Source organism: Hyaena hyaena, unplaced genomic scaffold (genome assembly GCF_003009895.1).
Source record: "Hyaena hyaena isolate Hyena2069 unplaced genomic scaffold, ASM300989v1 scaffold_94, whole genome shotgun sequence".
NCBI lineage: Eukaryota > Metazoa > Chordata > Mammalia > Carnivora > Hyaenidae > Hyaena > Hyaena hyaena.
The window spans coordinates 3,326,860-3,468,501 of NW_024080726.1; the positions used below are offsets into that span (position 1 = coordinate 3,326,860).

The 141,642-nt window shown below is 52.3% G+C and overlaps 2 protein-coding genes across 5 annotated transcripts; both read right to left on the bottom strand.

Annotated features, from left to right (window-relative positions):
• Nucleotides 1-5,239: 5,239 nt before the first annotated feature.
• VAMP3 (vesicle associated membrane protein 3) lies at nucleotides 5,240-16,026 on the bottom strand. The gene is made up of 5 exons (XM_039234936.1): nucleotides 15,943-16,026; nucleotides 12,909-12,990; nucleotides 8,979-9,137; nucleotides 8,149-8,200; nucleotides 5,240-7,076 (listed from the first exon to the last, which is right to left on the bottom strand). Coding segments are annotated over exons 1-5 (315 nt in total). The 5' UTR covers nucleotides 15,945-16,026; the 3' UTR covers nucleotides 5,240-7,056.
• Nucleotides 16,027-17,701: 1,675 nt separating this feature from the next.
• Nucleotides 17,702-71,362, bottom strand: LOC120233636 (calmodulin-binding transcription activator 1). 4 transcript variants are annotated; one of them, XM_039234990.1, is made up of 13 exons: nucleotides 71,312-71,362; nucleotides 48,764-48,915; nucleotides 46,227-46,423; nucleotides 45,865-45,943; nucleotides 45,363-45,678; nucleotides 44,375-44,559; nucleotides 38,990-39,177; nucleotides 38,258-38,504; nucleotides 37,347-37,418; nucleotides 33,949-34,142; nucleotides 33,088-33,162; nucleotides 30,472-30,502; nucleotides 17,702-21,013 (listed from the first exon to the last, which is right to left on the bottom strand). In XM_039234990.1, the coding sequence occupies exons 2-13, from the start codon at nucleotides 48,899-48,901 to the stop codon at nucleotides 20,981-20,983; spliced, it is 1,755 nt and encodes a 584-aa protein (XP_039090921.1). In that variant the 5' UTR covers nucleotides 48,902-48,915; nucleotides 71,312-71,362; the 3' UTR covers nucleotides 17,702-20,980. The 4 variants fall into 4 exon arrangements, with proteins under 4 accessions (XP_039090921.1, XP_039090919.1, XP_039090918.1 ...); XM_039234988.1 differs by lacking the exon at nucleotides 30,472-30,502 and adding an exon at nucleotides 35,564-35,584 and having other exon boundaries at nucleotides 38,357-38,504; nucleotides 44,375-44,898; XM_039234987.1 differs by lacking the exon at nucleotides 30,472-30,502 and adding an exon at nucleotides 35,564-35,584 and having other exon boundaries at nucleotides 44,375-44,898.
• Nucleotides 71,363-141,642: the final 70,280 nt, after the last annotated feature.

Sequence of the window (141,642 nt, forward strand, 5' to 3'; positions counted from 1 at the left end):
GCGTACAGTCCGGAGTCCCGCCGCGTGCCGGAGAGCCGCCGGCGCCGCGCCCCCTGAGCTCCACGTGACGGAGCCCCGCCCCCAGGCCTCGCGATTGGCCGCCGCGGCCGGCTCTGCGGGCCTCCATTGGTCCGGGGGCGGGGCCCCGCCGCCGGGTTACATAACCCGAGGAGAGTGGGTGGGGAGAAGGCGCGGGAGCCTGTTACACAACGCCGGTGGTCGGGGGGTGGGCGGTGCTCGGCCAATCCCGGCAGGCTGTCGCGTAGGCAGGGGCGGAGGGGCCCTCAGGAGGGTGGAGCCCGGGCCGCGCGAGCCGAGTGCTCCGCCCCTTTCACGGCCCGGGGGTTGGGAGGTGGAGTGGGAGGGAAAGAGCCGCGGGGCGCCTGGAGCCAGCGCGACAGGGATAGGGCGCTCGAGCTGCCAATCACGAGAGGGCAGGCCCCGGGGCGTGGGCAGCGAGCGCCGGGGTGGGGACGGCACTGCGGAGCCGGGCGAGCCCCTCCCGAGACGCGGGACGACGGCGCTGGACCTCCGAGCGCCTTTTCCTCAGCTTCTCGGGTTCCTTTAGGGCATCTTGCTCATCTTCCCTGCTTTCTCGCCCTCCAGCTCGTGAGGCCTGGAGGACCCGGGCGGTAAAGCAGCGCTTGGGAAGATCCAACCCGTTTTTCAGAGACGGGATTTTGACGACGGGCTTTAACCATTTCCGTGGGCTTCCTGAGGTTACAGGTTGATTTGGCAACCGCGGGAAGCCAAGTGTACGTAAAAGACGCCGTGTCAGAAAAGGAAGATGTAGCGAAGCCCTTTTAAAAATTACCAGTCTGATGTTTTTCTAGATTGTGTGTTACCTCAGCCGGAGGGCAGAGCTCCGCCCTCCAGTGCCTGGCACATCAAAAATCCTCAGTGTTCACGAGATGAATGAAAGGGATTGTACAGGAAGGGGGGCGGGGAGTGAAGTGTGGCAGTTGTTCATATCATGTATTGGATAATCCACTTCATTCTTCCAGATGATGGCAGACCTCACTGTCTTTTTTTTTTTTTTTTTTTTAACTTATTTCTAGGAGAGAGAGAGAGACAGCGTGAGCAGGGGAGGGTCAGAGAGAGAGGGAGACACAGACTCGGAAACAGGCTCCAGGCTCCGAGCCGGCAGTCAGCACAGAGCCCGACGCGGGGCTCGAACCCACGAACCGCGAGATCATGACCTGAGCTGAAGTCGGACGCTTAACCGACTGAGCCACCCAGGCGCCCCTCACTGTCTTCTTAAATTGGTGTTTTGTCAAACTGCCTTCGAAACAGATACTTATTGAGTGGATTATATAAGGCGGGGATGATTGCAGTCCCTGAGAAAGCGAGGAGGCGCAAGTGTCTGCCATTCAGGGAGGCTACGTTTTACGAAGGCCTAAAGCACAAGCAAGTCCATAGGGGTCAGAGAGTGGAAAGTGCTCTGTGCCACAGGAAGCAGTCTAATGGGGTGACGTGTGGCTGGGATGGGGTGGACGGTGAAGGGGGCCAGAGACACAGTATCCTGGTGATCAGGGAAGCCTTTCTGAGAAGGTGAATTGAAACCTGAGTGTGGGGGTGGGGGTGCGGAGGGAGCAGAGTGCACCTGCCCAGGGCCTGAAAGAACAGGCGTGTTACGGAACAGAAAGGCAGTATGCTTTGCGGGGAGAATAGCCAGAGGGAGGAGGAAAGGTGTGAGGGGAGGTCAGGAGGTTAGGAAGAGCCAGATTATAGTCCGGGAACACAATTAGGATTGTCTTCTCATCGTAGCGGAAGGAGGAGGATTTTAAGCAAGATAGTGATCTGTATCAACCAGAATGTCGTACAGGAAGCATGTAACAGGAAGCTGGTAGTTACAAGAAAAGGCTGAGGATGGCTCAGACTAGGGTGACACCAGTAAGGAGGGTGACAGGAATGATTAGATGTGGGGTGCGTTTGGGGCACACAAACTTGCCGTTGAGTTGAATGTATGTCGTGAGAAAGGAGAGTGGTCAAAGGTGACTCCTGGGTCTTTGGTTTAAGCAGCGCTGGGTTTCGTGGGTCATCAACGTAGATGGACAAATCTGGGGCTGGCAAGTTTCGATGAAGGGAGAATGGAGACTTGTTCTCCACGTGTTATGTTCGAAATGCGCATGACACAGGCAGGTGGGATTGTCAGGTGGGTGAGTGGATCTCCCAGCCTAGAACTCAAGGGAGAAGGCAGGGAGGGAGATAACAGCTTACATCTGGGAGAGGCCAGAGCCCCTATGGTGTTTACAGCCATGCGTGAAATGGTGTCGCCATCAGAGTTCGGATAGAAAGAAAAGGGCCAATGGCCAGGACCGGGGGCACGTGGAGATTCGGAGGCCGAGCAGAGACCCAAGTGAGGGGGCGTCTAGGGGGCTCAGTCCGTTGAGCGTCTGACTCTTGATTTCAGCTCAGTTCGTGATCTCACGGTTTTGTGAGTTGGAGCTCCGTGTCGGGCTCGGCGCTGACAGTACAGAGCCTGCTTGGGATTCTGTCTCTCTCAAAAATAAATAACCTTTAAAAAAAAGTTAAAAGGGAGAGAGAGAGCCAAGCGAAGAACAAAGAGCCATAGATGTGGTTGGAAGAAAAGCAGAAGAATGTTGGGTCATGGACACTAGAGAAAATATTTCAAGGTGAGAGCTATTAAGACTGTATCAAATGCTGGTGACTCAGAGGAAGACAAGGGCAGAGGATTTCCTGTTGTGTTTCACCAAGTCAGTGGCCTTGGTTAAAGATGTCTCAGTAGTGATGGCTGAAGGAAAAGTATGGTGTGAGGCAGCGACGACAGGGGACCATGGGGACGGGGACCATGGGGACGGATTTTGCCGCTTGGGGCTATAGACAAGTGTGTGTTTGAAGGGAGGGATGTGGGGATAGCGGTTAGGGGCTGACGGGGGGGGGGGGCGATCCAGTGAGGAGGGAGAAGGGAAGCAGCAGGAGACGAGCTGCAGACAACAGAGAATTGCTGGAGGGCAGGCCTCCTTCAGGCTCAGAATCGAGAGGCAGGCACCTGCGTTAACAGGTCCTTGGTCTTGGCGGCATAAAAACAAGTCGATTTTGAAATGCACTTAGCTTGCTAGTTAAAGGATGAGAAAAAAAAAAACTTTTCTAATAACTGTGCCATAATTGGTTTATCTAGTGGATGTAGTTTTACAGATTGAATTTTCTGCTTGCCTGAAAAGCAGCTCAGTTGCAAATAAGGATGCTATTTTTAAATTTAAAAAGATTTTTTAAAGTAATCTCTGCACCCATTGTGGGGCTTGACCTCACAACCCGGAGATCAAGAGTCACACGCCTCACCGCCTGAGCCAGCCAGGCGCCCCAAGGATGCTATTTTTAAATGCACAAAACAGTTTGATTTTAAAGCGAACAATCCTCACTCAAAACCAATTAAAAAAATACTTTAAGAAACATTTTGTTAGTGAGGCAGATACAGAATTTATCATGTAGGATGCATCACTTGTTAGAAAATATTTATGAGACAAGAGGAATGTGCCCCATTCGTTGAAATAAATCGCCACCAGGAAGGCAAATGTTCGTAAACATGTCGCATTTATCCTTCCGGTGACACGTGTTCCCTGCCACCTGCCAGGTTAGGCATGGTCATGTGACTTGCGTTGGCCAGTAAAATGTGAGCAGAGCTGAGCCCCACTTCCAGAAGGAAGCTTTGAGAGCCAGTGCCCAATTCCTGATGCTCCCTTTCTGCCTGCCGCAGTGATAACCAGAAACAAATGTTTACAGGAAGTCCCTCCCTGAGCGGTTGATGATAGAAGCTTCCTGCAGCCTGGCATTGGACATGTACCCCGAGTGAGGAAAAAGCTTTAAGCCGTTGAGATTTTTATTTATAATGTTAATTATACAGCACACCTACAGCACATTCTGAGCGGTATGTGTGGTGATCAAAAATAACAGCAAGTCCAGGGGCACCTGGGCGGCTCGGTTAGCTGAGTGTCCGACTTCAGCTCAGGTGGTGATCTCGCGGCTCGTGAGTTCGAGGCCCCACACTGGGCTTTCTGCTGTCAGCGCGGAGCCTGCTTGGGGTCCTCTCTCCCTCTTTTTCTCTGCCTCTCCCCTGCTCACACTCTCTCAAAAATTAAAAATATGTATCAGCAAGTCCAGTGGCCTTGTCTCGCGTGGACCCTGGATGGACAGTGGTCCCATTCTTGGGAACAGACACTAGTAAGAAGAGGGGAGTGAGGCAGGGGAATGCTTCATTCTGTTTGGTCCACCTTGAGTTTGAGGCCTGGGTCTACTAGGCCAGGAATCATCAGGGCATTAATGAATAGAGATGTGGGAATAGGTAAGCTTGCCCCGGGAGAGTAAGAAAGAGAAGTTGGCCTCAGGGACCCAGCTGGCTATGGAATCCTGACATTAAGGGAGAGGTAGAGAAGCCCATTAGCTTCTCTACCATTTTCCTTCAAAATCTTGAAAATGGCACCAAAATTCATATAGCTTTCATTATATAAAGGTCCTGAACAAACAGCACAATTCTATTGTTAGTGCTTTCCTGGGACGTAACAGTAGGTCAGCAGGAAAAGCCGTGACCGTTTATCCAAGGGAATGAGAAGAAGCCGATGTTTTGTCTCCCACTAGGATTTCACAGGAAACTGGCATTTTATTACAAACATAAGCAAAGGCTACTTCCACCCGTATTATATTGTCCCCTTGGGGTTGTAGATTAAGATTCAAGGGGAAGGATGTGCAGAGTCAAAACAAGAGCCACGTGTTCGGAGAAGTCTGTCATTCATCCGTGTCACCCACCTATCTTCCCCATGAGCCCTATAGGTGGCTATCTACCACATACAGGGCCAGCTCTGGATATCACTCTTTGTTTTTTTTAAGTTTATTTATTTTAAAGCAAGCGAGTGAGAGAGAGTACATGCAGGAGGGGTAGAAAGAATCCCAAGCAGGCTCTGAGCTGCCAGGGTGGAGCCTGACTCGAGGCTCGTACTCAGCAACTGTGAGTTCCTGACCTGAGCTGAAATCAAGAGTCAGATGCTTAACCGACCGAGCCACCCAGGCATGTTTAAGAAACTCAAAAAGCTAGATCCTGATCATTTCGGTCATCGTGGGAAAGCCAGTCCCCCGCTCATGTCCTATCCTGTTCCCGAGGGGAGGGGACGGGGAAGGGCTGGGGGCCAGGAGGTGAGAGGCGGAGGCAGCAGCAAGGAAAAGCCAGTGGTAAGACTTGGACCAGGTGCAGTTATTCTTTCACAAGCAACACAGGTGCCAGAAACAAGTTTATAAACAGTTTATTCAGTTCCTTATAGGGGGCAAGTTCCCAGCCAGATGCACAGACACAAGCGAGGTGCCCCTGGGTTAACGCGCGAGCCGGCGGGTTACGTGGGGCTGGGCCTCAGGCAAGGAGTGAGCACCAAGGTTTCAGAGTCAGACCGGCCAGGGACCCTGAGCCGAGGGCGAGCTAGTGTCCCGACACTGACGGCGGCTCCCTTTGCACAGGCATCCTGCGGGGTGTGGCTTCAACACCGCGTCACCGCGTCGTTTCCGTGATGTCAGGGGACCAGATGTTCAAGCAGTGGGGCCCGTGCTGCCACTGCAGCTCATCTGTTGTTGCTTTGTAAGTCACGCGCTCGCATGCGAACGGGAATTTTAGAATCCTCTGGTAACCATGGTAACCATGGGCCAGGGTGGTGATAACCTCCGAATTTCCCCCTCAGCGCCTCCTTGCCTGTTGTCATTCCCACCTAAATGCCCATCCTTAAGCCACACACCCTGATGGTGAAAGTCTCACGTACACAACAGGTCTCTCGGGTGACAAAGCTATTTCCAAAGCAGCGTCTTGTGCAGACAGACTATGACAGCGACAACAGAAAAGCGTGTCTGGCTGGCTGTTCTCTGTGAGAAGAGTCATCCACCCCTGACCACTGCCTCACTGAAAGCATCATGGAGAAGACAGACTTAGGAAGTGGAATATGGATAAAAATAAGAAACACACTCCAAAAAGCTATCGTCTATGGGGACGGGGCCACTAAATGACCAGCTCACGGATGGGTCTCACATGAAGGCTACAAAATGGTCGCTCACATAATTACTGGAAACCTACTGGAGCCCACAGCCGATGATCTGCAAACTGCGGGGTGAAGCTCAGTGTCAACGTAGGAGGTGGTCGGGGTCTAGCTTAAACCTCCTCTAAGTCCCGGGAGAAATACTCCATCAGAAATGCACCACATACAGCATCTCAAAGGCAAGAAAGGCCTGTTAGGATGTAGAAGTTCACGTATTATATTGTACTTTTAATTCTGAAGGGCACCTGAAGTTCCATTTGTCACTTTTTTGAATGTCTCTGTCGGGAACAGACTTAAGGACGTTGTACTGGCATTTCACTTTTTGGCAAAATAGAAACTTTGGTCACGGCCTTAGCTCTATAAAAATGTTTTAAGGAGGCGATTATTTCTGATGAAAATAATGTTTTTAGCAAGTGATATAAAACAGTAACAGGAAAGCAAACATCTTCCTACCTACAGTAAGAGCAAAACCTTTTTATCAGAATCTTACTTTTAAATACAGCGTGAGAGTCAGTAGTGCTTACAAACAGTGCAGCGTTCTCTTATAGGGGATCAGAAAAATAGCAAAATAAGGCACAACCTGGTATGGTTTGCGTCAGGCAGTAGTGTTCTTTCTGGAAGGCACAAACTGGAATTCGGATTACCTAAACGTTTAAAACGTGGTTCTTAATATGCCGTGTGACAGGGAGAGCTGACTTTGGAACACACCCCCTTCACTGGAATTAATGGCAACTAACCACTCGGCGGGACTTCTAGTTACCACGCCGGTTCCAGAGGGTTAAGGAGTCCGCTTCCTCAGCCACAGGGCAGTCTGAAGGCGCCGGGCCAAGTGTGGGCCGGGCGGCCGCACTTCAAGTCTGGAGTGCTTACGACAACAAAGGCACGTTTCCTAGAAATTAAACTTGACAGTAACAAACAGAAAATAATCACTTTAGACAGAACAGGAGGCGAGCTCGAGAGGACAGCAGGTTCTAAGTCAAACGTCTGGAAGAGGGTTCTGGAGAAGCAGGCTGGAGACGCTGGTCCTTCACGGGGAGAGGTTCCACACTAGCAGGGGAGACAGGAGAAGAGCAGAGGAAACAGCCGGTTAGTGTCTCAGTGCAAGCCCAGGGTTAACCCTGAATGTCGCAGTCCCACCGTGGAAATCAGTCTGGCCGGCCTCTGACGGGGGGCTTCTCTACACTGCACACAGGGCTTGAGGCCACCATTAAAAGAAAGGACTGGAAAAACTGCTTTCGCAAATCGTTCCCATGTGTGGGGGTAAAAATATCAACGGCTTGTTTGGTGGGATATACAGCGGTAGTAATAGTAATACCAGTAATAATGCCTGTGGGTGAGGGGCGTGTGTAGGGATTTACTTCCTCCTACAGCGGTCGCTACTACATGCCGGGCACCAGCCTATTCACTTTCTGTACGTTAGCCAGTCGTGTCCTCATAACAGACATATGGGGTAGGTGCTGTTACTATTCCCACTTTACAGATGAGGAGACTGAGGTTCAGAGACATTCGATTATTTGTCTGAGGCCACACGGGCTGGGTGGTCGGAGAGCTGTGGTGGATAACGGGCAGTCATGCTTTTCTTCAACAGACTGTACTGTTTCTTGTAAAAGGAAGTATCTGATGAAGAGGTGCTCAGTGAGGGGCCCCTGGGGGGCTCAGTTGGCTGAGCATTCGGCTTCAGCTCAGGTTGTTCTCTCACAGGTCGTGAGTTCGAGCCCCGCACTGGGCTTGCCGTCATCAGTGCGGAGCCCGCTTCGGGTCCTGGCCCCCTCTCTTTCGGCCCCTCCCCTGCTCATGCAGGTGCGTGCGTGCTCTCTCTCAAAAATAAATAAAACATTAACAAAAGAAGAAAATGTAGTCAGTGGTACAGGATACCAGCGGCCTAAAGGTCAGCTCAGTGACCACGAATGCATCTTCTCTAACTTCAGAGCATCACTGTTTACATCAAAAACCTTGGGCTTTGCTGCAGTAACACTCAAGTATTTAAAACATTTACTGAAGAAAAGGAAAATCTCTGGAGTAAACTAACGCTTCTGAGGGAACTTCTACTCTGAGTTCTTGTTTGTGGGATCAGCTGTGAACAGAGGAGACCCAAACGAGTTCAGGCCACAGAACTCACCGATGATGATGACGATGATGATGACCAGGACGACAATCCCTATCGCCCACATCTGTGACGAAACAGACCATTTCACATTTCAAACACAGAGAGCGAAGAGTGTCATAGTCTAGTCACTGACAGAGAAATTAAGGAGTGCTACAATCTGAAATAAGTCACAATTTTTAAAGCCTAAATTTACCGTTCTCGCTTGGGGCATGAAGTTATTCATCTGCTTTTTATAAGATGGTCAGTTGGCCTGCAGCCCCCAGAGAGGCATCTGTTCGTGCGCACGAGTTCTGCATGCAAGAAGGGCTGCTACCTTGTCCTGTGTATCAGGAAGTGTCACTTCTGTCCAGGAAGGGGGCGGGGTCCACTTGGGCAGTGGTAGCTGCAGAGCATCTGCTTTGGGCTACGCTCCCCGCGGGGCTGCTCGCCGTGCTCCCGCGGGGCACACTGGCTGGCCCGCTGCCCTTTCCCGTGACGCTGGGGCCCTTCACTCAACCACATGCCAACTGGCCTCCAATCCCAGCCCTCCACGGCCAGTCTGTGTTCAGGGCGATGCGGGGGTGGGGGTGGGGGGGATGGAAGGGGCTTATGTTTATGTCAGGTTTTGGACATTCCTGTTCCACGAGCTTAAGGTCAGCCACAGATCCTGGAGAATTCCTAGCTGAGGGGCTAGGAAATGGGCACGCAGCCAGTGCCTTAGCCTCAGAGTCAATCCACACTTCCACGTATGGGACGTCCGACTCCCCTCCAGCAGTCCCGGACGTCGGACTCCTGGAGGCTCAGCTGGCCCTGTGAGACTATGGTGGGCGACTTAATGCCCAAAGCAGTGGGAAGAAAATTACCTTGCAGTTCTTCCACCAGTATTTTCTCTTCAGCTTGGCGGCACTGGTTTCAAACTGGGAGGCTCCAGCCTGCAGCGCGTCCGCACGATCATCCAACTCCGAGAGCTTCTGATCTCTTTCCAACACCTTATCCACGTTGACTCTCATGATGCCCACCACCTGAGCGAACGGGACCACACCGAGTTACACACCCAGGAGGGGAAGAGCCAACACAACGCTCACTGAAGTGAACGGCACGTTTTCTCTCAGGTCAGAACTTATTGCTTTGGGCCAAGCTTTCATTTATAAATGGGGGAGGGGGGGCACGCTCTTTCATGATAAAACCACTCAGCAAATTAGGAATAGAAGGGAACTTCCCTAACAAGATAAAGGACATTTATGGAAAACCCCACAACTAATATCCACGCTCAACATGAACGTGAAAGAGTTTGTCCCTGAGATCAGGAACGAGATAAGGATGCCCACTTTCACTAATGCTGCTCAACCTTGCGCTGGAAGTTCTGGTCAGAGCAATTCGGCAAGAAAAGAAGCGGAAGGCATCCAAATTGGAAAGACATAAATAAAATCTTTATCTGCAGATGATTCCACATACAGAAAATCCCAAAGAATCCACACACCACTAGAGTTAATAAACACATTCGGTAAGGGTTCAGGTTACAAGATCAACACCCAGAAATCAGAATGTTTCCATATACTAGAAATAAAAAGGAAATTAAAAAAAATAACTCCGTATGCAACGGCATCCAAAAGAATAAAATACCCAGGGGATAAATGAAACCAAGGAGGCAGAATATTTGCACAGTGAAAACTACAAGATGCTGCTGAAAGAAATTAGAGACCTAATTAAATGGGAAGACACTCCATGTTCACAGATGGGAACACTGAATATTGTTAAGATGGCAAGGTGCCTCAAAGCAATGTACAGGTGTACAGATTCAACACAGTCTGTATGAAAATTCTACTGTCCTCTCCCTATAACCTCCTCCCAGAAATGGAAAAGCCAATCCTTAAATTTTTACGGAATTGCAAGGGGCCAGAATAGCCAAAAACAATACTGAAAACGAAAATGCTGGAGGTCTCTGACTTTCCGATTTCAAAACCTTACAACAAAGTTGCAGAAATCAAAGTGTGTGACTCTAGCATAAATATAGACATGCAGACCAATGGAACAGAACTGAGAATCCAGAAATCGACCCAAACATCAACAGCCAGTTGATTTTGGACAAGGCTGTCAAGAGCATTCAGTGAGGAAAAAGACAGTCTCTTCAGCAACCAGTACTAGGACGATTGGGCAGCCGCAGGCAAAACAATGAGGTTGGACCCCTAACCTCACCCTGTATGTAAAAACTAACCCAAAATGGATCAATGACCTATGAGAGCTAAAAACTATAGAACTCTTAGAAGAAAACAGAAGAGCAAATCATCTTAACTTTAGATTTGGCCATGGATTTGACACCAAGTCAAGAATAACAACAAAAATAAATACATTGAACTTTACAAAAATGAAAACCTTTTATGCCTCAAAAGACATTATCAAGGATGTGAAAAGACAATCTGCAGAATGGAAGAAAATATCTACAAATCATTTCACCCTAAAATGAGTTTTAACCCATTTTTTAACCTAAAGGGTTTAATATCCGGAATATATGGACTTCTTACCACCCAGAAACAAGATGGGAATCTATGCAATTAAAAAGCAGGCCATAGACTTGAAAAGACATTTCTACAAAGAATGTATACAAATGGCCAATGAGCACATATAAAGATATTCAACATCACTGGTCATTAAGGAAATAAAAACCAAAACCACAATGAAATACTTCCATATTCACTAACCAGCACAGCTATTCTCAAAGCAAACAGAAAGTAACACGTGTTGGTGAGGACCACCCCAAGAAGCAGGAAGCCCTGGGCACTTCTGGTGAGAGAGTAAACTGGCACAGCCACCGTGGAAAGTTTGGTAGTTCCCCAAACAGTGAAACACAGAAGTACCACATAATCTAGCAATTTCTACTTCTAGATACACATTCAAGAGAAATAAAAACATACATCCACCCCGAAATTTGTTTGTGAATGTTTACAGCAGCAGTATTCGTAATTGCCAAGAGGTGGGAATTCAAAAAACCATCAACAGATGAGTGGACACATAAATCACGTATGCACACACAGTGGAATACTATGTAGCCATAAAAAGGGACGAGGTACTGACACATACAATGAGGTGGATGAACACCGAAAACATGCTGTGGAATGAGTGACAGAAGCCAAACACAAAAGGCCACCTATTGTGCTATCCCTTTTACATGACACAGACAGACTAGGCAAATCCATAAACAGCTGATTACAGGTTACCAGGGATGGGACGAAGGGGGAACAGGAAGCGACTAGTAAATGTGTACACGGTATTCTTTGGGGGCGATGAAAACGTAGTGACACCAGACAGGGGGATGGTTGCACAACAGTGTGGACACTCCAAACACTACTGAACTGTACAATTTAAAATGGCTAACTGCATGTATGTAAATTTTACCTCCATTAAGAATGAAACCAAAACCCAAACCACCTCTCTTTAAAATTCTTTTGCTTAAGAAAAAGGACCCGGTTTGATTTTGTAAGTAAACGGCAGTTTCATCCAGGACGGAATCAGAATGGGTTTCTTACCACGGAAATGTAAAATTTTCGGAATTAAGTTCATAAACAAAACCATCAGACCCAAATATCGCCAGATGATTTAATAGCGGAATCTAAGCTAAGTTTAACTCTGGTTTAAAAAAAAAATTTTTAAGCGTTTATTTTTGAGAGTGAGCACGCGCGTGCAATAGCGGGGGAGGGGCAGAGAGAGAGGGAGATACAGAATCTGAAGCGGGCTCCAGAGAGCCCGATGTCGGGCTTGAACTCACAAACTGTGAGATCATGACCTGAGCCGAAGTCAGATGTGCTTAACCGACTGAGCCACCCAGGCGCGCCTAACTCTGCTTTCTAAAGCAGTTAAATGCAGAAAGACCATGACATCTTTGTTGGACACTGACGTCTCTTAGGGCTACAGAAATACTAGTCTGAATCTCATACAGTCTTCCATCGTGGGACTGCAGATACAGAGCAGAACAAAAGATGCTCTGAGGGTCTTCTAACTCGAGAATTCCACAAATACAGAATTGTCGCGCCAGAGCAGGCTGCCACCATCCACCTTCTGTACATGAATGGGCAACAGCTGGCACTGAATTCTAGAGGCTGGCGCCAGCCTGGGAACCAGTGCGTCAGGCTACCAGAGAAAGCATTTTGATGAAAAATCTGGTCAGAGGGATTGGTCCTGGCTTGAACAATCTATAGATCTAATCCCTAAAAGTCTATTACCCTATTTTCTTTTTTTTTAATGTTTTATTTATTTCTGAGAGAGAGACAGCGTGAGCAGGAGAGAGTCAGAGAGAGAGGAAGACACATAATCCGAAACAGGCTCCAGGCTCTGAGCTGTCAGCACAGAGCTCAATGCGGGGCTCGAACCCACAAACTGTGAGATCATGACCTGAGCCGAAGTCGGACGCCCAACTGACTGAGCCACTCAGGCGCCCATCTATTACCCTATTTTATAAAGTGGTTCTTTCTTCCTTTTCCAATTTTGTTTTTAATTGTGGCAAAATATATCTTTCAGGTGGTTCTTGGAGGAGTGTTCCTCAGGAGGAGGGTTTGTGGTTTAGACAATGCGGTTCAGTCACAGGGAAACCAAACCAGCATGACATCTGGAGCCCAACTTCGCAGAAGCTCAGCTCAGGGCTTTCAGAACAGGAGGGGACACGTGTTTGTTACATTTCTGAAACAGCCGAATTTTCCTTTACATTCATGCTTTGATGATACTTTTTCTAAACAGAGTTATTTCCAGAGTGTTCCCACGCTGGAGTAAAAGTCACCGTGTGCAGCATTTTAGAGCAATACCTCATCCACTTGATTTTGTGTCTGCTGAAGTCTTCGGTTACTGCCAGAGACGGCACTCGGGCCTGCAGGTGCGCCTGTAGACCTGAAACGTGTAAAGGCACAAGCGTGAGTAAACTATTACTGCAAACACACTCTTGTGAAGCATGGGGGCGCTGCTCCAAGACCCTCCCTGGGAGAAGCCTCAGGACTAAAGCAGAGAAAGAAATCCTTCCTACAGGAAGAAACAACGGTTTCAATGACGTACCTTCTAATTCTTTTATAATCTCCAAGTTTCATCCATATGTTCAAAGTGACCAGGGTCGGGGTGCCTGGGGGGCTCAGTCGGTTAAGCGTCCAACTTCGGCTCAGTTCCTGATCTTGTGGTTCGTGGGTTCGAGCCCCGTGTGGGGCTCTGTGCTGCCAGCCAGCTCAGAGCCTGGAGCCTGCTTCAGATTCTGTGTCTCCCTCTTTCTCTGACCCTCCCCTGCTCACTGTCTCTCTCTCTCTCTCTCTCTCAGAAATAAATAAAAAACATTTAAGAAATTTTTTAAGTGACCAGGGTCTAAAGTGCAGGGTTAATAAGATCTACTCTGCATCACTGAAGCACCTGATCCTAAGATGAGGGATCCTACCACAGGGAAGCTCTACCTTACAATTATTTTATTGTTTAAAGACACACATCTTCTTAAATGCACCCAGTACTCTTCTGCTCTTTCATTGTGGCAGGAATGTTTTTCATAGTTATAAACAATCACAGAATGCCACTTTTCCAGTACAGAGAAATATATTTACAGAACCAGGGTCAGGAACAGCCTGGTGCAGGCAGGAGGTGGTGCGGGCGGGAAAGTGAGATGAAGCAGTGCTTTCTCTATTAAAAGGTGCTCCTCTTTCAAAGTCTTTGCTGAATGCCTATTTCTCCCCAGCCACATCTTTTTTTTTTTTTTTAATGTTTTATTTATTTTTAGGAGAGAGAGAGACAGCGTGAGCAGGGGAGGGTCAGAGAGAGAGGGAGTCACAGACTCTGAAACAGGCTCCAGGCTCTGAGCTGGCAGTCAGCACAGAGCCCGGCGCGGGGCCCGAACCCACGAACCGCGAGATCATGACTTAAGTGAAAGTCGGATGATCAACCGACTAAGCCACCCGGGCGTCCCTGGATCCTCTTATTTCTTGAAATACAGTATTATTAGACTAGCAGGGTTGGGTTATTTTCCCTCTTCAGTTTAGTTGCATTGCACCAATATTCTATGGAATTTCTCTTCTACTCTGATCAAAGGCTGTTTTCTCATCCTTGTTTTTNTAGGAGAGAGAGAGACAGCGTGAGCAGGGGAGGGTCAGAGAGAGAGGGAGTCACAGACTCTGAAACAGGCTCCAGGCTCTGAGCTGGAAGTCAGCACAGAGCCCGACGCGGGGCTCGAACCCACGATCCGTGAGATCATGACCCAAGCGAAAGTCGGACGCTTAACCGACTAAGCCACCCAGGCGCCCCGCCAGCCACATCTTTCTTGACCACTGTGGCTTTGAAGTTCCTCGTTGCTTCCATTACTTGGCTGGCCACACTTTGATTTTTCACACTCACACACACAGCTGACCCTTGAACAAGGTGGGGGTAAGGGATGCCCACCCCTTTCGCCCCCTCCACAGTTGAAAATCTGCATGTAACTTCTGACTCCTCCAAACGTTTAACTACTAACAGCCTGCCGCTGACCAGGGGCCTTGTCAAGAACATAAACAGTCGAGTAATACGTGACTTTGTTTGTTATATGTCTTATACACTGTTTTCTTATAATTAAGTCAGCTAGAGAAAAAATGTTAAGAAACTTGTAAGAGAAAATACAATTACAGTACCGTACTGTAGTTAATAGAAAAAAAGTCTACCTGTAAGTAGACCTGCACTGTTCAAACCCGTGTTGTTCAAAGGTCATCGGTACTGTCTTGCTCTCCCAATAGATCACAGACTCCTGTGTCTTAGAAGCCTCCTGCCTGTATCCAAGACGGCACCTAGCAAGCATCTTGTACACAAGAGCTACTGATCCAAGTTCCTTATACCTACCGGGTGTCAAACACCAGGGATGCGGCAGGCGCCATGCCTGCCCTTACAGTTTCTTTTAATTGTCTGACAGATAATCGCGAAGGGCCACGTACTGGCACATTTCCTCCATGTGTTTTCTCACATAATTCTCATGATTCTCTGAGGGAAGTACTACTGGTAAACCCATTTTACAGACGCATAAAGTGAGGTTACGAAAGTCAACACAGCTGGTTGCAGTGGAATCTGTCTTTAGACCAGGTTTCACTTAACTCCACGGATCGAGAGCTTAACCACTGTAATTTACTGGCACAGCGGCCTCAGCCAGGCACACTCTTGTGGTGATCCTTAGTTCCTACAAGGAACCCATGGAAAGCACCCATTCCTTCCTCCTCTGTAGGTGAGTAATGAACAGGATTGGGGGGGGGCGGGGCAGAGGGTCCTCCCGTCTGTTGACAGTTTTCTCTGAATGTTCCTGCGGCAAACTCCATGTTTTCAAGGGCCACTACAAGACAGCTTCTGCTTAAAGAGAGAAGGTCCACAGCTCTGCCCGAGTACACTCTGACCACAGGTGCCTCTAGACAGGTCCGAGATCTCTCCGGTTGCAACTTCCGGAGCCCAGCCCACGCCTGGCAGCGAGCAGGCGCTCCGGGTCTAGGGCAGTGGCCACCGCTCCCCCCGGGGACCTTGGGCCGGTTGTTGGGGAAACGGAAGAAGCGGTGGGGTTGCGGTAGGGGCGGCGGGGGGGCGTTTCCTACCTCGGGATGCCCCCGGCCGCCCCCCCCTCCCCGCCCCTGGCCCTTCCGCGACCGCCCGACGGCCGCGGGGCTGTCGGCTGCGCAGTGGGGCGGACCTGGCCCGCCCGCAGCCAGCACCCCAGGGGCCGCCGCCCACCCCTAGGCCTCGGGAGCTTCCGCGCAGGCCCGCGCCCGAGCGGCGGCCGGCGGGAACCGTGCCGGGGAGGGTCCCAGCCGCGGGCCGCCGCCCTCCGGGACCCGAGGCCGCCCCGCGTCCCGCCGCGTCACTCACATTTCGGCGGCGGCGGCGGCGGGCGACGGTCAGCAGAGCGGTGCAGCGGGCTCCGAGGCCGGGGAAGCTGGGCGGGGCGGCGGCGCGGGGCCGATGACGTCACCGCCCGCGGCCGCGGAGGGGCGCGCCGGAGGTGGGCGGGGCGTCTGGGGGCGGGGCGTCCCGGGGCGGGGCCACCCGGGAGGGCTGGGCGGCCGGCGCGGGCTGACTGCGCGGCGCGGTGCGCGGGCCTCTGTCGCGCTGCCCGCGAGCGGCCCGCGGGCCACCTGGTGACGCCAGAGGACGCGGGAAGGGACTGTAGGTAAATCGGAGCGGGAGCGCGTGCGTTATTCTGGGCCCGGGGGCCGTTTCTCTGGCCTTGACAGTCCCGGGGGCTGACTGCGCGCTTCCGCTAACGCCCCACGTTAACCTGCTGGCGCTGCGGACACCACGCTTCCCCCCGAAGATTTGTTACAGTGAGACCGGAAGTGCATTTGGGGGTACTTCTCCTGGGCGTGGACTGGGTTAGGCTCCTTTCTCCGTGTGTTCATTTGTGACTCAAGTATTTGTCACTGCATAGACCATGACGGCAGCCTGGGCATCAAGAGCTGCGTTGAGGGTCTACATTTCTGTATTCCCCGGGCCCTGGCAGAGCAGGCCCTTAGCTTTGGGCTGTAGGTGGAGGCACAGACCTGCGTGCAGAGAGTTCTCTGCAGTGAATTTAAAGCGGTTATTGAACATATTCCTACCCACGCAGATAACGCCTGCCTTAAACAGAAGGCTGCCAAGCACGGCTAGGTCGCCTGGCAGAGGAGATGAGAAAGGACAGAACAAACTGCTGAAACACTGAACTGTCCTGTCAGTGTACTAATTTGAAAAGGGAAACGTTGGTGTGTATTAGGATAAACAAGAGTGTCCCAGACGAGGTGGGATTTGAGTTGGGTCAGCAGCTAAGAAGAGAATTTCCAGGCAAGGGATGAACCAACCTGAACAAAGACTACAGTGGAAATGGACAGGTTTGCATCAGCCAAGCCGAAGGGGCAGGCTGGGTCACAGGTGAAAATAAGACAGAATACAAGAGTGAGGCTACACAAGAAAGGAAAGCGTCAATCAAATGCAGTTGGCTCAGGAAACCACGGGAGCCTCGTGGAGTCGGGGAAGACCCTGCAGATTTGGTCCGGCCGGGGCCCTGAGACGGACTCCGGGGGCGACGAGCTGCCACTCTGCAGTGACAGGGAAGGAGAGGAGGACAGATTCTCAGAGAAGACGGATATTAGTAGTCCGGTGGAAAGTGACTTAAAAACCGCGGGGGGTTTTAGCTGCCGAGGTGAAGTTAGATTGGTGTCTTTATGCTTCAGGTAACTGAGAAACCTGTTGGAAAGCAAGTGTTCTAGGGACGGTGGCTTACAATGAAATTTCTCCTTCAGGGACACCTGGGTGGCTCGCCGGTTCAACATCCTACTCTTGGTTTCAGCCCAGGTCATGACCTCCCGGTTCGTGAGTTCGAGCCCCACATGGGGCTCTGTGCTGACAGCGTGGAGCCTGCTTGGGATTCTCTTTCTCCCTCTCTCTCTGCCCTTACTGCGCTCGCGCTCTCCCTCTCAAAATAAATAAACACTAAAAAAATTTCTCTTTCTTTCACGGACGTGTCCGAAACTATGGAATCGTCGACGCCACAACACCGTGTCTAGATCTAAGGAGATAAAACGTATGGTTTGAAACATGTGGGGGCACCCTGGATTTCAACAGCAGGTGAAGTTAAAGCAAAGCACACACATAGTATGGGGAAATTTTCTTCGTTTTTAATTTACAGCAGAAAGAATATAAAGCATTCAGAAAACATTTTCCATATTTTAAGGGCAATTCAAAACATTTTGCATGGTTTCCAGCAGCTGAGTTCTTCAACAGATCCATTGATTCAATGATGCTTTACATGCACAATTACAAAAATAAAACTTACAAAAAAGAAGACATCTAGACTAGTTTTACATGCAAGTCTCAGGGACCCCCCATTGGGCGCCAACTACTGTGTGGAACTGCCGTAAGCGACCGTGCAGCCAGAGAGGGGTTCGAGTTATTGTCTTTGTTTCGTTCACACAGTACAGCTGATTTCAAATGGGTAACAAGAATAGCAATTAAATCTTCAGGAGACAGAATAAGATTAGCTATTAATTTTATAATGAAATCCTACTCCTGGCACTTGGGAATTCAGATTATCCAAGAAAGCTGCGCTTACCTATCGTCTTATATTCAAAATTAAGATTCACAACCAAGAAAAAGCAGTCAGAAATGCTTCGTTTCAGTGGAAGTGCATTTGTACCTCACCCGGGATTCACAGTTGTACTGGTGGGGCTACACTGGTAGGTTCTGAACCTACTTCCTATCCCCTCGGTAAGAACCCTCCTAATTCTACTAAGTACTTATCTTCCGGAAGTTTCTAACTTACTCAGCTAATAATGTAGCATGGGAGACATTAAAAAAAAATAAATGAATAAAGAAATGTGAGGGTTAAAGCAAATCCACTGAGGTCATTACTCTTGTCAAAAGATCAGTTATTTGTACCCTAAGAAATGGAATAAACGTATCTAAATTCAGTACTAATACAGGATACTCTGAAAGAGCTGGCTTTCACATTCTGTTCCCATTTATGAATACAATTGCGTGTTTGTAAATTACTCAGTGTCCTCCTATAGGTCAAATCGGGTAAAATAATAGGTGGCTGGGGGCTGGGGGTGGGGAGGGGTGTGCGCAACAGCTGCAACATCACCCACACGTTTAGAAACAAAACGGAACCAGGTCAGTTTACAAATGTACAGGTGGGTTACTAGTTGTGGGGCTGATACTGTTCTCCTAGCTGATCACAAGCGGTAAGACATATACTGTACAGTAATCCGAGGTTGGCAGTGAAAGGAAGTAATTTAAAAACAAGTACAATTATAGAAAAGGCACCAAGAGCACTGACCCCAGTTTTTACCACAATCTTTTTGTATCTACCTTCCTTCTAAAGACGCCAGTTTAAAAGCTTTATTTGTGAATATTTTTAGGCTTCACAACAAGCCTTGAGTTTTAACTTACAGTTGGCAGCCAGAACCAAGAGGAAGAAGAAAACAACACCACAGCTATTTAATCTCAGTTTTACACCGACTGAACCTCAAACGTCACCTGGGAGTTTTAAACTGGCATCAGCAAATGCGAACTTTAGTCTCTCAATTTAACGTTAGTAGTTTAATTTTTAAAAGCATCAGATTTCTTTGGCTCCTCATTATATGGAAAGAGTAATAGACCATGACAACCTTACAAGACCAGTTTGCCTCTTTTAAAATTTTTAGTTATTTTTGTGTGTGCAATTTTTGTTACATTTTCTGATTTCCAGCAGGAGATATGAAAACGTGAGACATTTTTCGACCTTTCGTACTATTTCTTTTGTCAGGTTTTGATCGTTCGAAGTGTTCTTTGTTGGAGTGAGTGGATGGTGTTAAGCTCTATACGGATTCATCTTATGATTATCTGTTTAGCAAAAGTAACTTAATTTTCTTAAGCAATATTAGCATTCACATTACTTGGCACCATTGGCAAAAAAATTTTAAATTAAATAAAATAAACTCCTGGTAGCCAAAATTAAATGTAAACATATCCTTTTTTTTTTTTTTTAAGTAATGTTACTCTGCCTTTTATCCTAAGTCTAAATACAGTAGCTCTTTTTTTTTTCCAGTTTAGTCATGCTTTAGCAAAATGTTCTTCTAAAGAACATTTAAAATAAAGTACTCTTATAGTGAAATAAAGTTTTTTTTTGTTTCATTTTACAGACCATAGCCACTAATGCTTTGCTTTTGTTCATTTCTTTTTTCTTGATTTCATGCACATATCTCTTTGTTTTAATATATACAATATATACAAACAATACATCCACATTTTTCTCGCTCATTCAGACAAAACTATACAAATAATTTTATCTCGCCATGTTATCGACCTTTGTGAATAAAATATTTAGCAATTAATATAATCCCTTTCAAATATTTCTCACTTTCCGTTTCTACCTTCTATATATACACAGAAACTGCTCAGTTTGGATGAGATTATTAGCCAAAAATATGGAATTTACTGGCCAGAACGCAGCACCACACTGATCTTTTAGGTGGCAAATGTCCAGGCAAGGTTTATGATTCCTTAGAATGACTACAGTTTCCAAGGTTACTAAGAAAAGCTACATGCTGTACCAATTCTCTAAGTAAATCTCATTGCACATGAAAGTAAGGCCCACAAATGAAAGTGCTGAGCATGACAGAAGGGACGAGATGGTCACTATACTCGCAGGTTCCTGGGAGGTGGTGGGGACAAGAAAATAAAGTTAAACTCTGTGAGCTGTTTCTCATTAATTCCCATGCATTCCCCGTTTACCACACACCCAACCCTCTGCAAATTTCCACAAGACATTAAAAACCTGCAGATTTTAAAAGTTGCATTAAGTGTGCTGTAGAGATTAAAACAAACACGAATTAAAAGAAAAGAAGACCAGTGAAGGAAATGAGAACACACGGACCCAATGAAGATTGGTATGGTCTAAGCCCTCCACTGAGAGTCAATCCCAAAGATTCAGCTTCTTGGAAGTAACAGACAGGTGCAGGAGCAGCGTTCTCCTGTGTTGCGAGCGCATCCCCACCTTTGCTTATCTATATTTTTGGTATAAATATTTGTACAGTTCCACACGATGTTTGAATACAGCCCTAGATGAGAAGGAAGCCGGCTTCTTCCCGAGGAGAGGAAGCCTCTTTCGATTCCTCGTGGTGTTTTGTTTTTCCCGTGATCCAACAGAAGATTGAGTTCCAAGATGTCTTGCTGATCAAATTAAAAGTTGTCCATGAAAGTGCAAATGCAATGACCAACACATTCCTGTTAAAATCCTGCAGCTGATCTCCCCAAAACTGCAGAGGGATTGTGTGCGTGTGTGTGCGTGTGTGCGTGCGTGTGTGTCGAAGTTGTTGCATGTCTCTGCTAAAAACAGAAATGAAAACAGTCTGAAAAGCAATGTCACATTGCTAAGGGTCGCTGCTGTATGTCTTCAAGTTCCTTGGCCTTTCTCAACTCTTTCACTCTGGAAGAGAAACAGAACAGAACACCAGGTGATAGCTACTTAGTGACACTGTGGCCAAACGGAGGGAAGGGCATTTCCTCTCCCTCTGAAGCCAAAAAACAAAACAAAACAAAAAACAAACAAACAAAAAAACCCCAAAACAAAACAAAAAAACCAAGACAAAAACCCTTTGGAAGACTGATGGCAAAAGAAAGTCCTGCTAAATTGCTGGGGGAGATACTCAAGGAGGAAGACACGGCCCTTCCTGAAACTGCTCTGCATCCAGTGCTCTCAGCACAAAGCAAAACCCAAGTCGGCTGCATTGTCACGTGGGACAGAAACATGCTCGCTCTTACAAAAGGTTAACTCTTCGCGTAGCTTTCTTCGTGGCCTGTTGGGACCAACCACCGAGGCCCCGCAGTTCCACAGGAGGCACGTTAGGGAAACTGCACACGCCTCTCCTTAGCTTCTGATAACACGCTGGGATTGGACTGCTTTGCTCACAGACTTAAGGCTCTTGGGTATCTTGAAGCTGACCTTGCACCTGCACAGCCCTGCTACTGGGCTCACGTACTGTGGAGTCTTTCTGATGTTTGTTAACTCCTTACCTTCCTCCCATCCACACTGAAACTTTAAAAGATGCTCAGGTCACTCCCCCCACTGCTCCCAGGGGGACAGCAACAGGGTGCATACGGGTAAGGTACTTTGTTCTCTTGATCAAACATGTTGCAGTAAACAAATTTCAATGAAATGATTACCAACGGAGTCGTGGAAAGCTCGCGTCAGCGGATTATTTGTTAGTCACCACCTCCAGTCTGTAGTTTTCAATATAAAAACTTGCCGTGGGTTTTGACTTCGGCCACCTGATGTGCAGGGTGTGCCGGGGAAGAGGCTGTAGCTGGAAGATTCTCTCTCTTATTGAAAAAGAATTAAGATCTTGCCTTAATAGCAAAAAGATCAAATGCAAGTGTGACTTCAGGGTCTAACTCCTAAAGTCGGCGTGTATTGTACACGGCATTCAGTTGTTATTATATAGTACGTCGAGCTACAAATGGAGTACGTATATACTACATACACAGGATGTAGCTCTACATACCATATAATAACCTGTGTTTCCCAAAAATGGGGCTGGGAGAATGAGTTTAGCCAAACAGAAGCGTCAGTTTCTCAGGAAACGTGTGCCCTGTATCTCAACAGCACCGGAAAAAGTCTGATTTGTTTTTCTCATACGGGCCTCTCCAGAGGTAATTCCCAGACACAGTTTTCTGATTCTCTAAGAATAAAGCTTCTCCTATTATCTTCAGGGATACCGGTGTGTTTCAATTCTATTTTAAAACAAATGCCAGGTCACTTTCTAAATAGATTCTTGTTAACACTCAGGGGGGAAGAAAACATTTTGAAAGCCAGTAGCGCCTTACTGCTACATCACACAGGCTAGGATTCAGTGGCCTGCACACACGCTATTATGGCAATTTAAGAAAACGATATATTTACCACCTCCAAGCAGAACCATTTCTGAATATTCTGCAAAGTTGGCGCAATCTCTGCAAAGAGAAGTTGCTCTCTTTCAGAAAAAAGGCCTCATCGTTATCATCATCACCAATACTAAAAAGAATTACCACGTTTGAAAACTTATTTGTCTGCTAGATTTACTAAATGCATGAGGTCCAGCTTGATCAAACGGGGTCTCTTCAGGACGGTGACATCTTTCTTTCGTAACAGGCACGTTTAGAATGCACTGCTGTGTGCCTAACTGGATCCAGGTATTAGCTTAACATTTTATAATTAAATATACCACGGCCTATTAAATTTTAGGGTAATGTGGATCATATCACAGTACAGAATTGTGCATCGCTATAGGTCCCTAGTTTTGGACATGCATACTTGATAAATAAATGGCTTTTTAAAAATTGAAACATGCCATATTGTGTGTTCAATTTTTAAACATGCAGTATCTATACTAACAGCCCTTTGGCTGGAAGAATGCCAGGCATGCACTGATGCCCCCTCTGCTCTGGGCATGCAAAGTATCTGTACTTGTGCAGACCTAGTGGCTGAGTCACCACAGAGTGTGCATGCTATTTCACATACGACATCTTCTTTCTGCACTAGTACAGAACTCATTCACAAATACACAACAGTGACTCCATCACTGATGAGGTTTCTAGAATTTGAAGAATTCCGAACTCAAAATTTCACAGCATAAACACAGATATCCATCCACAGTTTTTCCAGAGTCAAGAGGAATGCTTTAAGAATATTGAGTTCATCACTGACAGAAAAAGGAGAGTGAACTATAAACCACAAACATTTTATACAGTCTTATACCAAAGAAGCTGTAATCAGCTGGTCATGGGGAGTATACCTTAAACGTTTTTCTTGTTATAATGGTCACATTTGTTTTTGTAAGGGTGTTTTTTTGCAGTCTCTCTTGAAATTAATTAAAGAGGCTACTAAATTTTCATAAGGTTTTAAAGTCACTACGTAAATGGTCTGCTACGAACTAGCGGTAGCCTCGCGCAGCTCTAAGTGAAGGAGACGCGTGTCCATACACACAGAGGGGACGAATGATCCTCTATACTGGAGAAAGGAGACACCTCAATCTCAGATACATTTTCTAGACTTACATCACTCCTGAGTTACAGTGGAGAGCTTAGTTCTTCGTTTCATGATGAAGTTTTTACAGAACGTTAGCATTACAAATGGTACCAGAATGGCTTCAACCGCATAGGCTTTTTTTCTTTTCTTTTTTTTTTTTTTACAGAAAGTTGCACAAGGAGGATTTAGGGAAAGAGGAAGAGGAGCCTTCTGTTTCAACAGCTGTATGGGCTACTTAGTATTTGTTACCTTGGTTGGGCCTCTAGACACATCACCATCATCTCCAATTTGTAAATGCAGAACCTGAGATTAACACCAATGAAGCAGCGCATCCCAAACAATACAGTTAACTGAGTGGCAGATGGGGATTAGGGCCCAGGCCTGTCTGCCTTCACCTCCCCACCCCGATGTCTCCAACACACCTCAGGATAACAAAACAATTAAAAAACAATTAAAAAAAAAACAATTATTGGGGGAGCCTGGGTGGCTCAGTCGGTTAAGCGTCTGACTCTGTTTTGGCTCAGGTCATGATCTCATGGCTGGGTTCGTGGGATTGAGCTTCTCGTTGTGCTCCATGCTAATGATGCAGAGCCTGCTTGGCTCTCTCTCACGCGCTCTCTCTCTCTCTCTCATGATCTCACGGTTGGGTTCTTGGGATTGAGCTTCTCGTTGTGTTCCATGCTAATGGTGCAAAGCCTGCTTGGGATTCTCTCTCTCTCTCTTCTCCTCCTCCTCTTCCTCCCTTGCTTGGGCTCTCTCTCAAAATAAATAAATCAACTTAAAAAAAAACAAATGATTACTGTGTTGGTTTTTCCAAAGACATTTGGAGAAATCTCCATGGTGCGAGATAAGTATATTGTTGAAAACTGGTAACAGTTAACAACTGTGTTCCTAACAAGTGCATTTCCTCAGCTCTGAGATACTGTCTAAGACCTTACGTTGATTGTATTACAGTGTTCTGCAGACAAAAATTCTTCCGTATAAAATGTACCTATCAATTTTATGAAATAGATATGAGAAGGAGAAAAAGTGGGAATAAGAATCAAGGAAATGGAAGATCTTTAGCCTCCTCCAACTTCCCATTGGCAGACTGTGTGGATGTTAATTAACCTCTCGAAGTTCAGATGAAATTGAGAGACTTTCATGATCCACCCTATGGAAGCCATAAATCGAGTTCTAAGTCACTTGAGGGCAGATTATTAGGAAAGGCTAGCAATACCTAATTTTCTTAAGTCAAACATCAATTGGACAAAAAGTAATGTTTGAATGTTATATTGCCTCTAGAGAAATGCAAAATAATTCACTACATCACCGAAGGAGTTTAGAGCATTTGAGACTAGAACTTTTGTTAGCCAATTCTAAAAAAACAGATGTTTTGGATCAGAGTTTCAAATAGTTACAGAAGTTTGTTGTTGCTTTGTCTTAGGACATGAACAGCCAGAGGCACGTGGTAACTAAACACACACCTACAGCGAGAGGGGTCACATTGAAAGTTTAGTTATCACCTCTGGGTTTTTCTTGCTTATTCGTATTTCCAAAATGTGCTACAAGGAGTGTACTTCTTTCGTAATAATTATCCCTCCTTGTCATTCTTCAGTTAAAAAGAAAAAAAAGAGATCTGGTTTCCTATCCCTCTGGTACGACTGCTACGTCTCACAAATGCTGTATTCGCATGACGCAAAAAAGGCAACTGAAAAATTCAGTTGAAAATTCAAAGAAAAAAATCAATTCTATGGCCCCAAACCAACATCAACTGATCGAACTGGTGTCACTAGCATTACCTGGGTTTTAAGACTACTTTTTCGGCACACGCACTTGGGAAATGCGGGCCAGATTCCTTTTGAAGTTGGAATTAGGTCGCCGCATTTGCGGACCTTGGAACACAGAGACATGTTCCACCAGCTTTCGTTGCGTTGTACGTGCCGTCCAATCTCGGCTGCTGGTTACTGAGGCCGAGTTCCCTCAGGGAAGGACGCCTGCTAGATCCACGCGGGGCCAAGCAAGGGCCTCACTGAGGATGTCCTGGCCACCTACAAACAAACCCCGTGAGGATGACACTGGCTTCTGCTTTCCGCCGCTCAGGAGACCGGCCGAGCAGTCCTCCTTGGGGCTGTGCAGACCATGAACCCGGGACAGAAACCGCAGCTTCTGGAGCTAACGAGGCTGTCGCGGCCGCTAAGGAGAGCCGCCAGCAGCGCGTCTCTGAGCCGCACGCGTCAGTCCAGTCGGTACCTCGGGAAAGGGCACGCTCCGGCACTGGCTAGGAGGGGAGGTGATCAGGACAGTGCGACTTGCGCCTGCGGCCATTCGACTATGAAAATGGAAGCCGAGCCCGGGATTTGCCCAAGCCTTCTAGGCTGAAAATAATCACCCCACTGGGATATTGCTGCGGTCTCAACGACAACAACAAAAAGCAAACAAACAAACAAACAAACAAATTTAAAAAAAAGGAAAAAAGAAACGAGAAAACATAAAAACGAATGCTGCATTCTAATGTACTGAAGTGATGTGAAGCAACAGCACTGAAAGCCGGCAGAAGCCCACAGGGTTTGCTTCCATCAGACGTCCGATGAGAATTCACGAATAAATGAGGGAGGCCTGCTTCCGAAACTCTTAGCAAACAATGGCTCCATGGGTGAAAGCGTAAGGCAAAGCCGCTTCATTACATCTACTCGATAACGCTCAGCCAGAGAAATGTTTCATGAGTCAGTGGATTTCAGCAGATATATTCTTGCAATGCTGGACGTCAGAAATATAGAAGGCAGCCAGGTGCGGCTTTCTGAGTAGTTACCTGTGGCTCTGAGAGCTGCAATAGCTCGTGGGGGATTTAGGAAAAGTGAGATCTTGCCATTTTCCAGAAATCTCATTTGGATTGCAAAACAAAAAAGACAGAGAGGCCCAATAAGAATGACACAGAGCATGTTGTCTGCAATTTAACACACACCATTGTGTGCCAGAAATATTCATTTCCTAAAAGAGGCAAGTAAGACAAAATCACTTGGGATATTTCAATTGCAGCCATGACGACACATCCCACACATTCATTACCTATTCCTCACCGAGTGCATCAGGCCACTTGGGAAAACCACACCTCGGGTCAAATCCAACTAAGGAAGCCTGGTGGCCCCGTTGTTGACCTAGAGCACCGTCTACTCTTCTCAATTAGGCAACGCACTTTTGGGCATCGTTAGAGAGCTGTCCCTGGGATTAAAGTATATACAAACGAAGCAAGAGGCGTGAGCGGAACCCGCAGAACTTGATAATGACCCCCTGAAGGTAGCTCACGGGACTGCTCTCCAGAGTCAGCGCCGAAATCGCTACTTACCAAGAAAACTGGCGGCATCTGGTAGAGTTCAGTGTTTAGAAGCGCAGGGGTCAGACAGAGGGACAATCTGTTGCTTAAACCTTTGTGACCGGAGAGCGTTACCTCTCTTTCCTCCAGTTACGGCTCTTTCATGCCAGGAAGACAGCTGCACCCACCTTTACTGAACACGGGGACGGGGCCAACCACTTACAAAACTAGGGGGTTTGGAAACCGGAATTCCCACGGTTTCTGAGAACACCTGTAGTGACTGGCACAGGTCATGAAGCCCCGTCACAGAAATACCATCTCGGGGGGAGAAAAAGCCATCTGTCCAGGAATCACCTGTCAGAGAGCAGTCTCTCCAATTCATGAGAACGCTTCCTAACACCCACAACCCGCCCCCCCCCCCCCAATATCTTAAAGAAGATACGCGGAGAAGTGGAAAGCCATTTTCTAACTGGAAAAGGAGGCACCGTCCCCTCTAGCACAACACCCCGAGCATGAGTCTGTCACGTGATTCGGTTATTTGGGGTCTCTTTACGGGCGGGGTAGCGCGGTGTCTGCTAGGACTCACTACAGAACGACTGAGTCGGAGCCGCCCGAGTCACGTTTTCAGGACGTGCCCTTTGAAGAACTTCCTCAGCCCCAGCAATCCTCTCTGTTTGCAAAGTCGTGGAACCCCTGAATTAACTCAGAGAAAGGAATTAAGACTGCCGACTGAAACCTCTCTCTGTGCACCCCCAGAGTTGTCTCATAGAAGGGCAGTAGCCGTGTCCCAGACAAAACACACCCGGGGGGCGCTCGAGAATTTGGAAAATCCACTTGAGAGCCTGGACAAGGGATGGGCTGAGCCTGGAGGTAATGCTGCATGAAGAGAAGTCAACTCGGCCAAGAGCACTGGGGGGGGGGGGGGGGGGGGGGGGGGGGAGGGTGCTTTTTCCTAGCGAACCCCAAGTAAAGACTGAAAACGAGAAGGCCCGGTGCTGTTTTCTGATGGCTCTGGCACCACACTTGGCATACCGTGCCTGCATTCTGACGCCTCACCTCGTCTACCTTTCCAGACACCCTTCCAGACACCCTTACGCTTCACCCACCTAGGACGTGGAGCCGACCGGTGTTTGACAAACACTGCGTCACAAAATCGAATTCCTTAAGTTTTCAAATATCATCTTTTGATGCAGAAAGTTTAAATGTCTTCAGTAGGGTAAGCTTTGCGCATTAATCCAAAAAAAAAAAAGCATCTTAGGGTCCTTTCACACAAACTCCACCGATAAGAACTCTTCTCAGAGAATGCCCTGTCTCCTCACGAGTCATTTCAACGTGGGGGCTGTTGGAGGGACGTCTCTGGTCTCGTGACCGAACCAAGAGGGGGGCTAGATCTTACCAGTAGCTAGACAAAGCCACAGAGAGGCTAGCCCTCCATCCACACGGGGAGCGAGACAGGACCACGCTAGAAGGGGCCTGAGCTTCTCAGCTGCTCTTTCTCAAAGTCCTCAAGGCCTGGGAGGCACGGGAGTGTCAGGAAATGCCAACTTTCCATGCCTGGAGAGGACTTTTAGGAGCCTGCGATGGATGCAGCAGGTGCTAAGGAAGTTATGGTGGGGGGACCCTCACATTGGAAGGCACCTTCAGAAAATGGTCTCTTAAAAAATGCTCACCGCCGTACCAGAAGCTAACAAGCTTCCAGAGTGCATAAGCAACCACTTTTGCTAGATGCTGGTGCCTTGCAGGGGTCGTGTTCATTGCATGTGACATGCAAGATACTACAGCTTTTTGTTAAACTGAACCTTAGGGCATGCATTTGCTCTTTTGCAGGGTTGTTTTTTTGTTTTGTTTTTTTTCTAGGTGGAAACAAATATTGTCTGTGTACACAGGGAGTGAAAGGGAATGGAAAGAGAAAGAAATGGAGATTTTTGCCCTTTTTTTAAAATTTCAAACACAGACATCTCTGAGCCAGTTCTACCACGTGGGATGACTGTAAACAACTGCTTAACTCTCAAGAAGACTAGCTAGTAAATTTACAGACCAACATAACTGTTGTATTTTTTAAAATACATTTTCTTTCAGTGACTATCCATGGTTTTAATCACATGAGACTTTAAATCTTTTATAGGGGTTGGATCTTGTTTGAGGAAGAACCTATAAAAACTCAGTTCTCTTGTCATCGTAAGTCCACAATCTGCAGCCCATGGGCCACATCCAGCAAACGAATGAGTATCTGTGTAAATAAAGTTTTATTGGAACACAGCCATAACCACTGATTTACATATTACCCAGTGTTGCTCCCATGCTCCAGGGGCAGAGCTGAACAGGTGGGACAGAGACTGTGTGGCCCACAAAGCCTAAGATATTTACCATCTTACGAAAGCTTTTTAAGAAAAAGCTGATCTTTGACTTAAAATACAATGAATAAATACCAGCATCTTAGATGAAAAATACTAGCTTCAGAACCATTAGAAGTACTAGAATTTTTGAATTATCATCTCTTCTCGGAAATGTTACAAATGACTAAAGCACTACTGTCGGGGCTAAGAAGGGAGGTAGTTGAATGGAGCGGAGTTGACAGGTGTCTCCGCTGCTCCGCTGTTACCTGTTTAAGTGCATCTTCTCTGAGTCCATCGGACAAAAGTCGGCAAATCAATCTACATTCGAGTCTGCTCTGGGTGAATTATATGCCTGTCTTTTAAATCAATTTCCTGACAATAAATCCTTTCCTCGGCCTTCAGGCAAGTGGCAGTCACCTCTGACAGAGACGTCGGCCCCTTGTGTACAGCTACAAACCAGCATCACGGTCTAAAACCTCAAGGACACCAATAGTGTCCATCGGCCACCTCTTCGTCATCATTTCGTTAAACTACAAATTCTGTTGGAACGTCCACTCTCAACTGCTATTATAGAATATGCAGATTTAACACACTTTGCGCCGCATTGTCTTTATTCGGCATCGCCACTGAATTCTGGGAGTCGGGTTTGCTCGCTCTTTAATGATGAATGTCCTGCATTGGTTCAGAAGGGCAGCTTCATGGGCTGACTTACCTCATGGCACCAGGGAGAGGGAGATTTACGAAATGAAAACTATAGGAACAGGGTAATGGGGGAAAACATAACTCTAAACAAGAAGTTGATCTGTTGTTTAAAAAAAACAAAACAAAACCGAAACTGCCAGTATCACCTGGTGAGCTTTCTTGCTTTAGGAATTTGGACACGGCGGTAGTTGAGAGAAGTGCATTGTGGCCAATGATCTGGGTCACAAGTAACCACCTGCTTGACGTTTCCTTCCAGCGCAGCCCTGTTCGACCCCCACCGAGTTCTAAGCATGCCCTGCGGCGGTTTCAGAAGGGCCTCCCTTGCACTTACTCATGCATTTGTACGTCTGCTGTCTGGGACTGTTTTTCACGTGGTATAACGGAGCAGTGTTAGTAAGTTAGGGTTAGTTTTCATTTTCTCTTATTTCATTCAAAATGGATGTGAAACTTACTGGCATACCTAGGCTGCAGCCCCATGCAAGCAAGCAAAAAGCAAAATATTGAAAATGGAAGATAAAGGTAAACACTGGCTAGCAGGCAGCTAAACTCACCCTTTTGTACAGCCTATGGTCCACCAGGGGGCTTTAGACAGTAAAACAACACCAAACAGCTATTAGCACGTGAGGGTCACAGCAGAAACCGTATACACAGCTTTATTTCAACAACAAAAAGAGAGTATAAAGTGGTTCCTTTTTTTTTTTTTTTCTTTTTTGGAAAGAAAGAAAAGGAGAGTGGTGAGGGGGTATGTGAAATGAGCAGGTAGAAAATTCACCCGTTTATCGCAGGGTCTGAAAATGCTGGGGTCGTATGACTTGGCAAACTCCTTAAGAAACAGGACACTTCTTACTGACTCCTGAAGCCATTACCTACCTACCTTTTCTGAGAGGGGTGTCAATGAGGTTTTCTATTTTAATACTTCTCAGGGACATGACACACGACAGTTTCTCTTAAAATAATACTCAATACCCCAGAGTGGAAACAGGGTTAGGCTCGTCCAAGGGAAAGTATGAGCTCGACCTTTCAGTTCTACCGATGTTCAGGATACAGGGATGGGAAGAGAATACTGACCTGATACAGTCGGTATGCAAAAGTTATTAAGACCTGCCTGCTCATTTTTTTTTCTTCCTAACATCTAAACCATTATGGGGCAAGTAAGGAAAGGAGCCACTGGGGGGGTCTTTATTCTATCCCAAAGAACGAATAGGAATTCCGAGTCCATAGTCTAATGTTCTCCTCACAACAAACCTTCTCGCCACCTTCATGAGCTTACTACTAGTTAAAATACGAACTTAAGAAAGGTAAAACCGTCATGAAATTCTTCTCGACTAGCTTAGAAAGAGAGAGCTTTGAAAACAAGAATAAAAGCGTTCCTTTGTTCAGCTCACTCTGGGAAGCCAGCCTTTTAGGCACGTAAGTTTTGCTTAACTCTCTTCTTACCCTCTCCACTCACCCAATGTAAATGCAGGGCGTGGCTCTGGACGAGAAAAACAGAGGGGGAGCATGGGGCTTTATGTGAGTTTGCTCACAATGACCAGGGTCGCATTACCTACACGTATTTTCAAAGCTTGAGGCGAAGACTAGAAGAAACAAGGAAAATGCAACTTGCAAACATTCTGGTTTGTTCAAGGTGGCCTAAAAAAGAGCCACGTAAAGCTGATTTCCTTGAAAATAGAGTCTGTTGGGAGAGCGTTAACCCCACTCCCGGCAAGGCAGGGTAGACAAATTCCTGGGCTTTTCATTTTGCAGGTGGGAGAGGAGAAAGGAGGGAAGGAGTGTGAGCACAGGCGAGCACATCCAGAAAAGGGCCTAGGGAAGTCCCTGGTGAGTCACCAAACAACGACAATCTCATGCTGGCAAAGGTATGGCTCAGGGGGAGAGAAGAGGGACTGACCTCGGTAGGGATTCCAGAACTAATGTGATTATGTCGCAGGTGCCTCATATTTTGATATGCATTTCCTAACAAGACTTCCCATTTGAGTATCAATATGCATATCTCACTGGGCAGCTGGTCACGGGGAAGACGACCCCAGGCGCTACAGGGTAGAGAGCAAATGGGCTGCGGATGCCTGGTAAGCGTGCATTAGCTTCTTTCAAATGGCATTCTGTCTAGAGAGTGCCAAATATAGCCTAAAGAATGTTCTCTTTAAAATTTTTATTACTGCTAATGTGTGGCTCTGTGCACATTTCCTCTTAACAGGCCAGAGAAGAATTCTTTTGTTAACAGAGGGAAAAGCGCAGATGGCCGGCTGACCCCTGTTAAGTCTCCAGGTCAAAAATATTTTCGAAGTTGGCAAGCAGACAGTGGTGGGAGTAAGAAAAACTGAAGTGAAAGGAAGCCTCTGAGGAATCGAACTGAACCTGGACCCTCGGGCTTTTGGTACAGAGACATAAGGAGAGGAGAGAAGACGTTCGAGAGCTACTTTCTAGCTGGAGATCACAGCTCCCGATGCACAGGGAAGCCACAAAACCACCTAGGGTCGTGGAAACACAGCTCAGAAGGCCACCGTCACAGACGTCAGCCCAGAACCCTAACCTCATCGAGAAAACAAAACAATCTCCCCAGCTTCCCCCAGTCCTACGGAAAGAGGCTGGTGTTCCCAAAGGAACCTCAGACCGGAAGGAACGAAGTGGAACCCTGCTGGCTGGCCTCTGCCCTTGTCTCCGGGAGCCCGTTTTCTCCTCACTGAAAACGCATGGCCCCACGCAGACGGCCTCCCTCTGCTGCACATCTCCAGCAGGGGGCGCCCGCCGCGTAGCACAGAGTCTCCGTCGGAAACCCTGCGTGTTTCACCCCTTCCCTGAGAACAGGAACTGTGTTCTCCGTATGGACACACGCTGGCCCGGGAGGCGCTCGGAGTGAAAAGCAGGGTGGCATAAAGAGAAAAGGGGCATCAACGGCCAGTCCAACTAAGCTGTCCTCACACCCAAACTAGGAGAGAAAACCACCGGCAGGAACCTCTGCCTTCCCTCGCTTACAGCGTGCTCCGCAGGGCTCCCAGGGCGGCCACTCAGTCTGCAGTTAGAGCTCTGCTTCCCTACTGCAACTTGGGGCGCTGGCTGTGATGGATTTCGGGGAGTTCGCTTTACACAGGACTTCCTGAGCGGTTAGAAGGGTGAGTTTTTATTGCTCTTGATGAGTAAACCGTCTAGATGAGGCTTAATGTTACCTGTGGCGGCAGCGGCGTAGAAACCTCATTATTTTTCGAGCAGCTTGGTCCTGCTTTTTGGTTAGCAAACTGCTCCTGAAAAAGCCGGAACATCACTGTCACGGGTAGGGCACTGCCAAGCTTAATGTGCAAGAGTTGAAAACAGACGAGCAGTGACTGACGACTCTTAATTCGACAGTTCACGCAGCAAGCCCGACGGCACCGGCAGTACCACCTTGGGCCCGCGGAGCCTGGGCGTCGCCGGCAGAGAAGGGAGAGGCAGCGGGTGGCACTCTGGCCTGGCCATAAAGTTGGGGGGGGGGGGGACAGTGCCGAGGCTGAAAATACGGTGACACTGAACTGTTCTTTCACAAGTCTTCATGAGCTCATTTTGCGGAAGAAGACCTTCCGGCGTCGGCCAGGCTGTCTTAGTTTAGAGGCTGATTAGCCCGAGTCCGATACACTCTTCGGGGCTGCTGTGTCCTGGACTTCTTCTATCGGCAGATTTTACGGTGCTCAAAGCCTTCATCACCCTCTCTAAAACGGACTACGGCTCACCTCTAGCTAGCCTTCCAAGGTCTCGCCTGCAGTGACCCCACACTTTAGATGGGGGCTGCCCCTCTCCTGAGTAGGAAACTTCGGTCCTGCCAAATTCTCACCCGAGCATCAAGATAACTGGGGGGAGTGGGGCAGGGTGGAGAGAGGAGGAGTTAAATAGATATAAAGGTCGATGGACAGCACCGGTATCACTATATGGTGACGTGGCATCTAGAATGGCCCATAAAGGAAACCACTGCCACGCACGTGTAGCAGGGCCCTTCTTTGGGTGACGCCGAGGTTCTCTTCCCTAGACAGCCTCACCTCCACGAAATCTCAACCCACCTGAGCTTCTGTTGTACAATTACAGCTGTTCGGCGAGCCTGCCGTCTTTTGCCACACTTCTTATAACTCCGATAATACTTCTGGATCAGCACAGCGGCACGCCGGCTCTGCTGAAATTTTTTTTGTTCGTAGTAACTTCGGAATTTACTCTGGATGAGGATGGCAGCCTGTGTCATCTTTTTATAAAGTGCGTACTGCAGGGAAACAAGAATAAGCAAAAGAGTAACAAACAGGAGCCCCACGAGTCTGTGTGTCTTTTGGGTTCTCCGGGGAAGGGAGAGCGAGAAAGCGCCTTGTCCCCTTGATTGTCCTATTCTCTGGCTTGGGTCCAATTATGAAAGAGGCAAACTGGGAACCTTTGCACCTACCTTTCCCAAATGCAAAATATTAGTTTCAGGGTTGCCTTCAGACAATGTATTGCTTTCAGTGTGCTTTTCCCCGAGTATCAAATATTTTGCCCTACTTGAAAACACATTTAATAGCAATGCGCTTGGACACTTAGGAATGACGAGAACACATTTGGAAAGTATAATTTAAATGCTTAAGATTAATATTTACTGCCCAATTTTGAAAGAACCTTTTTGTACGCCTCCCAACCAGCACCACACACACGCCTGCTCGGAGCGGCCAGCCTCCAACCCCTGACTAGATCATTCCACAGGACACATGTCTGAGTTGCAAGGTCCCAAATACAAGGCTTATCATGAAACGCTGACACCTTTAAGACATGTAACCTGCAAAAGATTAACACTCAGAAGACCAACACAAGGGTGATGCCATGGAACTTGGAAAAGTGTCACGGGACCAGGGACCTCCCCGGAAGCCGGCAGCGGTGGGCGCCTTCCGCCCAGCCAGCCGCAGAACTACACGAGAGAGGGAAGAAGGCACAGGAGAGGAGGTTCTCTTCCATTTCCGTCTCAAGGCGCTAGAAGCACAGAGCTCTCCGTACTTAAAAAAAATGCGACGTCTCAACTGCTAATGAGGATGAAGAGGAGGACTATGGGGACAAGAAGTCACCAGGAAGCACCTTGCGTGCAAGAAGGCAACTTACCACCCTGGGGGAAAATACTCCTGAGGATGTCCCTGCCTGTATGAGCTGGACTGAGGGGAGGGAACGGACTGGCTTCTCAGAATGTTCGAGACACAGGACCCTTGTGTAAGAACCCTCTCGTGTCTCGTCTGACCTCCTTTTCATTTTCATTTGCCCCCAAATCTCCTAAGACAGGAGCACTGCGTGAGGCAGGGCCCCTGTGGCTTTCATCCCCTCGGCCTGTGCACACCACCCATGCGGAAATTACTGGACCCCAGGGAAGCACACTGGGCAGCAGGGTGGTGCGTTTTGTGCCTCGCGGGGCTCACGGTAACTGGCCTGGATATATTCTCTAGAGAGGCGGACATGGCCAACAAAGTGTCCAACGACTGTTAATGCCGAAGCCCACTCCAACGGAATAACCACGTGGTCCCCAGAGACGCCCCGAGGTTCGGCGGCCTGGCAAGGGGAGTATGCCTATGTCAAGACCCTGCCGTCTTAATGGCCCTTTCTTGTTGCTGGTGATGGGTGTGGCGTTTGTGACTCTGGTGAAATGGTTTGTGAGAGGGACTTGGGTGTCATTACCTTCAAGGCTATCCATGTCAGCTTGGGGAGAAACAGAAAATACAAGATTAATGTTAGATTGCTGAATAGAATGAAATTAAAAACCAGAACCAATAAAACGCCCAACCGGAAAAAAAAAAAAAAAAAAGAAAGAAAGAAAGAAGGAAAAAGGCAATCTGGCTATCTTAATGCCTTCTTTCTTCCAAAATATTTTGTCTTCTACTTGTCAGTATTTCAAAAAAATATTGCCTTCTGTCTTCCTGGTTGTAGACAACACTTCTTTGGGAGGGTTTTTTGTTTTTAATTTATTTTTGAGAGACAGAGTGCAAGCAGGGGAGGGGCAAAGAGAGAGAGAGACACAGAATCTGAAACAGGCTCCAGGCTCCGAGCTGTCGGCACAGAGCCCGACGCGGGGCCTGAACCCACAAACCGTGAGATCATGACCTGAGCTGAAGTCAGACGCTCAACCGACTGAGCCACCCAAGTGCCCCTGGGAAGGCATTTTAGAAAACAAAAATAAAACTCATATTTTGGAATAAACACCTGTTTTAATCCCAGACGTGAAGCGTGGATTCTGTGTGGCGTCTGCTCACGTGAGGACGGCTCCCTGCACAGCTCTAGGTACTGTGGTGTCAGCGTTTACACAATAAACCTTCATTTTCTGGGATCATGAACTCAATCGGCTCTAAGATGAGGACCCCTCCCAGCCCACCCCCTTTCACTTCTCTAGGCTTAATCCTAGAGAAACTCAAGAAAATGGCAACCCTTATCAGAAATCAGAGTGAACCCCAGACCATAGCAAAAGAACATAACAACACACTTCTACATCTCAGTGTTTATTAAGCCTTGGACAAACATTTAAAACCTCTGTATGGGACAATCTCATAGAAGGTTCTAGAATCTACTGACAGGCTTGAACTTATGGACCAGTCAAAACTGAATTAGGCAAGTTTGTATGTTTTCTAACCACCTGGTTAGGAAGGTCTGATATTTACGGACTTTCTCTGAGCTTCAGCTTCTTTATTGTAAAACAGAAACAAAATTATTTATTTCTAATCATCGTAGAGAGCAGATGTGATGGGATGATGCGCCCACAAGACCTCGTACATCCTAGGGCCCCGTACACACTGGTTAGTTCCCTTTCCCATGGGGCGGCAGTTAGGGAAGCTTACAGGGTGTTCTGGAAACAGCAACCGTGTGTGAAAGAACACTTAGATCGTCTTCCTGTACGTCTTAAGTGAGGAATGCAAAAGCCGTTTTTAATGTTCTACGCTTCTTCAGGTTTCTATAAGTCTTGATGTGAAAACAGACGGGAGGAAGTGGAAGGAAAAGTGGCTATAGAGTTTATAATTTATACAACTCAAGGTCAAAGATAACTGCCACTATTTACCTTCTCTGGCCACCACATCAAACTCCCTCATGGAGTTAATGGCTACAGAGGCTGTAGGTAAAATTAACTGCAACACAGATCCTCCTTTCAGACACAGAGAGCTTCTTTGGCACCGGGCCAGCGTCTCAGGTAGGTGATCATACCGAAAGGTCAACCCTCTAAACAGAAATTACTTTGTGGAATAAGTTTAACTGCAGACAGTTGTTTGGGTTAGTTTTCTCCTTCCCCCTGTGGAATATGTTCCTTTGGGTTTTTTTTTTTGTTTTTTTTTGGTCAACGCAATTCAAAGTTGGTCTTTGAACCGGGCACTGGACAGAGCCCTCTTGGGCCAAGCCACACGCTAACACCCTCAGGGGCCTGTCGTTTGGACGAGGACGAGGTGCGCTTCCCACTGGGCCCGAAGGGGTGGTTTACCTGTTTGTATTTTCTGTAACAGCGCTGGATGACGGCAGCAGCGACTTCCTGCTGTTCTCGCAAGGGTCGGCCCTTGAGGGTAAAGTGAAAAAAGACCATGATTTAGTGTAAGAAACACTGATTTTGTGTCAGAAATGTCAACTTTCTTAAGACTTAAATAGAATTATTACTCACATACAACTTTCTCTGAGACCCCAGGTTGACCGAAATACAGTGATAGTTATAAGCAGAAATTAGGAAAAAATGAATTTACAGAATGGATCTTCAGTTCCTGCTACTAAACAGAACTGTCAGAGCTGGATGTCAGGAGGTCTAAAAGTATTCATCTGCCAAGTAGTTAACGAATCGGGGATTGTACTATTGGTCTCTAAGCACTTTGCCAGATCTCCACCGTTGTTCCTAACTTAACCCCAGCTACTCTACTGTGGGATCAATGATGGTTGGCTTTTAACACCTTTTCAGGGTGGTCAAGGGCTCCTTTGAGAATATGGAAGGGCGCGGACCCTCTCCCACCAAAAATGCACATGCGCAAGCTTTACCGTAAAATTTCAGGAGTTCATGGGCCGCCTACAATCGGTCCCAGACCTCCATCCGGTTGGAAGTCCCTGCTTTAGGTCATAAATTCCTTGTGGCAAGTGTCAACTTGCTGGATATTAACTAAATCATAAATATCTGTTATCACTACCAAGAATCAATGGAGATACTGATCTCACACTACTGTCAGTTTTATTTCACTGAAGCTTCTGAAGATTATTAATAATCTCATGTGACATCATAACTCCAAACAACAATTCTATAGACTCAGAGGGAAAAGAAAATGGCATCAGGTTTTAGTTTGGATGATTCTGACTTTCATCCATTCTCCCCGATCTTACGAAACGTCACGACATCAGAGCTCTCTTCTACTCTACCTTGTATTTCCGGAAAGCGGTCTGGACAAGCCTGGCAGCTTCATAGAGTTCTCTCTGCTCATGATCAGAAAGAGTCAGCTGAGCAAACTCATTCTCTACCTTCTCACTGGTAGACGCGCTCAGGAATTCAGACCAATCTGCTGCTGAGGGAAGGCTGGGTTTCTCGAAAGCTATTTCACTGACTGGGGAGCCGACAGGGCTCAAGCTGGTATTAGAAGAAGGGGTTAGAGGCTCGTTATATGCACTTCTGAAACAAGAGGAGACACAAGGGAGAGAGACCGGTGACTGATCTGCACGACCCATTACATACCGAGTAAACAGACAAGAGCCACTGCGCGCCACCAAGAATCTGCCCTCCTTCAGTCCAGTGAGTTGCTAGACATGCTCTGTACTTTTCACTGTCCTCCAGTGAGTGAGTTCCTACTGAGTACCTACCATGAGTTTAGCACAATGCTAAACGCTAAACTCACTGAAGATGCTTTCCTGCCCTTGATGAAACTTCAGTTGAACTGGGCGGGGGGGGAGGGGGGGGGAGAGAAACATCATGGGACATGACCTCACATGCACAAGGGGAGAGACATCACAGAAGAGGTGAGGAAGAGGGACCTGACAGTTTCCTTCCTTCCGTCAGGTCTCCTGTTACACAGCATTCATCAGATCAAATGAGACTCCTCTGCCTTTCACTGAGCCTGGGAATTCACACTGGTCAGTGGCCCACGGACTCCCACGGACCTGATCTGGGCGGCACTTGGCAGACGATCGACATCGGCTAGGTAACTGGCCAGCCAGCTCATGGTACTGCTAATGGTGGCAGTGTCTGTTCTTTCCAAAGCTGAGGGCTCCGTGGGCACAAAGGTCTCCTGCTTGATTCGATCGGGCGTGGCTTCGATGATGTGCTCTGCCAAGGTCATCATGTTCACCTACAATCCGGAAATCACAGAAACACTCATGTGAAAAGGGACCCTCAGATGTTATCCAGCCCCTCCCCGCCCCCACCCACCCTAGGGAAGAGAAAAGGAGGGAACGAGGGCGGCCTTCCACCTCTATCTGCTGTACCCCAGTGTCGCTGTAAGGTTTTACACAACTCACCCGAATGTGCGGACACCTGATTTTCTCCAAATCATAGTTTGGCCCCAAATCTTTGGTCAGATCTTAGAGGAAGTCTGCCTCGTGCCTACTCTCTGAGCAGCTAGGGTCAACCACTTAATGGAACTGTGACTGGGTGGTTCCACAGCAGGCCGACAGGTTATCATGGTGAGTCTAGGCGTAACCTAAGGGATGCCCACCTCTCTCAGCAAGGCCTTGCCTAGAGACCCCCCAGTCCTCTAGAGGGCAGCAATGAGCTAACCCAGAGAACGGCTTGTAGTTGACCAAAGCCAGTTAGATAATCCTCTTCTTGATTCCCCACCTTCCTAGGCACCAATGGGGAGGACGTGGGACCCACTTCTGGACAATGAGACTCTCCGGACATCTGCTGCGGGGTTTGGGGCAGAGCTTCTGCTCTCCTGATCAACGAATTGATGCCCTGGGCTCGCCCCCTTCTTGCCTTGACTACAGACAAGCCCCAGCACCCACACTTGAACTGTGAAGCAACGCGCCACAAGGAATGTCGCCAAAAAGGACAGAGAGCTCAGGGAAAATCTGGGTCCCTGATGGCGTCACTAAGCAAATGAGCCTGTGCACTGCTTGTCACGTGAGAAAAATAAGTCATTGGGCTCCCGATCCTCGCACCCCAAATACATCCCTAACAGATGCGCTCAGGACTCCTCACAGCTGGTCTGCACTGCCACGTATCTGATCAGACTCGGAGATACGGCCTTGTTTTTAAAGACTTCCTTGCACATCTCTTGAATATGGAAATTGACAGACAGCAGTCGAAGGTTTTAAGCGAATGCTAGGTGTTCTCTGGGACCCTTACAAAGGTGACAAAACGCTTATCTGACAACATGAATGAGCCTCAAAATCAGTATGAGAAGTGCAAGATGCCAGACACAGAAGCCTGAATGTTTTACGATGCCATTTATATGAAATTTCCAGAAAAAGCAAAACTTCAGGGATGGAAATCAGATCGGTGGTGGCTGGGGCCAGGAGGAGGGCAGAGATGACGGCCAGAGGGCATGGAAACTTTCTGCAGGTGACAGAGGTACTCTACGTGGGGCCAGATTGGCCACAAAGGGCACTCAGAGGGGGCAGGTTTTAGGGGACGTGAGTTAAAAACACTTGAGTATTGGGGCGCCTGGGTGGCTTAGTCGGTTAAGCATCCGATTTCGCTCAGGTCATGATCTCGCAGTTCGTGGGTTCGAGCCCCGCGTCGGGGTCTGTGCTGACTGCCAGCTCAGAGCCTGAAGCCTGTTTCAGAGTCTGTGACTCCCTCTCTCTCTGACCCTCCCCTGCTCACGCTGTCTCTCTCTCTTTCCTAGAAATAAATAAAACATTAAAAAAATTTTTTTTCTTTAAAAAAAAATAATAAATAAATAAATAAATAAACCACTTGAGTATTTCCTAAAGTTTCAATACACAAGCATCATTCTTGTGACAGGAATAAAAATGACTGTCACTGCCTTTCTTTTCCTTCCATGTTGGCCTCTTGATTTGCGACTCGAGCAGCAGGAAGTCCTACCTTGATTCCTTTTCCATGAAAGGATTCAAGTATTTTATTACAAGCAAAGTGGACTTTCTGGAGACTGAAGGTTATAACTTTACAGTCACCCTCCCCCACCCCACACAATCCCTCCTTTTATAAACACGCATCAGTGTGAGAACATCTTAGCATCACCACCAGTGCCACACTCTGGGATGCCACACGGCATTTTTTATCATGAGGGCTGCAAAAATCAAGGACATTTAAGTAGTTTTAAACAAACTAATAACGTTCTAAGCAGCGGGACCTAAAAAGTCATGTCATCCATTTCTACATTTCTTGTACTGCGGTCAGACAAGTTAGCCTTTAAATGTGCAGCTTTGGGTTCATGCTTAGATTCTTGTTGTGGTCTATCTAGCACAGGAGCCATTTTTACAATATGTCTGGGACATCTAAAAAAATTATATATATACATTTGCTATGTATATTAATTACATCCACAACAAGCATACCCTGCATTAAATCTATCGTATGCATTAAATACCCATGTGAAAGCCAGCTTTCTAATTGCACTGTTCTGGGTTTTTACATTTCTGTATCTACTTAACCTGACAAATCCTGAGGGAAAGGTCAGTGGCACCTTATGCGTATGCTTCCACATTCCTTTGTATTTATTGGTTTTTGCTTCCATATCCATAAGCTGTGAGGTTAGTTACAGGACAGTCCACAACCCCAAGGGTTCTAGCTTCTCTGACAAAAGGTACACACATACTATTGGCCTTGAATTGCACTTGGTGTCTTTTTTCCTTCTATATTCATTTGTCTTTATATCTTTGCCAGTGGCTGCGTGGCTTTGTTTTCATGATCTTCTTGTGTTATTTCGTTGTAATTCTGTCTTTCACAAACAGCATATAGTATAGTTTGCCTTTTTTTTTTTTTTTCTCACCCAAACTGAAAATCTTTTAATAGAATTGTCAGCTGGCAAAGTGAGGAATGAATCGTGCTTGAAAATACTCCTGCAATGTTTCATTTTCTGCTTATTTCTGTTGTTGCTGTTTTTCCTGAACGTTTTCCTAAATGGGCCACAATTTCCTTTTTCCCCCTTCAGTGACTTAGAAATTCTGTCATCTGTTTTTATGCAGTCTAGTGACCTGACATTTCTAACAAGCATATTTCAGCCTCTATTTACCTACATAAGGGGAACAAAATCTGTGATCTTCCCTAAGCAAGAGAGCTCCTTCAACACCCTTCACCTTCTTCATTTCCCTACCTCCCTGGTTTTGTTAAAATAATTAGAATATTAGTTCCGGGTTAGTTTTAAAATGTGACTCCTCCTTGATTTAAAGAATCTCTGCCAGTGCCTTGTACACACAATCACATAGTCACTAAGTACTCAGACGTATCAGTTTTACCGGTTTTGTGTCTCTCTCCTCCACGAGCTCTGCCTTGCCATTTCTTGAATTACTTCGTTATTTTTCACTGTTATGTTTTCATTTGGCTGAAATACGTCCTGAGGTTGTTGCTTTTTCGTAGATACATGCTCTTAATTTAGCACAGTATTATTCTCTCAAGGCTCAGCGAGAATGTAAAGCAGAATTTTTCAGGTTATTTTGTATTTCCTGCATCGATTCTGTTTTAGCAAAGGACAGCTACCATGAAGCTCTCGTATCCAAAGGCTTTTAACTTGAGTTCCTTGAAATTATGATGTAAAATCAGAAATCCAGTCCCTGAATCAAACCAGCTACATTTTCAGCACTACACACCACACCAGCCAGGGGCTACCGTCATGGGGCACACAGACACAGAGCACTTCCATCACCGCAGAAAGTTACAGTGAACAGCACTGTTCTAGATGCTCAACGTAGATGAGCTGCCGATTTTCATTGTCTGGTGATTTATTACTATTTGCTTATAAGTGCTGTCCTAGACTGCTTAGTATTGATATGCGGGATAGCCAAAGCCAGCGGCTGTTTGTGTGAATAAAGTCTCACTGGCACATAGCCACACTCACTCGTTTATTTATTTTTTAACGTTTATTCATTTATTTTGAGGGGGTGGGGGAAGAGGGGCAGAAACAGATGGAGAGAGAGTCCCAAGCAGGCTCTGCGCTGCCAGCACAGAGCCCCACGCGGGGCTAGAACTCACAAACTGTGAGATCATGACCTGAACCCAAGAGTCAGACGCTCAACCGACTGAGCCCCCAGGCGCCTAACACAGTCGCTCATTTAATATTATCTAAGGCTGCCTTTGTTAAATAGCCATGACGGTCTAGAGGGTCCACAAAGCCTAAAATATTTGCCATTTGGTCCCTTACGGGAAAGCTCTGCCAACCCCTTTCCTAAAAAATTCTTTGATTTCTCGGGCAGCCTCCCCACGGCCGCAGGGGACAGCAGGTCAGCGGCGGAGCCCCTGGCCCATCCACGGGGACCAGGAGCACACGGGCCTCCCTTGTGGGATGAGGACAAGCGGCTCGGCCGCCGGACCTCCCCCAGGAGCGCTGGCCAGGGCGGGGCACCTCCAGGCCCCTCCCTCCCGTGGCCCCGCGACAGGCCTGGTGCCCTACTGAATCTCTTGTGGGGGGTTTCCCCGTGACACTTGCTTCAGGTTATAGAGGAAATTGGAAAGAGAGGAAGTCAAGCTCCTACTCAGGCTGCTCATTGGGTCCTCCCCTAAAATATAGGAGGAATACTTTATTTAGGGGCATTTGTTTGCTTAATAGCTTAACCTCAAGTTTACTTCACTATATATTCTCTTAATTTATTGCTAGTTTAATGCCCCCAAAAGGATTCTGGAGTTGTTGGTTTGTTTTTCTTTTTTAATGTACATTTATTTTTGACGGGGGGAGGGACAGAGAGAGAGGGAGACAGAGGATCCGAAGCAGGCTCTGTGCTGACAGCAGAGAGCCTGACGCGGGGCCCGACTCACGAATTGTGAGATCGTGACCTGAACTGAAGTCGGATGCTGAACTGACTAAGCCACCTCCCCGCCCCCCCCAAGGATTCTGGAGTTTCTAGGCTTATTGTAAAGACAGTCAATTATCGGCTTTAGGGATACTTCACCGCATCTCCTGAGAGCCGCGCGCCACACACACCTCTACCACAGCCGGAGGACAGCTGGGCTCCTCCTATCGCATTTGGTCATTTAAAAATTCTACCCACAGGCCTCCGGTCCTAGGTGCTCCTGGGCCGGGACTCTACTAACCCGGTACTTAAATGGGAAACCAGTCTCCCCGATGCAGAGGGAAGCAGAATATGACTGGAGCGCCCTGGATGAGCTCTGGGGAGCTGGTGTGAAGAGCGGGGGGCTCTGCTGAGACCCAGGCCCCCGGCCTTCAGGCCCTATTCACGACGTCTGATTCCCTCAGTGAAAACACGGCCCGTACCCAGAAGACGCCCCAACGCTCTCATGCGTCGGTCACACTCCTAACCCTTCCCTGGTGAGCGAACTGCACGGCCTGTGGGCACCGGCTGTAAAGGTATTGGGGGGCGCTCTGACGGACACCCCGGCCTCTGCAGGCTTACCTCGTCCGTGCTTACCTGGATGTCGTCCATGGGCTGTGCGCACTCCTCGCTCTCTGCACTATCACGGTAAGGCCCCATCTCTGTATTCACCACCTCTCTGTTAGCCATCATCAGGACACTCACTGGTTCCCGTGGACGCACCTGTGAAGGTGCGGCATCCTTTCCTACACTGGTCCCCTTCGGATTTCCAGTCACCTGTGCTGTAGACACACCAATGTAAAGATCTTTGGGACTCCACTTTACTACGGGCTGAGATCCAGAGGCTTGGAGTCCTGCAGTCTCTGGAACGGGAGGGGAGGTTTCCCGGACGTGGTCCCTCACTCCTTCACTGGGGCTGATTGTCTCAGGGACACACTGCTTAGAACTAGGGCTCTGCTTCCTGATATTTGGCTGTTCCAGACTCAGTGCAGTGGAGAGCAGTTTCTGCTGCCTTGCCTGGAAGGACTCAGGGTTCAATTTATGCTTTTTGGGAGCTGGATAATCTTTGTGGCTCTCACTGCTGTAGTAATTAGAGGGTTCAGAACGAGGTCTTCTCAGCTCTGAAAAGTACAGTAGAAAGGACAGTCAGGACAGGCGATAAAGTTAGGAACCCTAAAGAATTAACACTTTCTCTATTGCCTGAGAGACACGAAGTGCGAAGCGGGAACTCAAGACGCATCCCTAACATTTAAATATTCCCCAGCCGCGTATACGGTATTCAGATAGTCCTCCAAAATCTGTGTTTCTTTCTTAAATGGACACAGATTTTTTTTTTTTTTTTTTTTTTTTTGCTACTTTCTGCATTCGTTTTTGGGAGGGGTAGGAGGGAAGCAGTAGGCATTCTTACAGCTAAAAGAAAAATCGGAAACATAAAAAAAACACACAAAAAACAAAAAACAGAAGCTCCCAAACCCAAACCCTTAAAATGTTATGTGAATATCCTATGGACTTTTCTGGGGGTCACTGCACGAAAGCAAATGGGAAATGTGCCAAGTTCTGAGATGTAATCATTTTGCATTTTTACCTGGATTGGTACTTGCAATAACGGTGACTCCTTTGGATACTTCCGGTGAGTGGATGGCTTCACCGTGCCACTGCGCCATCCAGCTGTCTGTATTGGGCTCTTCGCTCGGAGGACAGTGGCTTCTGGGGTTCTGTCCCAGGTGAGCCTGCTCATCTCTCTGCAGGTGCTCCAGACACTCTGCTAATTTCACGTGACCCCTCGACCTGGCGATCCCCAAAGGCAGCCTTCCGAGAGAGTCCGGAATAGAGATGGCCCGACGGTCCCACTTGTACAGCACGACGGCCGCCTCTAAGTGCCCGAGGGCACACGCCCACATCTAAAACGACAGGGGAGACACAGCAAGCTCTCTCAGGACAAGTTCAGAACCATCCTTCACGTTTGCTCTTCTCGCCGATGGAGAAGTTGGTCCTTGCTGACAATCTCAACGGGGATGTAAGACCTTACCATCCCCCCATGCCAGTTTAGAAGAACGGTTCGGGGATTAAATGAGCCCATTCCTTACCAGAGGAGTACAGGAGAAGTGGTCCACATTCAAAGGGTCAACTTCCAGTTCCAAATCGATGCTGTCTGCGTGCTTTGTGCTGTAAGGGACGGTACCAGAAATTACTGCACAATTAATTAAGGTTCAAGAAACACTAGAATGTTATCAGACCCACAAAAATGAAACCAAAGTAGGCATCTGACATCCCTGACGTGAAGAAAACAGAGTCCCTAATTTCGCAGGGTGGCTTGGGTTACGAGGCCCGAGGAAAGCGGAGAGTGCAATATTAGGTTAGCATCTGGCTCGGCATTTCTTGGGATTCCCTTGGGAACTGTCCTCAGAGAAAGCCCTTTGCTCACAGGCCGTCCGCACCCCAGCCTTACCGCCATTTGATGAGGGTCTGGATGAGGGTGGCGTAGCCCTGGGCGGCAGCCAGGTGCAAGAGGGTCATCCCCCGGAAAGTCTTTGAGTGGATCAAGTGCTTGGACTTGGCCCAGCAGGCGCGGCTCATCATCTTCTCACACACGACGACCACGCGGCTCTCGAAGCAGCTGCCCAGCGTCCCGGGACCAGAGGCACACTAGGGGTTGGAAGGCTGCGTTACCACTGAGGACCCAGGGCCCTCTGCAGAGGCAACCTTCTCATGGAGGAGAAGCAAAACGCTTTACGGTTAGCCGCTCGGAACGGGAAACACGAAACTGCGCCTGAAGGGGCGTCACGGAACAGACTTGCACGCGTGTGGCTCAGCTGGCGGCACGCAGCTGCGCTCGGGGCACGGGGGGACTTTCCGTAATGCGGAGAGCGCCAGAGTCGATCACAGCTGACATTCGGATACGAAGGTCATGCTGGTCCGTCTCAGGGAGGGAGTGCACCGCTATAAAAGTGCCACTAGCCTCCAGCTGAAGCCGGCGCTGCGGACCGGGGCCTGCTAGCAGAGGAGAGCAGGATGGCCGTCCCAATTCTTGCATCTGGGGACACACCCAGACCTCTGCCTCCCCTGCTCCTCCTGAAGGAGAATTAAGTCACTTAGACGGGGATCTTTTCTCTGCCCCCCTCCCCGAAGAAACACTTTAAAAAATCCGGTAATGATCCCACCCTTTGGGGAAAGCATTAGAGATCTTCAAATGTAAGTGATATGAATAACAGTAGAGGCACACCAGAAAGAGAAATTCACTAGTTTTCACCATGGCTTTTTTCTCTTCATTCGGTTGTAGAGCAAGAAACATAGAATCGAATGTAGTAACCTCAACAGTTCATGTGAGTCTCTGTGATGGCAATTCTGTGTTTAAGATTCTCCCCCAAGAAAGGATACTTCCGGCCTGATTCTTCTCTGGTATTATTATTATTTTTTTAAATCTTTTTTTCCAGCAATGAAGTCCACAGAATTCAATTACTATGGAAATATTGTTGCCTCTCCTTTTCTATTTTTAAGTCTGGGGGGAAAAAACATGCAAGGATCAAAAGGCAGATGACAGATAAAATGTCACCCTCACTAGAGCTGTCAAAATGTCTTAAAGGAGCACCGGTGGGTGATCCCACTGTGCGGCAGAACGACCTTGACTCAAAAAGGACAGAGCCGCTCCCGAGACACGTTCACGAGCACAGAAGGTTACGGGTTAGTGAGCAGGGATGGAATTTTTTTGCATTCACAAAAAGAGCCACATCTTTATCACAAAAGGTGGACCCAGATATGTATTGAGGACACCTTAAATTAACGGAAGAGTCTTCAATAGCACTTAACATGGGATCAGGTTGTCATAGGCCAGTTACCGAATGGTTGAGCTGAAAACGACATGATATTCTATTCCCTTGATGCAGACTCCGGAGACAGGAGAAGGTTTTCATGGGAATCTCTTATTTAAGCCATGAGATACAGCAGAGAACGATTACTTCTTTTCTAAAATGTTAAGAGTCTAGGTGAAAAGCCTGTTGTAGCCTTAATTATATTTTACTGCGTGCCAAGTCTTTCTTTGGACTTCTGAAGACAGGGAAGAAATGAGAACACCACTTGGGGGAAAAGGGGTTAGGTTTTTGGGTGTGGTCCATAAAACGCTTTGGTTTTGCCTCTTAGTATTCAAATAGTATTAGCACTTGATATTTACAAGGATCATCAAACTCTAACGTTTTACTTAAAAATGTAACTGTTCACAGGAAATCATCATTCATCTTGAAGGAAGAGGGGGAGGTGTTCGGGGTTTGCAGGGAATAATAACTCAGCAGGAGAGAGAGGAATGCTATCCATCCTTTGAAAATCTGCCTCTAGGGTCTCCTGAAAAATAATTTCTGCCCAGGTCATTTTCTCAAAATGAAGCCCGTAAATAAAATTTATAGGAAGCCTTCAAGACTAATGGGGCTCTCAAAAAATATTTAGTAACTTCCCTGTTTGGCAAATTCTTCATGGAATTTATGAGAAAGCATATGTGAAAACAGGACAGCAGGGGTAATGTTGTCCCACACCAAATAATTCCAGAAACAGCTTCTCTGGGTCCTTCTGATATTGATCGTCTTGACTTTACAAAAGGCTTATAAGTGACCGAGTTTGATCATGTTTTGTTTTTATACTTAAAACAGATACGGAATCCAAAATACAAAATAGAGTCCAACTGAACTCTGAGTCGCCGTCGGGCCTGTTTTCTAAGGGGACACCCTCTGCCCGCACGGCCAGGCGGCAGTGCTGAACTCTGAGATCAGCAGCAACGATTTAAGGCTCAGGGAGGTCAACAACTGAGAAGCGCCACCATTCAAGGCTTCTGTGCTATTACGCAGATTTTAAGACGTAGGGGCACGGGATTATGAAGCACTCCCCGGGACTAATCCAGGAACGATACCAGCACCAGACACAGGACTTGTGATCAGGTCCCTCCCCGATCAATAAAGCAAAATAGACAAAATGGAAGGTGGTGTCGGCTCAGGCCGGTACCTGAGCTTGGCTGCCTCCATTCCCGCTTCCGTTGCCCCCTCCGCTGCTGCCTCCTCCGCTCCCCTGTTTGTGCTGCTGGGACCCCGTCATCTCCGCCATCCTCCTTTCCATCTGCTCCAGACGTTCTAGGATGGACATCCTGAACTGGTTATCTAGGGCAGAACAGGTGAGGGTGAGGTCGTGGTCCAGGAGGAGAGCAGTTAACACAGGGCCTGGTCAAGCCGCAGGACGGCATCCGAAATGCTGTCATCAGCCTAACCAAACTACAGGAGCCCATCCAGGCCAGATTTCTCCAGCCTCGTAGTGAGCCTCACACCTCAGCCAAGACCTGTGGCATTTACAGTAGCCCAGAATTCTCAGCTAAAGGAACAGAAAATCCCTTTTTGTCAGAGTCCTGATTTCTGATTCCTGGCACCCCATTTCTTTGCCAAATTCCCCAATGGAAGCCCTGGAGAGATCTGGTGGGCAGGTCCCTAGAACAAATAAATGAAATGAATATAATTTAAACCAGTGGAAGACAGGAAGATGTGTGTGTGTAAAAAATATATGTATATAAACACATATGTAAATACGTATACTTTTTAGAGTAGTATCTGTTTTACCCGAATTTTAAAATAGGTTTTATTTGTTGATCATTTGCTGGCTGAGACCCTCACACATTTCCTTTAACAGGTGACAGTCTGTTCAGAGCCCAGCACGAGGTGCTTCACCCTTAAAAACATCAGGCCACCATCGGAGCCAGGACTGTAGCTCAGAGAAGTTCGTGATTCTGCACCACCGTACTGAGATTAGGATCTCTCTTTCCCTCCACATTCGCGCATTTGCTCCCGCCTGTGTGTGCATGCACACACGCAGACACACGATTTGCGCTGCACGCATACATGCGAGAAGGAGCTAAGACCATGATGAAAATCATTAGCACTGATATTTACGCAACAAATTTTAAATAACGCTGTGCCAGGTACTTAGCAGTAAATCAGTCAGAAAAAGGCCTCTTCCTGCTCTAGCCGGGGAAGCAGACAGGATAATGTGAAGAGGAACGACAGGGCCGGGCTACACTTTAGATGAGTCAGGAAAGGGGACACCTGAGTTTGACCAGAATAGAAGGAACCAGCTCTGCAGGAACTGGGGTGTGCTACTAGCAAATGCAAAGGCCCTGAGGCAGGGCATTCGAGGAACGGGAAGCCAGTGGCTGCACCGCAGCAGAGAGGAGAGCAGAAGGTGAAGTTCAAGAGCAGGGGCCAGGACCAGGCAGTATGTACGTAAGAACCCCGACTGCGCCACAGAAGGACTGTGCAACTTTGAACAAAACCTTAAGTGCCTCAGTTTCCTCACCTCTTAACTGGGGATGATAACTGTACTTACCTCAAGGCTAATCATGGGAATTAAATGAATATTTGCCAACACTCAGAACATGTAAGTTGCAGATACGTGTGTCAGCCATCATCATCCTCATCATCATTGTCTGACAAATGAATTCTCTAGGAACTGACTGAGCAGCTGTGACAACCTATTTGCCCCCAACTTGTTAAAAGGCGTAACTGTTTTCCCAAATACAACCATCCAAACTGTGAAAAGGAAGAATCCAGAAGTGCTCTGTGGTGATGCCTGGCCTTCCTCACCATACACCCCAACACCAGTGAGTGGTGCTTACTGATCCCACAAGAAATAAAAACGCAGGCGGGACTGACACACAAAGCTTCCGACGCACCAGTCGCCGTTTTCATTGCTTTAGAAACATCAACCCATTTACTCTCTACGATAATCGTGAGGTAGGTACTGTTCTTACCCTCTTTCCACAGAGGGGAAAACTGAGTCAGAGGGAGACACCCTCTCTGGCTCAGGGGCCTGCAGCTTACCCACCTTGTGACACGAAGATGAGACCTTGTGGGAAGAGAAGACACACAGTGCTCGGGCTCGCCCCTAGAAGAGAACCTTTTTCTTGCGGTAACAAGGCAGTAAGTATGTGTTTCACAGGAAAATTCTCAGGACCGGGTGTTAAACTGGCCCGACTTTACTAAACCACAAAGCCAGAAGGGGGCTGGGGGAGACTGCTTTTCAAAATATCATGGCATTATATTCTAATAAAGCCATTTCCAGGAACAACATTAAAGGAAAAACCCTTCCCCGTTAAAAGGGGAACGCCTTTTAACGCCTTTGAGAATGTCTTTGTGCCCAATGCGTGCACAAGTGCACACGCACGCACACACACGCAGGATCCACAAGCACTGAGGCCCCTGCTGCTGTGCATCTCAGCAGCCCAGTCACTGAAGGGCAGGGACCCCATGGAGGCGTCAGACGCGCTGTGCACAGTCATTGTCATCCTGTGACCCTAAAGGAAGACACGAGATGCCTTCAGGGCAGGATTCAGTGGGAGGGGCATTTTGCAGAATGCAGGACTCCTTTATTCAGAGCCAGATGACTATGAAGAGTCATCACCCTCCATTAGCGGGACTCCAGGGAGAACGGCGGATTTCCCTTGTGGTGCTCGCATCAACCCTCCCTGCGTGCCCCCTGCTGTGGCATCCACTCAGCCACCCGCAGACCCTTCTGTGTCCCGAGAAACGGAGCGAGCTTCTGTGACCGCCTCCAGACGGTTTCTGCCGCAGGCCCGCATAAATTGCACCCATGAATGGCGTGTTCAGAATCCATCTCACTTGTTTCAAGCACTTGTTTGGAGCCCGGTGGCCAACATCAACCTGCCATGTCATGCAGAGGGGCAGCCGGGCGTAGCCATGAGCCACCCTGGCAGGGTGCCTGCCTAGCCACCTCGCCCCATGGAGGTGGCTCTGTTGCGGCGGCCACAGGGCTATAGTGAGGTCGCCTCTCGTGCATGCCCGTCCCCCACCCGGCAAGGACCCTGCAAAGACCGACCCTCCCTGACATCATGGAACCAGGCCCTGTCCACGGTGTCCCCAGATCAAGACACTAACAGTCGCTGTGACTCTGTGACCGCCACGAAGGTCCCTGTGTGCTTTTGTTCTGGGCTATGTTCAGCCCCATCCCCGCTGCCAAGCATGCAGTTGGCTCTTTTGTGTTACTCAGCTGCTCTGAGAAGCACTTCGTGAAGATACTCAGAAGCAATTATTTGCCTCTTAACAAAATTATATCATACATGATGGCATCGCTGAGTCTCTCGGCCCCACAGGGGGAAGGTAGTGATAATTAATAAGAAGAAACAGCCTCAAATGGAAATGACTGAGCCAGCATCCTGCAGAGCACACACCTGCTTGTGCTATGTTCACCGAGACTCAGAAGAGACCTTCCGATCACACTTCCTTTCCTCTGAGCAGGGCCAGGGCCCGGCTGCGTCCACAGTGCTCACCCCTGTGGACGAAGGGATGGCCTTCACGGCTCCGTTACTAGCAAGTCAAAAGCAACAGCTCTGCACCAGCTTTGGTTTTACAGTTTTAGGGTGATGTGGAAACCGTATTATAAGATACTCGGCAAACGCAAGCTATATACGTGGTCTTAATTGTATATTATGATTGATCATGATGGCATATGGGGAGTAGAATTACTTAGAAGCAAAAAAAAAAAAGTTCTGATTATGTTGGAGTAAAAAAGTAGACCTGAGATTCACTTACGTATGCACAAGCGTTTGTTAAGCACCTACGAAGTACCGAGCGCTGGGGGTGACTTGTCTTAGTGAACACATCGCTACCCTCATTCGTTGGCTAACGAATAACTTCTGCAGTCTGAATAAACTGGATTGTTAAATGAATCGGTGAGAGGGAGGGGTGAGAGGAGAGGAAACACACACTGTGGAGGTCTAGCGGGCTGATGGGACCTGCCTCAGCTCTCCCCCATGAAGTGTCTAACAAAGCCAACAGTGACTCAGCTTTGAGGGATTCCAAGCCCCACATCCTTAGGACAGTCTGAGCAAAGTGACCACACGAGTCCTCCATGAGCCCAAGGCTGTGAAGGGAGCACGCACGCCAAGAGCACCTGTTTGCCAAGCACCTTGGACTCCGGAGGTCCCTGCGGGGAAAGCCGGCCATTCCATGAACTCCCACCTGGTCGGCCCCCAGCTTTGAGCTCTTTTTCCTTTTAATTTTTTTTTTACATTTATTTTTGAGAGACAGTGAGACAGAGCACAAGTGGGGCGGGGGGTCAGAGAGCAAAGGAGACAGAATCCCAAGCAGGCTCGGGACTCTGAGCAAGGGGTCAGCACAGAGCCTGATGCGGGGCTCGAACCCACGAACCATGAGATCAGGCCCTGAGCAGAAGTAGGATGGGCAACCCACTGAGCTACCCAGGTGACCACCTCCTCCCCAAGCTGTGAGTTCTGGTCTAGAAGTGTTAGGGCTCTGTCTTCCTCACCCCAAGAACAGCTGCTGCTTACACGGAAGGCCCTCCGACTCTTCCCCCTGCCTCTTGGAGAAGTGTGGAAAAGCCACGTTATAATCCATGGCTCTGAAGACTGGGAAAAGGAGCAGTCTGCACAGCAGCTCCCTCCTCCTGGGAGAGAAGCTCCGGGTGACAGGTGGCGCAGGCGTCCCCTTCCCTCCCTGTGGCAGAGGGTGTGTGCGCTGCCCACGGTGCTGGTTCCTTGCTGCTGATGCCGCCCATCCAGCGGTTCCCACACCCGAGGTGGCATCAGAATCACTGGGAGGGCTTCTTACAACAGAAGGGTGGGCCCTGTTTCCTCCTGGAGTCTGTTTGTTTTACTTCGAAGGCCAGGGAAGGCCCAAGCTGTACTTCTAACATGTTCCCAGATGATGCTGAGGCTTCTGGCCCGGGGCCACCCTCAGGAGCCCCCGCTCTGAGACCCCACCTCTCTTCTCGGGAGCGACCCCTCCGTGCACATAAGTGCCCGGCCGCATGAGATGTGGCCGCACCAGGTCCGTCCACACGAGCTCTGCCAGCAGCACTGGGCTGCATGCTTCCTTCTCACGTGCATGGCCAAGTCCAATGCAGCTAAACTTGAAAACTATTTAAAATCCACCCCCCTGCGCCACTCTCTGCAACGAATCAGACACCTTCATCCTCCCCATCAGATTTTACCTCCTTGCTGCCCTCTTCTCCCGGCTGACTCACTGGGGTGTCTTCCCATGTGTCTGTCTCTGTGCCCCGCTCGTCTCTAAGCAGCCTGTTTACCCACATGGCTTCGGGGACCGAAGGACTATGTGCCACCGCGCACCAGTTCCTTCCCATGACATTCAAGGCACACGCACACATGTGCCGGCTCCCCGGACAGGAAGCAAGGAATACCGATGGGCTCTGTAGCCAGTCTGGCTTGTGATCCATTCAGCCTCTTCACCAGCCCAGCCCGCACCCCCTTTTTTAGCAGAAGCATCATTTTTAGACTGGGCAGCTGGGACAGGCCGCAAGGAACACAGAGAGCTGCAGGGTCAGTCCTGTGGCTGTGTGACTTTCAAATAGTTACCACTTTGCACCTCAATTTTCTCATGCGGAAAGAGGAGATATCATCATCCTTTCATTCTTTGTGGGGATGGGATAAACTAATATAGCACATTTTAAAAAAAGTGGTTAAGGCTTTCTTTACCTGGTTAAACCAATGGGACCCTTTTTTTTTTAAATGCACTTTTAAGAATTTTTTAAATTGCATTTTAAAGATTTTTAAGTAATCTCCACACCCAACGTGGGGCTCGAACTTACAACCCCAAGATCAAAGGTTGCATGCTCCACTGACCAAGCCTGCCAGGCATCCCTAAAAAATGCATTTTTGAAAATTTTGAATAATTTTAGATTTACAGATGAGTTGTAAAGATAGTAGGGCTCCCATAAACCCTTCGCCTAGTTTCCCCTAACATCAACATCTCACAGATCCACGGTGCATCTGTCAAAACTCAGACACTCACTGGTACATCAGGACTAACTCAACTACAGACTTGAAATAGACTCGCCGTTACAACTGATGTCTTTTTTCAGTTCCAGGATCCAACTGCGGAGGCCACGCTGCATTAGCTGTTCCATGCCCTTCCTCTCCTTGGGTGTGTCAGTCTTCTTCACCATCCTTATTTTCACAGCATCCATGATTTCAAGGAACACTGGTCACCTACTTGGTAGATGTTCTTCTATTCAGGTGGGGTGACATGTTTTCTAACGATGAGACTGGAGTCATGAGTTTTCAGGAAGAATATCACCAAGGGAAAGAGCCCAGCTTTTCATATAACATGGGTGGTGTCTGATGTGTTGCTGATGCAGACCCTGATCTTTGGTGAAGGCAGGGTCTGCTAGATTTGTTCTATGATAAAGTCACTATTTTTCTCTTTCGATACTCTATCGTTTGGAAGTAAGTCCAGCCCACACTCAAGGAAAAGGGAGTAAAGCTTTACCTCGTGGATGTGGGAGTATCCACGTATATTATTTGGAGTTCTCCGATAAGGAAGGTTTGTCTTTCTGAATTTACTTGTTTCCATCTAAACCATTTATTTATACCCATATGGACTCACACCCATACTTACTTTACACTTCGGCCATTATCCAATACTATGTTAGCTTATTTCTCAAACTCTCTCAGCTTTGGCCACTGGGAGATCTTTCAGGCTGGCCTCTGTGTCCCTCTGACATACCCCCAGCCTCTTCCTTTCTTTTTCAAGCACTTCCTTACTTTTTGGCATTATAAGATGCCCAGACTTATCTTTTATTTTCTCTGTTCCAGCCCTCGAAGCAGCAATTTCTCTAAGGAGCCCTGGTTTCTTTTATTGAAGGATGGTATTTAGAGGCCAAGATCTGGCTGCCGGGTATCCTCGCTGCTCCTGGGGCGTGACTGCTTCCAGGCCCTCTCAGCGGAAAGAGCAAGGAAACCCATGTAAGTATAACCCACGTATGCACACACATCGATAATTGTTCTGTGTCTGTCTGTGATACGCTGGAATAAACGTGAGTCCATGCGGATGTCCTTACCTCTAACGGAGCACTGGGGTGTCCACCCTAGGCCTCTGGGGGGTATTTTAAATATAGGTAAGATAACTATGGGTTGCTTAGATATAATAAGCCATATATTAAATACTGAAAAGAAATCTTTACTAATAAACTATAAAAAAGAAACCTGTAGGCCTAATGTCTGTAACTCCAAAGTAACGGTTCAGAACCCATCAGAGTAAATTATCCAACTACTATTGTTACAGACTCTGGCTCTTAGAGCCACCCAACAATATTACAGAACACACAGTAAATACCCATAATCCCAGGACAGCTCGGAGTACTACGAAGGTCAAGAAGATGGAGAAACATTACCAGCCAGTCACTGGCCCGAGGGTCACTGAATGGTTTGCTGGGGCTTCACATCCCCTTTTCCTTTGCTGGGTTTACCATGTCCCAGCCTCCCCTTAGGGGCTGTTATGCAACGTGTCACACGGCACAGCAGCAGTCATGGGCCATCTTTTCATCTTTCTTTGATAGGGATTCCCAACCCTCAAAGGGATCCATTTTAAAATGTCCCAAATCGGGGCGCCTGGGTGGCTCAGTCAATTAAGCATCCAACTCCAGCTCAGGTCATGATCACAGTTTGTGGGTTTGAGCCCCGTGTTGGGCTCTGTGCTGACAGCTAGCTCAGAGCCTAGAGCCTGTTCAGATTCTATATCTCCCTCTCTCTCTGACCCTCCCCTGCTCATGCTGTCTCTCTCTCTCAGAAATAAATAAAACATTAAAAAAATTTTAAATGTCCCAAATTAATATTTACCTAACCTAAGAATTAAAAATCGCTAAACAATACCAAAATTTTAAAGGCAGAGAACATTTCATGAAATCAGACTTCCCCCGGTATATTCTAAGTCTAGAAAGTTTGGCACTTGCTTCTACAAAAGTGGAGGATCCCAGGTATTTGAGGATCTGATGTACGAAAGTGTCTACTTCAGGAAACCAGCTACTTGCCAGACTTCCCAGGCTCTCAGCACTCAGCTATACCTGCTGTTTCCTCTAGATTACCTCTCTATCTATCTTGGAACCTAGTTTTCATGGCTGGATTGAGCAATACAACATAAGGCAAGTTTCTGACATGATGTCGACAGTCTAGTTTTCAAAACTCAAATCCCGCCCCTGTGACCTACAAAATAAAACTGAAGCTCTTCGGCGTGACACAGGACGCTCTTTCCCAACAGTACCAGGTTACTTTTTAGGGACTCTCTCATCACTCACGGTTCTTCAGTCCACTGTGAGTTTGACGTACCTTTGGACCTTTGGTCATGCCAACAGCCTCCCGTGTCCCCCTGGTGAGTTTTCTGTTCTTCAGAGTGTGGCTTCCATATCACTTCAGTATTCTTACTGAACGTCCACAGTGGGCCATTCCAAATCTATTATTTCTAATCCTCAGAATAACGTGAAGAAAGCTTCCCCTCTTCATTTCACAGATGAAGACGCTGAAGCCCAGCCCGCGTTGCTTGCCCAAGGTCATGCTGCTTGTAAGAAGGAGGGCAGGGATCTGAACACAGGCAGGGCTCCAGATTCATGTTCTTTCCACTATGCCCGGTGAACCTTCCTCTCTTGCCCTGGGCCCTAACAGTATTTAGCAAGTGAATGTCGAGTGGTCTTCCTGTATGGGCCATTTCTACTGGAGGGAGCTTTTTGAAAGCAAGGAGTCTGTTGGATGCCTGGCACCAGATAGCGGGTGCACCATCACGGGGAAAAAACTGTTATTTTCTAACGTAAGCGAGGTCATCCAAACTCTGGGGCAGCCCCAGTGGACTCCGGGTGGCTGTGTACCCATCAGCAGTCTACCACTTGGTCCGGTGGACAGACTGGTCGGAATGATCATGACCCAACGGAACTGACTGGAAAGCACGTGAGAAAGCTCCAGGCGTTTCCTTGGCTGGCTGCCACTTCCTTTCAGCTCAGGTGAGGAAATGACATCACCACAGTGTGTTGGTGCAAGACTCTGGCCGAAGAGCTGAGACATGGCTGCCTTACAGACACAAACGGGAACTTCATAGCAATGTCACTCATCCGCTGAGCTTCACATTAAAAACACAGACCCCTCCCTTTTATATACACCCACCTTCCCCCTGGCCAAACGGGATCTCTGGGACACAAATGGCTGGTCAGTCATCTTAATGGAAGGAGTACCTATAGTTAGTTACAAAAGTGCTTCCCAAGTTTGTCAGGTTAGGTTGTATAAACAGGAAATTTTTACTGGCTTAAAAAAAAAAACATTTTCTAGAACAGCCTCATGAGGCATGTGTGGACCTGAACACCTGAAAATCAGCTAACAAATAATATCTGCAAACACGAGAACCTGTTGCTACAATTGCTTGATCGGAGTCACCGCGGGCCTTGTTGCCAGAGTAGAAGAGAAAGTTTTGCCTTGGCAGGTAAATGAATGAAGGAGCAATCATCAAATACCACCTGCTATTTTAAAACGCGTTATTTGTAGCTCAAGTGCACATGTGCCCTCCTGTTGCTATTTGGATTGGGAACGAGAGACTGTCTCTCATTCCATTTACAGCTCTTGGCCGCACTGGCAGGAAGAGCTGATGAAGCAAAAGCAGGCATGACTTGAACTATTTCTGTAGGGACTGCTGCTTAGGAAGTCTCCTAAATTTTTTAGGAAGCTCAGAAAGGCAGGGAAAATGAAGTCACTTAATTCCTTCCCAGAATAAATGGGATCACCGGAGCACATGAGGCTCTCCTCTCCAGCAAGCCAGTTAAGATGTCCAAGTGCAGAGGGAAGGGTAAGGGCCGGACAGAGATACGGCACAGGCTGTCCACTCTGATTTTCCAAAGCAAAGGCTAAATTTAGCCTTAGGGGAAAAAAAAAAACCCCTGCAAACTCCACTTTTTAAAAACTCCCCAACTCTATGTACCAAGGCAAAGGGAAATTAGCAATTCTTCTTAGACTTTCTTCTTTTGCTGTGACTTTGGATTTGTATTTCTTCTCCATGGTCTGTGTTTCACACTATTCACAGAGTCAGAGTCTTGGAAGCATCAAAGGAAATCGGTTAGGATGCTGCTAAAACAACAGCAATTGGGAAACGGAATGTTACAAGGGGAGTGAAACAAACCCACCACGATTTCTCCCTTGATCTCTTTCAATGCCAGAGCTTGGGGCGCAGGAGGGCAGAAATTTCAAGCCCATTCCCCAAGGACACTAAGGGTGAATGGAATACTCCAGGAGCTCAGCTACATCGCAACACGCAGGAAGACCGTAAGAACCCCACCCCCACCCCCCGCCTCCCCACATCACGCAGGAGCCGACCGTGCAGTCAATCAAGTAGCAAATACGACTGGAGTTCAACATGGTAAAACTGCAGCTATCTGGTGTGAGAACAAAGGCAATCAGTAACTCGGAGGCAGAGTCTACACCTAACTTCTTAGCCTACGAAAGAGTAGAACAGGTGAAGCTTGCGAACTTCAAAAAGCAACAAATTTGGGACGCCCGGGTGGCTTAGTCAGTTAAGCGTCCGACTTTCGCTCAGGTCATGATCTCGCGGTTCGTGGGTTCGAGCCCCGCGTCGGGCTCTGTGCTGACTGCCAGCTCAGAGCCTGGAGCCTGTTTCAGAGTCTGTGTCTCCCTCTCTCTCTGACCCTCCCCTGCTCACGCTGTCTCTATCTCTCTCCTAGAAATAAATAAAACATTAAAAAAAAAAAGGCAACAAATTTGGAGGACACTGCCTCAAAAGTTTCAGCACACAGCGGGAATAAGAAATCTGACAAGCACAAACTGGGATGTTCTAAAGTCATAAGAGGAAAGTGAATGGAGACCCGGGGGAGCGTATCACCGTGAAGACTAATGAGGTCTTAAAAAAAAAAAAAAGTGCTGTAGAGACTCGGAGACAAGCGACAGTCTCCCTCACCTGGACGCAAAGGTGTGATGGTGGAACGCATTTAAGTGCAGATGGGGAAATGGGAAATGAAAGCCCTAACACCTAAGAGCTGACACCACAGAAAATGCACGGGGAGTGTCAGGAGGCAAGAATAATTAGCCACCAGCAGGCTCATCTGTGGTGCTCAGCTTTAAGGACAAAAACTCTCCAATACTTAGAATCTGCTGGGAAGACCTATGGAGCAGCAGAGTCATTCTGGAAAGGTCTACTCGACACCCACTGCCAAGGGACTGCTACAGACGGGTGTGCTACGGTTCTGGAGAGGGAAGAGTGAACAAGAAAACTCAGGATGTCGTGGTAGCCGCCAAGGGACACTGAAAACCGGGAAGACATGAGCCTCTGCTTCAAGAACCTCGGTTGGATATGAAGGTACGGAGAACTCTTGTGAGCCCAGTGAAGCCACGCAGGCTCTGATCACTGCGATTCCCCCAGGGCCTAGCGAGACGGCGGCACACAGCAGGTTCTCCATATGGATTCACTGAATAAGGGACTTAATTTCATCTGTTAGAGACACAGAATGTGGATTTTAAGAAGGACGAGGCAAAGGATAGCAGGTAGAAAAGATGTATCCATGAGTCATTTCTATGATGTACTTTTCTTCAGCCAAGTTATTAAAAGCAGTCCTTTCCCTTCTCACGGAGCCACCTTTTACCTAATCAATCCCATCAAACATCTCAGGGACCAGGCAAGTGAAAACAAACTTTTAAAATACCTAATTGCGACTGGTGCACAACAATAACTCTTACATTGTAGTTTTCACCTTAGAAGCAGCACCCCAGAACAAGGTCAGGTGGAGACACTGTTGGCAGGGGGTGGGGGAAGAGGAATTGAAAACTCCATAGAAAAGGAAACTTTGGGGGCGTCTGGCTGGTTCAGTTGGTAGGCCATGCAACTCTTAATCTCGGGATCATGAGTTCAAGGCCCACACTGGAGGTGTAGAGATTACTTTAAAAATTTTAAATCTTAAACGAAAGAAAGAAAAACTTGGCTGCTAAGATGTGCTACCTGGTACCTAGAGAGAAGAAAAGAAAAGAACTCCTGGCTGCCTCTAGCTAATATGCCTAATCATAACAGATGTTATTTGCCCGGAGTTCCCGGTGGTTTTCAATATCTGAAAACCCATGAATTTGGGATTCTGGCTGGAAGAGTCCTTCTCTGATTCCAACTCGCCCTCCATACATTACTTAGACATCTGCTGCTGACCGCACTTTGCTCTCCAGAATGCCATCTGCACACACGTTCCCAACTGTCTTATCTACTCGTGACAGCTAAAGCCCATGATGTTCCAAACATACTTTTTTTTGTAAACACTGGATTCTCCATACAGGCTTCAGCTGTAGAACTCGAAAGTTTATTAACTACGATAATACTTTTTCACAATGCCGTAAGATTCTGTAAAAATCTGGAACAAATACAGGTGACAACATCCTTTCCAGATTAATAGACGGAAATGCGTATATTTTAAAGGAAATTGCTGTATTACTTTAGAATGTTGGACACGTTATCAACGAGGTTTTGATAAATAAGATGATTTAAGAATACTTTGTTGCAAGTTTTCATAGGCCTTTCCGGCAACGGAGACTAAAACATCTTTAAAAATTCACGTTACGACATTTTAAACATCTTATTCAGAAATCAAAGTATTTCTCTGAGGGAGAAAACCGAGGTGTTGGAAAAATTTTAACCGGTAAGCTCCCTTTTGGAAGCGTCGTGATCCCTGCAAGGGTCGACCGGCTACGCACCACATGAGAATGTGCCTTGGTCTGCTCCCACTCGCAACCACACTTTGCGCTGGGGAGGCGGTAACTTGTACGTCACGCCTCCTGTTAACACTCTACCCCTGGACTGGAGCAGTCTTCAAATTTCTGCAAATTCCAAATCAGTGAGGCCTAAAGGAATGTATTATTGAGGCCAGTGTCCAAACACCCCTTGGATTAGGTGGCAAGGCTAACGAGGTATGATGCTTTCAACACGAAATGGGGATACAACCTGATTTCACAGAGTTGAGGGGGCTGCCTTGTCTGTCTACCCTCACGGAAGCCCCAAAGCAGGCCTCTTTAATCACCCAGCTCAGAGCATAGCTGGTCTAAAGGTTCAGGGAGCAGCTCAACAATGGAACAAAAGGTTAATAACCAACTCAAAAGACAGCAGGTGCTAACCGTGGGGGGCATCCCTCCCAAACTCCTACCATATCCTTACCATCTCCTGTGGTCCCCTCGTCCTTCTTTTCCCAACCTCCCTTCCCTGCCCCACTCCATTCCTCCTCAACCTCTTCATTTCCCTCCCTGCTCTCAATCCTGGATCTAGGTATGCCTGTTCGTGGTGGCCGACAAAAATACTTAGGATTAATAATAGATCAAGACTGAGATTCACAAAAAGAGTAAAACTCACATGAAGCAATTGTATAGAAAACATGTACGAGATTCTCCAAAATGCTTAATTGTGAGTCCCAAATCCGGCTCAACTCGGGAGATGAAGCAAGACAGGAGGCAATTTTCAGATCACTGTCAGTTTTGGATAGCAGGTGATAAGACAGACTTCGATAAAGTCAACGGGGTCTGAAAGGATTTAGTACCATTGAGTATTAACAGACACCAAATCACTATTTCACAGAGGCAGTCCTGCAAAGACCCGGTGTGGTCCCACTTCACGGCTCTCTGATGATTTAGGTCAGGGGGAAATTCCATGAACTATTCCATGCATGCCTGTTATTAATGCTCGCTCTTTCCTGAACAGTATTTTATGAGCCTGAGTTTTACGTCCAGAAGTAGCGAGTTGATGGTTTTTAATTTCCTGAAGGAAAAGCTTTCTGTATCTAGTCGGTTTTTAGTAGTTTATCATTAAGAAGCTCTAAACAGATTTCGCTTCTGCAGGTCAGTGGCTCTTAAGACAAAAAAACCAAAACCTTTTTACTGTAATGAAATAACACGTCTTTTTCTTTGTTTGGGGATAATCCGGAGTGTAATGATAAGGCTGTGCTCTGCAGAAGTAATTTCTTTCCACAATTCTTGGTGGAAAGAGAGTAGCTGCCAGCGTTTAAATCTATTTGGCAATAAGCCTAATAATTGACTAGTCGGCCACCTGCTTACCACTCGACACCCTCAGCGTCTCTAAGCAACCTCTGAGTGGCTGCCATGCCGGCTGAGTAACGTCCCCACAGTGACATGAAATGTACAGAAGCTGGACTTGCCTTGTTAGAAAAGAACCCGTAACAGGGATTCCTACCCTTCTTGTTCATGGGCTCTCGGTGACAAAAGCTACAAACCCTGTCCTAGGAAAGTACCTATGCACAAAAGCGCACATTCAGTATCCGGGGGACCCGCAGACCCACGGGGCTGGGGTAGGGGCGTGGGTTCCAGGCTCAGGACGATGCTGTGGGGACAGTCCGCTGAAGCGTCTCTCAAACTGCATGCTGTGGAGCATTTCCCACGAGAGGTCACTCGGGAGACCACAGCAACAACATGCTGTGTCGGGATGTTTTGGAATTACCGGGTTAAGCACAACTGAATACATGCACATTTCTTTAGCGCAGGACTTCTCTGAACCCTAACACGCGACCATGTGCTAGAAATTGCTGGAAGATGGTCAACAGGCTTGCTTCCTAAACATATCCGAACCTTGCAGCAGGGGGTAGGGGGAGATTATAAGCATTTCCTGTAACTAATGTTCCCACAGAAGAGGTTAGGGACTAAAACTAATACCCCGATACCGAGGATCCCTGGTGAGGAGGTCCCTGGTCCATGCTCCTCCTCTTCCTTCCTCACTGGCCAGGCAAGGCACGAGTGCCACACCAACCGGCCACAGACCTTGATAAAGTTATGTGGGTCAAGGGTGAACATCACCGAGAACTGGTTTGATGGCTCCTCTGACAGTTCATTCGGTCACATACAACCACCTCCCTAACCCACACCGTCCGTCCCTTCGCTGTTCCAGCCTCCAAGATACCTCAGAAGGGCTTCCCTCAACTCTCTCCTCTCTTTGTGCTGTTTGAGAATAAAAATAAGATTGTAATTACAATTGATAATAAGAATAATGTTAGGGTTATGTTATCAAGAAACTTAAATTTCATTCTTCCAAGCAGAGACCTAGTCATTGTAATTTCAGAGAACCATTTTGAGTTCTATCCTATGAATTAAGAATCTTCACCAAAGGGGCGCCTGAGGGGCTCAGTCAGTTAAGCATCCAATTCATGATTTTGGCTCAGGTCATGATCTTATGGTTTGTGAGTTCGAGCCCTGCGTCAGGCTCTGTGCTGACAGCGTGGAGCCTGCTTGGGATTCTCTCTCTCTGCCCCCTCCCTGTTTAAACACTCTCTCAAAATAAGTAAATAAACTTAAAAAATTAAGAAAAAGCTCGCCACCAAAAAGTTTCCATTTACTGAAGTTATTTTACATGTATGTTTATTTTGAGTAACATCACCTAATACGAAAATATGAAGTTCATTCTTTCATCTATTTTGGGACATATAAGTGTAGATTATATAGTTCAGTGTTTTACGGTATGTAATATGTACATGCACATGTATTATTTTGGTATTTTTCTCCTGCAAACGCTGAGTATCTATTATGGGTTCCAGAAGTTTTTCTTCTCAGGCTAGCCTGGGAACATACTTACCATTTGTTGCACTGGTTATCTGGGAAATATTAAATATTATTCAATTGACTTGTAAGTTTTAGAACACCATCAGTTTTAGGTTGGGCACCTCGTTTTTTACACTGTTAGATAAAACACCTCTCTCTCTCTCTCTCTCTCACACACACACACGCACACACGCATGCCAGGGGAAGGATTCTGGCTAGAGTAGAATGAATGGTTTCTTTCTTTACAAAAACAAAAGGATATTTAAAAGATTTCTTTGTTGTTTAATCCAAACCACAGTGTGTAGTACAGTAAGGACGTGAATTACATTTTCTGAAAACGGTCCTAGGAACTATTAGTCAGCACCTAATAAAAGGTGTTGGTTCTAGTGTTTTCTCATCAAAAATGAGACCCTGAGGATAAAATCATGGACTCGGCCTTATGACGAGCTTCTGCGGTTTCAGGATAAACGGCGCTTTCTTTAGGGATGTGACCATCCAGGCTGAACATCAGAAAGCACTGGCCCCCTCACAGGATGCCCGCCTAGCCTCCCTTCCCCGGCCATGGTACCTTGTTTCCCCTTTGGGAGATGCTCCTGCCCTCTGCGCAGTTCAGGGGGTGCTGACCCCAAACTTGTTTCCAGGGAGGGAGAGGCAGGCCTTGCCGATGAGAGCACGGCCTCCTCTTATTCCGGTGATTGGACACACAGGTCAAGCTGAGCCAAGAAGAACCCAACCTTTCCGGGAACAACTGGCAAAGATGTGCGCGGTCTTCCCGGAGACGTTTGCTAATTGGCAAAATATAAACCTGGAGTTTTGAGGGGTCCATCCCGCTACCAGAGCAGAAACGAGTGTGAAATCCATGTAGAAGAGCATGGAGTCAAGAGAGTTCCCTAATGATATCACTTGAGCATCTGGGAACCAGCTGCACCTGAAGATAACTCCAAACCCAGACCTCGTAAGAGTCAATCAATTCTCTTTTCCACATAAGCCGCTTTGAGCTGGAGTTCAGTTACCTGCAGCTAAAAGAGGAATCTATTAATTGAAATGTGGATCCTTTCACTAAATGAATATTGGGGAAGTCTGCTCCCACTTACAAATACAATACTCAAACATTACCTATACCTCAGTAGTGCAAAAATATCATCGGAATCTCTCTATAAAACATGGGAAAAGTTGTGGTCGTACTTATTGGAGACATTTTGACTGCCTGAAGGAATCCAGTCTAGCTGGAGACCATCTGCTGTTGAATTCTGTGCCTACGGCAATCTCTCTACTTGTTCAGCCTTAGGTTACTGCCCAATCAACTGTCGTAACAGACACATCCCATGGGAGAGAATCACTCCACAGCACTAAGATTTAAAGACAATTCATGAATTTTCTGGTCTAGGGGCTTTCAACAGTTTTTGACTGTGGCCCACAGAAAGAATTAGAACCCAATACACAAACACACACACACGCGCGCACACACACACACACACCCATACACGCATATGCCCCTGAAACAAAAACTTCCCAAATCCATACCATGTACTCTGATTTTAAAAACTGAGGATGCTGACCGCTACATTAATTTTCTGAGTCACTACTGACAGGATTAGAAAACAGGTAAGGCACTGATCCAGGGATACAAGGTGATTTCCCTGAGAGTTCTCATTTACTTAGTGGCAGAGCTGGAAAAAACAAAACAAAACAAAACACCCTAGTACTCATCCTACTGTAGTATATTAAAGCAAACAGCTGTTACCGATACACATTCCTAGATGGCAAGCTTCTGGCCAATCACAAGAAAGCCAGAAAGATGACTCAGGTGTCAGACCTAGCTATTTTACACTGGTACAGGCCAGGACTCTCCAAGGCCACTTAAATGAAAACCCCAACTCCCTAGGGACCTTGAACGGCTCCGCATGGGAGATCCTGTGGCATCTGTGTCTAAATGGCCAATGGACGAGACTGAACTGGGTGAAGAAGTAAGTTGACGGTCAGGTTTGCTCTTGGCCTGAGGAAACGCACCCTCATCCCATCCCTCCCGCCGTATCCAATAAGTCACACCACGCGTGTCATCTTGTCTGCGAGCGAGCAGTGGTTATGAAACGCCAGCTCCCAGGCTTTGTTGTGGTGGGTGGAGCAGGGGAGGGAGCAGCTTACATGGCGCCCTGCCCCGCAAGGAGCCGCTAATCTAAGCTGGGAGGTGAGGCAAAAGGCGTCTAATGAGATAAGACTTGAGTGAGGCTCAGAGAATTTAGAACATGAGTCTTTGCCGGGCACAAGGGAAGGCTGGCTAAGAGACTGGGATCAGATTTGGAGGGTGGGGAATGGCAGGGAGGAGAATGGCCATAGAAATGGAGAGACAGTTAATTCTGGTAGTTGATGAATGTTAATGTATTTTTGGAAAAGCTTAGGTTACTTCCCATTACTTTCAACATTACAAAAATGTTACAGAAGTTTAGCATCATTAGCTTAACTCCTATAAATATTTACTCTGATTAAATCCCTTTTACCCCCTTCAAATTAGTAATAATGTTATAAGGTTATAATTTGCTTAACAGTTGACATATAACAGGTACTTTCAAAGACGTGTTGACTGATCCATCTTCCTACACGTCATATGTCTAAAGTTATGCTCTATGCTCAGTGCTTACAAGACAATATAAAATGAAACAATTTATAGGAACCATGGTATTTTCTAAACTAAAATGTGTTAGTACATGAAAGGAACTTTCCTGAAATAAAGTATCGAAGAAAAGCATAGAGGCATTGTGAATGCACCCACCCTCAATGGTTAAAAAAGTAAAAAAAAAAAAAAAAAAAAAAAAAAAAAGGGCAAAGACACTATTTACTAAGTATGAGGCCATGGATATAATGAGCCTCTGCACTCCACTGCTTAGGGGGTGGAACATAACTATTTCCTGCGGGTGAAGGCATCTCCTTGCCTGCCTGCTGTGCGTTAATCCCTGTCTAGACTGTCAGAGAAAAGCAAGGAAGATGGTCATCTGACTTCAGGACAATCCACTCAGGAAGGGGACAAGATCGTCAGTAATGGTCTTCCCAACCATGAGCCGTCTTCATGCTATCAGGTGCCGGGCACCCAGCAGGCTCCCCAGCACTTCCCAGATGTTAAATGTGACTAATAGTGACATCCGGCGCATCTCGTCACCACGGAAACGTCTTGGTGGGCTGTCAGATCGTATACGGAATTTAAGAAAATCCATGTCAGTGAGGAAGACAGAGTGAGGCCGACATCACGTCTGCACGAGCCAGAAAGCACAGAATGCACTCTACAGCCTCTGCATCCAGAAAGCACCGGAGATTTGATGGAATGAATGTCACCAACTTCATGAGAACCCCCATGTCACATTTCACTTTCTTGCACCTTCATTTTCTTTTTGCTTTACCCTTCTTTATTTCGTCCATTTTTTATCTTGCTTCATTGCGTAATACAGACGGCCATACCTCGGGGGGATTGTGGGTTTGGTTCCAGACTATCACAATAAAGTGAGCATCGCCCTGAAACAAGTCAAATAAACTCACTGCACGTAAAAGTTGCTTTCATACTATACTACAGTCTATTAAGTATGCAAGAGCATTTATGTCTAAAAAACTACATACCTTAATTAAAAAATATCTGACTGCTAAAAAATGATAACCATCAATTGAGCGTTCAGCCAGTCATAATCACTGATCACAGATCCCCATTAACAAATATAATAATGATTTTTTTTAAAAAGTCTGAATTGCAAGAATTACCCAAATGGGACAGAGACATGTAGCGACCAGCCAAGTGCTGTTGGGAAAATGGCGCTGACGGCCTTGCACCCTCCTGTGCAGGGTGGCCGCAAACCTTCCACATGTGAAACATGCCTGATCGGTGACATGCAACAGAGAGACACATGAGAGAGTAGGGGGTGCTTGTATCTCTGTAAGCTCCCTTAAATCTCTTTAAAAAAAAAAAAAAGGCAAGGTTTACAAAAACTACATCATGTGCTGGTGCCAAAGGCTTTTTGGCAAGGGGATGTGCAACTAAGTTCCCAAATATTCGGCTCCTATACCGGGACAGGATGCCACGGCTGATATTTAACAATGAAGACTTGGCACCACTGGGACAGTCTTTCTGAAAAGATCGATGGAATACAAATATCAAGCCACTTTCGGCCAGAGAAAGTGATGCCCGTTGAATGAGAGAAGACACGGCAGATACATAATGAACAGCTGGACGAGAGGTAGGAAATGACAATAAAGGACTTCCAGAAACCACCGCACCAGCTGAAGAACTGGGCCACGTTTAACAAAACAGGCTTTACTGACCTTTCTGGGTGACTCCTAAAGTTGTGTTTTAAATAAAGGTACTAAGTTTGCCCTTAAACCTTGAAAACCGGCAGCCTACAAGCACAGCTCTGCAGCCTCAGAACTTCCCAAAGCAATGATTAAAACAGCAGAAAAACTCTGATGGTTCTCAAAGTTAACTCTAGATCCCCCAAACGTACATGGCCTGTGCTGCCGGGAGACGAGGGCTTTGAGAGAGCACCTGACTCTCAGCCGTCGCTTAGGGCTTCACATCTTTCACCAGGGGGGTGCTCAGCGTCACTGAATTCTGTAACGTCACTATCTCACATCAGTAAAACACCCTCAGTGCTACCTGTTACCTATACTCTCTAGAACAGTCTGGCATGAACATGAACACACTGCAGCACTGGCAGCTGCTAATATGGACAGGAAGGCCCAGCAGAGTCCTGGAGAAAATGACCATGTGTCCATGTGTGTGCATCACAGAAGCAGAAAAGTTTATTTAAAAAACAAAACTTTAAACAATACAATGCAATACAATGTTGTTATTAATGACTTTTAAATACTGTGGTTCCACTTTGTTTATTTGGAACATAGATCATGAGGATGACTGAACAGAGGCCCCTTGGATATTCACACCAGTGTTCCCTTATTTTCACCACTTGGCTAAATTTATTTGGGAAACACATATCCTGTAAATAAGTGTTACTGTTTAGAACATTAAACATTATTAATCCCTAAATCTAAGACTAAGAAGAGAATATACAAAAGCTTACTTGCTATTGTCTAATGCTGGTCTTAAAATAATATTTTTCTATAAACACATATCATGAAAAATGCTACTGCTTAATGTATTTCTATCATGTTCCCAGGCAGTAGTTTCTCTATACGACACAGTTTCTCTAGGAAAACGCTCTGTAAAATTCCTTTATGCAGAAAGAAAAACGGACTCCTTTACATGCAGCGGGCCATCGCACAACACATGACAAAATTTGGGGGGAGCACAATTTTATAATGTCAGCGTTTGGCTTCACTGGTGAAAGAAATAGAATGCATACAACCAACCAACCAAACACATGAGACTCTCTATTTAAGAGCACTTCTCACGTTTACTGAATCTGGTTGCTAATTAGATACTTCAGGTTAATCAGCAGAAATCATACCAAGCAATAGTGGACAAAATATAAAATAGACGAACACTGTCATCATTCCCCGGTGAACCGATTGATTTAGGAAGATGCTTTGCAATAGCACTGTGGTTTCAGAAATGTGTTTTGATGCCTACAGAGCCTCTATGGAGGCTGAAAAAGTCTTGACATTTAAACACCATCAGAGCCACCGCTTAGAGTTGTGCACTCCCTGAATCTAATCACGAGAGATCTGTAAGTGCAAGGAGGCCACCCAGAGCCTCCATTCCAGCCCATCTGAGGGTGGATGGCGGAAGCAAGAGTCAAGCCTTTCCTATACTGGTCGGCAGGCTAAGCCGAACTCGCGAGTTCTTCCAAACCTCTTAGTCTCTGAACTCAACCAACTTTCCCCGCCGGTTCTACGCACAGATTAATGGGACGTTCATTCACGCCATTGGCTTGCACAGGAAGGCAGCCTCCAACCGCCTGGTCCCGCAGAGGCGCCAGGGGCCGACCCTTCCCTCCTCTCCCCGAGAAAGGGCTCCTGTCTGGACCTTCTCTCCTCTTCCTGCGGAGGGGGCACCAGTCTTGGGCCCTCTCCCTTCTCCCCGCCGAAACGGAACCACTCCGGTCCCCCTTCCCCACGCCCCGCCCAGGGAGCTCGCTCCCCGCTGCCCTCCCTCCCGCCGAGGGGTACCAGTGCCCCACACTCCCCCGCCTAGGAGCGCCTGCTCCCCGCGCCCCGCTGAGGGGGCACCTGTCTCACCCTCCTTCCCGCCGAGGGGCACCCGTCCCCTGCTCTCTCTCTGGGCCTCCCCGGGGCCTGGGGGGGGGGGGGCACCTGCCCTCCCCCGCCACCGGGGGGCACCTTTCCCCGCCGAGGGGCCCCGGTCTCCCCCCACCCCCCGTCCACTCCCCGCCACGGGGCCCCTGTCCCCCGCCCTCTCCCGGCGCCCCATCGTGGAAGAGGGCGCTGGATCCGAAAAGCCCGCCGCCGAGCCGCGCCTCGCAGGCAAAAACCAGTCGGCGGCCCCGTGGGCGCCCGCGCGCCTCGCGCCCCGCCGCGGCCACTCCCCGCACGCGCGCCCCCAGACCGCCACTCACCCAAACACTCCACTCCCTCGCGCACACACGCGTGTCCTCACACCCGCTCCCGCCCTCGCTGCCTCGCACCAACACGCGCGCGCTCAGCCTCGCTCCTCACGTCCCCCCTCACCCCCACTCGCCCCAGGAACACGCGTGATCTCACGCCCACTCCCCAACCCACCTCCTCACAGAAACGCTCGCTCCCTCGGCGCACGCTCGCCCCGCGCACATTCACGCGTCCAAACACGCGTCCAAACACGCCAGGCGCTCTCCATCCCCACGAGCGCTTCCTCCCCACTCGCTCCGTAGACGCGCGTGTTTGCACACCCGCTCCAGCAACACGCGCCGCTCCCGCTCGGCCAAACACCCCTCCCTCGCACCCGCGCAGTAAACACACGCGGGACCCACGCACATTCACGCGCCAAAACACTGCCCGCTCGCGTGAGCTCGCGCGCCCCTCGAGCTCCCTCCCCCCTCCGCCGCCGCGCGGGGTCCTGGCACCCGCTGCCCGCACACACCCCGCGCCCCCTCGCGCGAACACGCGCGCCCCCCCACGCCCCGGCCGCCGCGCGCCCCCGCCCCGGCCCCGCCCCCGCGCGCCCCCGCCGCCCCGCGCGCCCCCGCCGGCCGCCGCCCTCGCCCCGCACGCGCCCGGCCGACTCTCCCCTCGGCCGCACGCACACTCACTCGGACTCGGAGAGCACGGCCACCGCTCGGTCGCGCTGGCGCCGAGCCGCCTCTGCGTTCCTCCTCCTCTCCCGCGCGGCCCCGCCCGGCCCGGCTCCGACAGCCTAGCCCGGCGCCGACCCGCTCAGCTCCACACGCCGCAGCTGGAACGACTCGGGCTCCGGGTACCGCTGTCTCCCCGCCACAGCCCGAGTGCGCCGCCCGGGCCAATGGCAGGGCGCGGCGGTGAGCTCACCGGCCTCGGCCCCGCCCTCCGCGCCGCGCGCGCCAATCGGAGGGAGCTACGTCACTCGGAGCCGGGCAGAGGCAGGTGTGGGGCGCGGAGCCGCTCGGCGCGGGGACTGCGCCGGAACTGCGCCGGAGCCGCGCGGCGCCGCGCTGGACGGCGGGCGGCCGGGCCCGGAGGGTGCGGGCGGAGCGCGGCCCCGCGGCCCCGGGCGCCCGCACGCGGGGCCCCGGCGGGCCCCGGCCCCTCAGCACTCCGCCAGCTGCTCCGCGCCCAGACTCGAGCCAGGGGGGGCGGCCGCGGTCCCCTCGAGGGCGGGAACGGCCCCGAGCCCGACGGCCGCGCCCGCTCCCCCGGGCCCACGGCCCCGAGAGGCTTCCTCGGGGACCCGCGCGGCGGGGGCGCTCGGGCCGCGCTTGCAAGGCCCCGCGGAGCCGCCGCGCGACCGGCCTGCCGACTCCCGGCCCCGCGGCGCCGTCGGGTCCGCGCGCGGGACCCCCGCCCAGGGTCCCGGCGAACCCGGGCACGGCTCCCGGCGCGGCCCCGGCGCGCCCTGCGGCGGCGGCGTCTGCAATGCAGCCGCGGGAGGAGCCGGCGCTGCGCTGCGCGGCGAGCGAGGGAGCGCGGCGGGCTGGGCGGGAAGGAGGGGCGCGGGGCGCGGCGAGCCCGCCTGGGCCGCGAGCACGCGGGGCAAGTCCTCGCGCGCGAGTGCAGAGGCGCACGGGCGGCGGCCAGGGCAGGGCCGAGGCTGTCTGCTCTGATGGTGGATGGCGGGTCCCCCGGGAGTTCAGGAGCGCCCAAGGCTCCCTCGCCGGCGGCGCGGGGGCCCCACCTCCTGAGCTGGAGTCCCAGGGCCTCCGCCCACTCCTCGGGTCTAACCCTGGCGTGCAAAAGTTCTGGCTGCGGCTCGGCCCTCTCACTTGGATACTTCTGCATAACAACCTCTCGCCTCGCCTCCTGCCCCAACTCCAAATCACACCTCTCCATCAGGGCTCACCGTCTCCTAGCAGCCTTCCGAGGCACCCCAAGTGGACACCACCACCCCTTCTCCGTTCCCTACATTCCTCGCCCTGCTGCTATTCAAGTGCTGCCGCCCCCACACCCACCTACGGTCTTGCACATAGAAAGCGCTTGACCCACGCAGACTCTCCTTGAGGCTATCTTCCTTTTATCCTCCATGTTGTCAATTATCTTTGAGATGGATTGTTTCCCCTTTCCTGCCATCTGGGTTGAAAAGAATCCCCAAAGATGGGGACGGACATTTTTTTTTTAATCCTACCCAAACACGCGCAAAAACCACCACAGTATTTTGCACAGCCCTTAAGTCTGTCCAAACAAAAAATGCTTAGCTGGCTAGAGGCCAAGCCATGGGCGCTCCTTGGGAGGCTGGGTCCTATTCTGCGCCAGGCCTCTGAGCCAAGGAAGCAAGCAGGTGCACAGCCTGACTCCTGGGGGCTGACGGTGTCTGCAAGTCCCTCCCTGCCCTGGCAAAGTCACAACACTCGATGCTGTTCAGAATCTTGCTCCAACAGACCTGTCATGTGCCCTCCCTCACCTGCGTCCATGCACCCTGCTTTCACCACACAGGACCCCTGCACTTCCTGACTCTGCTTCCCAACTTGGCTTTATCTGCTAGGGGGACCCCATCCGTTCCTTAAGGCCTGGCTCCAGCGCCCCCCCCCCAATCCCCAGCAGATGTGACCCTGGAGCAATTATTATGCATTGCTGTCACAGCACTTCCTTGGTGGGATCTATTTATTTTCAGGAAAGGCAATGTCAGGGGCAGCAGTCAAGGAAGAGGGCTTTGGAGACAAACCGTCTGAGTGCAGAGTTAGACTCTCCCAACTGCTGGCCATGTGCTCCACTTCATATCTATGCGCGAGAGTTAAATGAGTCAGTCGATGTGCTTATACCAGCGCCTGGTGCATAAGGCACACTCAATACTAGTTGGCTGCTACTAGAAGTCAGGTTATCTTAGGGTGGTGAGTAGTAAGTGACTGGAAAGGGGAGGGGGAGACTTCTGGGCTGCTGATAATATTCTATTCTTGACCTGAGCACCGGTTTTAGTTTGTGAAAACTCGATGAGCAGAATTTCACATACTTAAGATAATGTGCACTTTTCCATGTGCATATTATACATTAATAAGCTTATTTATTTTGAGAGAGAGAGAGAATCTCAAACAGGCTCCGCTTTCAGTGCTGTCAGCAAGGAGCTGAACGCGGGGCTCCAACCCACAAACCGTGAGGTCATGACCTGAGCTGACCCCAAAAGTCCCCCACCCAGCCGACTGAGTCACCCCGGTGCCCCATGAATTATACACGAATAAGAAGTGCTTTAAAAAGTTGGTTGTTAGGGTGCCTGAGGGGCTCAGTCGGTTAAGCTCAGTCGGTTAAGGGTCCGACTTCGGTTCATGTGTTTGAGCCCCGCGTCAGGTTCTGTACAGACAGCTCAGAGCCTGGAGGCTGCTTCGGATTCTGTGTCTCCCTCTCTCTCTGACCCTCCCCTGCTCACACTGTCTCTCTCTCTCACACACAAATAAATAACATTAAAAATTAAAAAAAAAATTTTTTTTAAAATTGGTTATTAGCTGAGACAGAGACGGCTGTAATCTCAAGACCAGGAAGAAAGTCTTAAATTTACCCTGGCACCTTATGCAATGCCGGGCACACTGTTAGTAGTCAGGTGATAGTCCTTGAGTTGCTCTGAATGCATTGTGAGCAACAGAGAACAATAGGGAGGTGGGATCCTGAGGGGCAACACCTGCTTTTCTACTCTACAATGCCCGGTGACCTCAGGATAATTAGGATCCAGGTTCAGGCGTTTGGACCCCTGCTAAAGAGAAGATGCCTCCAGTCTTTTCTGTCTTTCAGGCAGGGATATGTTTTCCTTGGGTTTATTTTACTTTGTTTTATTTAAAAAATTTTTTAATGTGTATTTTTTCTTTTCTTTTTTTTTTTTTTTTTGAGAGATGGAGACAGAATGGTAGAAAGAGAGGGAGACACAGAATCCAAAGCAGGCTCCAGGCTCCGAGCTGTCAGCACAGAGCCCAATATGGGGCTTGAGCCCGCGAACTGTGAGATCATGACCTGAGCTGAAGTCGGACGCTCAACCAACTGAGCCACCCAGGTGCCCCCCTTGGGTTTATTTTAAAAAAGCAGGGGTTCAGACCCAGACATCCCAGTTGCCCGAGGAGCGCATCAGTGGAGCCGATGGCCCTTTACCCCGCCTCCAGCAGCTCGAGTCCACCTGGCACGTGAGAAAGGTAGTCGTGGATGCATCAGCACTCTGGCTGTGCCCTGGTGGTAAGGCTGGGGTCAGCAGGCTTTCGGGCTCCTTTCGGGCAGCCTGAAGCGACATTTCTGTGGTAGGAAAGTCCCTTCCCTATTCCTCTGCTGGGCTCATTACCCTCCTGGAAGATCTGTCACTCTGACTCCTCACTGCGCTTCTGTCTCAGGATAGAAGCCACAAGAGCATACGCCTTCTTTGGGCCCATTCATAGAAAGTCAGACGGTGCCAGGTGGGGGATGCTAGATGCGTCTGAAGCAAGTTCAGAGCTCTGACAGCATGCTAGAACCGAGTACCCACAGGTTGTCTTTCCTTGTGGGTATGCATGTTCCTTTCTAGCAGGTTAGGAAATGACAGGGTAAGGCATGCATGTGCTTAAGGCAAAATATTACACTAGATTTTTATGGGGCTTTGAGTTTATCCGGGTTGTTTTTAAAAATAGGGATAAAGAAAGCTTTGCTCAGTGATCACTTCGCAGCACTGAGCAAAGTGCAATCTTTGCCCCTTGAAGCAGGGATCTCAGCCCTAACCTCTGTGGAGGGTCTCATGATGAACCAAGGGGGTGCATCCTGTGCAGATGAGAAAGAAAGGAACTCCATACAGTTTGTTGGATCCCTGTTATCACACTCACATACACTGCCATGACTTCTTCTGCAGATCGGCTATCGTATAGAGGTAAAAATAAAGGCTTTAAGAAGTCCGATAAATTGCTTGAAGGCACACAGATGGTAAGCGGCAGATTAGCGTTTTAGGTTCTGAGCCTGTATTTATTTTATCTCTCCCTGATAGTTCTCCAAGTACCTAAAATCTCTTGCTACCATTCATTTAAGAAGCAGCCTGGGAAATTTCTAACAATCACCACATTCTTTTCCCAGCCCTGGACACTATGAAAGCCTGTTTGTGTAAAGATGTAGACTCTACGCAGCCAGGTCCCTGAGCTGCCCTAACAACTGACACTGGACTTGAGCACAAGTAAGAAATAAAGCACTAAGATTGGGTTGTTTGTTAGTGCAGCCTAACTTTGTCTCTTCTAACTCATAAGAAATAAAATCTGTTTCTAACTATATCAGAGATATTTATTTCCAATAGAAAATAACCAAATGGGAGTCTTCTCAAACTAGATGACAATTTAAAAATAAGTGCAAGGTGCCTATTCAGTGTATCTTGAAGGCACTAAGAAGTAATGGAGAAAGAAGGGTCTTTTCACCAAATAAGGCTGGGACAACTGGATATCACCACACAAAAGAATGAAGTTGGGGGGCACCTGGGTGGCTCAGTCGGGTAAGCCACCAACTTCGGCTCAGGTCATGATCTCACAGTTCATGGGTTCGAGCCCCGCATCGGGCTCTGTGCTGACCGCCAGCTCAGAGCCTGGAGCCTGTTTCAGATTCTGTGAGGTGAATCTTTGTGTCCTTGGATTTGGCAACGGTTTCTTAGATCTGACATCAGAAGCATAAGCAACCAAGGTGGGAAGGGGTGGTGATAGATAGATCAGGCTTCATCAGATTTAAAATCTCTGTGCTTCAAAGGACACCACCAAGAAAGTGAAAAATATAGTTCACTGAATGCAACCCATGTATGTGATAAGGGACTTGTATCTAGAGTATAAAAAGAATAATTACAAATATATTCTTTTTAAATAGCCTACTTTTGTGGTGCCTAGGTGGGTAGGTTAAGCATCCAACTTCGGCTCAGTTCATGATCTCGTGGTTTGTGGGTTTGAGCCCCGTGTTGGGCTTTCTGCTGTCAGCGCAGAGTCACCTCGGATCCTCTGTCTACTTCTCTCTCTGCCCCTGCTCCTCTCATGCTCCCTCAAAAATAAATAAATATTAAAATAATCTTTTAAGAGCTTATTTTTTAAGAAATGGGCAAAGGATCTGAATAGATATTTCTCCAAAGGAGAGAAACAAATGGCCAATAGTATATGAAAGGACGCTCAACAACATTAGGCATTGGGGAAATGAAAATCAAAACCACAACGAAACACCACCTCACACCCACTGGGATGGTTATAATAAACAGGATGGATAATAACAAGTGCTGGTAAAGATATGGAGCAATTGAAACCCTCATCCCCTGTTGATGGGCATGTAACATGCAGCTGCTTTGGTAAACAGTCTGGCAGTTCCTCAAAAGGTTAATCATGGAGTTCCTACCTGACCCCACAGTTCCGGTCCTAGGTATATCCATGAGAAATGAAAACATATGTCCATACACATGGACACTCATTTGGCAGTAAGAACGGAATGAGGCATTGACACATGTTATACTATGGAAGGATCTTGAAGAAGGAAAGAAGCCAGCCATAAAAGGCCACATATTACATGACTCCATTTATATGAGATGTCCAGAATAGCAAAATTATAGAGACTGAAAAGAGATGAATAGTTGCCTTGAGCTTGCTGGGGAGAATGGAACATGACTGCTAGTGGGTATGGGCTTTCTTTTTTGGAGGAATGAAAATGTTCAAAATTAGACTGTAGTGATGTCTGCACAACCTGTGAATCTACTAAAAACCTTTTGAATTGTACACTTGAAATAGATGAATTGTATGAAGTGTTAATCATAGTTGTAAAACACACATACAATAACAAGAATAAAAGAATGCAATATAGAAAAGAATCAGTGAATTAACTTTGGGAAAGCAGTCTAATGGATAGGAAAAGGAAGTCCAAGGTCAGGGGGCCTGATGGCTTATCCTCAGAGTCAGGCCATCCATCCTTGCTCACCAAGCTCCCTGTGTCCAGCCCAGTGGGGGACACATGCTGACAGAGAATCCAGATAGAGAGGGCCTGCCAGGTGACTGCTCAGTGAGGAGACAAGACAGATAAAGGGGAGGCACTGAATTGGCGATGGTCGACACGGGGGCAAAAGGAGGTCAGAAAAGGGGCCATTTCTAATCCTGCTTCTGAGTGAGAAAGGAGCCAGGGCCAAGTCTGTCAAATTCTTGCCTGCAGTGATTGCCTCCTTACCAGCTCAGGATCCTGGAGAGAATAGCATCCTGAACTTGGGGTTCCCTTTGAAGAACTCCCTGGTATGTTGGGGTTCTCCATCACAATGGTTGGCTGATTCAGGGGTGAAGGTAGGCTTTGCAGAGAGCCCCCAACATTTCCAGCTGAGCTCCAAATGTCCTCATCAGAGCACCTGAGCCTTCCGTATGAGGGTGGGGGGAAGGGCTCAGGCCTGGGGTCAGCAGCCTGGGCTCTGCTTCCGGCTCCACCGGAACTAATCCACTAACTACTTAAGTGGCAAACTCCTTTCTCTTCCTATACCTTGTTTGCCTGTTTTGCAAAATGAGGTCAAAGGCCATGTAGATGTGGTGCTGGGGTATGTCCAGCATGGCCTGGCCTGACACGATCGCCCGAGCCCCGGCTACAGGGACTCTGTATTTGAAACCACCAGTCCTGCGAAGGCAGCTGCATGCATGAGCCCAGGCCACCCACAGCATCATGAGAATGAATTCATGCTGGTTGTTTTCAGCCACTAAGCTTTGGGGTGGTTTGTTATGCAGTAGATGATAACCGTAGGGCACAGTGGTATAGGGGGCGGTGGGGAGAAAAGGTGTTTTCTACCAGGGTAAACCGTGCTACCATGATTCGAATCAGCCTGGGAAGGCTGTCAGATCTAATCTGGAAGGTGGAGGAGAAGGCATTAGCCATCAGCCTGAGAACCTGGGGATTTCTCTTAAAGGACATAATCCAGAAAGGGAATCCAAAGAAGCTGGGTGAAAACACCAACTCCTTCTCCCTAGAGGCGTATCCAGGCCCATCTGTTCCCTCACTTCCCCCAGTACACGATACGCGTGCCAAATGATGAAATACATGGCTAGTCTCTCTGTGAGAGTGGAGCACAGCAGAGACATGCTTTGCTCTAAGGGGCACAGAGTGTCAAAAAGGTGGATAACCCAAAATGCATTCAGGAAGTGGTGGTGTGCGGGGATAAAGCACTCACCGGGCTTTGGTGTCTGACAGCCCTGTGTCTGAATCCCTAGCTGTGTGCCATAGGACAGATCCCCTGAGCCCTCTGAGATTCAGGTTCCTCTTCAGTGAAATGGGGATGGGAACACCTCCTGGAAGCACGGAGAGGATGAAACTGGATAATTAATGGCAAGTGGATAACCTGGAGCCTGGTGAGCACCCAGGAAGAGCTTGGGGACCAGGACTATCTTCGTGATATACTCTAGGATCTTCTGGAATGGTGGATTCTCTCCCGCGATTATTTACTCCCCCTGCAGTTAAAATGAGCTTGTCTTCCTAAGCACACGGTAGCTGGGTGGGGGAGCTGCCCTGGACGCCTTAGGCATGGCCAGTAATCACCCACAGAGGGAGAAGAGAGACTCTCCCCAGTCCTATTTTGTAGTCATTCAGGAGGAACTGAGGCAAACGGTTCCAGACCCCTGAGCACATGCCGGTGTCGCTGGGGGTGGGGGGAGGGGGTCCTTCCCAGGCCATCCTGAGTATGCACCTTCCTTCATTTCACCAAAGTCCCATCTGTTCTAGGTCTCCGGGCAACACAGTCCTTATGGAAAAGTGGCACAGAGCCGTGAGTCTGAAGGGTGATGGGATCCCAGGGAGCAGATGCCACCTGGGGAGTGGAGAGGCTTCCTCTTCCTCTTGGGGTGGGAGCTGCCATCATCACCATCATTGTCATAGTCATCATCATTGTCGTCATGGTCATGGTCATCACTGTCATCATTGTCATCGTCATTGTCGTCATGGTCATCGTCGTCATCATTGTCATTGTCATTATCATCATTGTCATCATCAAACACCATCATTGTTATTATCGCCATTGTCATCATCTTCATCATCATTGCCATCATCATGATCATCGTCATTGTCGTCATGGGCTTTGTGTCATGATTGTCATCATCATCGTCGTCATTATGGCCATCGTCATCATCATCATTGTTATTATCGTCATCATATCATCATCATTATTGTCATCATCATCATCATGGTCGTTGTTGTCATGGTCATCATTATCATCATCGTCCTTGTCATCGTCATCATCATCAGGAAAATAGTCACTGAGGCCCAACTGCACCTCCTTACCCACATTCATTCTGTCCATGTTTAACCCAGGCCTGGGAAGTAGGTGCTGCGACTGTCACAGCTTACACAGGAGGAAACTGAGGCATGCAGGGTTATGTAACTTGCCTTGGACTGTGCACTAGTGAGGAGCAGAGCCCCCAGAAATCACACTCTGGAGCTGGAGCTGCTTCTTGGTTGGGCCTCACAGGGAGCTAGAGGGACAGCTACAGGGACAGGTACACCCAGGTGAACAAGGAGGCAAGGACAGGGGGTGACAGCCCCTCCTTGATCAAAAGACAGACTTAGCTGCTGGGCTGACAGAGCTGCTGCACCCCCAGCCCCCAAGCACCCTTCCTGAAGCCATGCCAGCCACGGCCACCCTTTGGTGCTGGCAGTCAGGTGGCGCACCTCAGGTGTACTCAGAGAGGCAGGGTCACATCTGGCCTGGGAGCCCTCTAAGCTGGGTCAGTCAGGCCAGTCTGGGCCTGGGTGTTATTTGAACCAGAAGCCTAAAACCCTAAGAAGGCAGAGCATCTAAGCAGCGGGTGCTCTGTTCAGGAGTCAGAAGGGCCTGGGCACGCCTGTTTTCCAGCTCTGGCACCTTGGAAAGGGTCTGTTCTCTAGGCCTCCATATGCTCATCTATAAAATGGGGATGAAAATAGTGGCTGCATCACAAGGTCATCATAAGGACTCAATGAGACATTTGTGAAGCTCATAGCCTGGTGCCCAGAAGGTGTTAGCACTTTGTCCTAGCTAAACAATAGAGCGAGGTAACCAGTTCACACCCTGGCCGACATAGTCAGAAAACTCCAGCATGAGCCCTGGGGTCTGAGTCACTGCCCCCTGTGAGGTCTCAGAGGGCAGGTCTGGGGCCTTAGAGAAGCCCTCAGGGCAGTGATGAAATCCACTTCAGGCAGAACTTCCCATTTTTGGAGAATAGCTCTGGAAGGGGCTGAATCGCATCCCCCTCAAATTCACTTTTTAAAAAAATTTTTAAATGTTTTATTTATTTCTGAGAGAGAGACAGCGTGAGCAGGGGAGGGTCAGAGAGAGGGAGACACAGATTCTGAAGCAGGCCCCAGGCTCTGAGCTAGCCGTCAGCACAGACCCCGACACAGGATTTGAACCCACGAACTGTGAGATCATGACTTGAGCTGAAGTCGGACGTTTAAGCGACTGAGCCACCGAGGCGCCCCTCAAATTCACTCTTTGAAGCCCTGACCTCTGATATCTCAGAATGTAACTGTATTTGGAGACAGAGCCTCAAAACAGGCGGTTAGGTTGAGATGAGGCTGTTAGGCTAGGCTCTCATCTAATCCTTCCGAGGCCTTTCCTTAACAGAGGAAACTAGCAATACGGAAAGATACCAGGGGTGCAAGCACATACAGGAAGGGCCCTATGAGGACGCGGTGAGAAGGCGGCCGTCTGCAAACCAAGGAGAGAGCCCTCAGCAGAGACCACACCCGCCGGCAGCCTGAGCGTAGACTCCCAGCTTTCAGCCACCCCGTGTGGTATTGTGTTATGGCTGCCTGAGCTCATACAAGTTCTGTCTTCGACACACAGCTCCCTGCCCTTCTCTGCATCTCTTTGCCCACCTGAGGGCTTACAGACCCTCGTGTGCAGAATTTGTGGTCCCCTCCAAGGCCACTCTTGCCAAATTGGGGCCCAAGCCTCCAGGATCCCTCCCCCGGGCTGCTGCTGGCCTCCCCTAGAGGCAGGAGACCGAGAGCCCCTGAAGAAGAGGCTGCCATGCACCCGCAGTCCGGGGCCATCACACTCGCAAAAGGGGCTGCTTCCCCGCAAGCTATGCACTTATTAAAACTGCCACGGTGTGCTTTCTCCCGGAGTCGAAATGGAAATCTGATTAAAGAGACCAGAATGTTCTCTCACAGGCGACAATTGAGTTAGACGACCCGTACGGTGTATTTATGGTGAAAACCACCTCGACGTCGTCATTCTGACGGGTGCTGCCTACCCAAACCTGAGGCTCATGTACCAGCAAAAAAAAGAGCTAGAAAGTTCTCCTTTTAAGGAAGCGACTAGTTACTGCCTGGGAATACTAATTACGGAGGTCAGAACGGCACAGGTGATGCTGCCGTGTTGCGTCGTGTTCTGAGTTACCAAAAGAAGGAAAAAGCAGTCAAAAGGGAAGGCGCAATTAATGGCAAGCGTATCTCAAATCCTGTGCGTCTCAGGGGAGTGGAATTGACACCCTGATTTGGGGAGAGTTTTAGATACCTTAGGTGCTAAAGCCAGAGAAGCAAAAAGGTGACGGGGAAAAGGGAAAAGCACAGAGGTGTACCCCATGCACGCACGTGCACCTCCACCCCCAGCCCGTCGCTCTTTGACACCCTGGGGTCACATTTCTGCTGTGGCCCCTCCCGGTGCACCCACCGCCCCACACAGGCCGGCAGCTCACCAGCTCCTTCATGATCAGTAAGTTGGGTCAGTCCCTTGCCTGGCTCTGCTCCCCACAGGCCTGAGGGGCACCATGCATCTGTTTTGAAAGGGAACTCCCCTGAATGCCTGCAGCCCCACTCAACGATTGACCCGGCTTTAACTCACTTTGAAGTCATGTAGGAAATGTAAAACGCACACCCACTCGCTTTCCTACTGGGTGTCACACACAGGAATGTCAGGGGGAAGGAGGAACGGTGTCTTTAGGTGCAGCCAGGCCCTGGAGTCAGACTTCCTGCTGCACATCTGCTTTCCGCTCACAGCTTGGTCTCTCCTGCTGCTTTTCAAGCGGGGAGCCCACAGACTCGTGATGAATGCATTAGCCATTTCCAAGTTCCAGAGAACGGGGGGCTTCGAATGCATGGGGCTCAGTCTCGTGGGACTGTGTTTGCATCAGTTCTGGTTGGCCCCATAGCACCTCTGTGCAGGGCCTCCTGTGTTGGAGCTACTCAAGGGAGCTCCACTGGCTTTTACCGCCCCTGAGTGACCCAGGCCAGGCCTTCCGATGTCATAAGAAACATCACTGAGCTTATAAAATTAGAGCATTGATGCATCTCTTATGCCTGAAGAATCACACTGAATTGTTAATATCCTGGCAGGTGGCGGAAGGCTGAATCTACGTCTTCCCTTTCTCTTAGAGGTGTATTACTGAGCAGGAATGCTCTTGCCTAGGTCCCCGCCCTGGCTCTGGAGTCCCCATCTGCACCCAGCTGGTCCCCATTTGCAAGGTCAGATCCGTCCCCGTCAGTGTTGGCAGAGGGAAAAGGAGCAGTGTGGGAAGGGGGGAACTGGTTCTGTGGCTCCCAGCCCCCATCACGGGTGGGGTGGGGAGGGAGGGAGGAGGCCAGGCTTCTCCAAATGGAGCTGCTCATAACCCTGCAGCAGCAAATGGAGCCATCAGAACGCTTTAGCGGGAAGAGAACATTGCTGGGGCTGGGCTGCTGTCTGCAGGATGGGTTCGGGAAGCAGGTTCATTTATAGAGAAGCACAGGCTGTGGCACAGGTGAGTAGTTTCAATAAGTAATTTAAAGAATCTGTTAGAATAATAAGCTGAGCCATCAAAGGCTCCTAGAATGTCTCCTTTAAATCACAAGTAGGTGGACTGATCTGCAATCTCCTTACTTCCTTGTCTCTGCCCAGGAAACCTTGAACCTTGGAAAGTACTCTCTGAGGAAGTCGAAGTCTTCACCCGGACCGTTCTTCCTAGTAAAATGGGTTCTTCGGTCCCAAAGGACTGCTGAGGACTACCCGAGGTCTGCGTGGGGACACCGCTTTAAAAACAGCAACAAAACAACAGAAAACACACTGGACGCTCATCATTTCCTCTCTCAGCAAAGACACAGAAAGAAATCGGGCTGAGGAGTAGGGGAGGCAGGTGAGGGCAGGTGGGAACAGAGAAGGGGGAGAGGTTGTTCTGCTCAGTAAACAAATTTAACCTTGCCCCAAAAGAAGTCTGGCCTTTATCCTTGCCTTTGAAAGATGATCTCTAAGCCCTTGGGGTGTTAGGCCTTACGGGAGTGTCCTTGTCACTGGATCGCCTAACAGTATGGTTTAAGGTGAGTGTGGGTCATGGGATGTTTGTAAGGTGGGGTTGGCCACACCAAACATTAAAAGGATCAACAGTGTCATTTAGGATGGAGGCTTTTGGTCACATGGTATCAGCCAACTCTGGAGAGGCAGGAGACAGGTCAGCTAGGTGGGCAATTGCTCATGCCCGTTGATGGAGCCCCATTAAAAGCTCTGGACACCAAGTTTCCAGTAAGCACAGCAGGTTGGTGACACCCCATGAGCACTGTCACATGTCACACACTGATGCAGGGCAAGTAACACCGTCCACGACTCTACAGGGAGAAGACAACAGCAACTGGCTGTTCAGTGGCCTCCTGGCCTCTGCCCTTTGCACGTCTTCTCTTGGCTGGTTTTAATCTGTATCCTTTTTTTTTTTTTTTTTTTTTAAGTGGGTTCCATGCTGGGCCTGTACGCATGACCCTGAGATCAAGACCTGAGCTGAGATCAAGAGTAGGGTGCTTAACACACTGAGCCACCCAGGCGCCCCATGAATCTGTATCTTTTTGACGTAATAAGCTGTAGCTGAGCGTTAACAGCTTTTGTGAGTTCTGTGAATCCTTTCAGTGCATTACCAAAGCTGAGCGTGGACTTGGGAACCCCCTGAACTTGCAGTTAGTATGAGAAGAGAGGGTGGTCTTGAATGGATTGTGCTCCCTCTGACCTCGCAGTTGGTTAACTCTCCCATTCTTTCTACATACGAAGAGCACTGCTACGAACAAATACTACAGCTTTCATGCGGGATCAGCCTCTGTCAAACACATTCCCTTCCTGATGGGGGTACCAAGGGGATACCCCTGGCTCTGCCATATGCTCCCACAATACTCAGAGCCTGCCTCTATGTGCACCCATCACAGCGGTTGTGTTGTCTGGTTTGCCTTGGGTCTTAGGCCGTGAGCTCCCAGAGGCAGAAGCCTGCACAGTTGACTTGTAAAATGCTGCGTCCAGCAGAGTGCCTCTCAGGAGGCGATGGTGCCTGGTCAGTTCTAGACCCCCTCCCCAGCCTGGCTCTGACATCAGGGAGGACATCAGGAATACTACAGCCTAGAGCTAAGGTTAGTCAGCAGTGAGGATGATGGTCACAAAACACCATTGGCTGTCCATCTGTGCATCCATCTGCTCATCCATTCATACATCCGTCCATCTGTCCATTCCCTTGAAGAAACATTTATTGAGCACCTACTGTGTTCCCAGCCTCTTGGGGCATGATGATAATTAAGATAAAAAGTCCTTGGCTATTCTCACCATTGTCAATATCATCCACACCCCTTGGCCCACCTCCGTGCAGACATGTCACAGACTTCTCTCTCCTGCCCATCTGCTTCTCTGAGCTTCGGAGCCAACATCCACTCACTCATGGTTGCTTTTTCACATGATGTCCCAAAGGCCCTTCAAACTCAGCTCAACTTGTGACTGGTCCTCTCCAGGGTGAATGACACAGAGCCCCCATATCTAAGCCACCTGCAGTTCATATCGATGCCACCTTCCAAATGTCTCTTGACTGTGTCCCTTCTCTCCAAAACCACCATGGTCCAGCATGGTCCCCAGCCTGGAGGAATAATTGGTCTACCCTCACCCTCTCTGACCCTCTTTCCATCCTACTCCAAACAGCAGCCAAGAGCCCTTCTTGAAATGCACACCTGGTCACATCACTGCCTCTCAAACCCTCAGTGCCTGCCCTCTCCTTGGGGACAAAGCCAGCTGTCCTCAGCCCGGCCCACACAGCACTGTACTTGAGCACCCACTGGCCTTTCTGGTCTGATCCTTGCTTCCCTTTCCACCTCATCAACCTTCACGTGCTCCCTTCTACCACGAGGCTCCTTCCCACCGCACAGCTTTCTGTACATGCCATCTCATCCGCCTAGAATATTCTTGCCTCCCTTCTTCGTGGAGTTAACCTCTCTTCCTGATCTCAACTCAAGGCCCATTTCTTGGAGCAGAAACCCCTCCCAGACCTCCTGAGGAGGGGGCCCCCACCCCGCTTACAATTTCCCCAAGCTCTTGTTTGTGGGAAGGCGCGGGTGGTCAGGTTTGATTTTTCCTGCACTCGATGGTAAGCCGTTCAGGATTTCAGCACTTGGCCCAGTGCCTGGCACCGAACACTTAGTGAATAAGTAATTACAAAGAGAGAGTGGCTAACAGAGGAATTTGTAACGTGTGACGGAAGGTGAAGTAAAAAGAAGACGTCCTGCATGTGGGTGGTAAAGGGACGAGGTGGGGAATTGGCTTTTATAGCAGAAGTGGGTTGGAATATAAGTTTTCAGGCATTCTCTACACTGATCACAGGGAAAGACCTGCAAGATCAGAGAGAAAGCGCGTGGGAAGATCCAGAGGGGGGAAGTTACGCAGTCCGTGCAGTTCCAGAAATCTGAGTATTGCCATAGGGCCACGCAGGGGCGAAGCACGATGCAGGGGAGACGGAGGGCCGACGAGCTGAGAAGCCAGGCTGAGGCCAGCAAGCTTGGCTGGATTGCTGGAGACTGAGTTTATCCAGACCTTCCTAAGGAGCAGATGACCACAGCCTCCCACAGGTGCTCCCACATCCTGTGCCTCTCTCCCTAATAGATCTCACTACACAGGGTCATGTTTGCTGGTTTTCTAGTCAGTCTCTCAGTGGACAGCACCTCGCACAGCACCAGGCGCGCAGTAGGTGCTCCGTCCATCCCTTCTGAATGCATTGGTCGCACATAGCATGAATGGGAAGGGAAAGAAGGTGTGGGATGGCCCAGGTGTGGGATGGGAAAAACCCAAGATGGGGGGGGTGATAGACCCAGGAGAAGGAAGCCCCGTGGGTTTGAAGGTCCTAATTTGTCAATGGCTTGGCTGGAGGGGGAGAGGATCGTGGGAAGGGAAGAGCAGCGGCAAGGGATGCTTCCAGCTCTGGAGGCCAGGTCAGAAGCAGCAGGACCGAAGTAGGGAGAGACTCAGAGGAAGGCTGAGTGGTGGGTGGGGTCAGATCACCTGCATCACTGGCCTGCAGTCGTCTCTGAGGCTCGCTGTGTCTGTCTCAGAGGCTGCTGGCAGGCTCAGCGAGGCGATACCTGTAAGCCCCTCCTGGAGAGGCCTGGCAGGTGGTGGCATTCAGATGTCACTGCTGTAACCACTGGGTGGGCAGCTCTGTGCTGAGAGGCAGGGTTTGTGGAAAGAGCCAGCTCTCCCTGTGTGTCTGGACCAACGGATGCAGCTAAACATCACTGAAGAGACACAAGCTGCCATCGGCTCTTCTAAACACGATGCTGCTGAATGGACGGGGCAGGGCAGGGGGTGAGTTCTCTGCTCACATCCCCAGCACATCTCGGACTTGGGCAGGAGAAAGGACACTTGGGGGACCCTTCCTCCATGTGCTGATGTCTCAGCATGAAGGGCTTGGAGCAGAGGGTGGGTGCCTGTGCAAATCATGGGAAAGAGCATTGGCCATTCAGCCAGGACACCTGAGCAAATGCCGATCAAGGCCAAGAAACCACAATCAGCCCCACCACCCGTGGCTTCAGGCCAGCTCCTTTCCCTCCGACCTCACGTCCTGGCTTCCAGAGCCTGGGTGGGTCTGGCTGTGCGGCTGAACTAGGAGTCGGGGGAGGGGGGGCTCTCATTCTGCTTCAGCAATAGTTTGGGGCAAATCGCCGTTCTTCTCTGGGCCCAGATTCCTTCCAGAATGACGAGAAGGTTGGACCACATGATGGCTGAACTTCCTTCAGGTTCTAACTCTGGAAGATTCTAGGTTTGTTTCTGGTGTGTTAACTATTTCCACCCTGCCACTGATTTTTTAAATGTCCCCTGTGATTCTTTATTAAGGATAGAAGTCAGACACATCCCTGCCTGTCACTTTTTGTTCTCAAACAAAGGACTTCAGGTTCACAAGTGTAGAGCCTCAGCAGGTTACTGCAGAGGGCGGGGGGCTGGTCTTCGGCCCATCAGACTATTCTCAATGGCATGTTGTCACAGGCAGGGACAAGGTCAGCCGGGCTGCTCAGACGGATCAGAAATGTGTGTATTTTTAGGAGCTTTTAAAAAGGAGAGGCCTTGCTCTCGGCCCCAGCCAGAGGCTGTCTGGCCTTCTCGGTCCTGTGCGGGGCTGGACTGGAGGGAGATGTGTCCCCTGCCCTGCTCTGGGAACTGCGGCTTCAGTTCCTCCAGGAGGGCCACACCAGCCCCTGGGCGGCCCTTGCCCTCTTCCTCCTCGCTGATGACGTTCTGAGGGTCCAAGTCTTAGGATCATGGCTCCCCACTGCTGGCTAAATAGATCCACATCTCCATTCTTTTCCAGGGATATAGATTCTAGAAGCCAGATGCTAGGAAAGGCTGAGGAAGCCAGCAATATGCCGGCTTGACCATCTGTGTCCCCAGGCTTTCTGGTCTCTTTGGGGTCCCAGGCTTTCCAAGAGGGCTTCCTTTGGGACGATGGCTTCTGGGGCACAGCTCACCCACACTCTAATGATGTGGTAGGATAACAGGGGCCCAATACTATCCACTGAGGAGCAGGGGGTACAGATGCCCGAGCGGGCCTGCCAGGTAGGAATCTCGAGGATTACTGCATTCCAGCAACAAGCAGCGGTCAGGGCTGAGAGCCCCACGTCCACAAGCCTTTTGATGGTAAGTCAGAGTTTGTTCATGCATTGGGGCTCACTCCCAGCCCCTGAACCCCAATGGGGAACCAGTGGGAGACAGTTTGTCTCAGGGACTCAGAGCAGGTGCAGGATGTCTCTCTGGGCCCAGGGACAACGAAGCTGACCTCCTGGGGCCCGCAGGGCTGTGGGCAGAGGTGTGGGAGGTGTGGGAGGCACAAATCTCCTGGGCTGGGTAGGGGTCTGAGAGGCTCCTGGGCCTTCCTGTCCTGTCCTGGACTGGGGAAGGCCATGGTTCCGAGCGCAGAGACAGGTCTGGCACCACCTTATCCAGAGCTTTCAGCCTCTTGTCTGGATTCTTTAACGCACGCTGTTCCCTCTTGCCTGAGGGTCTTTGGCCTGCGGCTGCCTCTGCGTGCAATGCTCTGCCCCACCTTTCACCTGGCAGGTGACACCGCTGCCCATGTCCTATTTCTTGCGAAGATCATGTCCTCTCAACTTCCTCCTGACTCCTTGGCTGCTTCTTCCCAGCCTCTTTGCCAGTTCCTTTCTGTTTGACATCCGATGTCTGGGGGTGTCCAGGGTAGACTCTGTGCCCTTCCCCCTCCCCTATCTACACCTTTTCATGGAACAGTGGCATTTAGACCCATGACCTTAAATTCCATCTATGAGCCCATGATGCCTAAATTTTATCTCCATTCTGGGTCTCTCCTTGGCCTGCAGACTTTCAAGGGCACACTGGGCATCCCTAACAAGGCAATGGAACATAACATGACCGATGCCAAACTCCTCACTCCCCATGTCCCAAACCTGCTGCTTCTTCAAACTCTTCCATCTCAGGGAACGATCCACCATACCCCAGTTGTTCAAGCCCAAAGCCTAGGTACGACCCGTCATTCTCTCTCCTCATCCATGCTCGAATCATCTGCGGAAGCCTTGACTCTACTCCAAACCCCAACCTGTGTCTCCTGGGCTTCATCATTACCAGCCCCATCCGGGCCCTGTCCTTTCTCGCATGCACTGATGTAAGAGTGTCAGGTGGCCTACCTGCACGTGGAGACACAGGTCATTCTCCATGCGGGGCGGGGGGGGGAGGGGGTGTTAAAACACAAACCTGAGGGGTCAACCTCCCGGGGCCTCCCACTGTCCTCAGGATAAAATCCCAGCTCTCTGCCTTGGCTGACGCCCTGCACATGGCCTGGCCTCTCCTGACCTTCCTGGACCCTTCTCGTTCCCCAGTACCTTCCCTCACTCTGCTCGGCCACAGAAGTCTCCTTGGCTCCCGTGACACGCCAGGCTTGTTCTTTCTCTGGGGACCTTGTTCTTGATATTCCCTCAGCCCGGAAGCTTCTTCTTCTGCACTTACTGTGGCTGGCTCCTTTCCTGTCATACCTTCTTCCCACAGAGGCCTCCTCTGACCCCCCCAAATCTACAGTAGCCACCCTGGCACCCCCTACCAGGCCACCCCTTTTAAGTGCCCTGATGAGTTCCTTTGTGATCTGTTTGCTGTCTCTCTCTCCCACAGGGATATAAACCTCACGAGCCGAGAGCAGTGTCTGGTGCACAGCAGATGAGCCAATGGTCTTGGTAGAAGGAGGCCAGAGGAGAGGCTGGAAGACTGGTTCACACGTGTGAGGTTACGCTGGGCTGCACGAAGGCGGCAGACGGGAGGGGGATGTGTGCAGGGAAGCGAGAGAGATCAGGGGGAGAAAGAAACTGGAGTGGTGATGGGGTGCGGGGACGGGGCAAGCAGGAAGTCTCGGGGTGACTCCTGGCTTCCTGTGGTGGGACTGTCCACTAGGGTGGGGGATGTTAAGAGGAGATGGAGGGGTGGGGGTGGGGCAACAAAGGAACAGTAGTGAGTAACTTCTGGGACATGTTGACTTTGTCCAAGAGAAATCTGAGTGGAGCTGTCTCGGGGGTGGAGGGTGGGCAGTTAGTGGATGGTTCTGGATCTGAGAAGAGACACAAAGGAGGAGATTACTGCACCTTTACCTTCATATACCATAAAGGGAGCCCTGGGTAGAGACAACCCTCAGGGAGAAGAGAGTGGCCCAGGAGAGAGCACCCCATCGCCTGCCCACTGACATTCAACTTGCGGGCCCTTGGCACCTCTGACCGCATTGAGTGCCCCATCCTCCTGCGAAGCATCTAGACTCTAGGCTCTAAGACTCCATCCTCTCCTGGTGCCTCCAGCTCCCCTGACTGCTTCTTCTCAGTCTCTCTCATGGGCTCCTTCTGGAATGTTCTGTTAATGTCTGTGTAGCCCGCTGTATCTTGGGGCGTGCTCTTCTCCCTCTGTCTCAGAATGTGACCTTATTTGGAAACAAAGTCTTTGTAATTAGTTAATTAAAGAGCTAAGTAGTTATAACGAATTTATACTGAAACGAGTGGGCTCTAATTCAATGATTGGCACCCTTCTAAGAAGAGAAAACGGGGACACAGAGATACACACAGAGACAAAGTGCCAAGTGACGACAGAGGCAGAGATTGGAGTCCTGCTGCCACTGGCCAAGGAACGTCAAGGATTGTCAGCAGCCGCCAGAAGCTAAAAAAAGGCAAAAAGGATTCTCCTCTATTGCTTTCAGAGGGAGCATGGCCCTGCTGACACTTTGATTTTGAACTTTCAGCCTCTAGAACTGTAAGAGAATACATTACTGTTTAAAAAAATTTTTTTTTAATATCCATTTATATTTGAGAGGTGGTGGGAGGGAGCAGGGAAGGGGCAGAGGGAGACAGAATCTGAAGCAGCTCCAGGCTCCCAGCTGTCAGCACAGAGCCCGACGTGGGGCTTGAACTCATGAACCGTGAGATTGTGACCTGAGCTGAAGTTGGACGCCTAACCGCCTAACCACCATCCAGGTGCCCCGAGAATACATTTCTGTCTTAAGCCTCAGAGTCCGTGCTCATTTGTCATGGAGAGCCCAAGAAACTCATGCAATGGTCAAGGACAAGTTGACTGATACCGACCACCAGACAGTCTACAAAGCCGATCCTATGAAAGCACCCAGGTCCACCCAAGCTCCGGGGTGCCCCCCATGGATTTTACTTTGTTTCCTGCCCCAACAGCCAGGATAAAGACGCAGAGACTGCCTCCTTGGCCTCTGCAGAGGCTGGGCTCTCTCAATGCTGTTTCTCTGCAGGGCCCCGTTCGTCACTGCTGCACAGAGGTGGTGAGGCCCAGCTCCAACGTGACCTATTCACTGCCATGCAGAGGAACTCTACACAGACCTATCTGGGGTGGCCCCAGCTGCGAACACCAGATCACTTCTCCAGCCCAAGGACCAGGCCCCTTGGCCCCTGAATAAAGAAGGCTAAGGATGGACATGCATACCCAGTCTGTAATGACATGGATCCTGCAGAGGCTGATTGTGGGAAGGGCCCTCATGCTTTGAGGCAAGGCACGGGCTGGGCAAGCTGCAGCTCAGAGAAGGGGCTATCTCTGCCACTCAGCTTCAAGTCCCAAGTAGAAGACTGGGTCAAACCCGCTTTATCTCAAGCCACCTTGTCTCCAGAGTGGAGCCTGGGGCACCCCGAAGCAGGTTAGCTCGGGCAAAGAAGCACCAGAGAACCATGAGCTAACCCAGGCCGGATGAATGCCAGAAGGCTCTTGGCAGTACCTACTTCTTACTTATGGGGAGGACTCCTATGTCCGAGCTCCTCAAGCTTCTCCTCCAAAGTCCTCCCAGAAGCAGGTGAGGGTGGCCCCTCAGGTGCTGGCTATGGATGTAATTCAAGACAGCTCGCCCAAGTCCAGACAATTCACTCTCACTGTAGGTCGTATCTTCAAAACTCATGTGAATTTTGTTTCCTACTCCATAAAATACACTGTCTTATTTTTGGTAAAACTGTGACATTTTCAATTATTTACAAGGAAATCACTTAACTTCCATAAATAATTGTTTGGCTGGGCACATTCTACCATGTGGACAGTTCAGCATCCCATGATAGGTGCAGGGGAGGGTGACGGGGAGGTGGGCTGTGAGTCTGCAGTGGGGAGGGAGGTGGGCCAGGAGCAGCTGACACCCTGAAAGGTCACTATGGGAGGGAAAAAACCGTGGCAGTCTCATGGCTGGACTGGCCTGGCCTGACCCGTGGTCACTAGGTCAGCGTATGGACTCTGGCTCCTGGTGGGTGGAGCCTGCTTCTAGAAACCGGTTCTCAGGGGAAAGGCTGGCAGGACCATGGCCACAGGTGGGGCACAGGCGGCCAGGAAGGGGGGTGGAGCTGGGGACCACCCCAGCCACACCTTGTCCATCTGTTAGCCTAGGGGGCTTGGTCAGAGCTGAAAGCCAAACCCGGAGACCAAAGCTTGCTTTTCCTTCTCCCCAGCTCCTCAGTAGGGAGGACCTTTCCCTACTACACTCAGTCATTCCAGACATCTCATCAGAAGCAGACTGCCCTGGACGTCAGCTTACTGGATAGCCTCCTCTGGCCCTGGGGAGTGTCCACTTGCCCTGAGTCTTCCTATGCAGGAAGCAGGCACCTAGATGATGTAGACCGCTGTCGCCCCTGCTCCCCACTCTGCTGGAGACGACAGGGTCCCTCTCCTGCCCCCAAGGGTCAGCAGGAGGCCTACCCAGATGGCCAGTGACAAGCCCGAGAAAGCTGCATCCAAGCCTCACCCCAATCCTCTCTCCCCGGCAGAGTCTCAGCTGCTTGAGAAGCAATTGAAAATAGAATCTATGTCTAAGCGGCTTAGTGGGCTTCCAAGCAGGGGGCCAGTGAGGTGGGGGTGGGGCCGGAGGGACCCGGGGCTTCTCAGCCTGGCCTTGGGGAGAATGAGATGGCTGCAAGAGAAAGAACAGGGCACCCACAAGTTCTACTCATCTCTTCCAGGGACAGGAGTCACTTAAAGGTGTCCCAGTGCCCTTGGTTAGATGTGAGCCCCACCCCCAGCTCCAGAGCCGCAGTGTCAAATGGCCTGGGTTTATTCTCTTTGCAAACACGGGCCCAGGCTAGACCGTCTAAAAGGACTGCACGTCCTCTCCCCTCCGCGCACAGCAGAGCCCTCGCTGTCTGAGTCTCCAGGACCCGCCTGGCCAAAGAGACATTTCCCAAAGCCCCTCCCGAAATGTGTCCAGGGCAAACTGGCTGCCTCACCGACTCTGGCCCGGAAGAGGCGTCCTTGTCTTGCCAAACGCACAGCTGGCTGGCCCCAGGCCACTGGGGGTCTCCTTGCAAATGGCCTGGGGTCAAGCCTGGGAAGATCTGTTGCCCCTTTGGGGTAAGAAATGGTGAAGCTGGTAGCTCCCAGAGTAGCCTGGCCGGAGGCAGCCTCGGTTTCATTCATGCCCTCAGCACTGCTTCCCCCCGCTCCCCACCTCCCCGAGCCCCTCAAGCCCCAAGATACTCCTTTTCATCCCTCCTGGCTTAGCGGATGCCTGCTCAGATTTGATGTCTTAGGTCTGGGAAGCCTTCCTGACCACTGGGCTGGATTAAACTCTTTTGATGTGTCTGGTGGGCACTCTTGTACTCACATATGAGTTTAGAGCACAAATACATACTGTGGCCAGCAAGCTGCCAGCCCGCGTAGGCAGTGGGGGTCCGGGCAGCTGGGGGGGGGGGGCGATAAGGCAGGAGAAGCCCCTTAGATCTGGGGGAGGAGCTGCAGCTCCTGGGACTGAAGTGATGCGCTTCCTAAAGTCTGCCCCGAGCCAGCTAAGCGCGCCCTCCAACCTTTCTCCCTCCTCCCCCATCTCTGCGTAGGGTCTGGGTCTCCGCCTGGAGGGATTTGGGGGACGCGGTGCCCAAGGACCTAGACTGCCGGGGACGACGCCCCCCTCTGCCCCCCGACCTGGGCCAAGGCTATGCCCGGGGACAAAGGCTGCGCCACCGGCGCCGCGGACGCGTGCGGGTTCGCTGCGCTCCACGCTCATGCCCCTACGCGGCCTTTCGTCTGGCAAAACAAATCCATTTTAAAAATCAAATGAAGGCACAGATCCTCGGCCCCAAACGTTTCTCCCCCTCTGGGATGGGGGAGGGGGCAAAGAGCGCGCCCACGATCGGGAGCCGGCGACGGATGCGGGGAAACAGCCGGCCGCTGGGCTCGGGCGCCGCGCGGGTCCCGCAGGGCTGGGGAGAGGGGCGCTCCGTGGCTGCGCGGGGCCCTGCGGCAGTCGGGGCGGGCGCGGGGAGCGGCGCGGCCGGCCGGCCCGCGAGCGCCCCTGCATTGCGGAGGGCCGGGCGGCCGGGCGGGCGTGCATGCGTGCGCGCGTGTGTGCGTGCGTGGGCGTGCGCGCTGCACACACACGCGCGCCACCCGGCCGCCGCGCCCCAGTTTGCTCGGCTCTGCGGTCCCTCGCCCCCTCCCCTGTGCACCCCGTCCCCTCCCCCTCGCCGCCGCAGCGCTCGCCTCCCCACCTCCCAGCAGCTCCCGGGGCGAATCTGCCCGGTAACCGCGGGGGCGGGAGGGGAGAGGCGCGGAGGGGAAGGCTTCCGCCAGCCTGGCCCCTGCAGCATCTTCCCCCACACGACGTCCTCCGCCAGCCAGGCCGCAGGGTTGGCCAGAGGCCCGCAGACCCCTGCCCTGGGCTGTCCCAGCTGTCCCCTTTGCACTGGGCAGATCTACGCCCTGGCGCTGCGGCTGCAGTTCCCCTCCCCCCGGTTATTATTTATCAGGCTGGTGAAATGCTGGGAAAATTTTTCTTTCTGCGGATAAGGCACTTGCACTCGGTTAGGGACGGGGTCTTACGGTTCCTCCGCACTGGCCACCCCTCCCTTCCTATTACTTGGAAGGACGCCTGGTCGAGACCAAAGGGAGCCGGATTCCTGAGGTCTTGCTGGAGACCCTGATCTGTTCTCTGGGCTGGGGTGCGCCCGCCACGTCCTTCCCCCAACTCATGTCATCTCTCTCGTATAATCTGCGGGGGGGCTGCAGGATGCTTATCTCAACCCGAGGCCTGTGGAGGTCAGAGCTCCAGGTCCCCTCAGGAGGGGGCTGCTGGGGGGCAAGTGTCCAGCTTGGTAGCAGGCTCATTGCCCAAGGGACCCGGGATGGCGTCCCGGGTGTGTCTGTAATGAAGCAAAGCCGATTGATTCCCCTTCCCCATGGTCGCTATCACAGCATCCTCCCTGGCAGTAACCCTTGGCTACAGCTCGCTCTCTGGTGTCCAGGGCACTGGCTGATGTTTCCTGTGCACGGAGGTACTGCCTGGCGGAGACTTGACTCTCTGAAGGGCTCCGTCTCCCAGGCAGGTCCTGCGTTCAGTCTGTCCTGGTGAGGTGCCCTGGTCACTCAGGGAGAGCCAGGACTCTGCAGGCTACTCTGTTCCATTTCCCATTTGTTCCGCAAAACTGAAACCGGATTTCCTGAACGGGAGCCCCCGGTCAGCCTGCCCTTCTCTGTTACATTCTGTAGGTCATCGTCACGGCTCTGGCTGGCCCCGGTCTTGCCCAGGGTGGCTGCCAAGGCCAGCCCAGTGCTCCCACGCAGCTACTGCCAGGGTGCAGATGCCCGCTGACCCAAAGCCACCCCTGGGAACAGCTCGGAGGGTTTGGTGGCCCCGGGTGGCCGCCAGATACCCAGTTGTTGCTGGAGCCAGGCTGGGACGAGGCTGAGATCTGCGCCTTGGGTGGCTCAGGAAGGCTGCCCGGGGCATGTGCCCAAGCCCAGAAACCCCCTGGCAGCCAGCAGCAAGGGGGTCTGCGAGGTGAGAGGGCAAAGGGCTGCTGTGCACAGGAGAGAGGTGCTTAAGGAAGCGACCCACACACACAGGGCCCAGGACCGGCTTGGGCAAGGCCCCCACCTCAGGCTGCTGGAGGGCTTCGGTGAGGACCCCAGAGACGGGCCCTTCTGCTGGCTGCCCTGATACTGATGTGTGTGCAGACATCCCTCCCCCTCCACCTGGGGGCAGAGCGCGGACAGCCAGTTCGGCTCCCCAGGCCAGTTCCGGGGCTTCTGCTGGGCATCCCAGGCTGGGGAGGGCCGCCTCTGATCTTAGCACCCCCACCTGTCTTTGGCAGCTCTTCTCTGCAGAGGCTTTGGTGCCAACACTCACTCATGTTCAAGGCCGGTGGCTCTCAGAGAGCCGTCCTTGGATAGCAAGTCCTGTCTCCTCCGATTGAGCCCTTTGGGGCCCCCTGGCCCTCCACCCTCAGCCGTGAGGATGATTCCGGGCTTGTTTCTGATGCTCTACAGGGCACAGCTAAAGTAAAAACAGCCTAAAAGCAGGAGGTGTCAGGTGTTTGAGGGCTTTCCCTGAGGTTTGGTTTGTTATCCATAAAAAGCAAAAGCACTTAATACATAGCACATACCCCCCCTCCCCATCCCCCACCACTGTCCCGTCCAGGCTTTGGATCATGAAAGGAGCCAAGCCTGAGCTCCCTCTGCCTAGCTGCCCACACTGCTTTCATCTCTAAGAGGCTTGGGGCTTGGTATGGCCTCCGGGGCTCTCCCTTCAAGGACATCCTAGAAATTGGCTTGGGGAGGGCGGCAGCAGAGGTTGGACACACCCCGCTGCTCGGGGTCTGTTCAGAGAGGGGCCTTTTAGCAACCTGGGGGGTTGTCTGGCCACTCAGATCCTCTGGCGGGAGTGACAGCAGAAGGCCCAAACTCACACACTTCATTCTGTGTCAGGGGAAGAGATCAAGGTTAAGGGTTATGGGCAGGGACTCAGTTGGTCCTTCCGTGGTGGAGACTTTCACTCTAAGCAGAAGTAAGGGAGCCCAAATGCCTCTTCCGTTTTCCCTCCCTGTCCCCAAGTGCCCCTCTTCCGCAGCACCTGGCAAGGTGACCCGAGCACTGTTCTTACCGTCCAATGACAGCCAGTCATGCTGGGAGGAAGGGAGCGTGGGCAAGGCCCGGGCTTTGTACTCAAACACCACTGAGTTGGAGATGATCTGGTTGTTGAAGGCAACTTGTAGGGTCACAAGACCAGTGTCATGGGCTGAAAGCAAAAGAAAGAGAGGTCAGGGAGAGGGGTGGGGATGGGCACCCTTCAACTTGACCCTGGAGCGCCCCCTCCCTGCTCCCGTTCACGGGGTGAATCGCAGCCTCTGCCTGCTCATTCCTCAAGGCCTGGATGTAGTGCTGCTTCTAGAACCTTCTCTGGACCCCAGACTTAGCCAGGAGCCCCGTGATTGCTGCTGTACCAGGGGTCGGAATTGCCTGTTTGCTCTTCTGAAAGCTGGTGAGGGCAGGTACCGGGCACTGAGTGCAGACTTGCCGAGTGAATGAATGAAGGGTCCCCAACCCTGTCCCTGGGCTGGCTGACTTCCCCTCTATCCCATCCATCCTAGATGGGATCCAGGGACACCATTTGCTTTGGAGTCTTTGCGCTTATTTCTCCATTTCACCTTATCCCACAAGCTTTTCCTGAGGCACTTAGCATGACTTTCCAAGTATTTTCAGAACGTCCTCTGCCTCCCTGACTCTAGGCCCCAGGGTGCCAAGCTGCGAGTGCCAGGTTGAAGCTTGCACTTTCTCCAGTGCCTACACGGTGGCCTTTGGGAAGACAGGCCCCTATGGGTCTCATTCACTGCTCTGTCCCTATCACAGGGCTTAATGCTTTTATTGGTTGTGTAACGACAGGGACATTCGTGCCATCGGCAAGAAGAGAGGCCACCCCTGGTGGAAACCTGCTTCATGTCTGGGGTTAAGGCTTTGCATGTCCTATTGAAATCTGGGGGCTGCGGCCCACCGCAGGCTGCTCGGCCCCACCAGGTCTCATCCCCCAGTAGACATCAGGGCTGTGTGCTCCCTGCCCGGCTTATTTAGAACACCAGATACCAGTGCCCAGGGCCTCCCCAGGACAGATTTCCAGGGAGGACGCACACGGGGATCGTGTTACTGTTTGGGCTCTTGGTTTTCCGAAGCTTACAGACTAGAGAAAGCTGACCAAGTCAGCTGCTCCCCAGGGCAGAGTAAATGCAGACCTTACTTCCCAGGGGGAAACCAAGTCATTGACCTGTGACCTCTGTTCATCCCAGGTGTATGTATTATGCCACTGTCCCCAGAGCGGGGGTCTTCAGGAAGTCTCTGCCCAAGAGTGACCAGTGGGTTTCCCCCCTCTGCTTTCCACCCTGGGGTGGTCTCCCAACTCCATACTATAAGCTGAACCAACTGGGTCCACGGAGGGTGAGGGTCCCAGAGGATCTCCTGTGGCGTCTCTCTGGACAAGGGGTTCCCAGTCAAGTCCAGAACCTCCTGAGGCCCTGATAGCATTCCCCAGGCCGACTTCCAAGTTCATGGTCACTCGTCTTCCCTGGAGATTTGCCTGGTTTACCAACAGGAAGCAAGGGCGGTCAGCACACACCCCATCTGAGCCCACTCAGCTCTGAACCCTTTAGCAAGCCACCTGGCCTCCCCCGGCACTGGGGCACCCAAAGCTCTGCTCTGGCCCAGGGGGGCCCTCCTCTCCAGCACCGCCGAGCACTGGTACAGCCTGCAGTGGTGCTGGAACGTGGCTGATTGAAAGCATCCCATCCTTCCCCAGAGAGACAGGACAGAGAAGACCCCTCACAGTCTCCTGGGTCCAGACCAGCAGCATGATATGCACACAGGCCATCACCTGGGACGTTTCCTTGGCCTTCTCTCTCTCCCTCATTGAGTCCATCAGCGAGTCCTGGTCCCTCCACTTCTCTCTGTCCCCACTGCCACCACTGTGGTCCAAGCCGCCATTGTCTCTTAGCCCCCTGCCAAGGGCAAGCACAGCGCACACACCGAGATCTACCTGTTTCTGCTTGGATGGGGCTGGGGGGCCACATTCCAAACCCCCCACATGAAACTGGTGGGGATATGTTGCCCAGGGAGCTCTCCTCCTTAAGTCAGGAAAGGTCACCCCTCTGCCTGCTTCCTACGGTTTCCCTGTTTCTGTTCTTCCTCCCTACGATCTGTTCTCCCACACCCAGAATCATCTTTGAAAGACATAATTTAGATCACTTCCTTCACTACTTAAAACTAATGGCTTCCAACTGCAAGTAAAACCAAATCAAGCTGCTTCCCACGACCCGGAAGGATGGACATGGTTTGGTCCCTGCCATCTTCTCCAACTCTATCATGTTCTAGCATCCCCCACCCCCCACCCCCCCATATCCCTTTCCAACTTGTGTGGCTATTTCTTTGTCTCCCTGTTTCTTTTCGTCTCCTGCAGTAACGTGTAAGCTCCGTGAGAGCTGGGCATGCTCTGTCCTGATCACGTCTTCATGCCCAGCGCCAAGGTCAGTACCTGGCATGTCTGGCATGGCCACCCAACCGCTTTGTGGAATGAATTGCTTCAAAACTCAGTGCACTTGCCCACTTCATTTTGAATTTCACCCTTTGCTTTTGGTGACCGTCCAGGAACCCCGGGGGCGGGGGAGGGGGCTGTCCGGCCAAACAAGTCTTCTAGTTGTTGGCTGTGGCTGTCTCCTCCTGAGCCCGTGGCTTGTGCTTACAGGCCTCTGGGCCCTTGTTTCAGAAGACTCTGCCTCCAGCTGTTCCTTCTTCAAGATCAGCTCATTTCCCTGCTTCCTTAAAGACTCAGGGCAGCGGTCTCCGAGCAGCTAGTGTCACCCCCAGGGCAGTAGCTTGTTTGTATGACGGACTCCTCCAGGGCCTGACTGCCCCTTGGGGTCAGAGTTGGGCTAAGGGGCTGGGTCTTAAGCTTTGCTCCATTCTAGATACGTACCAAGGCCTGGTGAGTGATTAGATGCATGAAGGAATGCGTGCATACCTCCAGCACCCTCTTACAGGGTGCCATGTTTTAATTTGGGCCTTAATGCAGACATGTCCAAAAGAGAGTCTCTCTTTGCGGTTAGCTACAGACCAAAACGGTGTTCTAGCAGCAAGGCCTTGGCTCCCAGTCTCTGCCTGAGCCCGTGGCTTCTCGCCCCTTGGGTCCAAGATGTGCTACCTTAGAGGATCCTGAACCACTCAGATGCACTGTGACCAAGGCAGACTCTGCTGCCAGCCTTTGGGACCCAGCAGTGCTCAGGGACCAGGACAGCCACCTACCACGACATGGAACAGTGCTGATCCCCTCTCCCCCTTGAAACAGAAAGAGCTAATAAATAAGGCCTCGCTTGGGGAGCCCCTTCACGAATTGAGCCTGTGCACCAAGTGCTTTACAGACCTTCCTTCAGCTCTGCTCTTCTTTTTTTCAGCTGTAGAAATCGAGGCCCAGAGAGGTCAAGTGTTGAGCTAAAGTCGCCAGGTGGTGGCTGGCCGATCTGGGATGTGCTATGGTGCGACAGAGCCAGCACCCGGGATCCGCCAGGTCCTGGCCTGGGACACCATCCAGAGGGCATGCAAAGGCCAGTCTTTTCTGGGGAGGGGTCAGATAACCTAGGACAGGCAAGGTCTGGGTCCTCAGCCAGGCAAGGGCCAGGTACAGGAAGTGGCTTCTATTTATAGGCCAGGCAAGCCCTGTTCCAGCAGCAGGTGGTAAGTGGACAGTGTAATAACAGGCTGCCCTTCCCCCTCCACCCCCGTCCCCCTCCCCCCCCCCCCGCCCCGGGTAGAGGTGGTGGGGGAGCAGTGGCTGCATTAGCCATGCAGCTCTGAGCTGTGACAGTCTGACCCAGCCCGGGCCAGCATCCTGATGGCTGTGCTCCAGACCAAGCAGGGCTGCTGGGATCAGAGGGCGCTGAGGGGGTCCAGTAGGGAGAGACCACCTTGGGCACCATCCCTGGGATATTTGTGGTGAAGGAGGGGCTGGGTTCAGGGAGTGGGGTAGGGGAAGGCTGAGCAAGTGAACCCAGCCCTGGAGCCTTCTGCCCTGGCTGACTGCACAGGGAAAGGAGAGAGAGAAGGAAGAACGCTCCACGTGAACCCAGGAGCCCCAGGCTGGGGGGATGGTGTGGCGGGAGGCAGACAGCTGGGGTGGCCCAAGGCCCCTGTCGCCACTTCTCTCTCTAGCCTTAGGCCTCCACAGGGAGCACTCTGTCCTGTAGATCCCTTGGCTTCAGATAACAAGGTCTCTCTCTCTCTCTCTCTCTCTGTCTCTCTCTCTCTCCATTCACTGTCTGGAAACTGGACAGACCATCCCCGGAGCTCACGTCAGCCCAAAGGTCTTCCCAGCACCGGCACAAATGCCAGAAAACAGGAGCTCTAGAAATGGATTCCTTCAAAACACTGATCTCCTTCTTGTGATGTGCCAGCCACTTGCAGGCCCTGGGGCCACATGGTGACCAGGAAAGACACAGATCCTGACCACGTGGGGCCAGCAGGCCAGTGGGGAGATAGGTCATGGCCAGAGGTCAAGGAGTTGACCAGACAAGGGACGTCAAGCTCTGTAGATGACGATGAAGCCCTGAGCGAGGGACGGAGAAGGCCAGAGCCACAGGGAGGGCAGAGGGGCTCCTGCCCCTGAAACTGGAAGCAAATTATGCACCTGTGCCTTTTTCCAGGCGCGGGGCAGGTGGCTTCACATTCTCAAGGGAGTCTGTGCAGATCATTCTCAGTTTGACATGCCCTCCCCTGCTGCCCGCCAGGCCTTCTCCATCCCTCTCTGACCTGCTCAGTGCCCTGGGGTCTGACTGTGCGGACCACACGGCCTGGACTCTCTCGTTCTCATCGCTTCTGGTTGGCGGGAGGTGCGGAAGGCACGGGCCAGAGGGGAGAGGGCTGCCTGGCTGCTCTGACCCCAGGGCCCCTCCACCTGCCCGGCTTTCCCACCAGCTCGTGGACTCTTCCAGGTTGAGGGCGGCTCTGGCCTCCTGTTGTGGCCAGACCTGGGCGTGACAGCCCAGCCCATTGGTTGTCCAAACAGCCCCTCATCACGTTCACTTCAAAATCCCAGCCGAGCTACCTCGTACCCTTGTCTGTTATGAGCTCCATGAGCCTCAACAGACGACATTATCCTAGTGGATCTGGGGCCCCTTCATCACAGCGGAGGAAACCGAGGCCCAGAGTGGTGCCATGACTTGCCCAGCGTCGCTCCCAGGCGGCCCCTGCATCGGCCCCTGCCTGGGCGGGGGCGCCGCCTCCTCACCTGGGCAGTAGCAGCGCAGAACCCCGGGCTGAATCAAGGACGCAGGCACTGAGATCTGGTCAAACAGGCAGCTGTAGTTATTGCTGGCTTCCTGCCATGGGCCTGTGATGAGAACCTTCACTCCTCCCTGAGGGAACAGAGAGGAGCAGAGAGGGCCATCAGCGGGCGGGACGGGGGGACGGGGACGCAGGCCTTCCAGGCTGCGCCGCTCCTGGGGGGCACACGGCGGTCTGCGCCCCCACCCCACGTGTTTGGTGAACATGCAGATTCCTGGATTCCAGGAAGCCCTGGCTTTTGGGAAGCACCGTGTCAGGACGGCAGCGGGAGGAGGGGCCTCTCGGGGGGGGGGGCGGGGCGGAGGGGACCCCCAGATGCTCCTAGCCGTCCTCAGCTGGCGTCCAGCGTGGGGGCCAGCACTTCTGACCCCTGACCCTCCCCTATGTAACTTTCTAGGCAGAACGGAGCACAGTTTTTCAGATCTTTTCAGTGTAGGGTGCATCTGAGAAGTGGCCAGGCAGGCAGGGAGCCCCGGGGGTAGTGGAGGGAGGGCTTTTTCGGTCATTTACTTGTGAACAGGTTTCAGGAGCTCCGAGCTTTGAAAACAGGCCTGATGTCAGGTTAGTGTCACCCCAGGGACAGGGAGTGCTGGTGGGGAAGCGAGGAGATCTCAGGATCCCCAGGGATGGTGGGGGTCAGGGGTGGGTGGTTGGGGACAGAAAAATGAGGGAGGAGGGCTCAGAGTTGGAGGGGTGAGAGACTGCCCTGAGCCAGAAAGGGGCTTAGCGCGGGGGCTGGGGGTACTGGCCTCTCTGGCTCTGCCTGGGTGGGCCCCCCCCAGGCTCACACCACTTTTCCCAGCAGGGGGCCAGGAACCGCGCAGGACAGGGTGGAGAGCGCCACCTAGTGTCCAGGCTGCGGAGGACTGCGCAGCATACCTCCTCCAGACTGGCGGTGGAGGGGGTGCTGGGTGCAGGCCTGAGGCTCCCAGCTCTCCCACTTCTGCCCCCCGCCAGCGAAGCACTGCCACGCAGTCACCAATTGTCGTGTGGACTCTCCTGGGCACTGGCCCCTCCCTGCCCGGAGGGACCCCGACATCAACACGAGGCTTACCCATGGGCTACCCACAATGCTCCCGGAACCCAGGCCTGGCCCAGGGGCAGCAGCAGCAGGCGGGGGCGTTTCCAGGGAGGAGGTGAGGGTGGCCCTCCCACAGCCCAGCACAGACGGGGCTCTCCTGCGTGGGCAGGCATTCCACCTGTGCTCTTGGGTGGGCGCGGCTGGTTCTGGAGAAGTCACTTTAATGCTAGGCAACCAAAGGCTGGGGGCGGTCGAGATAGCTCAGGCCCGGAGGCCAAAAGCCGGAGGCCTGCTCCTGCCCGTCAGTAGCTGTGTGTCCTCAGCCAAGTGGCCCAACCTCTCTGGTGGCCCTTCTGGCCTTGGTTCTGATCTACGGCTCCGTAGGGAGATCCGGAGCTCTGTCGGGTAGCAGGACGGGGGCCAGCACTCTCGGGCCCACGGGCTGGGGGCTGGGGGCTGGGGGCTGGGGGCTGGGGGCTGGGGGCCGGCTGGGAGGCGTGCTGCCCGGCACAGGTAGAACCGCGGGCCAGCTCAGGGCGGGATCCTCCTCGGATCCTAGGAAGTGGAAGAGCAGTGGCTTCAACAAGCCACGGACGGTTACCATGTGAGAAAAAAGGAAAAAATAATAACCCCAATCAATAGCTGCTGGCATGAAGCTAGGGCCGCTATGAGGAACAAAGAACTGCAGCAATTACTGGAGAACATCAGGACCTTCTCCATGGAAACCGCTGTTGGATGGGCTCTGCATCCGGCAGTTCAGGGGGTGGTTCCCATGGCAACGCTCGCTGGGCTGCACACTCAGTGGGCTGTGACGCAGGCACCTGACGGCTCTAATTGCAGCTTTCTCCGCCTAGTGCGGCAAATTGTCAGCAGAGGAAGATGACGCAGAGGGTTTGGGGGAGGGGACAGGGTAGCAAATGCCATCTGAGGTCTGTGTGCCCTGGGAGTCCTGAGATAAAGGACCCAGATTTCTGCTGCACTCAGGGCAGATTGCACCTTCAATCTGTGTGTGTGTGTCTGTGTGTGTGTGTGTCTGTGTGTTGGCGACCAGCTATGGCTGCAGGGGAAGAGGTGGGTCTGGGAGGTGGGAGGGAGGGATGCTCCCAGAAGAGACAGAAAGGGGGCCTGGCCTTAGCTTTCCTGCAGAGTGGATTTTAGAGCTGGGCCAGGGTGCCCACAGCCGTTTAGCTCAGCCTCACACTTACAGCCTAAGAAGGTCCCCAAGCCACATGTCTTGCTCCGTGCCTTGCTTGGCAGACAGCAGCTAGAACTGAACGCTTGGCACAGCTGGCAAGGGGGATGGGGTGAATGTGCCAGCCAGGGGGGCGGTGAGGGGGAGAGAAGGGTCAGAAGAGGGAGAAGTGTTGTCTCTTGAAGGGGGAACCCAGGAGGCGATGTCCCTTGGTGTGGACTGAGGACTGTGGCCGGGGAGCGAGTGGCTGGTGAGAGTGGCCTCTGCAGAGGCCTCACCGTGTGGCCACTGGGCTCCAAAGGGACCGGCTGGGTGGCCTCTGTGCATTTTCCAAATCAAATTGAACTTGAGGTGCTTGTGTTTCCTGGAAGCGTAGAGGGCTTCTGGAAAACCAGGGCTGGACGCTCCTTCTCGGAGGTGACCGGACCCACATTCTCTCCCGCTCCTGGGCTGCCCTCGCGTGGCAGGCTGCTGAACTGACTTTCCCTGAGGTACAGTGTGGGCACCTGCTGGTACTGGCTGCCGAACAGGGGACCGGGTCTGCTAATAGCCCTTCAGTAGCGGCCCCAGGCCCGTGGAGGGCGGGCTGCAGGCCTGGACACACACCTGCGCGCACAGGTCCAGGCCGGGGAAGAGGGCTCCTCTCCCCTCCCAACACGTTGTTGCAGGACCCGGGCTCCAGGCGGCCTTTAAGGGCCCTGAGGGCCAAATCTCCCAGGCCTAAGGCCTGCAGGGCCTCCAGGCCACCCCTCCCAGCCATTTGCAGAAGAGGAAACTGAGGCCCAGGGAGCCAGGTCTTCCAGCTGACCCCTTACCACATCCCCTCCCTGTCCCCCCCCCCCCCGAGTTGCTTTCTTAAGCTCTGTGGGGGGCAGGCTGCTGGGCTGAGCTGACCTTTCCCCTGGGGTGGGGGGTGACATGTGGCACCACTGAGCTCAGGTCTCCCCGACAAGGTCAAACTGAGCCAAACCAAGAGGAGTCCCGGTCAGAATCTTCTGGATCCTCCTCCTTGGGGGAGGAGCACATGGAGGGGGATGGAAGAGGCAGGTCCCGCCCCAGTCTTTAGCTTGGTTAATGACCCAGTGAGGTAAGAGCTGTCATGGCCCATTTTAGAGACAAGAAAGGCAGTCACCTTGCCCAAGGTCACTGGCTAGTAAGCGTGGGGCACCCAGCCCCAGTAATCCTTCTGTCTGGGCAGGACTCCGCATCACCGCAGGGGGCCCTCAGGCCCGGGGTCTGTACCGTGCACAGGCTCCGGCCACCGTTCCTGCACTTCCTGTCCCTGCAGAACCTTTTGTGGCATCTGTATCCCTCCCTCGATGCCTCGATGCCTCGTGGGAGTCTCAGTCTTTCAGAGGCGCCCTTCTCTCGGCGTACTGGACAGCAGCCCCCTAACCCTAGTGTCCGGGGACGTGGCAGTGGGACCGAGGAGCCGTGGGCAGCGCCTCCCAGAACGTGCCGATCTGGGCCCGGTGGTGACAGTGCCCCTCCCCTCTCCCCTAGCACCTGGCAGGTGGGCCCGGAGGAGTCAGGGAGCGTGCCCCGGAGGGCAGCAGGGCATTAGGGAAAGCGCAGGCCACTCTGTCCCCTTCCCGGGCCATCCCACCTCGGAAAAAAAGCCAAGGTTTCTTCCTTCGACTCTGAGCCACTGCGGCAAGACCTGGGTTTTTTGGGGAGGTGGTTCTGGGCTTTGGAGCTGTGATTCTCAGTGTCAGGGGTCAGCCTGCAGGAACGGAGATGACCTGAGGGGGCAGTAGGCTGGGGGGGGGGGGGGGCGGGGGGGGGGAAGGGAGGCCTCAGGTGGTGGGGGATCCCGGGTCATGTGACATGCTTTGAGGTTGTAGAGGCCGGATTCACCCGGGAACGTTTCACGGATGGCTCTCCGGAACTACACCAGTTTGATGGGAATTTGTTTATGTTTTGTTTTGTTTAGTGAAGCAAATCAAGTGTAATGGATACGGATGATCTATGGCGGTGCTTTCTGGACGTGTTTTGTTTCGTCTTAGCAGCCCTAGGACATTTTGCCAAGAAAATAATAAAGCCAAGCAAAACTGCAGGTGGAATCTCAATCCACAAGCCAGGGTAACGGCAGACTGTTACCCTGGCGGGAGCCGGGAAGACCACCTGGCCCCCAGGAGACCCTTGACCTTCAGGCTACTTTGCTTCAGTGAAGTCTGAGAGGCGCCGCTGGACAAAGGCCACCGGGACGGAGGAAGGGGACAGCTTTGTGTGGTCCACAGCTTCATCCAAAGGGCAGCTGCATGCAAATGAGCTCCCCTGAGCCTAAGGAGCCAGCACGCTGGCGGGCGGGTCGGGGAGGCCACGGGCGGCGGCAGCTTACCTCCGGGTAAGACCACTCCGGGGAGTAGTCGGTCACCATGAACACCCGTCCGCTGTGCTGCAGCATCCCCAGGGTGCCCTGCGCCGGGGCGGCGGAGACCACCTCAGCCACGTGCATGTAGGCCATGGTGCCGGCCCCGCCCTCGGCACTGGTCAGCTGCAGGCTGCCCTGCTGGGGGCTGCAGCAGGGCATGCACATCTCCGCCTGGGTGAAGGGGGCGCGGGCCCCGTCTTCTGACTGGGAGAGCGCCGCGCCGTCCCCAGACACCAGCTGGTGCCCGTAGATGGTGCCGCCGCCCCCCTCCACGGAGATGAAGTCGTTGATCAGGTCGGAGAACTGGCCGCTGAAGGAGATGTCAAAGTGGTCCAGGCTGAGCTCCATGCTGGAGGCGTTGGTGAGGCCCGGCTGCGCCACCGGGTAGAGTCCCTGCACCACGCCGCCCGGGAGCATGGGGACGCCGCCGGCACTGCGGATCACCCCGGTGGCCTCGGGCTGCAGGTAGTGCTCCGAGCTACAGGCCTGCAGCTCCCCAGACTTGATGAGGCCCTCGCCCCCTTCGGCCACCTGCGAGGTCTCCATGGTGACCTCCCCTTCCGCAGCCATGGCCTGGAAGTTGGCCTGGAACTGCATGAGGTGGAGGGAGGAGGCGGACTCTATCCGCGCCTCCACGTGGCCGCTGCAGGAGCTGGTTTGCGACGAGGCCTCCGTTTTCACCGTGGGCATCACAAAGGCGCCCCCGGAGTCGCTCAGGCTGCTGTGGGCGTTCTGCTCGATGGGGAGGGGCTTGCTGGCGTCCTGCAGGAAGAAGCTCGGGGAAGGGGTCTGGTGGACGTGGGGGCTGCGGCCCGTCTGGCTGAAGCTGGATGCGTAGTCCTTGTTGGAGTCTATTGCGCTGAAATCCATCTGCTCCAGGGTGGTGCTGGGACTCAGGCCCCCGCCCGACGGCAGGAGGCTGGAGCCGGCGCTCAGGGTGAGGGAGCTGGAGGCGGCGGCCGCCGAGGAGGAGTACGCTTCTTTGGCCATCTGCTGCTCGAAGGAGGTGTCCTCGGTCTTAATCTCCTTGGTGAGGACGGTGGTGAAGCTGAAGCCCCTCTCCACTGGTGGCGAGTGCCGCACGTTGGTGCTGACCATCTCCGCTTTTAGGCCTCCGCCCCCGTACGTCTGGCCCTGCTTTGGGTTATTGAGGAAACAGTCAGGGTCAAAGTTCATGGTGGTTTCTGGAATCTTCCGGCCACCGTCAAGGGTGGTGGAGAGGACCAGCTCTTCGGACACGTTGGTGGGGAGCATCGACAGGCTCTCCGAGCTGCCCGTGGTGGGGAAGGCGAACTTGTGGCCGTCAGAGCTCACGGCCAGGACGAGGCCCTGAGAAGCGTCGGGCGAGAGGAGGTGGTGGTTGGGGCCGGTGGTGGGGGACATGGTGTACACGGCCTCGTTGGTGACCTCGGACATGAACACCGTGGCGCTCTGGGACAAGCTCCCCATCACGGAGGCCACGGCCATGCTGGACACGCCCGTGACCACGGGGCTGTCCACCATGTCCGGGTCGCTGTTGAGCCCACTGCTGATGGACACAGGGGAGCTCTGGGTGGTGTCGGGGACCTCCACCTGGTTGGTGGACGAGACCTCCGTGCTGTTCTGGTGCAGCAGCACGGGCTTGGCCACCTTGCCGTTCCTCTTCTCGCGGCTCGAGCCCTTGCTGTGGCTGTGCTCGTGCTTGCCCTCGGACACGTCATTGTGCTGCACCTCCGAGTGGCTCCCGTACCCCCCTGTCCGCGGCTCTACCTTCGGCGAGATGATCCGGTGTTTGGCACTGTTGCACTTGTGGTGCACGCTACTGCCCGCCCCTGCGGAGACGAGAAGCACACCACGCACGCATGCGCGCGCACACGCACACACACGTCCACGCACGCACATGCAAACACAGAGTCAGAGCCGGGGCCGCTGTGGATCGTGCCTCTCAGCAGCTGGGGGCCTGGCAGGCCACTGACCCCTGGGGGCTGGCTGTCACCCACACTCGGGGGCTCAGGGGCTCTCATGCACCCTATGGAACCATCCTCCAGACCCGGGGTGGGGGGTGGCTCCCGGATGTGCTTTTCCAGTACTAATAATAGCGCCTCGGGACATAGGCGGCTGGAAAGGGGAAGGGCGGGGGAGTCTGTCATCCTCCAGGAAATCCCTTTCGGCCTTTAGAGACAAACACCATTTACTGAAACAGCTCTTGCTGGCCGGGGTTGGGGGTTCAGCCCAGAATGGTGGCCGCGTCCCTCTCCCCTCCCCCAAACCGCCTGCCTTTTCAGGCTGTGCGGTGTTTCTTCACAGAGAGCAAGTGCACTCTCTCTGGATTAGCTCTCAGACCCCAGGACCAAAGAGGGCTCTAGACTTCACTCCAGAGGCAGAAAGGTATCTGCCCCCCTCCAGCATTTGGCCAGCCCAGTGTGCCCTCAGCTCTTTGCGGGTCAAAATCCCTCTAACCCAAGCAAAGACAGTGGCAGAGAGGGACAAGCTCTAGGCGAGGGTCTAGACTCCGGCCAGATCCCCCGGGCTCTGCACTCAGCGGCCAGGTCGGCTCTTCTCTCTTCCCTCCTCTCTGCCGTTATTTTCATTCTAGCTGATAAGGGTCACTTCGTTTTTGATAAAAGGGTGACTTCTCCCCCGAGCCTATTACAGCCTGGCCACCATATTCCTAAATGCACGAAGACTTCTCAGGAAAGTGACATGACCCTCTAATGGAAATATCTAATTAAGGCAGAGAAGGAAATGGAGAAGGCACATTCCTGAGAGCAAATACCATTATCAGAAAAACAAGGCACATTAGGACAGGGAGTGCGGGACACTTTATATCCTTGGAGGGGACAGAGGTTAAGGAAAGAGGTTTAGCTTGAGTGGCACCGTTGATTCAGGGCTGACCTCCCGGAAAAGCCTGTGCCAGCCCTGTGCCCAGGCCCCTGGGCTTCCTGCTGACGATACCCAAGACGGGGGGGGGCCCGGAGGGCACCTGCTGTGTGTCCCTGAGGCCTGGAGCCCCACCCCCATGCCCCCTGCCCCCATTCCTAGAGGGACCTGCCTCTCTGGAAACTGCTCTCTGCTGCCCCAAGTGGGCAGGATGACTGTGAGTCTGTCCTGGGCGCCTCCGGCACTGTCCCCCACCCCCCACCCTGCTCCTGGCTGTCCCCGCCCCGCTCACTGGACATCCAGGCTGCCCCTGAGGAGGAGAGCCTTACCCACTGTCTGCAGAGGCCCCTCTGCCCCGCTGCACCCCCCGTCCCCGCCCCCGGGGCCCCACTCACCCAAGCTGCCGGTACAGAGGCAGTTGTGGGTCCGAGGCTGTGGCTTGGTCTGGTGACTGTCGAGAATTTGCTGCACCAGCTGCTCCACGGAGAAGCCTGAGCTGCTGTTTCCGTTGCTGCAGGTCCACTTGATGCCGTGGACTGCGGGGAGAGAGAGGCAGAGGGGCGGTCAGAGGTCACGGGGTGCATGGGCAGGGCCTGGGAGGGGTGGCACCTGGGTCCTCCCAGAGCATAGCCCCCTCTCTGCTGGGAGGCTGGCTGTAGGGGTGAAGTGATACACATGGGGGGAGGGAGGGGGGAGGAGGGAGAGCCAGGCTGCCCTGTGAGACTCCCACTCTTGAAGGGAGCTCTGTGTTCTTCTTCTGCCTCCCCTCCTCCCTTCCCTGCAGTGCAGCCTGGGGAGTGGACCTCCTAGAGATTTGCTTCTGCTTTCCCCAAGTCCAAGTGCACCAAAGTGGCTCTTCAAGGGAGGGAGGAGCAGGCCTCTGAGGCCCCCCCCCCCCCAGCTGCAGGGAATGGAGATTGGGAGAGGACATGGGGGCCGCGTGCTGGGCTGGACACCCCACCCTGGAGGGGAGCTTCTGATCCTTCTCACGGGACTTCTTGGCCTCCAGGAGGCAGGACTGAAGGGCCCACGTGACCCAGACAGCAGATGCCCACTGATGACCAGCCAGCTGGACGGCCAGTCCTGGAACTCTGTGTCCCTGCCATCCGGGTGGGTATACAGAATGACTGAGGGTGGAGCCCACCCTGAGCGCCTGCCTGGCAGGAGAGGGGCCGAAAGTCTGAAATAAACTGACTTGACATCGGGGCCTGTGGACTGATGGATTTCACACCCGCTTGCTCCACAGTCTCAGCAGACCCGGCCGAGAGACAGCCCAGCTCTCTCTGGTGGCTGGCGGTGGGCCAGGTCCCAGAGGCAGGGGATCCGTAGCCCTGGGGGTGGAGCCAGGGTCCCCCGCCCTCTCAGAGGGACCTGGCTCTCCGTGAAACAGGGAGAGTGGGAGCTGGTGCTCCGGGAAGAGGAGCAGGACGGGGTCATGCTGGGCAAAGACAACTTCCTTTCTCCGCTGGTGGAGCCTCTCTCACACGGAGTCCACGGGAAGAATGGCCACAGCACCCAGCGTCTGCTGTGGCTCTGAGGCTCTGGGAGGTAGAGGGTCTACACAGATAGTAGGAGCTGGGTCAGATTCAGATCTGGATTTGAGTCCAGGTTTCAGCCTTGCTGTGTGAATTTGGTCAAGTCACTAAACCTGTCTGAGCCTCGGTTTCCTCACCTGTAAAATGGGACCAGAATAGTGTGTGCCTCATGGGGTGGCCAGGAGGACAGCGCATCCACCTGCCTGGCACCGTCGTCCTGACCCCTAATGGGGATGACTGGGGTGACAGCGCGCGACGCCGGCCTCACCCCACGGCATCCCAGGCGCTGCCCGAGGCCCCTGGGAACTGGGCTCGGGGGAGGAAGCTGCCAGCCGTGACAGCCGCCGGTGGCTCTGCCCTGCAGAGAACTCCACGGCCGCCGTTCCTCGTCAGCACCTGTATGTAGGGCTCCAGTCGTTTTCCAGAGAAAACCTCTCGCGTGGGCTCTGATGTGCTGGGAACGCTGCTAGGCGCGGTTTTCCTTGTCGGTGCACCTGCACCAGGTGTTTGTCTGGTTCTGATGAGGCCCGCGGCCCTGCTCCCAGGGGGCCCTGGATTCCGGCGGGTCATCACGCAGGGATGGGATCTTGCTGAGTGGCTTCTGTCCCTGGGCCAGCTGAGCTGCCTGGAGGTGAGGTCCTGGGGGCCTGTTCAGAGCGCTGCGTGATGGACGCGTGCAGGGGGGCAGCGCTGGGGTTTCCGGCCCACCTCTCGCCACCTCGGGATCCCTCGGGGAGCTCTCCGGCCGCCCCAGGAGGCCTGGAGTCCTGCAGGCTCAGGCCCCACCTCGTCCCCCGGCAGCCGAAAGGGAAGGCCCAGGCCAGGGCCTTGCAGACCTCGTTACAGCTGTGGACCCTTTTCTCAAATAACCCCCTGCCTGGAAGTCCAGTATGGAAGACGGATAACACAGAAGGAGCCTGGTCAAGGCGGGGGTGAAGGCCAGGGTCCACTGCCCCAGCCTCCTGCCTGGGACTTCTTGGCTTAGGACCTTTTCCAGACTTCTCGTTTTAGAGAGAGGAGAGCAGAGGTTGGGGTGTGGGGTGGGCAGAGCATGTCCTGACCCCTGCCCCAGCCCAGAGATTATGATTTCCTTCGTTTTTTTAATTAAAAAAATTTTTTTTAATGTTTTTAAATTTATTTCTGAGAGAGAGAGAGAGAGAGAGAGAGAGAGAGAGAGAGACAGTGTAAGCAGGGGAGGGGCAAAGGGAGACAGAATCTGAAGCAGACTCCAGGCTCTGAGCTGTCAGCACAGAGCCCGACGCGGGGCTCGAACCCACTAACAGTGAGATCATGACCTGAGCCACTTGAGCTGAAGTTGGACACTTAAGTGACTGAGCCCCCAGGTGCCCTGCCAGGCGTTTTTTATTTTTTTATTTTAATTTTAATTTTTTTTTTTTTTTTGAGACAGAGAGAGACAGCATGAGCACGGGAGGGGCAGAGAGAGAGGGAGACACAGGATCCAAAACAGGCTCTGAGCTGTCAGCACAGAGCCTGCCGATGCGGGGTGCGAACCCACGAACCGCGAGATCATGACCCGAGCCGAAGTCGGACGCCCAACCGACCGAGCCACCCAGGTGCCCCCTGCCAGGCATTTTTTAAAGCTCCCAGGAGTTCCTCATGAGAAGTCAGGATGGTGAACACACAGCTCTGTCCTCAGCCTGAATTTGCAGGTACTGCAAGTCTGGGAAGGAGTAGAAGACCCTTCAGAGCCCAGCATGGCTGCTCCCACCCGCAGGGGACTCAGAGCAGATGCTCACTGCGAAGGCAGACCAAGGTGTTCTCAGGAGAAACCGCACCTGGGTCTGAACTTGGCTCTCTGGAGAGATGAGCTGTAAGGCGCCCCCACAGGGCAGCCCGGCTCTGGCTTCTGGCTGCGTAGCCACTCCTTGCCCAAAGGTCTGGGTCTTGGGGCGGGTGGGCTGTTTTACCCCTTGAGTGGCAGGAGCCCCTGCTGGAGTCTTCTGGCCTTTCCACCAGAGCCCGCTCTGCACCGGGGCCGCCCGTTCCAGCGGTCTTGCCCAGCCCTGCCTGGCGGGCGCACTTAACCGCATTCTTTTTGCCTCTTCCTCTCCTCCTTCTGTTGTTAAGGTTATAAAATGAAAACCCAGTGAAGGGTGACAGATTGCAAGCAGAGAATTTCTGGATGCTTAATGCAAATTGCCTACTGTCTTGGCACATTCAATATGCAGATTGCGTCCCTTCCCCTCCCGTGGGGGAGGGGAGAGAAGCCCCCTCCTCCGAGCTGGTGAGTTGTTAGTACTGAATATCAAATACTATCAAGACGGCTTTTAACATGTCATGCTCTGCTTCCCGACACGTAATGAATCAGCGGGAAAGGAGATTTCTTTGGGAAAAGAACGTTTTACAAAGGGAAGGTTAATGAACACGTGCGCTGGCCTTCTATCCCCAGCCACTCCCTCTTTGCAAAAGCAGCAAAAAGGAAACTGCATTAAAAACACACTTGATTAAATGTAAGGTCATTACGGGGGTGGGGGAGGTGCACAGAAGGAGAAAAGGGAATTCCCAGAAAAAGAATTTCCTGGTGGCTCTGGGTCACGTTTGTCCCCTTGGCGGAGGGCACTGTGCTCCTAATTCCCCAGCCATCTGCAGGCGCCTCAAGTGGGAGGAGCCCAGCTTGTGCAGAGTCCCAGGGAGCAGGGCCTCCCTAGGGCAACCCATGCACAACCCTGGGGGTGGTCCCAGGAAGGCTGGGCAGGAGGAGGTACCACTGGGGGAGAAGGCAGGTGTGGGTGGGCCAAGCCCGGAGTGGCCAGGAGGGCCAGGCTTTCCACTGGAACCGGGGTATTCAGGGTGCTCCTGGGGGTTCCCTAGAAGTCCCATCACTGCCCTGGGGCCGGCCACGGGCTCTGGCCAGGCTGCCCCCAGCATGCCCTGCCTAAGGACTGGCCTGCAGAGCGGGGGCGGGGGTGCCGGAGTGCTGTCACAGGGCCCCCAGCCCCTTCCAGCACTGACCTGGGATGTATTCAACACTTACCCTAATTACCCCTGTGGCTAGGCAGCTACAATCCCACTAATATGAATAATCAAAATGAAATCAATGACAACAGCATGTGGCCAAGCTTTGGAGAGTATCTCCTGATGAACAATTTACCCAAGAGGTGGCGAACCACTGGGAAGAGAGTCATCGGGATCTGGGAGAGGGGGCTGGGGATGGGGTGGGGGCTCGCGGCCACATGGGGCTGGTGGCCAGCCATGGCCTTGTGGGTTATGGTTGCTCCGGTCCAGCCTTGGGGGTGGGAGGTGGGGCGGAACTTTGGCGAGGCCTGTCACACCCTATATGGACAGAACTGTGTGCGTCCAAATTCTTAGGTTGAAGCCCTAACCCCAACATGACTGTGTTTGGAGACAGGGCCTTTCAGGAGGTCACTGGGGTGAAATGAGGTGATAAGACTGGGGACCCGACCTGATAGGACTCATGTCCTTGTAAGAAGGAGAGACACCAGGCGTGTGTGTGCACACCGCCGAGGCCATGTGAGGGCACACAGAGGGACAGCCGTCTGCAAGCCAGGAAGAGAGGCCTCACCACAAACCAACCCCACTGACACCTTGATCTTGGACTTCAGCTTCCAAACTTCGAGGAAATTAACGTCCATGGTCGAATCTCCCCGGTCTGTGGTGTTCTGTTGTGGAAGCCCCAGGAGAGACCCATCCTGCCCCGTGTGCTGCACACTTTGTGTGTGTGTGTGTGTGTGTGTGTGCTTGTGTGTGTGTGCACGTTCAAGAGGCCCTGAAATCAGGGACTTTCCAGAACCTGGCACTGTGCTAGGTTCTGTATATGTTGACTACATTGCGAAAAGACGTGAGTAACCACGTTACCTGCCCCCTCTGGAGCATTAATGTGGACAGGGCATGGGGCAGCGGGTGTCAGGCTGTGGTCCCAGAAGCAGACTGACCACCTGGGATTCTGTTAGAAATGCTCATCCCCAGGCCCTACGCAGACCTATCGAATGAGAAATTCTGCTGACGGGGCTCAGATCTGGGTCCTAACAAGCCCCCCAGGCGATTCGATGGTGACTCAGGTGTGAGGCTCACTGGTCCAGAGGTTATGTCTCTAATCCCTCAACAATCCTTTGAGGAAGAGTTCTCATCCCATTTCATGAACATGAGGACCAAGACAGGAAAGTTACATGACTTGTCCAAGGTCACGCAACAGATAAGGGGGGGTGGGGAGGGCTTGCAGAGTCTAGCTCTTCCCATTGAGCCACCTGCCTCCTAGGGCTTCGCCAGCCCGCATCCTTTCAGGGACCGAAGAACGGCTAGAAGGTTTAATCAGTGGGCGGAGGAGGGAGAGCTACTCCTTAGGAGACTGAACTTTCCTTCCACTCACACCTGGACTCATTTCATTTCTTAGGGACGGGGTGTCCAATTCCCCAAGTGGTGACCATGCAGGAGACCCTGGGACCCGGGGCTGGGCCAGGTGCGGTCTTCCAGCCTGCTGCCTGTCCTGGCCGTGGAGGGGGCCAGGCGGGCACCCGGGCAAGGCCATCAAGCCATCAAGCCAGGGCAGGAAGTGGGAGGCGGGACTTGCCATGGACCTGCTCTTAGATTGGATGCCAGCAAGAGAGGGAGGGGGTCTGGTGTAAGGAGCCCGTCCCTGCATCTACACCTGGGCTGGCTGGGTCCCCAGAGGCCTGCTTGGCCTGGGTTCTCTTGGCACACTGGGGTATGTTTCGGGGAAATTTCTAAGGAAGACAGGAACTCAAAGAAAGACTCCTCCAGAGAATGTGGGATTTGTGGGGACAGTGATTGGGTCTGAGACTGGGGATCCTTGCCTGAATTTCCAGTTATTGGGGGTGGGGTAGGGAGGGGACCCACTGATTTATAGACCGGGCGTCCCAGGGGTGTCTGCAGAAGCCACAGATGGCCATTCCCACCAAGGCTACCCTAAGCAGCAGTGGAACCTGGGGAAGGGCAGAGCGAACCATTGAGCTCCATGCCCCGGCTAGCCGTATAGAAAGAAGAGCCTGTGGGGGGCAGGGAGGGACGCGCTGGCCTGGGATTGGGGGGCTCCAGCTGCTTTCCTCACATACAGGTGCTATTGGGAGGATCTTCAATTTCTCGTGGCCTCAGTTTCCTCACGTGTAAGCGGTATGCTTTGCCTGACTGCATGTCATTGTTCCCCAAGGGACCTTAGAGACAGGTAAGTGAGACCCGCACCCAGGACTCTGATTTGATGGTGTCAATAGGAGCTCTGAGGCAGGCCAGGGCGGGGGACCCTGAGGCCCCCTTTCTGCTCTGAAACCTCATGCCCGGAACGCTTTGGAGAGGAGCTGGACAGAGTCAGAAACGAGAACTCGGAAAGCCCCGCCCCCCTTACCCCACAGTGGCTCCAGGAGCTGGTGAGAGCTAGCCGCCTGTCCCCGTGTGCTCTGTGGGGCCCAAGCTTCTAGAGGTGTGACGGGGCAGGCTGGCTGGAGCTTGGGCCACTAGAGTGACCGCACAGGCTGTGCCTGTGGGGCCGACATGTATTTCCTGGGGCTGTGGCATACAGGCGACAAAGATAATCACACCCCCTCACCGAACAAAGACCTGCAGAGGGTTTCTTCCTCCTTCCTCCTTCCCCCCCAGGACTGGGCTCATCTGATGCTCCTGCCCAGGTACTCAACACTCAGTAAAGACCCATAAGGAGGGTGGCCGTTTAGCCTGCTGTCCAGACGGGTCACCTTGGAGGCTGCTGGGGTCCTGGGGCAACTGGTTGCACAGTGGTATAAACCGGGCCGTGTGGCCAACATACTTAGGAGCCACGTGACGGAGGCCGGCGGGAGGGAGCCTGCCACGTGCCTCTGGCATGAATGATCCCCTTTGGATTCATGCAAGTTGTTGACACTAAGGCTGTTTCCATGGCAACAAGGTCAGTGGCTCTGAGAGTTTCATCTCGACTGTGATTCTTGTTGACAGGAATAAAGGCCCCGCTTCTGATTTCTGGGTCCAACTGGATAAAATGCTCATTAGACTTGACTTCTCATATCCAGACACCCACATGCTGTTCCATGTCCCCATCTCGCCCTCAGCTCTGGTCTACTGGTCCTGAGGACATTTCCAGAATCTCACTGGGAGGAGGGCAGGGGCTGAGCGGGGACAGGACGGTGTGCGCACGCAGGGATGCAAGCGCCGAGTCCCCGGTGAGCTGGTGATTCCTGGTTCTGGAAGGCTGGGGGCGTGGGGCATCAGAAACCCTCCTCTTTCGTCTTCTAGGGTGGGGGGTTTGTTCCAAGCACAAACAAGCCGTGGAGAAGGGTGGGGTCTGAGACTATAACATGTCTTCCCGGTGGGAGGGGCCGGGAGCCGGTCGGAGCTGTCCAGGCCACGTAGGGACGGGCTCCCTGAGCACTTGGACTCCCAGGCAACGTCCAACCTCCCATGGGCCCCTGCGACCTAACAGGTGGCCTGGGCTGAGTGTTTCCCTGCTAAGTGGGTCCAGGAGGCAGCACAGAGGAGCTGGTTGGAGGCTCTCAGAATCTCTTGATTGGCCAAGTGGCACTGGCGCCGAGGCAGGGAATCCTTTGTGTCCCGCTAAGAGCGTGAACGTGGCCTGCTGGCCAGGTTGTGTATTGATGTCGAAGCCAAGCTGCTGGGAGAGAAGATCCAGCAGTTGTCCCACAACCAGGGAGCCAAGTGGGCTCTGGAATCTTCTTCCCCTTGTTCAGGGTTAAGCACAGACCGTCTCCCAAGGTTCCACTCTGGAAGAAGTGACCACCTGTCTGAGCAGCGCCCTTCTCCAGGCCACTGGCAGTGGGGGGTGGGGACCACGTGGGATTCCAGAGGCTGCCATCTTGCTTCCTTCGAGACCCTGGGCTTGTAAGAATCCTGGAATCAGATGCCCCCTCCCCGTGTCTGGAGGTGGTAACTCCATGCAGGACGGCAGGTGCTACTCAAAAGGTAGCTGCCTGCTGGCTCCTAACTGTGTGGACCAGAACCATCGAGATTCAAAGGGAAGCTGAAAATCTGGAGATTTTAATATTGGCAATGAATTCTAAGTTTAACAAAACCACCCCCCAGCACTGAGCAAGGCTCTGTCAGCTCAGCGTGGTATCCGGACACCGGATGCGGGTGGGGCTGCTGTGTCCTCAACAGGGGTACAGGGATACATTCCATCCCCGAGCACATGGAATTAGGGGATGGTTACACAGAGCCAGGGTTCTGCAGGGGTGCGAGGCGCTCAGGCAGCCAGGGAGAGGCAGGAAATCAAAAGAAGTATTTCTCTTTCAGTTTTCCTACTTGGGGGCCGCATCAGCTAAACACAATTTAGCCTGAGGGAGAGAGGCACATTTGCAAAACAAGCTCAGATCCTCTGAGCTGAGCAGGGAAGGGAAGCAAACCCCAACCAACTTGCCTTTGATGCCCACTGTCAGCTGTCCCCTGTCCCGGGGTGGGAGACGCCTGGAAGGCTGAGCTGACAGAAGCTGGGGACACAAGGGGACCCCCTCTGCTCGCTCCCCGTGCTGGTAGCTCCTAACCGAAGGAACAAGCAAAATGGGCAGGAAAATCTTCTCCAGGCCCTTCTGCACTGTCTTCAGCTCCCCCAGTGACTCCAAATCTTGTGGACCCAGGCAGGGAGCAGGGCAGAACTTTCCAGATCTCACAGTTCCATCCACTGATGAGTGTCCCTGCTCTTAGAGACAGAGCTAGGCCCTGGCCTGCTATGCCATCCTAGGCCCTGGGCCTGCTATGGGGACCCAGATGTGCTTCCGTTCATGGCATCTGGGGCATGTCTCATGAGTTCAAGTCCACGAATGTCTGAGAACACCCCATTACGTACCTGGCTCTAACATGAAATCCAACCCAAGGAGACCCCTAGGGCAGCATCTCAACCAAGAGCTTATAGGAAGACTTCACAGGACCACTTCTACATCCAATATTTTGTGCATGTTTGAGATCGGCACTGCCTCCAGGGCCCCCTTCCCTCCCACACGGATCGGAGAACCATCTGATGCTCAGAGGGCCATGGCCCAGGAGGGTTCTGACCCTGATCTCCACAACAGGGATCCTCGGTGGGCCTCTTGCTGGGGTCTGCTTTAGGATCTCTCAGAAAGCATGAGACTCTTACCCAGACTTGTGGAATCAGAAAGTCCGAGGGGCCGGGGTGGGGAGTAGGGCAGGAGCCTGCCTTTTACCAGTCTGCCCAGGTAGTGTCCGTGCCGACCGCTGCTCTAGGCACTGAGCCAACATCTCTGCCCAGGCTTTGCAGGCCTTGGAGCACTGGGTGGGGAGCCATGCAGCTCTGGGTCCCCTGAGCCCCAGGTGTGGACAGCCTGGCCACGTGCAAGCTCATCCCGGACTCCTGGTCCCTCGCTCCAGTCCTGAGAGTGTAACTTTAGAAAAGAAGCAACGGAAGGTGTTTCCAAGTGAACATTATTCACCAGAAAGAAACCCTCCAGCCCTTCCTTGCAACAGACGCCCCTCCCCCTGACTGTTGGCTGCCCCCACCCGTCTCGGTGCCCCTGTCTGCAGCTACGGGGAGGCAGCACCCATGCGACTCACTTTGCTAACTGCCTCTTAACACCCACAGACCCTGGCCAAGACTTGGGGGTGTGCTTTCCTTGTCAGGGAGAAGCTGCCAGCCTCTTGGTCTTGCTCCAGATGGTGATGTCTCATCAGGATAGACTGAGTCAGAGAGGAAAGGCGGTCACGGTGCCTCTCCCCGGGACCCCCTTCGGCTTGCTCCAGCCTCATCCAGAGCCCGGTGCTCTCGAATCACAGAGCAGGCCCCAGATGGCCTTCCGTCACATCCCAGACACCAGGCCCGCAGGCGGGGCCCCACATTGCCAGGCGCCTGACACCTGCGGCTACCGGGTGGGGGTGCGGGGAGCGGGGGTGGGGGGGGGGAAGAACTGGCTACTGCAGAGGACTCACATCTCTGAGCTGCTCTGCTGACACGGGCCACCAGGTGGCGCTAATCGACCAGGAAAGGGGATCCATGTAGGGCCAGGAAAGGAAAGCCTTTGTTGATTTTACTTCTTGATATTCTATAATCACCAGGATTACAATCTAAGCAAAAAAGCAAAAACAAATAAACACCGCCCCTCTTACTGGATCTTTGGTCTTTGTCTGGAAAATTACGAGACAACATGAGATGCACAGATTCTACGACCGAGGCTTGGGTGTTGAAAGAGCAGAGGCACTCGGACAGGTGGGGAAAGGGGTGGGGGGTCTGGACATTGAGGGTTCGAGTGGGGCGGGGGTGAGGAGCTCCTGGGAGAGGCGGGAGCCTGCTACTGAGCCCACTGCCCTCCAGCCTCTTCCATATGAGCTGTTTCTCAGCGGTATGAGGTCACCTGTCTCCAGCCACTCTTGCCTGCGCAGGGTCTGGGGGCTTGCTGCAAAGGCCGTGCGGTGCAGGCCCTGGGCTATGCAGGCTCCCCAGCTAGCCCTCCTCTTTGCCACCCAGACGTCCTGGCACCCTGGGAAGGCAGTCGGAGTAGAGCCGAGCCCAGAGGTGGCTGGTGGAGCCGCCTGATGATCTCTGAGGCCATGGAGGTCTGGGGGGAAGGCCCAAGCCTTGCTTGGTGACGCAGGGCCACCTGGCCAGCCAGTGTGCTCCCCTGAACGTGACAGCCGGGGCACGATCCCTTTCACAGTAGGGCTATGGGCACAGCTTAAAACTCATGCCCTCATCCCTCACTCTGGATGGCATAACCTCATCTACTGCTAGCTGGGAAGCGGCTGGCAGGCCTGTCCCCTCCCAGGCTGCCAAGGAATGGGGCCTGGCAGAGAGCCATGGGGGGGGGGGTCCTTCTAGGGGCTTAAGTAGGGCCGAGAGCGCAAGGGCCGGGGCACGGCGGTTCGGAGCCACTGCGGTTCTGGGCAGCCAAGGGTCACTGCGCAAGCTCCCCACCAGGCTGGCAGGATGGTGGCACGGAGCTCCCGCTCGTCTCCACTCCAGGCTGACCCCAGGAGGACAGACCTCCCTGCCCGGCCCTTGGCGCACACTGTGGCAGATGGCCGGTCCGAAGCTGGTGCTCCCCCAGACCGGCGGCATTGGAACAGACCCCAGAATTTCCAGAAGGAGCCTTGCTGAGAGCTTTAGATCATGTTCACTAGACTTCCATAAACTCCAACCCTCAGATGGGACCCAAGGCAATCATTCTCTGGCCTTGAGCTAAGATGAGCGATTCTCAGTTGACCCCAGGCTGAGCTCAGCTCCGCTCAGCTCTGAATGACTCACACTCTGAAGGCTATTCTCCAAAGTGTGTTAGGACGGTAGTGCATAGCGAGAGGCCATGCTTCCCAGACTCCTTTGCAGCCAAGAGTAACCATGTGACCAAATTCTGGCCCATGACATACGAGTAGAAGTGTTGTGTGCAATTTCTGGGCCCTGTTCTTGAAAGGAAGAATCTTGCCCTTGACTTTGTCCTCTCTGCTTCCCATTGGTTGGAATGCAGTTGCAATGGTAGGAGCTAGAGCAGCCATCTTGTACCATGAAAAAGAAAGCAACAACTTGGTTGGCAGAGCAACTGGCTGCAGGGAGCCCCAGTGGGGTGGCTGATCCCCAACACTGCAGGGGATTGGCTCCCATATCAACCTTGAACAGCTACGTGCACATGAAATAGCCTTCTCCTTGGTTTAAGCCACTGTTCTTTTGGTCTTTGTCAAAGCGGGACTCATATTCTAGTTGCCACAGAAGGGACTGCAAAAGATAGGAAGCATCTTTGGAAATATATTGGGAATTCCTATCAGATACCTTAATTTTCGCCCCACCCCCATCTTCTTAATCTTTGTTTTTTCTTTAATTCTGTAAGAGACATCCCTCACACGGCAGATGGATGGGAAAAGCCCCCACGAGACCAAACAGCACAACTGCAAGAATCTGGTTAGGGTTCCAGCGTCAGTTTGGCTCAGAGGCCAGCGTTTGTGACATTCCCAAGGTCCAGGAACAACGAGCCCCCCCCCCCGCCCCTCCCATCTTGCAACAGGTGAGGTGAAGGCTGCGGATCAGTTTCCCTTCACCATCGATAAGCACAACATTTTGATTAAACCACTGACAGTTCTGCTGTAGGGCAGAGAAATTTGGAAACATCAGGAAATCAAACTGTGAAGTCTTTGAAGGAATGTGATTTATGTGAAAATGTGATGAAGCTAATGTGTTTGGCTCCAGCGTTGGGTGGCATGCCTGATGTTGGAGCCGAATCTGATGCCTTCTTGGCTCCCGGCACACCGCCGCTTTCCCCGACCACGTTCACCGGGGCCCTGTGCGTATTCCAAGACTCATCACATGTAAAGCTGCCGCTGGAGCCTGACATCCAGGGCTGCGTTTCCAGGCTGCGCATCTATCACCAGGGCCCTGCACACACATGCACACTCGGTAATTGCGTGCGGCTCTGCCCCCGCCCCCAGACACACCAGTGAGCCAAGTGCTATTAGATTTATGGGGAGTTTGTTGTAGTTTTACATAATTTTCTTGATGCACTGCAGACTTTCAAGCAGGCATTCACGGTTCCCTCCAGTTAAGCAGCAGAGGCTGACTCAGGTCTGCTTTGCACCCCCTGGAGTTCATGGAGCTTAATCCCCTCACCCCAGGGATGAGGTGTTCCTGCCCAACCTGGGCAGGCTCCTGTGTGGGCGGTGGTGTGGGGGAGGAGGAGAGAAAAGGGAGCAGATAGAGTACGAGAATGCGGACAATGGCGGTGGGGTGGCTTCCAGGAGAAGGGCCCTCTGGGTGTGCTAACCGGTATTCTGGAGGACACAGGCCAGAGGCTCTGACTGTTCAAGGCCACCCTGAAGGGCAGCTGTTCTCCCGAGAATGACCCCTTGGCTGTCCTCTGGCTAACATGGCCGCCGGAACCTCCCAGGAACCAATATGAAATAGTGGCCCCAGCCCCTTGGACCTGGGTCGGCAGAGCCCGAGAGCTGAGCTGGGCCTGGTGCAGCAGGCTGGGTACTGTGCATCTTGGTGCAGAGACTCTGGGCTTTTCTCTCAATTTATAGAAGGGGACTGGGGTGCAGAGGGTGAGCGACTGGCCTGAGGTCCCCTAGTGAAGCAGTCACAGAGCCAGGAGGTGCCCACCTCCCGGGACTGCATGGCCTTGCCCAGGAGGCACTGGCACCCAGTGTTAGCAGAGCCATTGCTCAGGCCCCGCCAATCTTCTGCCAAAGAGGAGGCGTGAATGGGCCCTGGGGGAGGAAACCCACTGTTAAGTACAAGCACACGTAGCCACCACCTTGGTACTGAATTGGAAGGGCTGGACAGACTGGTCTGAGGCTAGGACCCCTGGAGCCCATTGCCCTGACCCCCCAGACCCCGAGGCTGGCCTTGGAGGGCACCCCGGAGCCGCTCTGCCTCCCGAGGCCTGGACACTGGAGGCCTCTGTCCACTGCTCAGGCCCCTGTAGGGAGTGGCCCAAAGCTGGGCCCAGACACTTGCCACTCAACAGACCCACACATATTTACAGAGGGCCTTCCCTGTGCCCAGCGCCACACAGGGCCCCGAGGGAAGGCAGGGATAGGAGCGATTCCTGGGGGTTAGCTGCTATGTCCTCCAAGTTTCTGGGTGCTCTGCAGAAGACTGAGGAGGCTAGAGGGGCCCCTTCTGGTTAAGTGGGGTGGCTGGCTTCAGTCTGATGTCTTCCTGGAGGTCCTGAGGAAGCCGGGCGGAGGGGGTGGGATATGAAGCCCAGCCAGTTGCGGGGGCAGGGCCTACGGAAGAGGCCATGTGTCTGCTGACTGCAGGGGATGAGGTGGGGTGAGCCGATGAAGATGGGGAGAGTGACCCACCCTGGGGACACTGGGAGGTTTAAACAGAACAGGCGAGTCACACCTGCCATTCAGGAGGATTCCATAGGACACAGCCTGAGCCCGGGAGGACCCTCTGGTTCTAGATTCCTGGCAGCAGGGAGCAGGGCCTGGGCGACTGGGCCATTGGCCTATTGGGGGTCTCCCTTCCCACACAGACCTCTCTTTATCTCCTGTCTCCAGCCCCCTCTGAGAATGGGCGGTAACCCTCCAATCTGAGCACTGAGGGCCTCTCAGGAGGAGCTGGTCACTGCAGATGCTCTCAAGCCCCAGCTGCGCACTCCCAGTGATGGGACATCTATGGCCCCCCAGAAAAGGATGTCTCAGTTGCTCTCCGTGTATGGTGTCTGTTGGCCTCTCCCCTGCAGCCCCCCTTCCAAGGGTAGCAGATTCAGAGGGACTTGGAGACCCCTTCTCTGAGGTCCTGTATGAGGACACGTCTTTGCCTGGAGCCTCAGAGGTCAATGTCGCAGAACGCGGGGCCGTGTGCTCTGGACGGGTCTTCTCGGGTCTGGCTGACCCGTGTCTGTGCTTCCTGAGTCCGGGCGGCAGGAGAGGCCGCCGAGAGCCCCCCGCGGCTGCCCGTGGAAACGAGGCAGCGGCCATTGCCCAGCCCTCCAGACTCACTTGGTGTTCTGCGTTCAGTGGTCTGCACCTGACAGGTGCTTCAGAGAGTGTCACTTGGCTGACAAAATGAAATCCGGCTACTTCTGGTCATCTGCATGTCACCCTGTCTGGGAGCCGGAGCTGGGGCCTCCCCGTGTCCAGGAGCGGATGGGCTGGGTGCTGGAGGCAGGCCACCACTCCTGCCCCGCCTGCGGCCCACGAGACAGCAGCGCAGGGCTCCGGTGGCTCTGCTCCTCGCTCCCATCGCCCTGTGCCTCTGAACCTCCCCCTTGTCATCTGCAACCTGGGGCTGACCTCCTGAGCCCTGGCAACCTTGTAGGGGGCTTGGAGCATCAAGTGAGAGTAGGGTGGGAGTGACACTTATAAAAGCGGCATTCACTGTCGCCGGAGCGGGATGGCCCCAGAGGACCCGCGCCCTGCCTGCTGGGTGCTGGCTGGCGTCCAGCGTGGCCCCCGGGGCAGGTGGCCACGGCTACTCACACATGGGTTTCAGCTGCCCGATGAGCTCCTCTTTCGTCCATTTCGCCCACTCCTTCTTGTCGGTGTTGATGGAGCAGAGGATGGGGCCGCACGGCTTCCCGCAGTCCTCGATGGCTGGGACGTTCAGGTAGTGCACCAGGACAATGTCGGGGTTCTGCGGGGAGAGCACAGACACTGGCAGCATGAGGGAGGCGCGGAGCCCGTCCAAGGGTGCCCCCCAGCAGGTGCAGACAGGCGGAGCACGCCTACGCCAGGCTTCCTCCACCTTGGCACCGCTGACCATCATCCTCTGGGGTGGGGCTGTCCTAGGCACTGGCCTCCACCCACTGGATGCTGTTCAGCCCTGACCCCTCTCCAGCAGGGTCAACCAGCAGTGTCTCCAGACATTACTTATTGTCCCCGGAGGGACAAAATCACCCCCAACTGAGAACCACATGGGCTGATTGGCGTGTAACTAAGGACCACACACTAGGCCACACACATTTCTCGTCAGACATCCGGGACTTTATGCGACAGCTGCCCAGGAGCACTGACCCCTGTTCCGTGCTTTACGTGCACTTCCTCATCACAGCGCACTGGACGTCCACCCCGACGAGCATCATACCCCCTTCCTCCCCTCTGCCCTTCGGCCTGTGGGCTTCTCCCTGCACAAGCAGCCCCCTGAGCACGTTACTTCTGGGCTCCAGGAGGCAGCTGTCACTCAGAGCCTCTGGAAACTTCTCCTGCGAAGCCTTCGGAACAGAAAGAACTCTGTGTGTGAAGACCTCACTTTGTCCCCAGATGGTTCTATAGAAATGGGTCAGCCTCTTCCCATGAGAATCTGTTCAAAACACCCTCTGTCCCTTTCTGCCCACCGCGGCTCTGATAGCGACACACCGAGGGGAGTTGGTGGGGACAGCAGCTTCCCTGCAAAGAGCATGTGCCTTCCGTAGCTTTCTGTGGCCTTCCGGAAGGCAAGGCCATTTATTTGGGCACATCAGGCCTGATAAGTTTGTTAAAAAAAAAAAAAAGAAAGAAAAAAGAAAAGAACAACCCAATCATATCACTTTATAATGCATCTGGATAAAACCAGAAAACTCCTTCTACCCCAATCGGAAAGTGTCACTTTAAACCGTAAGGAAATCTATGACAATGTATTAAGATGCCCCAGGGGACCAGGGAAAAAGCCACTTAGAAGGCTCCGTCCCCTGCTTTTTCCCAGACCTGTCTCCTCTGCTTTTTTCTGGGCGATACCCGATCACAAGTCCTGGGACCCCAGGCACGCAGGAGCCTGGGTCTATGGCTGCCTTTCGGGATACGGTCAGAGCCTGAGTAATAAATGACTATGTGACTCAATCAATGCATTCATAAATAAAGACCCAAGACTGCACCATGACCAGGGCAACAGAGTAGACTGGCATAATTTAAAAAGATTTTCAATAAGAGTTGAAACAGAGAGTTTTTTTCTTGCCAACGCTCAGTTAACCAGGAAATTAAATCAACACGAACAGGAGCCTTCTCGTTAATGGCAGCTTTTCTGGATTGCGGTAATCATGCTCCTTAATAATAATGATAATCCCTGACATCGGCGCGGCGCTTTATTCTTTTCAGAGCACTTTCCAGCCATTATCTCATTTGGTGCCCGTGCTAGCCGGGGAGGCCGGCCCGCCGGGCTGGGCTGGGCAGGGCTGGGCAGGGCGCCCTCCATCTACAATGAGCAGACTAAGCAAAGTTGTGACTTGCCCAAAGCCGGGTGCTTGGCGAGGGACAGAGCCCAGGCTGGGAGCCAGGGTTCTGGCTCCCAAATCAGGTCCTGCCAAGACATCTGGTGGCCTGTTTTTGCTTGGCCTAAGTGCTTTCTCACCTCACATTTCACTCTCTGCTCGCAGTATGCCCATGGGGTAGGTGGGTTGGGGGAGATGTGTTATGATCACTGGAATAGGGTAGCCAAGAAGTGGGGTGATTCACTCAAGTCCCTGCCCTGTGTTCTTCTTACAGACAGCAGCTCCCCCCGGTCGGGTCTGGGCCAGGTGGCAGCACCGGCCACTGAGCAAGAGAGGAAGGACCAAAGGTCTGCAGGGGCCAGCAGACCACCCAGGGCCTCCTCTGATCCCAGCCCTGGAACAAGAGCTGGTCCCCGTGGGAGCGAGCCAGCACGCCGGCCACCTGCCAGATGAAAGAGCGGAGGCTTCTTGCTCCCCAGCCCCACTGAGCGCAGCCTGGGTGCCTGGGGGAGGCCGTGGGGGGCCAAGGCGGTGGGAGGCCAGGCAGGGGCTTGGCGAACAAAGGGCCGCGTTCACCGTGCATCCACAGCCCAGGCCTGGGTGCTAGACTGCCTGAGAATTTCCACTTTCAGGAACCTCTGTCTCTTCTTCAGGCCCCAACTGCCCTACTGCGTAACCAGCTTCCATCTGGTCTCTGAGGACGGGCATGGGGGTCACCTCCTCCTCCAGGAAGCACTCCCTGATACCTTGCCCTCTGTACCTCTACCACAGCAGGATGGAGGTTTGTGCCTTCATGGTCTGTGTGCCCCTGCCCCTCCCCTTCATCTCCTCAACGACGTGGTCAATGTCTGGCAGTGAGCAGTGCTCATTTAGCATTTGTAGAATTGAATCAGGCTGTCTCAGGGCCTCCCATCCTCGCTCTTCCCAGACCTGTGTCCCAGCGACATCTGGCTCCAGTTTTCTGGGTCTACAAAGGGCAGAGAAGTCTTTCCAAAAACGCATTCCTAGGAGGCTAAGAGGCAAGACTGGGCCTTAACCTTTTCTGGGTCTAAGGCTTCTTTGAGAATTTGATGAAGGCTGTGGACACCCCACTTCCAGCTTCTAACACTGCCCCAGGCACATCAACACTGCATCTCAGGGGTTCGCAGATCCAGTGGTCCAGGCACCCCACATCTGTAACTACCGCCTCCGGGATTCTAGATCCACCATGGCTCCTGTTGAATCAGGAAATACGCCCAACGTGTAGGTGCCCTTCCCGGGGGCCTTCCCTCTGGGCCTGTGCTTCTCAGAGGCCCTGATACAGCTGGGGAGAAAGTAGGAGAAACCAACCCCTGAAGGCTCAAGGAGTCTGGGTTCGGGAGTAGGAGGTGCCGAAGGAGGCAGCACCGCCGTCTGCACCTTCAACACACATTCTATCCGAGGGCCTGGGGTTCCTGCTGCTGAAACTCCTGCCCTGAATTTTAAGTGACGACTTCCTGGCGTGGGCTGGGTTTAAGACACAGAGTGATTGAAGTATTTTTGGAAATTTGGGGCACACATCACTTCTTGGCAACGTTGCGATTTTATTCATTAGTTGTACATTTTATGGGGCGTTTTTGGCAGAAAAATATATTAGCCATAGAGTCCCAATGCATCAGCTTCATGGAGCGCTCATAACAGTGTCAGATCCTGGCCTAGAGCTGCTCTGCTGGCCACGCGGGGTAGTCTGGAGAAACGCTCACTGGGCCCGGCTCGGGGGGACCCCCACTGAGGACACACCCTGGCTCTGGGATCCCCCAGGCCTCTGGGTTCTGGACTGGTTGGGAGCCTGCTTGCCTTGGTCTTCCTTGGGCTACTTGCATGTTTCCCTGGGGTTTACTGCCCAGGTCAGGTTGTGCGGGTCGGGGCTCATACAATAATCTGTCCAGAGGCTCCTCTCTGGGCTACAGAACTCGCATGGGGATGCTGGAAGCCGGTCCCCCCAAAGATAGCAGGACCCTGAACATGCCCTCCCTCCCCAAATATCAAAGGCCTGGGGAAGGGAGCCCTATGGGTGTGGTCTGTGGCTGTGGAGGGGAAAGCAGAGGCTGAGTAAGAGTATCAGAGAAGTTCCAGAAGCTTTTGGAAAGCGCAATGGGCTACGTGATCCCATCCCTACCTTCAGATGCCTCGAGCTCGTCATCTGCACGTGGAAACGGTGTCCCTGCCCTGCTGGCCAGGCTGAGCCACCACAGGGGGCTCGGAGAGGTCTGAAGTCCCACTTGGACTGACAGAGTCCTGCTCTGCTAAGTACCAGGGGCCACGAGACCAGACCCCAAACCAAACCAGACTCTGACACCTTCCCGGCAGAATGACCAGAGTGCAGCTGCAGGCATCCGTCCACCTAAAACGCACGCCTGCTCTGAGGGGACCCCCTTCCTCCATCCGCCTCCCAGCGGGGTCCCCGTCACCTCCCTTCTGAGTGACTTCTTCCAGCTTCACGGCCTCACGAGCGTCGTGTTGCGAGGATTCTGGATTTCTCTCCCCAGCCCCACCTCTCTGCTCGGCTCCGGGCTCACCTGTCCACCTGCCTTGTCGGGGCTTCCAGAACACCCCGGGCTCAGTCCAGGCGCCTCGCCTGGCCCACCCAGGCCCCGCCCTCCCGCAGCTGTGCAGGGGGAGACCTGGGGGATCATTCTTTCTCTTACCTCCTCCCCCGCCGCCCCGCCCTCCACAGCTGGGTGTCAGTGAGCACCGTTGTTTCTCCCACCCACCGTGCCCCCGCCCCGAGCCCCCACCCCAGCCGCAGGGGCCCTCCCCGGCCACCTCACTCCCCCCCGGCCTCCCTCCGCACCTGCTCTGATGCCAGCAGCCATGCTCCTGCAATCCGGGTGGGCTCCCTGGCCGAGTGGAGGAAGCCCACGTCCCTGACGTGGTCACAGGACAAGCCCTGGCCTCACGCTCCCCAGATTCCCATTCTCGCCCCGGCTCTTCTCTGGCTGGGACCCCGTGCCTCACGTCCTGAAGTCTCAACGCCACCTCCTCTGGGACCCCTCACTCCAGACCCCCTCAAACGAGGGCCCCACCCCCACTGTCTCGGCACGCCTCACCACTCCTCGTTTCTCATTTCTGAGCCACGACGGCGTGGCCTGATTTCCCACCAGATGGGGGAGCTCTGCTGGCCGGCCTCCCTCATTCATGGATGGCTCCCCGAGCCTGGAGTGGGGTCAGCAATCTACCTCCCGCACCCCGATGCGGAGGGTGCGGGGCAGCTGAACTGCCCTGGGGCACAGAGGGCAGCAGTGTCTTCCCTGGTGACTCAGCATTTGGGACCCACCCAGGAGACCCCCAGGTGTGTCTTCCTGAGGGACACACAGATGGGGGGGAGGGGGAGGGGAGAAGGAGAAGGAGGGGGAGGNCACATTTATTTACTTGTCTGTTTCTTTTCCTTACGCATTCGTTCCATGTTGGGGGTGGGGGGGGAGGAGGGGGAGGAGGAGGGGGAGGGGGAGGGGGAGAAGGGGGAAGGGGGAGAAGGAGGGGGAGGGGGAGGAGGGGGAGGGGGAGGAGGAGAAGGGGGGGAGGGGCCCATCCTCACGGAAGTGGAGTCGCAGCACCTGAGGAGGCCCAGGAGCCCTCGGCCCCTTGACCCAGTGCCACCTCAGTTTTTATCTGAAAATGTTCCGAAAAGCGAAAGCTTTGCCAAAGTCACACAGGCTTCTTTACAGCACCCTGCGTGGGATGAGATCCTCATAGGTGTTGCAGTAAACAGGCTTTCCAAGCTTATTTGAACATCAGCCTGGGTCCCTCTTGGGACCCCGGTGTTCTCAGGAACACAGTTTGGGAACCACTGATAAAGTTCACACCCAGAGGAAATGACTGTCAGCAGCTATTAGAAGACAGTCCCCCAGTCCCCAGTTGCTTGGGTCTCTGGGGCATTGGGGCTTCAGAGGCCCAAGAACTGCCCCCTTCCCCCTGGGCCCAGCCCTGGCCTGGCCCTAGGCTCACCTGGTATTTGAACTGCTTGACTACCGAGTGTCTGAGGAATCCCTGCCCCGATTTGGTGCCCTGTCCACATGGCTCCCCCCTGCCCGGTCGCCACGGCCAAAGTTCTTCCCTCGACCTGGGGTGGGGCTCCCTTCTGGAAAGACTGGGGCAGAGGGGGGGCCGGGGTGGGGGTCTGTGTGTGGGCTATTCCCTCCTGACCCCGGGCCACTGGGGTCCTGGGAGGGGAGGGGAGAGGCAGGCAGGAGATGCTGGCTGGGCAGTGGGGAGAAAGCATGATCTCCTGTTTAATCTTCTTAACGCCTGCTCATGGGATTGGAGAGGGGGCGGCTGCTTGGAGAAGAAAGCGTCTTTGCTTCCCCGTGCGGGTGGCTGCTCTCCAGCCAGGGCACGAGCAGTGACACTTGTGATCCGGATTAATCTGCAGCAGCCCCTGCAGCGACTACAGATTTCTGGACCCTTGTTCCCCAGGGAGAGCAGGTGCAGCAGCCTTGGGGGGGGGGGGGGCGCGGCGGGGGGTGGTGGTGCCCACAGGCTTCCCTAGCGGGGACCCTGCCAGGGAGAAGCCCACCCCGCTCCGTGGAGGACTGGACCTCGGGCCGGGGCTGGCGGCAGGAAGGAGAGGCAGGGGAGGGGAGGAAGAGGGGAAGAGAAAAACAGATCAGAGGCACAGCAGACATGGGAGGCCCAAGCTGGTGGCAGCCACGGGTGGGTGGGGCGGCGCAGAGACTGGGGAGCGGTGCCAAACTGTCCCCAGGCCTCAGAGAGCTCCCACACCCAACCTGAAGCCAGAGCCCCGCGGCTCCCGCGGCTTCTGGCTTCCGAAGGTTACAGGGCAGGGTACGGGGCTGGATGCTCCAGCGTGGGCAAGCACTTGACCTGGCTGAACCTCTGTGTCTGCCCTTTAGGATGGGGGAGGAGTGTGACTGGCCTTGACCTTCTTGGTCAAGAGAGGTGAGGTCCCGAGGAGCTCAGGATGGGCCTGACCCACAGCCAGTGCTCACATGTAAGGAAGCCGACATTGCCGATTTGAACGGGGGTTCAGTCATCTGCTCTGGGTTCAGGATGGAGGTGGGGTCCAGTTTGCAGGGGGAGCCGAGCCTGCCTCTGCTGCATGCGGAGCCTCAGGTTTGTATAATAGGCCCTGGAACGGGCTGAAGGTGCAGTGGTGAGCTTTTCGCCAGAGGCCACCTCGGGCCCCCACACTGCCCAGAGCCAGAACCTCAGGGGGTCTCCTGTCCTCCTCTGGATTCTATCCCCTCCTGGGCACCAGGAGGTCCCTCCAGCTTCCGCCTGGGCTCCTCCACCTCCATGGGAAGGAGGAGGCCCAGAGCCAGCACCCCTTCTGTGCAGTAAGCAGGACAGCAGCGCAAGAAGTGGTTAAAAATGCAAAAAGCTGTTGGTTTTGATAAGGAAAAATGCAGCCGCAACATCTGTTTGACTCTTGTTTGCAGCTTCATCAACGCTAAGTGGTCGATAAATCAGAGTGGCATGGCGTTCCGTTTCTTCTGTGGCTCAGTCATTAATCTCGTGCCAGTTCTCATGAAAAATGAAGGAGAGAGGCTGTGTGATAGTGAAAATGTGTACATTACCCAGAAAGTCATAATAGCATGTAATAGTGCCACATACCTCCCCGCTCACCGCTGGTGCTCGGGGGGTGGGCCCGCGCACTGCCAGCCTGGGGAGGGGACAGAGAGTAAATCAGCCCCGTGTGCGCCACAAGCCCGTTCTATTATTGCATCTGTCATATTAGTGCCGTTTATGCAGATTCCGAAAGCCCCACAAGCCTGATCTTAAGAGGCAGAGCCCTGTACCTAGGTGCTTAATGAACGAGGGTGGCTGCCCATAAAACAGGAGTGCAAAGCCGGCAGAAAGAAGGGCAGGATTTATTAGGGAATGAATAAATGATGATACCAGGCAGCTCAGGGCTGGGGGTGCCACCACGCTGCAAGGCAGAGGAAAGTCCCCTCTCACCTGTGCTCCAGCGGCCCTGGGCAGCCTGACACCTATTCTCTGCTCTGGATATGGCCGTGTCCCCGTCAGAAGGGAGGCCAGTCATGGATGGAGCCCTGGGCAGGCTCTAGCTCTAGCCCCTCTGTTCCCCACTGGGGGCTTCCAGCAAGCAGGGTGAGGGGCGTGCTGGCTGGAGGACTTGCACCAAGCGTGCTCCCCGAGAAGGGATCCGGGTGGCGGGGCCCTGGCTGCCGGGTCTTCCGGTTGTCTCTTCTCTGTGCAGAGAACCCTCAGTGTGTAGAACTGCTACATTTTACATCATCTCTGCTCCTCAGGAGGCACCCCCAGCAAACACAACCCCCCCTCCCCAGGTGGGCACCTCTGTAAAGGTTGCTTTCTGAGTATCAGCTGTGCGTGGGGACCCCACCTTCAATCCCCATTGACGATCCCTCACTCAGTCCCTTCGACGACCCACGGATGCAGGTGCTATCGTTACGTGCTCGACGATGCAGTCTGTCACTGCTCAGGACGCTGTAGCTCACCCCAGCCCTGAGTCCTGCGCCACCCCTCAGCCTGGCCCCTGGGGCTCCAAGGGGAGTGGCCAGAAGGGGGAAGGTGTGGAGGGCTGTGCATTCGGCCTCAGTGCCCTGGGCAGCAGCTGCCCAGCTAATGTCTACGGCAAAGCACAAATGAGTCCAGGGAGCCTGACCGGGTCACGCGGGGTGCCGGGAGCTGACGGCACAGGGGTGAGGCTGGAAGGCCTGGCTTCTGAGCTGGTCTGTGGGCTCCCCCAGGGCAAGGCCAGGGCAGCTGAGTCCCCGTCCCCACATCAAGAGCCTCTGCAAGACAACCTCTGTGTTCAGGCAGAGGTGTGAGGTGGGTCAGGGGGACGGTAAGGAGTGGAGCACTTTGGTTCCCAAAGTTTGGGGTGGCTGAGGACACAGAAACAGAGAAAGGAAGGGGAGTAGGGACAGAAAGAGGGGCTTGGTGCCCGGTAACAGGTAAAGTGGATTGTGGGCTGCACTTCCTGGGAGCCAGGCCCTCATCAGTGCTGCATAGCAGGGGACACAGGGGAGCTCTCTGCTTCCTTGCTAGGGCTCAGAGGCAGGGCAGGGGGCGGGGGGGACCTGGGGTGACGCCCAGCGAGAAGGCCCCATGTGGGGCCTCCGATCCTGCTCCAAGTGGGGGCAGAGGCCGGTGGCCCTGGGGGAGCCCCCGCGCCCCTTCAGCCAGGCTGCCCTCATTAAGCCAGTGCACGCACCAGAGGGAGTCCGCGGCCGCAGCCCTTCCCCGCTTCGGAGGGAGGCTGGGAGACTTAATTAGTTAATGTGGGTAAAGTGGTCTGAAGATGAAAAACCCTGGGTAATTGCTGAGCGCTGCTGCTGCTGCTGTTGTTATTACACAATTACCAGAATTTTCCAGTCGTGGGAATAGACTTAAACAATTTCCACCTGGTGCGCAGTTCCTGGAAACGTGCTGGCTCAGGGGCCGGCCTTGCTGCCCACTTCGGTCCGCAGGTGACATGGAGGAAACACACCTTGGTGGGACATCGTGCCCAGCATGGTCCTGGCCACATCCCCCGGGGGGGGGGGGACGCGGACAGGGAGAGGACTTCCCATTCTACCCGGGGCAGATAAAGATGTGTGTGTGCTTCGAGAGGCGCCAAGGATGCCACCTGCCCTGACTTTACAGAAGCTTCTGAGAAGGTTCCCCGCACAGGCCCCTAGAAGGTCAAGCCATCTTGGATGGCTGCTGCTTTGGAGAACATTCTATTGTGCAGCAAGAAACCGGCTGCTGACTGTACCTGTGCGGTGGGGTGTCTGGGGTGGAGGCTGTGAGATTTGCACTACCTCGGGCCCGGGCCTGCCTTATTTAAAGTCGTTACAAATGATCTGAGGGAAAGAATGCCCAACAAAATCTCATTTGCAGATGACACTAAACTAGGATGGGTGGCCAAGTGCCCATAAGGTGCCCCAAGTTTGCAATCGGTCCTGAGAGGACCTTTTGAGGTTGTATTAGCGGGTGCAGAGCGACAGATGGAGCCCACGATGGGTGACACGCAAAGCCATGAGCTTGGGGAGCATAAAACAAATTGGCCGTGGAGGCTGGCGGGCCCGAGAGCCGTCGGCAAACCCAGGGAGACCCCTGAGGATTGCGGACGCCACTGTCCAAAGTCATCGCTGGGACCGAAGGACAAAGCCTGGCGAGCTGGACACACCAGGAGGCAGAAGCAGGGGCGGCAAGGCCTCCCCGTGACGAACCGTGATCTGGAGCAGCGGTGCAGGTGCAGGGAGGAAGGGCAGTGGCCGCGGGAACACAAAGGCGAGCGTTTTTCTGGCCAGAAGGAGACGAGCCAAGAGGAAACGCAATTTCAGTCTTTTAGGTCAGAAAGGGGAGAAGGTGAATGTGTGGAATGTGTGCTTTTTTTTTTCACCAGATCCCCAAATGCTAAGAATAAGGGTTCCCCTTGGAGCTCAGGAGGGTAATTTTAGCACAAACTCTATACAAAGGGCAGTTAATGGATGAGACTCATTATCCCAAGGGGGACATGGACTGAATAGCAGACGTAGATTTTTTTTAAATGGGCGCTATTAGCTCCTGGGTGGTTATGGCGGTAGATCCGAACACCGAGGGTCATGTCTCTGGGACCCGGAGCGAGGGGAGCGTCCCCGGGGTGGGGTCCAGGCCGAGAGTGGGAGTGGGGTGCTCGGCATGTGCTGGTCCCTCCACATTGCCGGGGATACGGACGGCTGTCACACTGCAGTTGGCAAACTCAAGCCTGAATGAGATGGCTGGTTTTTCTCTTGTTCTCACCTTGAACTCATTTTTGATTTGTTAAAAGTCACAGCCAGTGTCCCTCTAGCCGGCCCTGAGGTAAGACGCCTGGGACCTTCCGCTGGGACACAGAACTCTAGGGCAGGCGTCCTGCTCGGGGTTTGTGGCCCGGTCCCAGTGGGGACCGCAGGGGAAGCAGTGGGGCTGGCGGCACGGATGCCTGGCGCTTAGGTCTCGAAGGCTGCCGGCCCCACTCTGCACGCCTCTCCCCTCCCAGAAGCCACATCCACGGGCCATGCATCTTCCTGCCCACTGGAGCCACACGATCCCCTTCTCACCAGCCTCTGGCTGAGGCTTGGCTGTGAGCTTCTGGAAGACTGGAAGCCAAAGCTACTGCCCTCCCCCTCTCTGTCCCTTCCTCTCCAAGGACACGTGCCTCAGTCTCGCTCCGGGAGCTGGTGTGTCGGCTCAGAACCGCGCCCCATTAGGCAGCGAGTCAACCCCATCAGATGACAATGGCACCAAACAATCAGCCAGGCATCTGACGTGCTCTGGGCCCCTTCCTGTCCATCTGCTCTCCACAATGGCTCTGGAGGACTCTGGGCCCGCGCCACCATCCCCACTGGCCACACGAGCCCCTTCTGAGGGAGAGGTGCCACGTGATGTGATCAGAGCTGCACGGCTAATGGGAGGCAGAGCTGAATAGAACTACCCCGTTGGCGTCCTGGTGATAAAAGTATCAAAATGTTCTTTAGGGAACAAGCCACCTCTCTCTGACTAAGTCCAGGGACGGAACATGTGACTCGGGCTGGCCAACCGGAGCCCTGCGTTCTCTGGGTCATGATGACTGTCCAGGAGTCCCAATAAGAGGCAATCAGAGCTGATCCCTGGACTTGGCTGGAGCCTCTAGGGGGCAGGGCTGCTCTTTCCTGCTGGACCTGAGCCTGGCATAATGAAGCTTCGTGCTCCTGGAAGCTAGCTGTCTCTTGCTGCCAGTGCCTGGAGGCCAAGAAGGAAGCTGATGTGGAGGCAGAGCTGAGGGAAGGAGGCACCAAACCTCCAGGTCATTGATTGGGTTCCTTGATCAAGTCATGCCTGAAGCCAACTCACCTCAACGCCTTCCAGTAACTCAAACCCCCCAATTCTCTTTTATCCTGAAGCCAGCTCAAATTGAATTTTCCATTGCATCAACCAGGAACCTTAACTCTTAGACAGATACGTCTTCCTTTTCCTAAGCCACACCTCTCTCCACTATACAGTTCAGACTGTCTCCTGGTTACTACAGCAACAGCCGCCACTATGATTGCCCAGACCTACCACGTATTCAGCCCTGTGTATGTTTCGGTGCTGGGTGCTGAGTGCCTCCCAGGCCTTAGCTCATTTGATCCTCCCCACAACCCCCCGAGGCAAGGACTAGTTATCATGATCTCTACACACAAGGAATGTGAACTGAAAAGAATTAGGTTTCCCGCCAATGCGCCACCTTGAAACCGAGTCTATCTGATGATAAAGGTAATGGTGAGACAAAGTGACCTGCCTGGGTTTCAGTCTGGGTTCAGCTACTTCCTAGCTGTGGACCATGGGCTATCTCTGCCAAGCCCATCTCTGCGCCTCAGTTTTCTCACCTGTAAAATGCGGGGAAGTAATGCACCTGCCCCGCTTCACTGCTGTGAAGAGTGAAAGAGATAAGGCATTTGAATAGCAGCTGACTGGTCAGAACTGCCAGGTTTGGTCCTGATGACCTCTCAAAGCCAGCGTTGCTTTGTCCCTCGGTATGGCTACAGACAAACTTTCCCCAAGATCTTACAGAACTGGTATGTGGAGCAAAACCAAATGGGCTCCGACATTTCTTACTGGGGAGGCGCAATTCTCTAAGATAGGAGCCCATGGAGGCAAAGTTTGGAAGCTCTTCTCAGACTCAAGCCAGTGGAGGAGTTTTGATGAGCTAACCACGGGTCATTCTGGTCCAATCATGACTATCTTCCAAGTGCTGGAAGAAAAGAAAACTACATTTCTCAAAAAACATCCTGTAATTTAAGTGCCCAGGAATTCAGAGCAATACCCACCCTACCCACATCTTGTCACAGGGTCAGGAGCTGTGGGATTCTCCTTGGCCATGGGGGTCATGCCTAGATCTCAGCCAGGTAAACCCATGCCAGGTGACCTCAGGTCTTTCAAATCTGGATGCTTTATATACTTTAATTTGTGTAGGAAAGATCCTTAAGGGTTCTACAGACGATGGGCCTCCTGGACTCTTCTGTGTATTTCTCTTGGAACAGACATGATTGAGGTGGGAAGAAACTTAGGGGCTGTCCAGGCCAACTTATCCATCCCCTTCCATTTCTAGGTGGGAACACTGAACCAAGAGCAGCTGTGACTTTTGATGTCACTCAGAGGACAGAGAGAGAGTGAGGTCAGGGAGTCAATCCCAACTTCCCACCCCCAGCTGGCTTACTAGTTTTGCCCCCCCCTCCCCCCCAGGGTTCAGAACTACCCCAAAGCAATGACTACATTTTCCTTGTTTTGCAGAGAGAAGGTACAGAAGGGCAGAGCTGGGTGATGTTCACCCAGTGTGGCATTCATCAGGACGCTGGCTTCCAGGCCAGTGCCCTTTGTTGCAACCTTGGCTGTGAATAGGTTCCCGAGATCCCCAGTGGGCTGCGCAGGGGGCACTGTGCCTGGCTCTCAGAGATCACGTTTTCCGTTCAGCCTCTTCCTGGTGGGGCAGCTGCTCTGAGCAGGGAAGTCTGGGCGGCCGGAGCCTGGGCCACCCTCCCTTTGCTTGGGGGGAGGATCTGGGGAGGCCCTCCACTAAATCCTGGGAAAGACATAAACCCCAAGGCTCTCCCCTGACTGACAAATGGGCAGACGGTGGAGGCAGCAGAGGATGACGTGTGCCCGGCCCATGACGCATCTATAGGATTTTTATGCTGGCAACTGTAACGGTGAGATTCTAGCAATTGTTTTAGAGGGAATCATGATTAAATTGGGCTGTATGTTTTTTTAATGTGTTCCCCAGTTCCTCTTTAATACCTTGGTAGGACAAGATAAAGCGTAATCACTGAAGTAATTGTGGCACTCAACAGTTTATGTCTTGAAAGAGTGACTGGGGATTAACAAAGCCACTGCAGGGCGAGGTTTGGATTAGAAATTACAGTTTTCCTTTTTGTTATTTTCTTTTTAAATCCCTCTTTATCTTTCTCCTTTCTCCAGTGGCTCCTGGAGCCGGCTGATAACCTGTAAGCCTCCTCGGGTAATAACGGAACCGGCTATACTAATGACACGGCAAATCCGGGGGCCGCAGCCTCTGCAGAGCTGGTGCGGCAGGCGGGCCCACCCCTTCCCCAGAGCCCGTGCCCTTGCAGGCAGCGCCGACGTGTCCCCCAGCCTGGCGGGGCTTGACATCCTGAATACCAACGCCCGTCTCAAGGCCTGGTCTCTGCTGCTTCGACTGAGCCACGGCCTGGAGCCGAGAGCTGGGCCCTTGCAAATGGCAGAGAGGGTGAACTCACTGACCCTGATGCCTCTTGGAAAGGTCCCCCTCTCCTGGCAGATGCCAAGGGCACCAGTGTGGCATGCGTGGGGGTGCTGTGGCCACAAGGAACGGATGGCCTCACTCCTCTTCAGATGGTGTGATGGAGAGACTGGCCTCCTCCAGCCCGCCCTGCGCGTCTCCAAGCTTCATGCTTGGACAGCAAGACCCATATCTGCCGGTGGGGGCAGAACTGAGCCACAGGCCTGGGAAATTCCAGGGGGATCGCATGGCCACGGTTCTCACGGCACTCAAATCTAAGGCATGGCTAATGCCGGCAGAGCGGAAGGAGGGTAGAAATGTGGCAACGGCAAGGCTTTCTCTCTGTCCCCAAGGCCACGACCCCAGTCTGGTCCTCATCGTCTCACACATGCAACCTGGCATCAGCCTTCTGACGGGTCCCATCTGACTCTCAGGTCCATTTTTCCAAGTCCCAGCACCAACGGTGCCACCTGCTGCCGACCTTCCGTCAGTCCTCACTTCCCATGAAGGCAACCTGCTCCTGATAGCCAAGTCTTCCACGATATGGGCCAGATCCCTGCCGTCTGCACCCCTCATACCCTCCTCACATCCCTGGCTAGCCTCCTGAACTCCCTTGCACCATTTGGCCATTCCTGTCTTCTTTCACTAATCTTTGGGCTCAGGTCTACATTCTTCCTTTAGACCCCAGGCTTCCCGATGCCAGAGTCTACATCAGAAGGAAATCCATTCCCCGGTAGGTGGCCAACAAGTACTGGTCAAATCAATGGCTGGTTGACCACATCTGCCTTTGGGGTAGTGGTGAAGTGGGACACCCAGCCTGGACTAGTCGCTGGGGCCTGGGCTGTGCCTTTGGAGGAGAGCGATCTCCCCACCCAGCTGGTGGCTCATATAACCTCCATCTACCCAGCACGCTCTCCTTTCCTCTCTCCTGCATTGCCAGGGTAGAGTGAATGAAGATGCACGGGGCTTCCTGGGTACTTCTGCATTTGAGCTGATTGGACTTTCCGTGCGTGTGAGTGTACGCGCGCACACACACACACACACCCTCAGCTGTGAGGCTCGAAGCTCTCTCTCTCCTTGTTTGTTTTCAGGTCCCACCACGGCTGCCTTGAAGCTGAGAAGACAGACGCTGGGCCGAGGGCCTTGGCACCAGCCCAGGGTAACTGGGACACCCATGTTTGCAAAGAAAGCATTTGTGAAGTGTGAAGAAATCAGAACAGCGCCGTTCAGAAACTGTGTTTAAATTTCGCTCAGAATGTTCTATTTTGTGTAAGGGGCAGAGTCCCTTTAGAAAAACACTTGCTGGCATTTGCAAACCACTGTTGCCATGGAGCTGTTAAGAGAAGTTAGCTACCCAGGGTCGGCAATTAATTCTAGTGGCTGTCGGTAAAATGAGCCAGCAACTCCTTTTGGAACAAGCTGATGGGGACGGGGAAGCTGAAAGGTAAAATTTGAAAAAATACCTCTTCTGATTGAGGGTTTTAGACTCACTGGAGCAAGGTGACTTTCTTAGCTCTTTCCTTATGCTTCCCTCACTGTCTAGGAGAAAGTCTGGATGAGCTCGGAGCCCATAGAAAACAAGGATTTCTTTTCTCTTAGTTGATCTAAGAGAGGGGTGGGGGTGGGGGTCCCAGCTCACCTGTTGCCCAGCTGGGTACTCCTGGGTAAGACGCCCAGCCTCTTTGAGGAACAGTTTCCTCTTTTTTTTTTTTTTTTTTTTTTAAATTTTTTAATGTTTTATTTATTTCTAGGAGAGAGAAAGAGAGACAGTGTGAGCAGGGGAGGGTCAGAGAGAGAGAAGGAGTCACAGACTCTGAAACAGGCTCCAGGCTCTGAGCTAGCAGTCAGCACAGAGCCCGACGCGGGGCTTGAACCCACAAACTGCGAGATCATGACCTGAGCTGAAGTCAGACGCTTACGACTAAGCCACCCAGGCGCCCCAGGAACAGTTTCCTCTTTACAGAGTGGGGATAATTCTCCCCACTCACGACACAGGGGGCTCATTCACTCATTCATTCATTCACTCTCTCGTTCATTCGACAGCTATCTACCCCTAGCCACAATGTGCCAGGGACTGGTCTGGGGTCAGAGTCTATGGTGAGTAAGATGAAGTTGTTCTCAAAGGGCACAGAAAAGACAAACGAGGCATATTTGAAGCAAGTAGAAGGTGATTTTGGAAGGGCTAGGTGTTATGAGCATAAAGGGATGGGTGACGGGTGACCAAGGGTGAGGTGAGGGGAGTTTACCCAGGGAAGTTGGAGAAAATCTCTGAGGAGGGGGCCTTGAGCTGGGTCTGAAATAAGAATCCAGCATGGGGAAGATCTGGGGGAATGGAGGGTTCAGGTACAGGCAGATGTGAAGAAAGACCTTAGGGCAGCCTTGGGCCCCTGGGGAACATTCCAGAAAAAAGCCATGAGCGGAAGAAATGGAAGTTCCGCCGGAGAGAACACTGGAGCTGATGAGGGCCACTTTCCGTGGCAGGAAT

What these genes read in the sequence shown, in the direction of transcription:
- VAMP3 (XM_039234936.1), bottom strand. An exon ending in ACTGGTGGAAGAACTGCAAG is followed by an intron (nt 8,201 to 8,978) that starts GTAATTTTCTTC and finishes GTTTCGTCACAG; the next exon opens with ATGTGGGCGATAGGGATTGT. An exon ending in CATCATCGTCATCATCATCG is followed by an intron (nt 7,077 to 8,148) that starts GTGAGTTCTGTG and finishes CTCCCCTGCTAG; the next exon opens with TGTGGAACCTCTCCCCGTGA.
- LOC120233636 (XM_039234987.1), bottom strand. Translation starts at nt 48,901, where the DNA reads ATGTCCATCCTAGAACGTCTGGAGCAGATGGAAAGGAGGATGGCGGAG. An exon ending in CCAAGTGCCGCCCAGATCAG is followed by an intron (nt 38,505 to 38,989) that starts GTCCGTGGGAGT and finishes CTCTTGTTTCAG; the next exon opens with AAGTGCATATAACGAGCCTC. An exon ending in CTACGCCGCTGCCGCCACAG is followed by an intron (nt 21,014 to 33,087) that starts GTAACATTAAGC and finishes TTTCTCTTCCAG; the next exon opens with AGTGAAAGAGTTGAGAAAGG.